The sequence below is a fragment of the Ziziphus jujuba genome, chromosome 2, assembly GCF_031755915.1.
Source record: "Ziziphus jujuba cultivar Dongzao chromosome 2, ASM3175591v1".
NCBI lineage: Eukaryota > Viridiplantae > Streptophyta > Magnoliopsida > Rosales > Rhamnaceae > Ziziphus > Ziziphus jujuba.
Window position 1 is genome coordinate 10,779,350 of NC_083380.1, and position 131,219 is coordinate 10,910,568.

At 34.1% G+C, this 131,219-nt stretch overlaps 11 protein-coding genes across 14 annotated transcripts; 8 read left to right on the forward strand and 3 right to left on the reverse strand.

Moving 5' to 3' along the window:
• Window positions 1–275: 275 nt before the first annotated feature.
• Window positions 276–18,279, forward strand: LOC125422603 (cytochrome P450 71A1). The gene is given in 5 exon segments (XM_060814963.1): window positions 276–602; window positions 1,011–1,598; window positions 2,051–2,057; window positions 2,963–3,166; window positions 17,873–18,279. Coding segments are annotated over 5 exon segments (1,533 nt in total).
• Window positions 3,751–8,169, reverse strand: LOC132800518 (ATP synthase subunit 9, mitochondrial). Its single transcript, XM_060814443.1, has 3 exons — window positions 8,160–8,169; window positions 7,423–7,602; window positions 3,751–3,782 (listed from the first exon to the last, which is right to left on the reverse strand). Exons 1-3 carry the CDS (start codon window positions 8,167–8,169, stop codon window positions 3,751–3,753), a joined length of 222 nt encoding a protein of 73 aa, XP_060670426.1.
• A 1,423-nt stretch (window positions 18,280–19,702) lies between the features above and the next one.
• On the forward strand, window positions 19,703–21,116 carry LOC107418318 (phenylacetaldehyde oxime monooxygenase CYP71AN24). The gene is made up of 4 exons (XM_060814964.1): window positions 19,703–19,817; window positions 19,913–20,041; window positions 20,147–20,337; window positions 20,523–21,116. Exons 1-4 carry the CDS (start codon window positions 19,703–19,705, stop codon window positions 21,114–21,116), a joined length of 1,029 nt encoding a protein of 342 aa, XP_060670947.1.
• Window positions 21,117–42,952: 21,836 nt separating this feature from the next.
• On the reverse strand, window positions 42,953–45,048 carry LOC125422450 (phenylacetaldehyde oxime monooxygenase CYP71AN24). Its single transcript, XM_048474185.2, has 2 exons — window positions 44,103–45,048; window positions 42,953–43,871 (listed from the first exon to the last, which is right to left on the reverse strand). Exons 1-2 carry the CDS (start codon window positions 45,036–45,038, stop codon window positions 43,251–43,253), a joined length of 1,557 nt encoding a protein of 518 aa, XP_048330142.2. The 5' UTR covers window positions 45,039–45,048; the 3' UTR covers window positions 42,953–43,250.
• Window positions 45,049–57,538: 12,490 nt separating this feature from the next.
• LOC107418285 (phenylacetaldehyde oxime monooxygenase CYP71AN24) lies at window positions 57,539–68,577 on the forward strand. The gene is made up of 4 exons (XM_060814965.1): window positions 57,539–57,937; window positions 67,602–67,662; window positions 68,031–68,343; window positions 68,463–68,577. The coding sequence occupies exons 1-4, from the start codon at window positions 57,539–57,541 to the stop codon at window positions 68,575–68,577; spliced, it is 888 nt and encodes a 295-aa protein (XP_060670948.1).
• A 2,761-nt stretch (window positions 68,578–71,338) lies between these two features.
• LOC107418284 (phenylacetaldehyde oxime monooxygenase CYP71AN24) lies at window positions 71,339–73,666 on the forward strand. The gene is made up of 2 exons (XM_016026970.3): window positions 71,339–72,282; window positions 72,944–73,666. Exons 1-2 carry the CDS (start codon window positions 71,353–71,355, stop codon window positions 73,565–73,567), a joined length of 1,554 nt encoding a protein of 517 aa, XP_015882456.3. The 5' UTR covers window positions 71,339–71,352; the 3' UTR covers window positions 73,568–73,666.
• Window positions 73,667–77,793: 4,127 nt separating this feature from the next.
• LOC107418282 (cytochrome P450 71A1-like) lies at window positions 77,794–79,762 on the forward strand. Its single transcript, XM_016026969.3, has 2 exons — window positions 77,794–78,765; window positions 79,157–79,762. Exons 1-2 carry the CDS (start codon window positions 77,839–77,841, stop codon window positions 79,760–79,762), a joined length of 1,533 nt encoding a protein of 510 aa, XP_015882455.3. The 5' UTR covers window positions 77,794–77,838.
• Window positions 79,763–82,257: 2,495 nt separating this feature from the next.
• On the forward strand, window positions 82,258–84,700 carry LOC107418280 (cytochrome P450 71A1). Its single transcript, XM_016026968.4, has 2 exons — window positions 82,258–83,267; window positions 83,983–84,700. Exons 1-2 carry the CDS (start codon window positions 82,320–82,322, stop codon window positions 84,586–84,588), a joined length of 1,554 nt encoding a protein of 517 aa, XP_015882454.3. The 5' UTR covers window positions 82,258–82,319; the 3' UTR covers window positions 84,589–84,700.
• Window positions 84,701–96,282: 11,582 nt separating this feature from the next.
• Window positions 96,283–100,480, forward strand: LOC107418310 (quinolinate synthase, chloroplastic). Its single transcript, XM_016026997.3, has 7 exons — window positions 96,283–97,399; window positions 97,716–98,000; window positions 98,311–98,529; window positions 98,674–98,853; window positions 99,184–99,693; window positions 99,836–99,997; window positions 100,102–100,480. Exons 1-7 carry the CDS (start codon window positions 96,614–96,616, stop codon window positions 100,180–100,182), a joined length of 2,223 nt encoding a protein of 740 aa, XP_015882483.1. The 5' UTR covers window positions 96,283–96,613; the 3' UTR covers window positions 100,183–100,480.
• Window positions 100,481–100,913: 433 nt separating this feature from the next.
• On the forward strand, window positions 100,914–103,883 carry LOC107418316 (manganese-dependent ADP-ribose/CDP-alcohol diphosphatase). Of its 4 annotated transcripts, none has more exons than XM_048474070.2 (3): window positions 100,914–101,201; window positions 102,432–102,502; window positions 102,847–103,883. In XM_048474070.2, the coding sequence occupies exon 3, from the start codon at window positions 102,871–102,873 to the stop codon at window positions 103,840–103,842; it is 972 nt and encodes a 323-aa protein (XP_048330027.1). In that variant the 5' UTR covers window positions 100,914–101,201; window positions 102,432–102,502; window positions 102,847–102,870; the 3' UTR covers window positions 103,843–103,883. The 4 variants fall into 4 exon arrangements, with proteins under 4 accessions (XP_048330027.1, XP_015882490.2, XP_024929757.2 ...); XM_016027004.4 differs by having other exon boundaries at window positions 100,917–101,197; XM_025073989.3 differs by lacking the exon at window positions 100,914–101,201 and adding an exon at window positions 101,208–101,470.
• A 938-nt stretch (window positions 103,884–104,821) lies between these two features.
• LOC107418317 (high-affinity nitrate transporter 3.1) lies at window positions 104,822–106,500 on the reverse strand. Its single transcript, XM_016027005.4, has 2 exons — window positions 106,111–106,500; window positions 104,822–105,717 (listed from the first exon to the last, which is right to left on the reverse strand). Exons 1-2 carry the CDS (start codon window positions 106,241–106,243, stop codon window positions 105,233–105,235), a joined length of 618 nt encoding a protein of 205 aa, XP_015882491.1. The 5' UTR covers window positions 106,244–106,500; the 3' UTR covers window positions 104,822–105,232.
• Between the last annotated feature and the right edge of the window lie 24,719 nt (window positions 106,501–131,219).

Here is a 131,219-nt window from a genome sequence, read left to right on the forward strand (position 1 = left end):
GAATAGTTTTATTGAACTAGAATACTCCACGGTCGAATAGTTTTTTTTAACTGGAATATTCCACCATAGAGTAGTTTTAATGAACCAGTTTTCTTTGTCAAAATTTGAATTGAATTTAGACTCCTTATCAACAAACATGACAATTAATAACCACACAACATCATATATTTTACACAATGATTTGATGTTGCACAGGCTATAAATTAGTACGTAAAATATACATTTGGAAGACCGGCAAGGCTATCCTTCACTTTTTTGTGTGCTTAAACAGAAATATGGAAGTGTTATCATCTTTGTTGCCTGTTTGGGAAGAGCTACAAAGAAGCAAACGCTTCACTAATTACTTCATTTCTCTCCTTTTCCTCCTTTTACTTCTCTTCCTTTCTCTTCGCTTCACATTTTTTCTGGCTAGACCACAAACCAAACTTAAATCACCTCCATCCCCACCAAAGCTACCCATTATTGGAAACCTTCACCAGTTAGGTAACCTTCCTCACCGATCTTTCCAAGCACTCTCTCAAAAATATGGTCCTCTAATGCTCTTAAACTTGGGCTACACTCCAACTCTCATGGTTTCTTCTGCAGATATGGTTAACGAAATAGTCAAGATGTGAAGTTCCACATCTGTTGGAAAGGAGAACGAAACACTCTTTATAAGTGGGTGTGCATACCTTTCCCTTGCGAGGCCTTTTAAAACCTTAAGGGCTGGGTTGTAAGAGGATTCCCCAGGCCCAAAGAGGATAGTATTTCATGTTGATGGACTGGACTGTGGCAGTTGGTATCAGAGCCAATGCCCGGATCGATGCGCCAACGAGGACACTGGGCCCCAAGGGTGAAGGATTGTGAAGTCCCACATCGATTGAAAAGGAGAACGAAACACTCCTTATTAGTGGGTGTGGATACCTTTCCCTTGCGATGCCTTTTAAAACCTTGAGGGTTGCGTTGTAAGAGAATTCTCCAGGCCCAAAGAGGACAATATCGCATGCGGATGGACTGGGCTGTTACACAAGATCCATGATATCATTTTCGCCAATCGGCCCAAATCCATGGCTGCTGATATTTTCTTTTATGGAGGTTTGGACTTTGCTTTTGTACCATACAGTGAGTACTGGAGGCAAGCTAAGAAAATATGTGTTGTCAAACTTTTGAGCTTGAAAAGAGTGCAATCTTTCGAATTTATCAGGGAAGAAGAAACTGCAGGATTAGTTCGCAAGTTACGCAATGCGAGCTCAAGTGGGTTTACAGTGAACTTAAGCTAGATGCTGAGTGAAATTTCAAGTAACGTAATTTCGAGATGTATTCTTGGCAGAAATGCCAAGAACACAAAACTAGAAGCGCGTTTGAAGAGCTCTCAAGTCAACTTTCAACTTGATGGATGGATGGACGTAGTTACAAGCATGGTTTCAAGCCTCAAGTCAACTTTAAGAGAATTAGACATTCTTCTTGAAAAGATAATTGAAGATCATAAGCCTGCTTTGAGTGGTAAGGATGAACAATCCTCGGATCACAAGGACATAGTGGATGTTCTCCTCTTCCTTCAAAAAGATGGCATTCCTAACATGGAACTTACTAATGACAACATCAAAGCCATTTTGATGGTATCTCTCTTCTCATTTTAACCTTAATATATATTTACTTATATACTTGATTAATTTTTATATGATGGGGCATATTGTCATGGCAACGAACATTTAATTATATATAATTTCAATAATATAATTCATGTATTAAATGTAATTAGATATTAGACCTTTATAGTAGTAGAATTGTATATGTTATTTTTTTTTACTAAACTATTTTGCCAACTTATAATGGAAGATATGATAATATGACTATTGTTAAAAGTTATCACATCACCAACTAGATTCTTAGTTGTAAATCAAATTTTAGATTATTAATTAAAATTTTATCTATATAACTTGTCACATCACTATGTTGCTAATTCTTGACCATTATATATAAGTTGGGAGATGATATTGTTTTATATATATATATATATATGCTATAAAACATGTTTATTCCCCTTCACATTATGGGTGTCTAATATCAGGCAACATGTTGTCTAACAAAAGCTTATAATATGTTGCATAATGTTAGGCACTCAAACTACAAAGGGGAAAAGCTGTTTTTTATAGCATATAGTTCTCTTAGAAGAAATCTATCCCGAATTATTTAAGACAAAGTTACGTAATATGTTATATGCAATGTAACATCTGACAATAATTTGCATGATTTTAGTGACGAATCCAGAAAATTTAATTAGAGGGGTCACCATCGGAAACATCTAAAAAAAAAAAAAAAAAACTCAAATTATAACTATTCGTAATAAAACAAAAAATTACTTATACATCAATGCATAATTAGTAATTTATATCTTCTATTTAACTATTATGATGTAGTAATATAAAATAGTAAAATAGTTTAATAATAGAAATAACATTTAAAAGTAAAAAGATTTTCATACATTATACTCAAAAATTAAAATGAAATTGATATTTTATTTATTATTTTTTGGGTAATAAAAAGAAACTAGTAGGCTTACATGCAAAATTAAATATTTTTGGATTGTTTAATAGTTTTTTTTTTCTCATGTTTAATAGAGTATTTGATGTTGTATTAGATAAATTAATTAAGCTGAAAGGCAAAAACTAGATTTTATAAGGAAATTAATGAATACTTGATAGGAAATCATAAATTGAGAGGAGCACAAGCCTAAATTTTAGTAATAATTATGTAATTAATAAGAAAAATAACCTGTTAAAATGTTAAAAAAAAAAATTGAGGGGCACTTGCTCCCCTGGTGCTTATGTAAGTCTAACCATGCATGATGTTGTCTTAGATGATTCCAGATAAAAACATCTAGAACAAAGGAATGATTATATATATATATATATATATATGCACATAGAAAGAGATGTTAATACCCACATACTAAAACACCAATATTTAATCATATTTTCAGGTCTTGTTTGTGGAAGTGATACTGACTCAATAACAATGGAATGGGCAATGGCAGAGCTTATAAGAAATGAAAGTATGATGAAGAAAGCGCAAGAAGAGGTAAGAAGGGTGGTAGGGGAAAAATCAAACATAGATGTGAATGATATTAATCAAATGGATTATCTAAAATGTGTGATCAAAGAAACTCTAAGGCTACATCCAGCGGGTGCGCTGAATTTAAGAGAAACATCAGAAAGTGTGAAGTGTGAAATTGGTAGGCCATGATATTCCTCCTAAAACTAGTGTTATTTTCAATACATGGGCAATCCAAAGGGATCCTAATTTTTGGGATAGACCAGAAAAGTTTGTCCCTGAAAGATTTGAGAACAACCAAGTTGGTTTGAAAGGCCAAGATTTTCAATTGGTTTCATTTGGTTTTGGAAGAAGAGGATGTCCTGGTATGACATTTGCGATGTTCCTCGTTGAATATGTGATGACCAATCTTTTATATTGGTTTGATTGGAAGCTGCCCTGTGAGAATAATGGAATGCCAAAAAACTTGGACATGAATGAAAGTGCAGGGCTCGCTACGCATATGAAAAACCCTCTTGTTGTAGTACCAATGCCAACTACCTAACAATGTCAGCGAATTATGCATTTAGAAAAATGCCCCTAGTTATGTATTGGTCTATTTATATGTATAAATAAGGATTGAAATCTTTTATCATTTTTCTTGTTTCCATCCTGTATTTTATTAATATGATACCATATAATTTGAGACAGGAAGGAAAATGAAAATAAAAGATTTCATCATAAAATGAAGCTAAAAATGAACAATACCACCCATTATATATGATGGGTTATTACTTAAAGTGTGATTTACATTTTATTTGCGCTTGTTGTGATTGAAGGATTATAGATGATGTTAATGGGCGTACCATACTCGCGCATACTCACCACATGAGAACCAATTGGATGGTTGTGCTATAGTGGTGCTCCAGGCTGTAACTTAAGTTTGCCTAGGTATAAAAAAATTCAATTGTATTAGACGTATAGTCAAAACTTAAGCCTGTTTTTTTGCATTTTTATTATTATTAGAGGTAGACATAGATTCAACGCAATTAGTTAATTTAATTTTATTTTTTTAATGTTCTGTGATGCAATGTTTAAAAGGTGATTCAAGCATACAGTTTAGGATTAACTTAGACTCAAGAAGCTTAAAAAGGTGATCTCTTACATATTCATCCTAAATTTCCAAGGAAGAAAATTAAATTATATAGCATTTTTCTGTTCTATATATTAGCTAAATATTGAATTCAAAATTTCTTGATAAGAATCGATTTGGATTCAAATCACTGATTAAACTTTAAAAATAAATAAGATAAATCATATTTTGATATCTAAAATTTTAAAATTGTGCGATTTAAATTCTAAATTTTTAATTTGACCAAGTTAATTTTGAATTTTTTAATTTATTACAAGATTTATTATATAATGAGTGGAGATGCATGTTACTTGACCACACTTATCTTATAAATCGGGCTGAATTTTGAAATGAAAAATAAGATTTAATTATTTTTAACTTATACAAAATTTAAGACTTAAGTGCAGTATTACATGGGGTGAAACGACAACCAAACCCAACACAACACCCCCCCCCCCCCCCCCCAGTGCACTTTCATCCTCACATTTTCTCAACAACCAAACACTGCCTACATACCTTTAAAAAAAATATATATATATATATATATACAAAATATATATATATATATATATACATATATATCTTGGAAAGAATAGATGCAACAAGATCATCCGGACTGGCCCAACCTTATGGATTAGAAACCGAAATGGAAAGCCAAAAGTCTAAAGCTCTTGAGCTGATGACGGCACTGAGGATGAGGTGAAACTGCTAATATGATATTTGTGGGTCATGCCAACTAACATTGGAGTAGATATAATTTCAATAATATAATTTACGAATTATATATAATTAGATATTATGCATTTATAATAGCATAGTTGTATATGTTATCTTTTTAACTAAACTATTTTCCCAATTTATAATAAAAAATATGATAATAAAATTTCTGTTTAAAGTTATAACATTACCAATTAAATTCTTAGTTTTAAACTAAATTTTAGATTATTAATTAAAATTTTACCGATATAACTTGTCAAATCACCATGTTGCTCATATTTTACCACTATAAATTGGAAGATGATATAGTTCTATATATATATATATATTATATAACATGTTTGGTCTCCTCTATAAGTATGGGTGTCTAATATCAAGAACATGTTTTCTAACTAAGGCTTGTAATATATTGTCTAATATTAAAAGGGAGACAATTGTGCTTCAAAGCAAATCTTTCTCTTATCTCAAAGAAATCTATCTAGGATCGGGACAATGTTACATAACATGTTGCATGACGATGTAACGTCTTGCAATATTTTGCATGATGTTAGTGGCAAGTTCAGAAAATTTAATTAGAGGGAGGATCATTGAAGAAAAAAAAAAAAAAAACCCAAATTATAATTGTTAATAATAAAAGAAAAAATTTACTTATTCATCCATGCATAATTAGTAATTTATATTTTCTATTTAACTATTACAATATAGTAATATAAAATAATAAAATTGTTTAATAATAAAAATAACATTTAAATATAAAAAGATTTACATATATTATACTCAAAAACTAAAATGAAATCGATATTTTTGTATAAAAAAACTACTTTCAATGATGAAACATATTTTCAGATATTATTATTATTATTATTATTATTATTTGTCAAAGAAAGAAATTAGTAGGCTTGAATATATTTTTGGATTTTTTAATAGAGTTTTTTTTTAATTTTTTCGGTCATACTAGAATCACATTGATAAATAACGCAATAAATGCGTCACACAAAATAAATAACGACGTATCGCACGGTGTCGCCTAACATCCTATCATTAAAGCCATAAAACAATAAGCGACGTAGTATGAGAGTCGCCTATATTTGAGTTTTTAGCGATGCATATTGACTTTTATCGATGCATTCTTTTAATCCACTTATAGCGACGCATTATTTAGCGACACTTCATTACAATTTCGCTAAAAATATATTAGCGACTGTTTCATATAGTGTCGTTAAATATATTTGTTGCTAATGAGTCTCCTATTTAGCGATGCATCGATATTTTTAGCGACCCATTTGATGGTCCACTTATAGCGACGCATTATTTAATGACACTATTCGGGAGAGTCACTAAAAAAGCTATTAGCGACTTATTTTAAAGCATCGTTAAATATATTTGTCACTAAAAATAGACAATTAAGGGTCGCCAAATATGTTAGACGACGTTGTTATTTGTTAATGCGTCGTCCTTTCTTTTTTTTTTTTACTTTTTTTTTAATTTTGTGAAAAGTGATTAAAATAGTAAAAATATAAAAAAATTAAAATACAAAAAAACTAAAACTAGTTTCATCCAAAATAATTAGAATACAAAAATTTAAAATAAATATTTTTCATAACAAATTTAATATTAATTAAACTTCCATGAATGTACACTCATTGATATGGAAGTTGACGTCCTCTTGTTGATGATATTACACCTTCATATTGCATATGGAAAAATTAAAAAGGTTATTAACACTTATGCAAAATAAATGAAATATTAATCATTATTTAATTTGTAATTTAGTAAATGAAAATTTAAAGAATATTACCATCGTTCTTAATATTTGACGAGACGCATTTCTCCTAATTAAAAGTGAAAAACACATAATGAATCAGATCAAAAAAATAACTAAATGAATAATAATAACTGTTATAAATATTACTTAAAACATAAGTTAATAAATATACATATCAATTTATTTAGAAGATATTGTTTATCCATATCCCCTTACTTAGTTTTAATTAGATACAATACAAGTGAAGATTTTCTTCTATATTGTTCAACCGAAAATAGTAAATTGTTTCTATTGAAAACTATTAATGATAGCACTTCTTCCCCAAAACAAGCGTCTATTTTACAATTTGATCGATACTTTTTATTATTTTTTTATTATTATTTTTATAAACTGGAAAGGAGGATTTAAATACTAGACTTTGAATCTAAACTAGGGAGCTTTCCTGATGTCAATGAGAAAGAGAACGTGTTTGGGAGGCCTTATCCCATGGCTCCCACATGATTGAGGTCGCTCCATTTCAAGAGAAAAGCTCTGAGAACCTGATCAACCTCTTTCATCACTCGAACCTCGTGGACGGGGAAGACCTCCTTCGAGAAGCAGGTTCTTTTGGAACCATTCCTCGAACCGGAAACGGAAGCCACGTCGGCCCGCTTCCCATTAATCAAGAGGGCAATTGCCCAGTCCTCTTTCATGTGGAATCATTTTAGATTGTACCCAAGCCCGCCTCCACTTTCTTATGTGAAAAAGGTTCTTGCTTTATGAAACTTCAACCTTTGATCGGAATACGGATGAGATCAGAAGGCCATCAATGGGGCAAACGATGCAATAGCTTCGGTTAGAGCAAAGCCCAAAATGGCATAACCAAATGATTGTTTAGCCAATGATGGTTTTCGCACCACGGAATGGATCAAAGAACTGAACACATTTCCAATACCGACAGTAGCCCCCGCTGAAGCAATTGTAGACCACTTTTGGCCTATAGTTACTTGGTCTTCTTTCTCTCACCTAGTTGGACTTTTGAGGGACTCCTCGTAAGGGGAGGTGGAAGGGGAATACCCTGGTCCGGACTCTTTTTTTTTTTTTTTTCCCATAAGCTAAGGCACGTTTTTAAAAAGGATCGCTGGGGAACTCCTTCGTATGGACCAAAAAAAAGAGGACTCCAACAGGCTCGCAAACAGAATAAATGGCTGGAAGAGGAGGGGCTCACCTTAGAACTATTATAAAAGCTATCCCTATGGTATGCCTGTTAGCTCTTATGCTTGGTATTAAGAGTAGAAATGATAGCACTCCAATTGGAAGGCTTTCAAACTACCTAACTTTTACTCGCTCGAAAGCATTAGCAATTTAAGGCGAAAGGAAAGACAAGTAATCTTTCATTTTTCTACTGGGCTTAAAAAGGACTAGAAATGGCTCGCAGAAAGAAGAGATCGAATTCCAACTTCCATTGAACGACTTGGGTTCCCTCCACAAGAATGGTGGCCAACCAAGGAGGGAATCGCGCCAGAGCACTAAAACCAAAAACCACAAACAGACAGTTTAGCATAGTTTCGAGAATACACTCCCAAAAGGCGGAACACTCACCCGAGCGATAAACGTCTCTTCTTTCGTTTCGGTTTATTCACTGATCTGAAACTTAGCACTTGTTTTCTTATTGATTCCAAGGGCGGCGGCGTTCTTGAATGAAGTCTATCCGAACCGAATTAGCACTTCTCAGATCAGGCTAGGCCTCTCCAGCGGAGCTGGGCACCGGGGCCCTGGATGCGCTAGCGATCAACACATAGGGGAGTTGCCCGGGTTTCTCGACCTGGTATCCTGCACCTCGCGTTCATGATATCTACATTCAATTATGCCCCTAATGCACCTTTCTTTTATCAAATCTCACAGACATGGTCTAATCATGAGGGCAGTATTTTATCATGGTGTCGAATCCCAAGTTTTTATGGATTCCTTCCTAGTATTGGGGAAGATTTGTATAAACTCGATCGGCATTGTGAAGTTTTTTTATAACTTTGAGGTGTTCTAAGACTTTTTCAACTTTGGCAGAAGTCTTTTTTATTTCTGCCTCATATTTATCGAAATAAAGAATGAATACGGAGTCGTAGCGCCTTGTTTTGGTCATTGTCCGAATCCTCATTGAGGTCAAGAATTTTTGGCCACGAAGGCTGGGAAAAAAACTCTTCTCTTATGTGATGAATAATTTCCCAAAAAGGGGCAGGTTTGTTGAGATCGAGAATTCTTGGGTGTGACGGTCGCCACTCTCACATTCATCCTCATTATCATTTTCGTCGATACTTGGCAATTATATGACAAATGGATTGTGAGCCATTGCAGTATCTCTAAGAGCATCTTCTTCAACAATAGTACAAAGTTGTGGTGTAGTTAAAACAACAGACCATCTCGAATCAAGTCGATCTTCAACATAAAATACTTGTTGAACTTAGCAAAACAATGTCAAGCAATATCACAAACAAAATTTCTACAAATGCAAGATTAATAAAACCCAACGAACCGAACATGCGTTTAAAATGAAAAAAAAAAAAAAAAACTAACCCTCCACATGTAACACCCCATCCCAAAGTACAACGGAAATTTTCCAACTTTGATTGAGGTTGACCGTTGACCGTTGACCGTTGACCGTTGACCGTTGATTTTGATCGTTGACCAAGGGGTCAAAAGTTGACTTTTTGACTCGGATGGAATTCTAGGTTGGCTGAGGTACCGTTACAAAGTACACATTGGCACGAGTTCGTAGACTAGTAGCACGTTGAAAACGGAGCTACGGTTTGAAAGTTATGAGCAAACAAGTTGAGGTCCAAACTGTCCAAGGGGTGCCGGAGTTGACTTTTTTATTTATGGGGAAATGAGCTTTGACTCATACATGGTTATAAAGTGCTCGTCGATACGAGTCCATAGACTAGCGGCACATCCGATTTGGACATGTGGTTTGAAAGTTATGGACCTATAGAGTTTTTCAAATACTGTATTATTTTAATATTATTTTTTAAACGTGTAACATTGTGCCAGGCATGACTTAATAAATGTGACCATGTGTCACCATGTTGGGATGCCACATGTCAACCATGCTTAATACCAAATTATTTTATTATTGTTATTTTATATAATAATAATATTATTATTTTATTTATATTATTTAATTATTTTATTTTATTTTTTTATTTTTTTTTATTTTTTTTTCTTTTCCTTTTTCTTTTTCTTTTTCTTTTTCTTTTCTTCTCCCCATGTGGGAAAAAAAAGGGCCACGGGCCCTTCTCCTTCTTCTTCTTCTTCGTCCTTCTTCTTCTTTCTTCTTCTTTTCCTTTCCTTCCTCCCTCTCGGCCTCACCGTTTTTATTCTCACCGGCCACCGGAAGGATCCACATGCCGGCCACCATCCAAGACCACACGCCGGCAAGCTCACCAGCCAAATTTGGCGGCCGGCCGACTGGCGACGCGCCCAGATCGGGCCGGAGAAGCCGCCGGTCGGAAATTTTTTCTCTCCTCTTTTCTTGTGTTTTCCGGTCAGCCCAGTCCAAATTGCCACATCTCTCCCCCTATTTTGGGTCCTCTGAGTTCAAATATGGCCTCCAATTTCCAAAATTCAAAGCGGTTTGCGAGATATGAGGAGATCAAAACCGGCCGAAGCTTTCCGGCCACCACCGGCGGAATTGGGGTCAATGGAGATCGGTAATGCGATCCTCGTTCCACAAGCTTCGATTCGGTATATTATTCGACAATTTTGGTTAACGTTTGTGTTTAACCCCCCGGGTACCGGGTATTATTTACCCAAATAAAATATTAATTTATTTGACTGTGTGTGAATTGTGTTCTAGGAGCACGGGTGAGTCGTGGAATTGATCCCATGGTAGATCGTGGTTTAATTGCATGCTCCAGGTGAGTGACTCACCTTCAAATTAATTTCGGGAATTAAATTTATGAATATTTTGTGTGAATTGAATATTTGAAAATTATATTCTAAGTGTCAAATATTTAATTGATTTATTGTGGAAATTATTGGTGGATTTATTTTGATTAAAGAAAATATGCATTATATAAATTTATGCCATGTGAAAATTATTTTATGGTATTGAGAATTGTGAAATTCAATTATATATGAAATTCTTGTGGTTTTAACATTATTTTGGGCATGATTTGATTTTCAAATATTTCAAGGAAAATATTTGTTTATGTTGGTGACGTCAATTTTTATAAGTATGCCCATGGAATGTTATGTGATTTAATTTATTATATTTCAAAAATATTTATGCTATTGGAAAAATTTGAATATTTAAATTGGTGGATTTGAGAGCTGGTGGATTTGAAAATTATGCAATTTATGCGATGAATTTATGACGATGATTATAAAGGAATTGTGGAAAAATTACAGGTTTAATTGGATGGGATAAACCCGGTATATTTATGGAAAGTTTGAAATTTTGAGATGTATTGATTTATGATTTTTAGATGCACCATACACGTACTGGTGTTCTGTTTATATGTGATATGGTTAGTGTGCACACGGATGTGATTAGCGCGCGGGTGGGTGTGAGTAGCGCGCAGGTGATTTTATGGGGTTGTCCTGTGTTTGCCATCGGATGAGGGTAGGCCGCCCCTCCATGGCCGGGACGCCTGTTTGCAGCAGCGCGGTGGGACGCCACGCGACCGTATGCCGGTTTCTCTCTATAACCTCCTGTCTGGCGGTACCTTGGGACGCTGGGTACTGTTGACGCCACTGGTATATAGTGGGTGCATCAAGTGATTTTCAGAACTAGGATTTTAAAATAAATATTTTGAAATTGCATTGGAATTAAGATTATGATTAATGCTGTTTTATTATTTAATTGAATGGGGATTTTAAATTGGTTTAATTTTCCCTTTACTTAATTATTCAATAAATTAATTTCTTTTAATTATAAATTTTGGATGCTTGACTTATTATATTTTATTTGATATTTAGTTGAATAAATTGATATCTTGGTTTTCGGGGAATACGAATAAAGGGTTTTGTGAAAATGTTTTAAAAAGGAAACTTTTCCATCCGAGAGAATTGTAAGGGTTTTGAGAGAAATTATTATTTATCTACCTAATTATCGTGGTATTATAATTGTACAGTAGATAGGGTCACTCACTGAGATGATTACCATCTCATATTTTTAAATTCCGTTCCCCTAGGTCCAGGTTGGGTGACGTCGATCATCCGGGGCGAGCCCGACGTCTCAGTTCATTGTCGAAAGTCCAAGGAGCATCTCCTTTCCTTTTTCCTCTCCATCCTGTATTACTTCTTTGTCGGTCATTGTATTAATTTCATATTTATTTGTATAATGCTCTGTATACTGTATTGGACATTTATGTATTAATTATGCACTGGATTACTGTTGTTCATTTGAAGTGCTGTAAATTTGTGGAATCAACTTGTAGTAATGTGGAAGGAATAAGGGGATGTTTATAGAAGTGTGTTTTCAGTGCAGGAAATTTTTTGTTAGTCCTACCCTTAGGGGAGGTGCTGTCAGATTTTCCATTGGAAGGTTCAGTGGTATTTCCCTGGGATCAGGGCTTGTCTAGGGTTCCGGTGAGGAATTTTGGACGGGTCCTGACAGTTGGTATCAGAGCTCTAAGTTCTAGTATTCCTAAGGGACTATGCATTGTTGTGCATCCCATCCGTGTCTCTTCTCTCGTTTTACCCGTCTTAAAGTGTTCTTTCCCTTTATCTCGAAGCAAATTCGTTGCCCGAGTTTGAATAACTCTAATCTTCGAGAGTGTCAATTAGAATAATCTATCCTAGCGGGGAATTCCTATGGCCTAGTCAATGGTCGAGGATTGTCTTTTCTCTATCGAAGCTCAAGTAATGGGGGCAGATCCAATTCTGTGAATCTTTTTGGGAATCGAAGTGGTTCTAGATATGGATCGAGTGGTTATGCAACTTATGTTTATGGACCGCTAGCATAAAGAAGTAAAGTTAAAGTGTTTCAGCTTGCCTGAAGTGGTGCTTCGTGGAGGAGTTAGGAAGTCTTTACGGAGGTTAATTTCTACCGTCATTGTAAGGAGCTATCGGAGAATGGTTGTTAAGGGTCTATGGCCAAAGTGGTTGATGCCAAAGAAGATGGTGAGTGTTGGAACCGCTAATAGTGGGAAGCAAATCGGAAGCGTTTTTCCCAACAAGTTATCTGGATTACGACCGTAGAAAGGATTTCAAATCACCAGTGAATTGGCGTTGGACATCGACCTATTTCAGTACCGCCGTACCGTGCGACTCCATCAAAGTTAGAGGACTTAAAGGGTTAGCTGCAAGAGTTGGTGAATAAAGGTTTCACTAGATCAATCATATCGTGAATGGTATCCGTTTCGTTCATGGAGAAGAAGGATGATTGCCTAAGGATGTGTATTGGCTACCAACGACTTAATAAGATGACCACCCATAATTGATACCCATTACCGAGTATGAATGGGTGTCAATCAACTTCAAGGTGTCAAGATATTTTTCCGATCGATTATCAAAAAAAAAAAATTAAATACTTTTCAAAGTGATATTTGAAATTTAAGGGTATTTTATTCAATTATTTTTGGTTTGTGTTCGTACATGCATTTGTATGTTATATCGTTTGATATTATATTGCATATACTGCACCATATGGAGGCGGCGAACCAATGTAGTCCATGTAGAGCTAGCCCCATAATCATGTTGCCTACGAGTCCAGGGGATTGGATGGCCAATATAGGTAACCACCCTGGTTTGTATTGGTAGCAAAGTGCTGGTGACAGCTGGAATCATGGATCACGTAGCATGTTAGAAGGTATCGTATGTACCTCCATTATGAGCGTGCATATTTTATTTTATGTTATGGATTTTAAGATATGATTTTATGCATTTATTCATACTTTATTATTGTTCCAATGTGGAGTTTTAACAATTGCCTATGCAAGTTAAGGTATTTTAAACTAATTGGAATAATTTTCTTATTATTTATTATTCCATTGATTTAATTAGTAAATTTCATAATTATATTTCGATTTTTGAAGAAGTTTGGAAATTTAAATTGGGCTGATGAATTGTATATATTTTATGTTGGTGGTATATTTGAAAAGTATATTTTATTATTTGTTTTATGTTATATTTTTCCAAGAGCGACTTAAAGGTTAAGTATCGCTAATTGAGAATCCAAAGTAGGATATTCTTGAGTTCAAAAAGGAGATCCTAAAGGAGAAGTACCGTATGACGACCAATGTGAATTGGATGCAAACACCTACGGATGACTATGAATAAGGTGAAGGTCATCCAAGAGAGTTGAAGACCGCTCAAGATCGACAAATGAGTTAAGCCGACGTGCATGGAAAAGATGTTGAGTTCAAAGTCTGAGATTAAGTTTTTGAGATTATCTCCATAGGAGAGAGTCATACGCTTTGGTTGACAGAGAGGGCCAAGTTCTTGTTACATTGGTTCTACAGGGTTATTGGAAGAATTGGTTTTGTGGTATGCAAGTTAGTATTTTTGGGAAAGCAGACATGGGTATGCAGCGTAATTCACGTATCGTCGCTATGAAAAGACGTCGAAGACCTACCATGTAAGGAGCGACCAGTGCAGATTTTTAAGTCATGAAGGATACATATGGGTCAATAAGACTATTTTCTTAGATTAACTGAGCTCCTTTTTTTATTTTTCATTTTTAGATTTTGGCAATAGGCGACGCACAATGAAGATTGTGCGTCACCTATTCTCCTTCTATTTTTTTTTTGTTCTTTTTATCAATCTAATTTTATTTCAACTACAAATAACCAATGAAAATATTATAGCAACATAACCGAGCTCCTTTTTTTTGTTTTTTTATTTTCAGATTTTGGTAACAGGTGATGCACAATCTTCATTGTGCGTCGCCTATTCTCCTTTTTTTTTTGTTTTTTTTTTCAAATTAATTTTATTTCAACTACAAATAACCAGTGAAAATATTAGAGAAACACAAATGAGCTACTTTCTTTTCTTTTTTTTCAGATATTGGTAACTAGCGATGCACAATGAAGATTCTTCATTGTACATCGCCTGTTCTGCTTTTTTTTTATTTTTTTTGTTCTTTTTATCAATATAATTTTATTTCAACTACAAATAACCAGTGAAAATATTAGAGAATCATAACTGAGCTGTTTTTTTTTTTTTTTTTTTTTTTTTACATTTTGGTAACAGGCGACGCACAATGAAGTGTGAGTCGGCTATTCTCCTTTTTTTGTTTTTTATTCTTTTTATCAATCTAATTTTATTTCAACTACAAATAACCAGTGAAAATATTAGAGCAACATAACTGAGCTCCTTTTTTTTATTTTTTATTTTTATATTTTGGTAACAAACGATGCACAATCTTGTGCGTTGCCTATTCTCCTTCATTTTTTTGTTTTTTTTTTTTTTTGGTTCTTTTTATCAATCTAATTTTATTTTCAACTACAAATAACCAGTGAAAATATTAGAGCAACATAACTGAGCTCCTTTTTTTTCTTTTTTTTTTAGATTTTGGTAACAGACGACGCACAATATTCATTTTGCGTCGCCTATTCTCCTTCTTTTTTTTTTTTTTTGTTCTTTTTATCAATCTAATTTTATTTCAACTACAAATAACCTGTGAAAATATTAGAGCAACATAACTGAGCTCATTTTTTTTAGTTTTTTGTTTTTAGATTTTGGTAACAGGCGACGCACAATGAAGATTGTGCGTCGTCTGTTCTCTTTTTTTTTTCTTCTTTTTTTCAATCTAATTTTACTTCAACTACAAATAACCAGTGAAAATATTGGAGAAACACAACTAAGATACTTTTTTTTTTTTTTAAGATATTGGTAACTGGCGACGCATAATGAAGATTCTTCATTGTTCGTCGCCCGTTCTGCTTTCTTTTGTTTTTTTTTTTTTTTTTGTTCTTTTTATCAATGTAATTTTATTTCAACTACAAATAACCAGTGAAAATATTAGAAAAACATAACTGAGTTGGTTTATTTTTTTATTTTAATTTTTTACATTTTGGTAACAGGCGACGCACAATGAAGTGTGTGTCGGCTATTCTCATTTTTTGTTTTTTATTCTTTTTATCAATCTAATTTTATTTCAACTACAAATAACCAGTATAAATATTAGAGTAACATAACTGAGCTCCTTTTTTTATTTTTTATTTTTAGATTTTGGTAACAGGCGACACACAATGAAGATTGTGCGTCGCCTAGTCTCCATTTTTTCTTTTGTTCTTTTTATCAATCTAATTTTATTTTAACTGCAAATAACCAGTGAAAATATTAGAGCAACAGAATTGAGCTACTTTTTTTTTTTTTTTTAAAAGATATTGGCAACTGGCGATGGACAATGAAGATTGTGCGTCACCTGTTGTACTTGTTTTTTTGTTTTTTGGTTCTTTTTATCAATATAATTTTATTTCAACTACAACTAATAGCCAGTAAAAATATTAAAGCAATATAACTGAGCTAATTTAGTTTTTATTTTTTATTTTTTTAGATTTTGGTAACAGGCGATGCACAAAGAAGATTGTGCGTCGCCTGATCTCTTTTTTTTTTTTTGGGTTCTTTTAATCAATCTAATTTTATTTCAACTATAAATAATCAGTGAAAATATTAGAGTAACATAACTGAGCTCTATTTTTTTTTTTTTTTTGTAATATATTGGTAACTGGAGACGCACAATTTGCGTCGCCTAATTGGAGATGTGCATCGCCTAATTGGATATGCACAATGTGCGTTGCATATTACTAATTGGAGATGCACAATGTGCATCACCTAATTGGGGAACAATGTACGTCGCCAGTTACCAATATTTAAAAAAAAGAAAAAAAAAAAAAAAGGAGCTCAGTTATGTTGCTCTAATATTTTCACTGGTTATTTGTAGTCGAAATAAAATTAGATTGATAAAAAAAACCCAAAAAAAAAAAAGGTGAATAGGCAACTCACAATCTTCATTGTGCGTCGCCTATTACCAAAATCTAAAAAATAAAAATAAAATAAAAAAAACAGCTCAGTTATGTTACTCTAATATTTTCACTGGCTATTTGTAGTTGAAATAAAATTAGATTGACTGAAAGAACAAATAAAAGAGAACAAGCGCATTGTGCGTCGCCTGTTACCAAAATCTTTTAAAAAAAAAAAAAAAGGAAAAGAAAACCAGCTCAGTTATGTTGCTCTAATATTTTCACTGGTTATTTGAAGTTTTAAAGGAAATCAAGTTGATTTAAAAAAAAAAAAAAAAGGGAACAGCCGACTCGGAATGCTTTTTATGCGTCATCTGTTACCAATATCTTTAAAACAAAGAAAAAAAAAGAATACTATTTAAGAGATTTGCAAAAATAAACTGTACATGAAAAAGTATATAATTGAACAACAACCTCGTATAATTAAATTTTGTTATAATGTAAATATAGATAAGTGGATGGTTAGTCATTTTTCATAAGTCTAGCATTTAAACAATACAATTTAGATAAAATATATGAACAATATTAAAAGCGACTCTGTTCAGCCACATATTCAGCGACTCTTAACGGATGTGTTGCGTGTTGTTGTGTTTAGCGACCATTTGACATCAATTGTTTTGGGATGGGTCGTATATTTGTTGAATTTTTACTGACGTATTAACCTTAGAATCGCGGTTTTATTTTTTCAGACGCATTTGTTTCGTAACATCGCTAAATAACTGCCGCTAGATATCAATTTTTGCATAGTGATATTTAATATAGTATTTGGTGTTATATTAGATAAATTAATTAATTAAGGTAAAAACTAAAAACTAAATTTTATAGGGAAATTAATGAATACTAGATAGGAAATCATAAATTGAGAGAGCCACAAGCCTAAATTTTAGTAATAACTATGTAATTAATTAAGAAAAAATAACCTATTAAAATGTTAAAAAACATTGAGGGGCGAAGTACCTCCCGGCCTTTATATAAATCTACCTACGCATGACGTTGCCTTAGATGATTTCAGATAAAAATCTCGAGAATGAAAGAATGATTATATATATTCACACAGAAAGAGATGTTAATATCCACATACTAAAACATTAGTATTTAATCATATTTTCAGGACCTGTTTGTGGGAGGAAATAATACTACCTCAATAACAATGGAATGGGCAATGGCAGAGCTTATGGGAAATGAAAGTATGATGAAGAAAGCTCAAGAAGAGGTAAGAAGGGTTGTAGGGGAAAAATCAAGCATAGATGTGAATGATATTAATCAAATGTGTGATCAAAGAAAATCTAAGGCTACATCCAGCGGGTTTGCTGATTCTTAGAGAAACATCAGAAAGCGTGAAATTGGGTGGCTATGATATTCCTCCTAAAACCAGAGTTATTTTCAATACATGGGCAATCCAAAAGGATCCTAATTTTTGGGATAGACTCGAAGAGTTTGTCCCTAAGAGATTTGAGAACAACCAAGTTGATTTCAAATGCCAAGATTTTCAATTTGTTCCATTTGGTGTTGGAAGAAGAGGATGTCTTGGTTTGACATTTGCGGTGTTCCTGGTTGAGTATGTGATGGCCAACCTTTTATATTGGTTTGATTGGAAGCTGCATGATGAGAATAATGAAACACCAAATAATTTGGACATGAATGAGACTGCAGGGCTCATTACACATAAGAAAAAACCTCTTGTTGTAGTACCAATACCAATTACCTAATGATGTCCATGAATTATACATTTGGAGATTATTGGCTATCTAAATTCCCCTAGTTATGTATTAGTTTGTTTATATGTAAAAAAAAAAAAAAAAAAAGAAAAAGAAAAAAAAAGAAGAAAGGATCGGAATCTTTTATCGTTTTTATTATTTCCATCCTGTCTACTATAGATATAACGCCTTATAATTTGAGGTAGGAAGGAAAATGAAAACAAAAGATTTCATCATAAAATGAAGCTAAATATGAATAATAAGACTCGTTATATGTATGATGGGTTATTACTTAAAGTGTGACTTACATAGTATTTGAGCTTGCTGTGATTGAAGGATTATAGGTGATGTTAATGGGCTTATCATACTCGCTCATATCCATCAGAAGAGAGCGAATTGGATGGTTGTCCAGTAGTGGTGTCCCGGACTGTAACTTAAGTTTGCCTAGGTACAAAAAAATTCAATTGTATTAGACATATAGTCAAAACTTAAGTTTTTTTTTTTTTTTTTTTTTGGCACTTGTGCTAAACAGCTACCAAAGAATTAATATGGCCACTTTTTATTACATGTCTTCCGAGAGCTGGAAAGAAGCACAATTTTGTCGTTCTTTCTCTTGGCTTTACGTCTTTTCTTATCTCCTAACCAGCTATCAAACACAAATAATTAGTATTACCTCCATTATTGCCAAAGTTAAAATATTTTTTGTCCATTTGGGACAATTAAATATATTTTCCATTACAAATTAATATCCATCTCCCAAATTGACGGCAAAGACGATTGATTTTTGTTTAATTTGATATTTAAAAAAAAAAATGAAAAGCAGAGAAGATTGTATCAAAACCAAAGACTTAGGACTGATATCAATATGCAGCTGCTGAATTTTTATACATTTTCATTAAATTACTTTCCAAATATAATAATAGAGAAGATATTTCTCAATATATATACAAATAAAAAAAATATACGAAGGGAAAATCAAGATAATAAAAAATAGTAGTGTACATCATCATCTCTCAATATCTCTAAGATAATATATTTTCTATTGATTTCACATAGATACATGTATATGTATACATAATAATAAATATATACAGATTGAAGTTGAAGAATTAGCATATCGGTTAAGTGTGCTACAAAATAACTCCCTGATCAAGAGCATGGCGGTGTTAGCACTTTTGTTGTGAGTCTTCCTAGAGCTACAAAGTAACGCAATCTTTGTCTTCCTTCTTCTTTCGCTTGGCTTTGCATATTTTCTCATTAGACCAAATACAAAACTGAAATTACCTCCATCCCCACTAAAATTACCTGTAATCGGAAACCTTCACCAATTAGGCAACCTTCTACAACGCTCTCACAATCAATCTCTCAAAAGTATGGACCTCTTATGCTCTTACACTTCGGCTATGCTCCAACTCTCATAGTTTCTTCTTCAGACATGGCTAGAGAAATCACCAAGAACCATGATATCATTTTCTGCAATCGTCCTAAATCAAGGGCTGCTGATATCTTCTTCTATGGTTGCAAAGATATTGGATTGCATCCTACAGCGAGTACTCGAGGCAGGGGAGGAAAGTATGTGTTCTTGAACTTTTGAGCCTGAGAAGAGTACTATCCTTTGAGTTTGTGAGGGAAGTAGAAAATGCAGGGCTAGTTCGTAAGCTACGCAATGCGAGTGTGAGAGGAAATATGGTCAATTTAAGCGAGATGCTGATTGCTACCTCGAACAGCGTAGTTGCAAGATGTATACTTGGAAGGAAGTTACAGGAAGACGATGGTAAGAGCAAGTTTGGAGAGCTTACCAAAAGGGTTATGATTCAGTTTACAACTTTCAGTTTTGGTGACTTTTTCCCCTGTTTGAGTTGGATGGATTATCTTACAGGTTTGATTTCGAGCCTCAAAGCAACTTTTCGAGAATTGGACCCTTTTCTTGAAGAGGTCATTGAAGATCATAAAACTGGTGAGAATAATCATTCTGATAAGAAAGATTTTATGGACTTTCTCTTCCAACTTCAGAAAGATGGCATGCTCCAAATGGAACTCACTCTTAACAACCTCAAAGCCATATTATTGGTGTACATCTTTCTCTATATGCATAGCAACAAAATGCAAGGAACAGTCATCCGGCATATATGGTGGACGTCTAACAGCTGGTTACATATAATTTACGGACTATATAACTGAAATTATATGTAATTGAATGTTAGGTGCCCATCGCATATTGTGTGTAATGAAACTAATATGTATCCATATTTCAGGATATGTTTGTGGCGGGAAGCGATACAACATCATCAACAGGGGAATGGGGAATGGCAGAGCTTCTGAGAAATGAAACTATGATGAAGAAAGCACAAGAAGAGGTACGAAAAGTGATAGGGAAAAAATCCATTATAGATGTAAATCATATGAGTAAAATGGAATACTTGAAATGTGTATCCAAAGAAACTTTAAGACTACATCCACCACCTGCTTTGATTTACAGAGAAACATCAGAAATAGTGAAATTGAGAGGCTATGATATTCCACCAAAGGTAATGGTTCTTACAAATTCATGGGCAATTCACAGGGATCCCAATTTGTGGGACAGACCAGAAGAGTTTGTCCCAGAGAGATTCGAGAAAAACCCAATTGATATTAAAGGGCTAGATTTTCATTATATTCTATTTGGTTTTGGAAGAAGAGGTTGTCCTAGTCTGACATTTGGAGTGTTTGCTGTTGAGTGTTTGATGGCCAATCTTTTACATTGGTTTGATTGGAAGCAACCAGAGGAATTGGACATGGATGAAGTTTCTGGTTTCACTGTTCATAAGAAAAATCCTCTTCTTCTTATACCGATACCAAATTCCCCTTGATGATCTATCTCTATTAATTTGGAAAGGTCGTTTGGTGCTTTTTCATTTTTTTTTTCCAACATTTACAATCATATGCTCTTCATATTTACAATAATTCCGCCTTTCTACTTGAATATCTGAATCTATAACTTTTCACATGCAAATATAAATAACTTACCAACTAACTTATCAATTGAATCTAACTTATTTAAAGCATTCCCAAGGAACTTTCTATATTTTTAATTTGAAAAGTTAACATGTAAAATTATGCTCCAACACATTCTGTATTTTAACTTTTTAAAATATAGAATAGATTTAAAAAGCAAAAAATACCCTTTATTATTTAATAATAATCAAATTCCAAAACCACTATAATATATTTTGCTTGCTATTTATTTTTTCTTCCCGCCGCCTTGACTACTCAGTTGAACATATTTAAAATTCTTCTCATCCCAACGGTTATAAATTTATCCACTGCACATGGGTTTATATATATTCATGCTCATAATTTTTTTTTTTCTAAAAAATGTGGATTTAGAAAAAGATATAAAGCAAATGAACTTGACCTTTAATAAAAGCATCGATTTGACTAGTTTAATAAAAACCAAGTTTGAGAAAGATATAAAATAATAAAGCAAATGAACTTGACATTTACCCAAAAAAAAAATAAATAAAATAAACGGGTCTGAGAAAATTGGAAAAAGACTTGGTTGAAAGAAGCAAATCACTTGACCTTTACCAAAAGAACAAGCAAACGGATCTGATGTTAAATTGAAAGAAGAAATGGCATCGATTTGACTAGTTTAATAAAAACCAAGTTTGAGAAAGATATAAAATAAAAAGATACAAAATAATAAAGCAAATGAACTTGACCTTTATTGTAACACCCCGTCCCAAACCATATCGGAATTTTTGCACATTGACCGAGGTTGATCGTTGACCGAGTGGGTGAAAAGTTGACTTTTTGTTCCAGTTGAAATTTCTAGTTGACCATGGTACCGTAGCAAAGTACATGATGCCCGAGTTCGTAGACTAGTAGCACGTCAAAAACGGAGCTACGGTTTGGAAGTTATGGGCAAAACAAGTCAAGGTGCAAACTGTCCAAAAGGTGCCGGGAGTTGACTTTTTATCGTTGTAGAATTTTGTTTTGACTTTCATATGGTTGTAAAGTACTCATCGATACGAGTTCATAGACTAGCGGCACGCTTAAATTGGACATCTGGTTAAAAAGTTATGGACATGTGAAGTTTTTCGAATACCGTAATATTTTATTATATCTGGCTTAAGTGCACCGTGACACCACGTGTCGACATCTGAGAGGTCCACGTGGGTGAACAGTATCACCCACGGTGGCTTTTATTTGGCAAAAGGACGGGGGAGGAGAGAGAAAGAGAGAGAGGGAGAGAGCAAATCGCCGGCCACCGGAGTTGCAAAATTTTCCGTTCGATTCTTGCCACAACCGCCAGCCAGACAGGAGCGCCTCTCCATTCCGGCCAAACCCCAAAATTTCACGGCCAACCGACCAGCGAAGCTCCTGGATCGGGGCTTTTTCCGGCGGCGGCGCCGATTCCTTCAACCGCCAAGATCTCCACATTCCGGCCTCCATTCTTGTCACTGCCGGTACCATTGAGACCCTCTCCCTTCAATGCACAAAACCCCCAAAAATCTTAGCCACCAGCCACTGCACGCGCCACCGCCGGCGACGGTTGCCTGTGACCGTGACGGCTTGCCGGAGAAATCCCTATTCCGGTGAGTACCCAGTCCCGTCTCTAGTCCCTCTCCACTAATTCCGACCCCCTGAATCTAAATCCGGTGTCCTTTTCCTCCAATTTGCGACGGTTTGAGAGAATCGAAGAGTTGAATCCCAAAAGCTTTCCAGCGAGATTCCGGCCACCTCAGGTCCGATCTCCGGGAAGTAAGACCGGATTCGTAATCCTCGTCACTCAAAATTCGATTCGGTATATTACTCGTCAATTTTGGTTGTCGTTTGTGTTCGCTCCCCGGGTACCCATTTGGGAGTTACCCGATTAAAATATTAATATAATTGGTTTGGTGTATTGTGGATGTTTTAGGTGCACGTGTGGGTAGTGGAGTTGATCTTGCGGAGGATCTTGATTGATATACGTGCTTAAGGTGAGTGACCCACCTTTAAAACTATTTTGGGATGATTAATTATATTTATTTGGTGTTAAATGGATATCTAGAATTATGCTCATGTGGTGGAAATTTAATTATAATTGTGGAAAAATATTATTTTATAAGTACGTATATGTTTATTGCTGCTAAATGAAAATTTGGTTTATTAATGGATTTTTGATCATTATTGTGATTTAATTGTATTTATTACACATGAGCAAGGTATTTTCATTAATTAATTGTATCTGGATTTTTATATTAATTTTTGGGCATAATTGGTTTAAATATTTTAAGAAAAATATTTGTTTAAATTGGTGGTTTCAAATTTGATAATTATGCCCGTGGAATATTATTTGATGGACCTCGTGATACGAGAAAATTATTTGTATATTGTTATCGATGGTTTCGTACCGGAAATGTTAAAGGAAAATGTGGGATGGTGAATTTGAAAATTGGTATAATTCCCACGGTGATTTTTGGAAAATCGGTACGGTAATAGAAAATTTAATAATTATTTTAGACGCACTCATACAGTATTGGTGTTCTGGCTGTATATGTGGATTAATGCGCAAGTTATTATGTCTCCCGTGAGTTGCCATTGGACCGAGGGCAGGCAAGTCTTATATATTGCGCACCAGCCGCCCCCCTCCGTGGCCAGGATGATGGTTTCAGCAGCGGCGCTGTTGGGACGCCGAAGTGCCGTATGCAAGTTTCTCTCTTTAACCTCCCCGTCAGTCGGTACTCGGGACGCTGGGTATCGGAGGGCATCATTGGTATATGGTGTGGTGCGTCAAGTATAAATTTTCGGATAGAAATTTCAAACCTCAAAATGTTCAAAAATTATTTATTATATTTTATTACATTTTGTTTATATTTGGGTTATTTAATTATTATTTATTAAATTAATTGATCCCTTAGTTTTCGGGAAATACAAATAACGGGTTTTGTGAAAATGTTTTAAAAGGGGAACATTTCCAACGGAGTGAATAGTGAGGGTTTTGAGAGAAAATATTACTTTCAAATGTTTATTATTTATTTATTTATTTAATTGTTGGTATTACTTAAATTCTTTTTTTTTGTTATATTATTAATATTAAAAGTGTTCAGTAGATAGGGTCACTCACTGAGATGATTAGCATCTCATATTTTTAAATTCCGTTCCCTTAGGTGCAAGGGGTGCTAGACGTTCTTCTGGAGCGAACAAAATCTTCGTCGCTGTCGTAGTTCGAGAAGTTACTTTTGTCTTCATTTATTTCAGTTGTAATACTTCTTTCATCCTTGTTGTATTCTATACTTAATATTACTTCATGAAGCTCTGTATACTGTCCTGGACATTTATGTATTAATTATGCACTGGATTACTGTTATTCATTTGGAGTGCTGTAAATTTGTGGAATCAATTTGTAGATTGTGGGAGGAATAAGGGGATGAATATAGAAGTGTGTTTTCAGTGCAGAAAATTTGTGGTAAGTCCAACCCTTAGGGGAGGTTCTGCCGGATTTTCCATTGGAGGGTCCGGTAGGGTTTTCCTAGGATCAGGGCTTATCTAGAGTTCCGGCGGGGAATTTTGGACAGGTCCTGACAGTTGGTATCAGAGCATAGGTTCTTATAATCCTAAAAGACTGTGCATTGCTGTACAGCACATCCGTAAATTTCTCCCTTTTTGTAATCATGCTTAAGTGTCTTTGTTTCTAAACTCTTGTTTGTTTCTTCAGAATTTGCTACGATGCATAGGCGGGGCGCACGTAGTACTTGGGAACACTCGGCTGAGAGTTCCGGTAGTCGATCGAGCCTTAGGCAACTTGTCTCTCAACTAACTCGAGCCTTAGGGAGTTCAAGCTCTAGTAATCAATCCGTGGATCAAGCTCGACGATTGGGAGCCGTGAATTTTGATGGAAGCCAAGGCCCAGCTGCAGCCATGAATTGGCTATCCAACATGGAGAAAATCCTAGAAGAGGAGATGCAGTGTCCTGACGAAAATATGGTTAGGATCTCCGGTTTTATGTTAGAAGGAGACGTCCGGAAGTGGGGGAAAGTAGAAAAGACTCGTAGAAGGCATACATGGGATCAGTTTAAGGTTGCCTTCACCACCGAATATTGCCCTCCTGCCTACCGTGAGGCCAGAAGGAGAGAGTTCAAGGAGCTACGACAGGGGAACATGACTGTGTCCGAGTACAAGAGAAAGTTTCGGGAACTATCTGAATTCTGCATGCACATGATTCCCGATGACCACACGAAGAAGGTGAGGTTTATAGATGGCTTGAACGAAAACATAGCCTTCACCCTTGCTGGATCAGTACATCCCACTTATCAGTCCGCCAGGAATGCAGCGCTGAAGTTACAGAGGCAGGTGGAGATGCGCAAACCCTCGAGGCATAGATCATTCGAAAGTTCATATAGTGGGGCACCTAGTAAAGGAACGTCCAAGAAGATCCATAGTTCAGGCTCATCGGGTAGTGGTGGACAGAACCCACGAGGCAGATTTCAGCGGAAAGGCAGTTATCGTATGCCCCAGACAGCTCGCCATTCTATCAGTGGAGGTACAAGCTCGTATCAATAGTTACACTTTGGTCCTATGGGGACTTGTCCAATTTGTATGAGGAAGCATTCTGGGCAGTGCCAGATGGATGGTATATGTTTTCAGTATGGGCAGCCAGGGCACATAAGGAGGGAGTGCCCTTATGGTAGTGGCAGTATGTTAGGGGCAGGTCGGCGAGCACAGCATACTAGTGTATTTCAGGGTCAGAGTTCCCATGGGAGTCAAGCAGTAGGAGGTTCTTCGGGATCAGCCCAACCGTCTGCAGGATCAAGTCGAGGTAGAGGAAGGAAGCCCCAACAGACGGGTCAAGGTCGAGTGTTTGCTATGATGCAGCAGGAAGCCTGGGCCACACCTGACGTTGTTACAGGTACTTTGAATATTTTTGGTAATGATGCACGTATGCTTATAGACCCGGGAGCAACACATTCGTTCATCTCAAAGGAATTTGTCACTAGGGTCGGTATGACCCCTACTCCTTTAGGATGTCTATTAGAAATAGCCACTCCTGCAGGAGAATCCTTGTGGCCTAGCCAGTTGATCAAAGAGTGTTTCTTCTGCATCGAAGATCAAGTGATGGAAGCGGACTTGATCTTGTTGGATCTATCCGGACTTGACATAATCTTGGGCATGGATTGGTTAGCAAGGAACCATGCTTCCGTAGATTGTTATAACAAAGAAGTTACATTTAGGAGGCCAGGTTTACCTGAAGTGGTATTTCGTGGGGAAGTTGGGAGGCCTTTACCCAGATTAATATCTATCCTCACTGCCAAGAAACTACTGAATAAGGGTTGCCAAGGGTATTTAGTTCATGTGATAGATACCGGAGTAAGTGGGGTCAAATTGGAAGACATGCCCGTTGTGAAGGATTTTCTGGATGTGTTTCCTGAGGAGTTACCAGGATTGCCTCCGGAAAGGGAAGTTGACTTTTCCATTGAATTAATTCCGGGTACCGTGTAACACCCCGTCCCGAATCGCACCGAAATCCGTGCACGTTGACCGAGGTTGACCGTTGACCGTTGACCGAAGGGGTCAAAGTTGACTTTTTGACTCGGTGGGAATTTCGAGTTGACCAGGGTACCGTGGCGAAGTGCATGACGCCCTGAGTTCGTAGACTAGTAGCACGTCGAAAACGGAGCTACGGTTTGAAAGTTATGGGCAAAACAAGTTGAAGTGTAAACTGTCTAAAAGGTGCCGGGAGTTGACTTTTTCTTGTGATGTAATTATGAGTTGACTCTTGTATGGTTGTAAAGTACTCGTCGATACGAGTTCATAGACTAGCGGCACGCTTAAATCGGACATCCGGTTAAAAAGTTATGGACGTTTGAAGTTTACCGGATACCGTATTATTTTAATGTTTTTGGGTCGTGAACAGTGAAATGCCACGTGTCAGCTTCTGAGTGGTCCACGTGGCATGAACAGTGTCACACAGGGTTTTAATTTTGAAAAACTCTCGGGGAAGAGAGAGAAAGAGAGAGAAGAGAGAGAAAGAGAGAGAGGAGAGAGAAAGAGAGAAAGAGGACCCGCCGGCCGCCGGCCATTTTCACGTTTTTCCGGCCTAGTTACTGTACACGCGCCGGCCAGCCAGATTGCCCACCTCATTTCCGGCAAAACCTCCAAATTTCACGGCGAACGGCCGCCGGACGCGCCCGGATCGGCACTATTTCGGCCACCGCCGGCCACCGCGAATCGGCACTATTTCGGCCGATAAACAGTACACGCGCCATACACCCAGCATCCTCTCCTCAAGTCCGGCCTACCCACCAAAAATCACGGCCATCGGACCACCGATGCGCCGGGATCGGAGCGTTTTCCGGCGAGGGGTCGAAAATCTTCAAACGGTGATTTCTCCGCCGTCCGACCTCCGTTTTGCTCACCGTCGGTCCCGTTGGATTGCTCTCCTCACGATCTACAAATCTGCAAAATTTCACAGCAAACGGCCACCGTCGGAAATTACTGTTCCGGCGACGGTTGCCGGTGACGTGGCGGCCCGCCGGAAAGTACTGTTCCGGCGAGTACCCCGAAAATTCCGGCCAGCTCCAGTCCGCAGTGTTCGATCTCCTGAACCCAAATCCGACTTCCGTTTCCACCAATTCGCGACGGTTTGGGAGAATTGCAAAGCCGAAACCCGAAAAGCTTCCCGATAAAATTCCGACCCCGTCGGGTACGATCATCGGAAATTAAGACCGGATCTGTGATTAGCATCACTCGAGCTTCGATTCGGTATATAATTCGTAAATTTTAGTTATCGTTTGGTGTTCGCTCCCCGGGTACCCATTTAGGGATTACCCGAATAAAATATTAATATTTGTGGTTTTGGTACTGTGGATGTTTTAGGTGCACGTGCAAGTAGCGGAGTCAATCCTACGGAGGATCTTGATTGAGATACGTGCACAAGGTGAGTGACCCACCTTCAAATTAATTTTGGGGAATTTAATTGATGAATATATTATGTGTGAATTAAATATTTGGAATTTAATTTCTATGTGCCAAATATTTATTGGATTTATTGTAGAATTATTTATGAATTTATTGGATTTAAGAAAATGCGAATTCTACAAATTTATGCCGTGTGGAATTATTTTATGGTTTTGAGGATTTTGAAATTGGTGTGGTTTTAATGGTAAATTGGGCACGATTTGAATTTCAAATATTTCAAGGAAAATATTTGGTTATGTTGGTGATTTCAAGTTTTATAAAATATGCCCATGAAATATTATGAGATTTGATTATGAGATTTTGAGAATTATTTATGCTTGGAAAAAAAAAATGTGGATATTTGAATTGATGGATTTGGGAGTTGGTGGATTTGAAAATCATGGGATTTATGGTATTAATTATAAGGAAATTGTGGAGAATTTCCCGGTTCAAGCGGATGGATTATGCCCGCTATGTTTATGAAAAATGTGAAATTTGTTTTATAATTTAAATTGTGGATTTTATGATTTTTAGATGCACCGTGCACGTACTGGTGTTCTGATTATGTGATATGGTATATGTGATATGGATATTGTGCACACGGATATGATTAGCGCGCAGGTGGGTGTGAGTAGCGCGCAGGTGATATTATGAGGGTGTCCTGTGGATGCCATCGGAGAGGGTGGCCACCCCCCATTGGCCGGGACACCAGGTTAGCAGCGGCGCAGTGGGACGCCACGCGACCGTATGCCGGTTTCTTTCTATAACCTCCTGTCTGGCGGTACCTTGGGACGCTGGGTACTGTTGGCGCCACTGGTATATAGTGGGTGCATCAAATGATTTTCAGAACTGTGTTTTAAAAATAAAATGTTTGGAAACTGAATTAGAATTAAAAATATAATTGTTACCGCTTCTGGTATTTAATTGATGTCTTGGTTTTCGGGAAATATGAATAAAGGGTTTTGTGAAAATGTTTTAAAAGGGGAACCTTTCCAACTGAGAGAATTGTAAGGGTTTTGAGAGACATTATTATTTCCAAATAATTCTTATTTATATACCTATTACCGTGGTATGATAGTGTAGAGTAGTAGGGTCGCTCACTGAGATGATTAGCATCTCACACTCTTAAATTCCGTTCCTCTAGGTACCAGGTTGTCGGTGTTCACTCGGAGCGGACTTGATCTTCCTCGCTGTATTTGTTCGTGCAGTACCTTGTTCTTCTTTTACTGCAGTTGTACTATTTCTTTCACTTTTACCGTATTCTGTATTTTGTAGTACTTCAGTACTTCATAAAGCTCTGTATACTGTATGGGACACTTAAGTATTTGTATTGCACTGGATTACTGTATTTTTATTTTGGAGTGCTGAAATTTGTGGAACCAGTTCGTAGTACTGTGGGAGGAATAAGGGAACAATTATAGAAGTGTATTTTCAGTGCAGGAAATTTTGTGGTAAGTCCATCCCTTAGGGGAGGTTCTGCCGGATCTTCCACAGAAGGGTCCGGTAGGGTTTCCCTGGGATCAGGGCTTGTCTAGGGTTCCGGTGGGGAACTTTGGACGGGTCCTGACAGTTGGTATCAGAGCATAGGTTCTTGTAATCCTAAGGGACTGTGCATTGCTGTACAGCCCATCCGTAAATTCCTTCCTTTTGTAATCGTGCTTAAGTGTCCCTGTTTCTAAACTCTTGTTTGTTTCTTCAGTAATCGATTACGATGAGTCGGCGGGACACACGTAGAACTCGGGAACGCTCGGCTGAGAGTTCCGGGAGTCGATCAAGCCTTAGAGATCTGGTCTCTCAGCTAACTAGAGCCTTAGGAGGTTCAAGCTCTAGTAACCGATCCGTGGATCAGGCTCGACGTTTAGGAGCCGTGGAGTTCGATGGAAGCCAAGGCCCAGCTGCAGCCTTGAAGTGGCTATCCAGCATGGAGAAAATCTTGGAAGAGGGGATGCAGTGCCCCGATGAGGATATGGTGAGGATTTCTGGGTTCATGTTAGAGGGAGACGCCCGGAAGTGGTGGCAAATGGAGAAGACCCGCAGAAGGCATACGTGGGACCAGTTCAAGATTGCCTTCTCTACTGAGTTCTGTCCTCCTGCCTACCGTGAGGCGAGAAGGAGAGAGTTCGAGGGACTGCGCCAGGGAAACATGACGGTGACAGAGTACGAGAGGAGGTTCCGGGAGCTGTCAGAGTTCTGCATGCACTTGATTCCCGACGATCACGCGAAGAAGGTGAGGTTCATAGACGGGTTGAACGAGAGCATCGGCTACACCCTTTCTGGGTCAGTACACCCCACCTATCAGTCCGCCAGGGATGCAGCGCTCGAGCTAGAGAGACAGGCGGAGATACACAGACCCTCGAGGCGCAGACCGTTCGAAGGTTCGTATAGCGGGGTACCTCGACAGGGGGCATCTAAGAAGAGTCATAGTTCAGGCTCAGACAGTGGTGGGTTCAGCCCTCGAGGCAGATTTCAGAGGAGAGGCGGCTATCGTATGCCCCAACCAGCACGCCATTCCATCAGCGGCGGCACGAGCTCATATCAGCACTCTGGGTTTAGCCCCAAGCCATTCTGCAGACGTTGCAATAGAGCACACCATGGGATTTGCCAGTTTGAGGGTGTGTGCTTTCAGTGTGGACAAGCGGGACATATTAAGAGAAATTGCCCTTATGGAGAGGCGGGAGTGTTAGGGGCGAGCCCACCATCACATCAGGCCAGTGGATCGCGGGGTCAGAGTTCCCGAGGGAGTTATGCAGTAGGAGGTTCATCGGGATCAGTCCCACAGCCTGTTGGACCGAGCAGGGGTAGAGGACGGAGGCCCCAGCAGACAGGGCAGGGTCGAGTGTTTGCGATGACGCAGCAGGAGGCCCTAGCTACACCGGACGTCGTGGCAGGTACGTTGAATATATTTGGTAATGATGCATTAGTACTTATAGACCCGGGAGCAACACATTCATTTATCTCCAAGGAATTCGTCACTCGGGTCGGTATGACCCCTACTCCTTTAGAATGTCTAGTAGAGATAGCCACTCCTGCAGGAGAATCCTTGTGGCCTAGCCAGTTAATCAAGGAATGTTTCTTCTGCATCGAAGATCAAGTGATGGAGGCGGACTTGATCCTGTTGGATCTGTCCGGACTTGATGTAATTTTGGGCATGGATTGGTTGGCAAGGAACCATGCATCTGTAGACTGTTTCAGCAAGGAAGTTACATTCAGGAGGCCAGGGTTGCCAGAAGTAGTATTCCGTGGAGGAGTTGGAAGGCCCTTACCGAGGTTGATATCTACCCTTACCGCCAAGAAGCTACTGAATAAAGGTTGCCAGGGGTATTTGGCTCATGTGATAGATGCCCGAGTAAGTGGGGTCAGGTTGGAAGACATGCCCGTTGTGAGGGATTTCCCGGACGTGTTTCCTGAGGAGTTACCAGGATTGCCTCCGGAAAGGGAAGTTGACTTTCCCATTGAATTGATTCCAGGCACCGTGCCTATTTCTCTACCACCGTATCGGATGGCTCCAGCGGAGTTAAGGGAGCTAAAGGTCCAGTTGCAAGATTTGGTAGATAAGGGGTTTATTAGACCAAGTATATCGCCGTGGGGAGCCCCAGTTTTGTTTGTAAAGAAAAAGGATGGTAGTTTAAGGCTGTGTATAGACTACCGACAACTTAATAAGGTCACCATTCCTAATCGCTATCCGTTGCCAAGGATAGATGATCTATTCGACCAACTCCAAGGTGCCAAGGTGTTCTCCAAGATCGACTTGAGGTCGGGATACCATCAGTTAAGGATCCGAGAGTCGGACATTCCTAAGACTGCCTTTAGGACGAGGTACGGACATTATGAATTCATAGTGATGTCGTTCGGACTCACCAACGCCCCAGCAGCTTTCATGGACTTGATGAATAGGGTGTTTCGTCCGTACTTGGATCATTTTGTCATTGTATTTATCGATGACATTCTGATCTATTCAAGGAGCCAAGAAGAGCACGTGAGGCATTTGAAGAGAGTGCTCCAAACTCTAAGGCAGCATCAGCTATATGCTAAATTCGACAAGTGTGAATTCTGGTTAAATCAAGTGGGTTTTCTCGGACATATCGTGTCGGCAGAAGGTATCTATGTGGACCCTGATAAGGTAAAGGCAGTGTTGAGTTGGGAGCGCCCTACCACTGTGAGGGAGGTACGAAGTTTTCTTGGATTAGCGGGTTACTACCGTCGTTTTATTGAAGGATTTTCAAGGATTGCCGGGCCGCTTCATAGATTGACCCGAAAGAATGTTGAACTTAGTTGGACGGACAGGTGTGAACAAAGTTTTCAGGAGTTGAAGCAAAAGTTGACATCCGCACCTGTTTTAACTTTACCTGATGGGAATGAAGGTTTTGAAGTTTATTGTGATGCATCCCATCAAGGGTTGGGTTGCGTGCTAATGCAGAATCAAAGGGTGGTAGCGTATGCATCTCGGCAATTGAAGCAGCACGAACAGAATTACCCTACGCACGACTTAGAATTGGCGGCGGTAGTCTTTGCTCTAAAGAAGTGGAGGCACTACTTGTATGGGGCCACGTGCCAAATCTATACCGACCACAAGAGCCTCAAGTATATTTTCACTCAGAAGGAGTTAAATATGAGGCAAAGGCGATGGATGGAGTTGTTAAAGGATTATGACTGTGTGATTGACTATCACCCGGGTAAGGCGAATGTAGTGGCAGATGCTTTGAGTAGGAAGGCTACTGGATCCCTTGCTCACATCCAAGTCATCCAACTACCTCTCATGGTGGAGTTGAAGAAGATGGGGGTGTTAATGCATATGCATCCTTCAGGAGTTCTCATGGCTAGCTTCCAGGTACGACCGGTGTTGGTGGATCGTATAGTAGAGACCCAAATGGAAGATCCTAAGTTGAGGACAATTAAGGGCAAGGTACAAGAAGGTCTTGATCCGGAATTTTCCATAAGGAGGGATGGAGCCCTCGTGTATAAAGGACGACTTTGCGTTCCGGATATCCCAGGACTCAAAAAGGAGATTTTGGAGGAGGCGCATAGCTCGATGTATGCGATGCATCCTGGGAGTACCAAGATGTATCGAACGCTTGTTAAGTATTATTGGTGGATTGGTATGAAGAGAGAAGTGGCAGACTTTGTATCAAAATGTTTGATTTGTCAACAAGTGAAAGCAGAAAGACAGAAGCCTTCGGGACTACTCCAACCTTTACCGATTCCCGTGTGGAAGTGGGAAGAACTCAACATGGACTTCGTATTCAAGCTTCCTTCCACACCTAGAAGGTATGACGGCATTTGGGTAATCATTGATCGTCTCACCAAGTCGGCACACTTCCTACCGGTACGAGAACGTTTTTCGCCCGAGAAGTTAGCCCAGTTGTTCGTGCAACGCATTGTAAGTCTTCATGGAGTACCGTTAGCCATCGTCTCCGATCGAGATCCGCGCTTTACTTCACGACTATGGCGGAAGTTGGCTGATGCACTAGGAGCAAGACTTAACTACAGCACCGCTTTTCACCCACAATCTGATGGACAAGCAGAGCGCACAATCCAGACATTAGAAGACATGCTAAGGTCTTGCATTATGCAATTTAGCGGTAGCTGGGATGAACAACTGCCACTGATAGAGTTTGTCTACAATAACAGTTATCAAGCGAGTACTGGAATGTCCCCGTATGAAGCTTTATATGGGAGGCAGTGTCGGACACCTTTGTGTTGGAGTGAGGTAGGAGAAGAGAGGCTCCTTGCAACAACTAATGCGGTCGGATCTGAGTATTTAAGGATGACCTTGGACAAGGTGAAGATCATTAGGGATCGATTGAAGGTTGCCCAAGATAGACAGAAAAGTTACGCCGATGTGCGTAGAAAGGATTTGGAATTCGAGGTAGGAGATTGGGTATTCCTAAAACTATCTCCATGGAAAGGAGTAGTACGTTTTGGACGACGAGGTAAGTTGGGTCCTCGTTATATTGGGCCTTACGAGGTTACGGAGAGGATTGGCCCGGTGGCGTATAGGTTGGCGTTACCGGAAGAGCTAGCTCGAGTACACAACGTGTTTCATGTGTCGATGCTACGGAAGTATATTGCAGACCCTTCGCACGTACTCGAGAGTCCGGATATAGAGATAAGGGAAGATCTTTCGTATGTGGAGCAGCCAGTACAGATTTTGGATCGCGAGGAACGCACGCTACGCAACAAGACTATTCCTCTAGTTAAGGTCTTATGGCGGAACCACTTGGTCGAGGAAGCAACGTGGGAACCCGAAGCACAGATGCGTGAGCAGTACCCGTATCTGTTCCAGTGACGTGCGGAAATTTCGAGGACGAAATTTTTGTAAGGGGGGAAGGCTGTAACACCCCGTCCCGAATCGCACCGAAATCCGTGCACGTTGACCGAGGTTGACCGTTGACCGTTGACCGAAGGGGTCAAAGTTGACTTTTTGACTCGGTGGGAATTTCGAGTTGACCAGGGTACCGTGGCGAAGTGCATGACGCCCTGAGTTCGTAGACTAGTAGCACGTCGAAAACGGAGCTACGGTTTGAAAGTTATGGGCAAAACAAGTTGAAGTGTAAACTGTCTAAAAGGTGCCGGGAGTTGACTTTTTCTTGTGATGTAATTATGAGTTGACTCTTGTATGGTTGTAAAGTACTCGTCGATACGAGTTCATAGACTAGCGGCACGCTTAAATCGGACATCCGGTTAAAAAGTTATGGACGTTTGAAGTTTACCGGATACCGTATTATTTTAATGTTTTTGGGTCGTGAACAGTGAAATGCCACGTGTCAGCTTCTGAGTGGTCCACGTGGCATGAACAGTGTCACACAGGGTTTTAATTTTGAAAAACTCTCGGGGAAGAGAGAGAAAGAGAGAGAAGAGAGAGAAAGAGAGAGAGGAGAGAGAAAGAGAGAAAGAGGACCCGCCGGCCGCCGGCCATTTTCACGTTTTTCCGGCCTAGTTACTGTACACGCGCCGGCCAGCCAGATTGCCCACCTCATTTCCGGCAAAACCTCCAAATTTCACGGCGAACGGCCGCCGGACGCGCCCGGATCGGACGTCCGAAGTTTGGCGGCGATTTTTCCCCTCCACCGCCGGCCACCGCGAATCGGCACTATTTCGGCCGATAAACAGTACACGCGCCATACACCCAGCATCCTCTCCTCAAGTCCGGCCTACCCACCAAAAATCACGGCCATCGGACCACCGATGCGCCGGGATCGGAGCGTTTTCCGGCGAGGGGTCGAAAATCTTCAAACGGTGATTTCTCCGCCGTCCGACCTCCGTTTTGCTCACCGTCGGTCCCGTTGGATTGCTCTCCTCACGATCTACAAATCTGCAAAATTTCACAGCAAACGGCCACCGTCGGAAATTACTGTTCCGGCGACGGTTGCCGGTGACGTGGCGGCCCGCCGGAAAGTACTGTTCCGGCGAGTACCCCGAAAATTCCGGCCAGCTCCAGTCCGCAGTGTTCGATCTCCTGAACCCAAATCCGACTTCCGTTTCCACCAATTCGCGACGGTTTGGGAGAATTGCAAAGCCGAAACCCGAAAAGCTTCCCGATAAAATTCCGACCCCGTCGGGTACGATCATCGGAAATTAAGACCGGATCTGTGATTAGCATCACTCGAGCTTCGATTCGGTATATAATTCGTAAATTTTAGTTATCGTTTGGTGTTCGCTCCCCGGGTACCCATTTAGGGATTACCCGAATAAAATATTAATATTTGTGGTTTTGGTACTGTGGATGTTTTAGGTGCACGTGCAAGTAGCGGAGTCAATCCTACGGAGGATCTTGATTGAGATACGTGCACAAGGTGAGTGACCCACCTTCAAATTAATTTTGGGGAATTTAATTGATGAATATATTATGTGTGAATTAAATATTTGGAATTTAATTTCTATGTGCCAAATATTTATTGGATTTATTGTAGAATTATTTATGAATTTATTGGATTTAAGAAAATGCGAATTCTACAAATTTATGCCGTGTGGAATTATTTTATGGTTTTGAGGATTTTGAAATTGGTGTGGTTTTAATGGTAAATTGGGCACGATTTGAATTTCAAATATTTCAAGGAAAATATTTGGTTATGTTGGTGATTTCAAGTTTTATAAAATATGCCCATGAAATATTATGAGATTTGATTATGAGATTTTGAGAATTATTTATGCTTGGAAAAAAAAAATGTGGATATTTGAATTGATGGATTTGGGAGTTGGTGGATTTGAAAATCATGGGATTTATGGTATTAATTATAAGGAAATTGTGGAGAATTTCCCGGTTCAAGCGGATGGATTATGCCCGCTATGTTTATGAAAAATGTGAAATTTGTTTTATAATTTAAATTGTGGATTTTATGATTTTTAGATGCACCGTGCACGTACTGGTGTTCTGATTATGTGATATGGTATATGTGATATGGATATTGTGCACACGGATATGATTAGCGCGCAGGTGGGTGTGAGTAGCGCGCAGGTGATATTATGAGGGTGTCCTGTGGATGCCATCGGAGAGGGTGGCCACCCCCCATTGGCCGGGACACCAGGTTAGCAGCGGCGCAGTGGGACGCCACGCGACCGTATGCCGGTTTCTTTCTATAACCTCCTGTCTGGCGGTACCTTGGGACGCTGGGTACTGTTGGCGCCACTGGTATATAGTGGGTGCATCAAATGATTTTCAGAACTGTGTTTTAAAAATAAAATGTTTGGAAACTGAATTAGAATTAAAAATATAATTGTTACCGCTTCTGGTATTTAATTGATGTCTTGGTTTTCGGGAAATATGAATAAAGGGTTTTGTGAAAATGTTTTAAAAGGGGAACCTTTCCAACTGAGAGAATTGTAAGGGTTTTGAGAGACATTATTATTTCCAAATAATTCTTATTTATATACCTATTACCGTGGTATGATAGTGTAGAGTAGTAGGGTCGCTCACTGAGATGATTAGCATCTCACACTCTTAAATTCCGTTCCTCTAGGTACCAGGTTGTCGGTGTTCACTCGGAGCGGACTTGATCTTCCTCGCTGTATTTGTTCGTGCAGTACCTTGTTCTTCTTTTACTGCAGTTGTACTATTTCTTTCACTTTTACCGTATTCTGTATTTTGTAGTACTTCAGTACTTCATAAAGCTCTGTATACTGTATGGGACACTTAAGTATTTGTATTGCACTGGATTACTGTATTTTTATTTTGGAGTGCTGAAATTTGTGGAACCAGTTCGTAGTACTGTGGGAGGAATAAGGGAACAATTATAGAAGTGTGTTTTCAGTGCAGGAAATTTTGTGGTAAGTCCATCCCTTAGGGGAGGTTCTGCCGGATCTTCCACAGAAGGGTCCGGTAGGGTTTCCCTGGGATCAGGGCTTGTCTAGGGTTCCGGTGGGGAACTTTGGACGGGTCCTGACATACCGTGCCTATTTCTCTACCACCGTATCGAATGGCTCCAGCGGAGTTAAGGGAGCTAAAGGTCCAATTGCAAGATTTGGTAGATAAAGGGTTTATTAGACCATGCATATCGCCATGGGAAGCTCTAGTATTATTTGTGAATAAGAAGGATGGTAGTCTAAGACTGTGCATCGACTACCGACAACTTAACAAGGTGACCATTCCTAATCGTTACCCGTTGCCAAGGATAGATGATTTATTCGACCAACTCCAAGGTGCCAAAGTGTTTTACAAAATCGACTTAAGATTTGAATATCATCAGTTAAGGATCCGAGAGTCGAATATTCCTAAGACTGCCTTTAGGACGAGGTACGGACATTATGAGTTCCTAGTGATGTCATTCAGACTTACCAATGTCCCAGCAGCTTTTATGGATTTGATGAACCGGGTGTTTCGTCCATACTTGGATCGTTTTGTCATTGTTTTTATAGATGACATCCTGATCTATTCTAGGAGCCAAGAGGAGCATGTGAGGCATTTGAAGAGAGTGCTCCAAACTCTAAGACAGCATCAACTTTATGCTAAATTCGATAAGTGCGAGTTTTGGTTAAATCAAGTGGGTTTTCTAGGACACATCGTGTCAGTCGAAGGTATCTATGTGGACCCTGATAAGGTGAAGGCAGTGTTGAATTGGAAGCGCCTTACCACTGTGAGAGAAGTACGATAGGGTCACTCACTGAGATGATTCGCATCTTATATTTTTAAATTCCATTCCCTTAGGTGCAAGGGGTGCTAGACGTTCTTCCGGAGCGAACAAAATCTCCGTCGCTGTCGTAGTTCGAGAAGTTACCTTTGTCTTCATTTATTTCAATTGTAATACTTCTTTCATCCTTGTTGTATTCTATACTTAATATTACTTCATGAAGCTCTGTATACTGTCCTGGACATTTATGTATTAATTATGCACTGGATTACTGTTATTCATTTGGAGTGCTGTAAATTTGTGAAATCAATTTGTAGTATTGTGGGAGGAATAAGGGGATGAATATAGAAGTGTGTTTTCAGTGCAGGAAAATTGTGGTAAGTCCAACCCTTAGGGAAGGTTCTGCCGGATTTTCCATTGGAGGGTCCGGTAGGGTTTCCCTGGGATCAGGGCTTGTCTAGGGTTCCGACGAAGAATTTTGGACGGGTCCTAACATTTATCCCCAAAAAAATAAAAAAATAAAAAAATAAAGAAGAAAAAGAAGTAAACAGGTCTGCCAAAATTGGAAAAAGACTTGGTTAGTTCTATGAAGAAAAATGGAGGGAAATAACAAAATAATTAAAAGGGGATTCTAGTAAAAAAATTTAAAAAAAAAGAAAGAAAAGAAATATAACAATAAATGTTTATTGAAAAAATAAAAATAAAGAGTGAAAGTAAAGAGTATTGTTGGAGAAGATTTTAAATCTTAACTCTTTAAACATAAAAATACTTTTTATTTGACAAAAAAATTATTTATTTTTAAAGAATTCTTTGAGGATGCTCTTAATAAAATTGTTTAATGTTTGATCGCTTTGATATTTTCATATTTCAAATATATTCTTATCTTGTCTTGTTTTGAATGAATTGTTTAGGAGAAATTGGGTTATATTTTATTTTTTCTTTAAAGAAGATGTTGGTGCAAAATATTTTTGGGTTCCATAAAAGTGTTTGTTGTAGTATTTACAAAATACATGGGAGTCAATGCAATTTTCCTTAATATTGTTTGTCGTAGTATTTACAAAATAAATGGGAGTCAATGAGATATTTTCCTTTTGCGTTTATTATTGCAAAGTTCTTTTAATTCTTTCATTCATGTTCTTATGGAATTCAGGTTCTTAGTTTAATTTGGATACTTAAAATTATCATTTTCAATTAAAATGAATGATGGATCAGGAGCTCAGTTACTTGCATCTATTGGCAGGATATGTACGGAAAACACTATAAAAATTGAATACGTGTAAAATTTTATATATTGGAGGCTTGGGACCCTTGAATTAGGAAATATTAATTTTATATAACGAGCTTGAATTATTGTTTTATACATTAATTAAGAAATGATGCACTAGCATGCGTCACAAATAATTGATAATATTTAATAACTGGAATATTGAAAAGCATATGAATATGATTATAATAATGTATTAAGTTTGTAATATTATAATCTTTACTAGAACATGAAACCATTATTTTTTCAATAATGACCAATATATATATATATATATATAAAGTTCGTAATATTATATACCTTTACTTTGATGTTATATTTCAAACGATGTAAACACTTTATAGTCTTTGGATTCTCTATTTTTGGTGGTATAGGTAAGTTCTTTTAGGTCTAACTATAAGATCAATAATTCATTTTTTCATTTATTTAAAAAAAATAAAAATTAAAAAAAAAATTAAAAAAAGAGGGTTTTGAATCCAGGGAAAACAGGGGTTTCGATAACTTGGCAAGATATGCACCAAAAAACAATGTGAAAGTTCAGTTGGAATTAAAAGTTGTAATATGTATTTAAGTTGCAATAAAATAATTAATTTATATAATATATTCTCTATAGAAGATATCCATCTCCTATTAGACTGGGTCAGAGTTTGGGCTTGGAATGGATAAGAGGGACTTGGTCTTGCCCTTGGATTCAGTGAAGTTAATGGGCTTTATCCATAAGAAAATTGGCCCCTTGTTGTGACACCCTCGTATTGCCACTTTTAATAATTAATTTGAGCTTTAATTTTTATTCACATTTATTTACCAGAGTTGAGTTATAAACTTTGAAAGTAATAAAATTCATAAATAACATAATTTTATAATTTTTTTTTACAGATAATTTTATAATATCATCCACACAACTTTTGGAATCAATTGTTATTATTATTAGAAAATATTTTATTTATATTCCTCAAGAAATTGCTTTTATATATATTTAGATACATGCTTATTTTATAAATGTTACAACTTATAACAAAAATATATAATTTATAATGATTGAAAATTTCAGATTGTGTGAGAGCTATCTGTACGTATAGAATTGGAAGATCATCAATAGAGGGTTGTCTATCATTTCCTAATTTTACATTTTCTAAATAACTACCGAAGAATTAATGTGGCAATACTACCAATTGCTGTTTGCTTTTTTTTTTTTTTTTTTTTAACTTATTTGAATAAACGTTCGTTTGCTTAAGACACCTCAGGTTTGTTCTATTTCAAATTTTATTTGAATTTACCTCTTATGCGGTTAATCTCTATTTAAAATTATCTCTCCTGTGTGATTTTTTTTTTTTTAAACAAAGTACTTAATTTATAAACTATTTAAAATTTCTCGCCTTTCATGTGATTTGACTACTGTAGCTATCCTACCTGATCATGCCAACTATTTTTTTTTTATATGTTTTAATGATTATTTTCTTTTATATGTTTACCATTACAATTTTAGTGCATATTTTGTATTTTTTTTATATTTTCTATTATCTGTATAAATACGTAGAAAATTAAATATGTTATATTATTTCTTAATTTGGTTGTTCTATTCAGTTAATAATTATGCGATATATACAAAAAAATATAACCTGCATTTTTGTCAAGAACATGGGTTTCTTAAAGGCTAATTTAGTTTAAGGGGAAATTTTTTTATAAATTTCTATTGTTATTGGTTTTTCAAAGAAACGAAAAAGGGAACAAAAATTTTCTTAAAAGATAATAATATATATATATATATATATATATATTTATGTAAATATAAAAATCATACGGAAAATGAAAAACAAAATCTAATAAAACTCTATTTGAAATTTAAGAGGTTAAAACGTCCTAAATATCGTTGTCCTCTTTATCTCATATGCATATGCTTTGGGTTCCGATTTCGGTGGGTAAAATTTGTGGAGTTTCCATTTTACATTATGCCAAGGCAGTGGATCGGCGATCGAAGAGTAGGAAACTCCTCTTTATTCTTTCTCTACATGTTTTCATACCTTGCCACAATGGATTTTTCAATTTTTACATCTTTTCATCTCTCCATCTCTTTTCTTCTTCATCTTCAACTAGAAATCTTAAAGCGAAATCCATACCCAAACAAAAGCTGATATCAATGTGAGAGAGTAGAAGAGATTTGGCATAATTTCCCAAAAAAAAAAAAAAGAGAGATTTGGACATATTATTTCTTTTTATTTTGTTCAAAAAGAGATCTGGGAATAGAATTTTTACTTTTTTTTTTGTTTTGTTTTTTTTCTTTTTATGGGTAAGAAAAATGGTGTTACATGTAGGTAGAGAAGAGAAAGGATTTGAAGGGCGTTTTGCAAGGGGGGAAAAAAGAAAAAAGCAAGGGGGGAAAAAAGAAAAAAAAAAAGAAGAAGAAGAACTAAAAAAGAGGGAAAAAAAAATTTAGAGAGAAAAAGAGAGCGTTTAAGATAGGGATTAGAGATTTTGGGGGCTGAGATCTGTAGAAAGGAGAAAGGAAAATAAATTCGTGGATATTTTTTAGCTTGTTATTTAAAAGTTCAAAATTTTAGTATTAATAAAAATAAATATAAAAATATCGAATATTATTAAATATTGATAAAATTTTATAAAAAAATATTGATAAAAATTCATAAAAAACTAACAAAAATGATGAAATTTTTTATAAAAAAATAAAAAATTTTATTAAAATTTTAAAATTAATTTATTTAATTAATTAATTATGGTTATAAGAATTGAAAATATCTATAATGAATATTATATTCTTCTTAATCAATGAGTTTATAATAAACATTGGTGGTTATTATATATAGTATTATTAATAAAAATATATATTTGATAAAATTATTTATTAATTAAAATATATAATACAGCTATTACAATTATATCATATTTCATATATGTCATTTTAATTGATTTTTTTTAAAAAATAGGATAGATAAACTTATTGGATGTAATTTTGAATACTATTTGCTAAATGTGAATTTTATATTTTTATTTTATTTTAGTTTTTGAAAGGCAATTAAAAGTAAATATCCAATTAAAAAAATTAATTTGGCCCCAAAAAAATTATGTTTCTTTGTTTTGTTATGAATCTTTCACTTGACATGCAGAGAATATATTATAGCAATTGTTTCGTGTTATATAGTTCAATTATTTCAATCGATATGTAATGTGTCGTGCTACTCAATTTCGGTCATTTACCCGTGAATCCAATCTGATGATTTGCAAAAATATTAAATATCATCATGTGATTAAAATTTAAAAATAATAAGATGTATTCTATATTTTTTAATAATTAATTTATGTTAAAATATTATATTTTATGCCTTCAACTTTTACAAAAATAAGAAAGAGTTAAAGCAATACAAGCAAGATAATGAGTAACAAAGTTAGAGCTTCGTGGTGGAAAGCCATACTGAAACCAGTAAAGTTTTGCATTTAATATTCTGTAGACATGTAAAACTAGGGTACAATCCGCATCCACAGGCATAAAATACCTAGAATATCTCATATAAGAGAATTTTTATATTTTGGATTTTTTTTATCTAGAATTATTTGGGAAAACACCTCTCAAAATTTGATTTGGTATGTTAATTTTTTTATAATATCCCATCACATATATATGCCGAGAGATAATTGCCTGAATAAATTCTAGACAAAATGTCTTTTATAAGAGAATTCCCATATATCAAGGGGAATATAGTTTTTTTTTTTTTTTTTTTGGGTAATTAAGGGGAATATAATATTGGTATAACAATTAGAGGATTTTTCTTATGAGCAGAGAGTCCAAAAACATCTTCCATGTCCAAGTCCTTTGGTGTTGGAGCAATATTATTACCACCCGGAAGCTTCCAATCAAACCAATATAAAAGACTAGCCATAATATACTCAACTGTAAAAACACCAAATTTTAAACCAGGACATCCTCTTCTTCCAAAACCAAAAGGAATGTAATGAGAATCTAGGCCTTTGAGATCAATCTGGTTGTTCTCAAATCTTTCAGGGACAAACTCTTCTGGTCTATCCCACAAATTAGGATCCGTTTGGATTGCCAATGAATTTATAAGAACTCTGGTTTTTGGAGGAATATCATAGCCTCCCAAATTCACTCTTTCTGATGCTTCTCGGAAAATCAAAGCAGCTGGTGGATGTAGCCTTAGAGTTTCTTTTATTACACATTTCAAGTAATCCATTTGATTCATATCATTCACTTCTATCCTTGATTTTTTTCCTATCACTTTTCGCACTTCGTCTTGAGCTTTCTTCATCATACTTTCATTTCTCAGCAGCTCTGCCATTGCCCATTCCACTGTTGATGAGGTCGTATCACTTCCTGCCATAAACATGTCCTGGTATATATATATTGATATAAATTAAGACAGTTTCAGTATCTATAGTTGTATTAATTTAAAAAAAAAAAAATCATCTTTTTGACTCCATCCAACAGTTTATATTGAGCACTTAGCAGCTTGTAATTATCAATGACTATAAGCCATATAACGCCCAATATAAGCTGTCTGACGTGTATATATATAAAAATAGAGAGAGAGAGAGAGAGAGAGAGAGAGAGAGAAGTAAACCAATAATATGGCTTTGAGATTGTCACGAGTGAGATCCATCTGGAGCATGCCATCTTTCTTAAGTTGAAAGAGAATATCCACAAAGTCTTTGTTGTCAGAATGATCACTACTACTCCCACGACCGGCCTCGTGATCTTTTAAAACCTGCTCGAGAAAAGGGTCTATTTCTCCAAAAGTTGCCTTGAGGCTTGAAATCAAGCCAGTAAGATGATCCATCCAACTCAAAGCAGGGAAGAAATCACCAAAACTGAAACTTGTAAACTGTATCATAACCCTCTTGATAAGCTCTCCAAACTTGCTCTTACCATCATCTTCCTCGAACTTGTTCCCAAGAATACATCTCAAAACTATGTTGTTCAAGGTTGCAATCAGCATCTCGCTCAAGTTGACCTTATTCCCTCTCAGGCTTGCATCGCGTAGCTTATGAATAAACCCTGCAGTTTCTTCTTCCCTCACGAACTCAAAGGATAAGACTCTTTTCAGGCTCAAAAGTTCAAGAACACAAACTTTCCTGCCTTGCCTCCAGTATTCACCATATGGCGCGAACCCAATATCTGCACACCCATAAAAGAAGATCCTGGCAGCCGTAGAAGTGGGCCGATTGCAGAAAATGACATCATGGTTGTTCGCGATTTCCCTGATCATATCTGCAGATGAGACCACGAGGGTTGGAACATTGCCAAAGTGCAAGAGCATTAGGGGTCCATACTTATGAGAGAGTGCTCGGAGAGAGCGATGTAGAAGGGTTCCAACCTGATGAAAGTTTCCAATTATTGGTAATTTTGGTGGGGATGGAGGTAATTTAAGTTTGCTGGTTGGTCTACGCATGAAAAATTGGGAAAATAGCAAAAGAGAAAGGAGGAAGAGGAAGATAGAGATGAAGATGTTACTCATGGGGAGTAGGCTGCTTTCCATCATAATTGGTAATAGAGCCATATTCCCAAGTGTTTAGTATACAAGGAATTGATAACGATTGCCCTGGTCAACATATATATATATATATATATATACACGCCAACACGCATATACACAGAAATACTTGAATCAAATCTTTATTATTTTAACTGATATCAAAATTTTCTTTTTCTATCTTTAAATTATATAAAAAATTAAAATTTAAAATTATATTTATTAATTAATGAATTCCAACCAAATTTATTTTTTTTAAATAATGTTTTAATATATTACTAAAATTCATATTTGATCAGATTTTTATATTTTAAATTTTAACACATGATATAATACAAAATTTAATAGGAAAAAATTTGACATTAAAATCATCAAACCAAAATAATGTAAATAAGACTTTACATATATATAGTCTTTTATTTATCCAAAATTTTGGACCAAAAAATCACATTATGCACATTTATTATTGTTTGTTGGCACATGAATGCGATCATGACCTAGATAAAAGAATTATATATGAATTATATATATATATATATATATATATATATATATATATAGTGATTCTCTCATTCGAAAATCTGTATAAAACTTTATCCAGAATATATCCTATTACAAAGATATATATCATATTACTAGTATTAGATTGTCTTGCACTTTCCTATTATTGGTAATAAGAAAAAATCTTATATATATAATTTTGATATTAGAAATTTACAAGGGATTTATTATGTCATGGTTGCGATGCAAAAAAAAATTTATATATATATCATTCAACTTTTAAAAAATTCAATAAAGTACCAATAATAATATTTTTGGAAAATTTACTAATAATAATTATTAGTGAATCACATAATATTTGAATTTTCCTATTCTATTTAAATAGATTTTATTTATTTTTAAAAAGTAATAAAAAATTTAAATAATATGTCATTATTTGAATAATATAGGTTGGTACATATAGAAGTTATCTATAATATCCATATATAAAATCCTTGTATAGTTTTTACCATATCAAATCTCTATATATTTAAAAGATATTATTTATCATTATTGGATTATCAATGGAATCTCCATGCTAAATTATAAAAAATAGAGGTATTTAGAATATAAAATGCCCAGGATGTTTTTATCTGTTTGTGCTGTTTCCTAAAGCGTATAATTGCGAGGACGTTCTAATTGTTTGTTCTGCTAACATACCAGTTGTCGGACTCACAGTTCATCAGAAAAATCGTCTTCTTCTTGATCACTCTGCTAAAGTAACTAGCTTTGTCTTTGCTTTGATGTTTTATATCAAACGCTGTCGTATATTCTGGTCTTATATATATGTTTGGTCCTCATATTCTGGTCTTATATTTGACAGGTTGTTTGGAATTGGACTATACATTTACAAATAGTTTTATTATATAGCAATTTTATTATAAACCTTGGCAGGTATGTATTTGTCGATTTTAGTTTTCGTTTTTAATTAATTAAACTCATCGTGATTATTTCTTTGTTTATTATACACTTCATAGTCTTTCATCCTATATTATTGCTATATTCAAGTAGTTATTTGGGATTTAATTGTAAAATCAAATTATTTTCATTTAATTAATAAAAACAGTTGGTGCATCCGGGGGAAAACAAGAGTTTGAATCATTGGGCAAGATAATCACACAAAAACATCGCGGTTAGAAACGAATTAATAAATTCCAGATGGACCTTTTTTTTTTTTTCCAAAAAAAAAAAAGATAACAGAGGTAGAGAGGTTGACATCTTAATCCTCTTATTGTTATACCACTACCAGAGGTAGCAGTAGTTGGTGACGAAATTCACCCTTCCTATTTTGATATATAAATTTGATGTTAATTGAAGAAAAGCTGCTGCTTCAAATTTCTTTCATTCATATTTTGCTATATTTTTAGTTTCAAAACCTATAAATGATATCAGAGCTCCTCTGATTTTTGAGGGTTGTGAGACAAATAGTTAAAATATGGTAAACTTTCCTATCATCTCTCCTTGTTTACAACGGCTTCAAGTAATTTTTATGCTCCATCACCTTTTTATATATTTTCAGGAGAAAAATATGTGGTCTATAATGATGAAGGTTTACTTTTAGACTTGTGGAAAGTTGTAGAAGTTGATAAAGATCTTTTTTCTTTGAGAGCAAATCCCATTGTTGCATAAATAAAACAACATGGTGAGAAAGTTACTAAAAAATTTCAAGCTTTATCTGCATTACATACAGATGTATCCTGATTATCTATTCTTGTTTCATTGTAACTCAACATGATTATTTCTCTGTTTATAAAAGCTTCATAGTTTTTCATTCTCGGTATAAATAAGTTATTTTAGACCTAATTATAAGATCAATTATTCTCATTTTAGGGGGAAAAAAAAAAAAAAGGTAGTGAACCAGGGAAAGTAGGGGTTCGGATAATTCGGCAAGATACGCACGCAAAACAATGTGAAAGTTCAGTTGAAATAAGTTTTATTATTATTATTATTATTTTCTCTGTCTTATTATTATTTTTTTTTTCCATGTTTTTAAAAATGAGTTATAATATATTTTCTGTTGTAGATATCCATCTCCCTTAGACTGGGTCAGCATTTGGGCTTCCAACAGATAAGGGAGACTTGGACTTCTTGAGTGAAGTTAATGGGCTCCAATCAAAAGAAAGCTCCTCCTCTGTTTTGTTGTGACATGACATCCTCATATTATTCCTTTTTAATAATCAATTTGTGTTTATAAAATAAATAATAAATAAATAAAAAAAAGAATAATCAATTTGTGTTTTTTTTTAATTGAAATTTATTTATCAGATTTAATAATCTTTTCATGTTAAACTTTGAAAGTAATAACATTTTATAAATAACATAATTTTATAATTCAAGAGTCTATTTGTAAGGAAGATATCATAAATGTTTTCACAAAACTTTTCATTGAATTTTTAGAATTTTGTAAAGAAAATGAAATTAAAATTTAATGGATATTGTTGGTGATACAAATTAAAATTCCACAAAAATATTGAAGGCTATACCAATAACAAAATCCAAATACAAATGTATTAAAAAAAAAAGTTATAAATTTTCTATTATAAAATTTTATAAATTTTCTATTATACATGCTTCTTTCTTTCTTTTTTTTCTAACCAAAATTTTTTATTTTCCAAACCTTTGGCTACAATAAAATATTTTGCAGAGTCCGGATATAATATCCAGTATGTGCAATTCGTAGCATATATTATAGATTTTCGTGAATCACAAGTCTCCTTTCTATTTTTCTTTCTTTTTTTTGAAAAAATTAGAAGTCCCTTAATAGTGTTTATATATATATATATTAATTAGCCAAGTTTTATCAAATTCCATATGTTCTAAATCACTTGGTTAATATGGCAATATTATCGTCCTTTATGCAAATCTCCAATACTTCATCTCCTCATTCTCTTCCTTTCTCTTCTTCTCTTTTCTCTAATTTTTAGACCAGGTTCCAAACTCAAAATACCACCATCACCACCGAAGTTACCAATTATTGGAAATCTTCATCAACTAGGCACGTTTCCACACCATTCCTTCCGTGCACTCTCAAAGAAATATGGCCCTTTGATGCTCTTAATCCTGGGCTACACTCCGACTGTCATCATTTCATCTTTGGAAATTGTGAGAGAAATGACAAAGAGAACATACATTATCATATTTTCCAAATCGACACAAGTCTACATCTGTAAATATTTTATTGTTTGGATGTAGTTCTTGCACCTCTTGGCATGTATTGGAAACAAAGCCAACAAAGCTTGTGTTAATGAACTATTGGAAATTAACCGGTACTAAAAGAATAAAAAAAACTAGAAGACACGCAGATTTACGAGGTTCGGTCTAACGCAGACCTACATCCTCGGTCAGCTTCATCAAGAGTCTCTTGCACTATGAAAATCTGAAGGTGCACCGTTGTTTCTCTTTCTCTGGTTTACTAGAATTACTCCTAACCCTTTAAGCCTCCTCAAAATCACCTTTTACAACCTCTCTATCTCACAAAACTCTCACCCAGATATTTCCCTAGATTTCTAGCCAAGAGAAAGAGAGAAGAACAAGAAGAATACACAAAAGAGATGAAGAACAGGTGTTTGATCGAAGAGTACCAAGTGTCCAAAGTTCTCTAACTGCTGGTGAAGACTTTAGCTTTATTTATAAGCTTCAGGTTTGTAGCAACCAACTCTTATTAGGCTGCAGCCAAAACGCAAACACTACTAGAATTGCGTTGATAAATGATGCAATAAATGCGTCGCACAAAATAAATAACGACGTATTGGACGGTGTCGCCTAACGTCCTGTCGCTAAATCTATAAGACAACAAGCGACGCAGTATGAGGGTCGCCTATCTTTGAGTTTTTAACGACGCATATTTACTTTTAGCGGCGTATTAATAGAGTCGTCTATTTAGCGACGCATTAATAGAGTTGACTATTTAGCGACGCATTAGTAGAGTCGCCTATTTAACGACGCATTAATAGAATTGACTATTTAGCGACGCATTAGTAGAATCGCCTATTTAGCGACGCATTAATAGAGCCGCCTATTTAACGACGCATCAACACTTTTAGCGACACATTATTTGTTAATGCGTCGCCCTTTTTTTTTTTTTTTAATTTTGTGAAAAGTGATTAAAATAGTTAAAATATAAAAATAATTAAAATACAAAAAAACGAAAACTAGCTTCATCCAAAATAAATAGAATACAAAAATTTTAAATAAATATTTTGTCATAACCAATTAATTATCAAATAAATTAAATATCATCTCATTAACATATTTTTACATAATTTATAAGCTATTGTATTTTTCATAACAAATTTAATATTAATTAAACTTCCATGAATGCATATTCATTGAGATGGAAGTTGACATCCTCTTGTTGACAATATTACATCCTTATACTGCATATGCAAACATTAAAAAAGTTATTAGCACTTATGCAAAATAAATAAAATATTAATCATTATTAAATTTGTAATTTAGTAAATGAAAATTTAAAAAATATTACCATTGTTCTTAAGATTTGACGAGGCACATTTCTCCCCTCACAGTCATTACAAACATAGTCACTCTCACATTCATCCTCATTATTATTTTCATCGATACTTGGCAACTATATGACAAATGGATTGTGAGCCATCTTTGTATCTCCAAGAACATCTTCTTCAACAAAAGTACGATGTTGTGGTAAAGTTAAAACAATAGACCATCTTGATTCAAGTTGATCTTCAACATAAAATACTTGTTGAACTTAACAAAATAATGTCAAGCAATATCACAAACATAATGTCTACAAAAGCAAGATTAATAAAACCCAATGAACCTAAGTTGCTGTTAAAATGGGAAAAAAAAAAAAAAAAAAAAAACAACCCACCTCATGTCAAGAAAAAAGAAACTCACCTAAATGATGGAGACAAAGAAAGAAGAAAACCAAAAAATCACGAGGGCGACACAGAGAAATCCAGCTTCTCGGCCGACGACAATGTAGGCAAATGAAAAATGAAACCTGAAATATCTCACTCTTCAAGTCTCTCTTAGATTGCTTCCAAATCTAATATCGATTAGATAGTGTACTTGATGTAATTTTAAAAAAGAAAAAATAGATTCAAAAGAGCGCGTAAAAATTTTAAAACGCGCCAAAAATTTTCAAAAAATGGCAAGAACGTGCCTTTTCTCCCAATTGCATTTTTTTTTCTTTGATTAATTTTTTTATTTTTCAACTACAAATAAAAACTGAAAATATTTCTTAAAAATGTGAAGCAAAATATCGAAGATTGCTGTTTATTTTTCTGTTTTTCAAGTACATTTTTATTTTTTATAAAATTTGCATGTCTTTCAAAATTTTTGTTTTTGTTAATTGAGAGAATAAGTGATGTATTCTCTTCAAGAAGGATCGCTTGTTCTTGAATTGTGGGATCAAGCGACGTATTATGGTCGAAAAGCGTCGCCTGTTTCATTTTTTTATATTTTCTTTATAATCTTTAAATAATTTTTTAATTGTTCATCTACAAATATATTCATGTAGCAATCCAATGAACATAAATTCCATTGATCTAAAAATAGAAAATAGTTTTGTCAATGCTCTTCTCAGTTATACATATATGTGTATAGACGAGATATAAAATATCTCAAGACCTAATTTGAGATAGGGTATCAAATATAGAATTCTAATTCAACAAGCATTTATTGACCAATTTATCTAGATAAATATGTTAAATGAGCTTAACTTTCATGTGTTTGTGGTCATTGATAGTTTACTTGTTTTTACAAATTGAAAGTCTATTAAATTGCTTTTTCAAAAATAAAAAATAAAAAATAATTAAAGGAACAGGCGACGCAATTCCATTAAAACATGTCGCCTATTCCATTTTCTTTTTTTAATCTTTAATTAGTTTTGTTCATTGGTCATCTACAAATTAAAAAAAAAAAAAAAGCACATTTGCAAAACTAAAAAAATACTAAAAATAACTTTCAAATTGAAAAAAAAGTTAAAAATTGGTTGGGTGAAACGGCGACGCAGCTGTTTACAGATGCGTCACCTTTTAGTCTATTTAGCTACTCTTTCTTAATAGACTGTGTCGCCTAAAACTATACTAGCTAGTTCTTATTGTATTATTACATCCAAGTGATTTGGCCTGGTGGTGTGGTGATTTCTTGAGAGTATAGGAAGTCCTAGGTTCAGTTCATGTTATGACCCTATTTTGATTTTTTTTTTCAATGTTTAAACAAAAAAATTGAAAAAAAAAAAAACAAAAGGCAACGCATTTGTCGCAGAATGCGTCGCTTGTTCATCTATTTAGCAATGCATTGTTAAAATAATGCGTCGCGTAACACTATATTAGCTAGTTTTGCTATATTAGTACATACAAGTTATTTGGCCTGGTGTTCATCTATTTAGCAATGCATTGTTTAAATAATGCGTCACCTAACACTATATTAACCAATTTTTGCTATATCAGTACATATAAGTCATTCGGCCCGGTGGTGTGGTAATTTCTTGAGAGTGTAGAAGGTCCTGGGTTCAATTCTTGTTATGGTCCTATTTTGATTTTATTTTTTTCAATGTTTAAACAAAAAAATTGAAAAAAAAAAAAAAGAACAGGCGATGCATTTGTTGAAGAATGCGTCGTTCATGTATTTGGCGACGCATTGTTTAAATAATGCGTTGCCTAACACTATATTAACCAAGTTTTGCTGTATCAGTATATATAAGTCATTTGGCCTGGTGGTGTGGTGATTTTTTGAGAATGTAGGAGATCCTGGGTTCAATTTTTGTTATGGCCCTATTTTGATTTTATTTTTTTTAAATGTTTAAAAAAATTGAAAAAAAAAAAGAACAGGCGACGCATTTGTTGAAAAATGCATCGCCTGTTCATGTATTTTTAAAAAAAAAAAGATTTTTGTTATGGCCCTATTTTGAATTTATTTTTTTTAAATGTTTAAAAAAATTGAAAAAAAAAAGAACAGACAATGCATTTGTTGAAGAATGCATCGCCTGTTCATGTATTTGGCGACGCATTGTTTAAATAATGCGTCGCCTAACACTATATTAACCAATTTTTGCTGTATCAGTACATATAAGTCATTTGGCCTGGTGGTGTGGTGATTTCTTGAGAGTGTAGCAGGTCCTGGGTTCAATTCTTGTTATGGTCCTATTTTGACTTTATTTTTTTTAAAATGTTTAAAAAAAATTGAAAAAAAAAAAAGAACAGGCGACGCATTTGTTGAAGAATGAGTCACCTATTCAGTGTTTGGCGACGCATTGTTTAAATAATGCGTCCCCTAACACTATATTAACCAATTTTTGCTGTATCAATACATATAAGTCATTTGGTCTGCTGGTGTGGTGATTTCTTGAGAGAGTAGGAGGTCCTGAGTTCAATTCTTGTTATGGCCCTATTTTGATTTTATTTTTTTAAAATTTTAAAAAACAAATTGAAAAAAAAAAGAACAAGCGATGCATTTGTTGAAGAACGCGTCGCCTAACACTATATTAACCAATTTTTGTTGTATCAATACATATAAGTCATTTGGCCTGGTGATGTCAGGACCCGTCCAGAATTCCTCTCCGGAACCCTAAACAAGCCCTGGTCCCAGGGAAATACCATCGAACCTTCCAACGGAAAATCCGGCAACACCTCCCTTAAGGGTAGGACTTACCAAAAATTTCCTACACTGAAAACGCACTTCTATAATCGTCCCATTATTCCACCCACATTACTAAAATTTGTATCCATAAATTTATAGCACTTCAAATAATAACAGCAGCAACCTAGTGCATAAATAATAACTACATGTCCAATACAGTATACAGAGCATTATACAACAAATGTGGAATTAATACCATGACAGATAAGAAGCAATACAAGATAGAGAGGAAAAAGGGAAGAAATACTTCTTGAACTTTCGGCAACAAACTGAGGCGTTGGGCTTGCCCCGGACAATCAACGTCTCCAACCTGGACCTAGGGGAACAGAATTTAAAAACGTGAGATGCTAATCATCTCAGTGAGTGACCCTATCTACTGAACACCTTTAATATTATTAATATAACAAATAAAGAAATTTAATTAATACCAGCAATTAAATAAATAAATAATAATAAACAATTGAGGTAATAATTTCTCTCAAAACCCTCACTATTCACTCTGTTGGAAATGTTCCCCTTTTAAAACATTTTCACAAAACCCGATATTCATACCTCCCGAAAACCAAGGGATCAATTAATTTAATAAACAATAAATAAATACCTCAAATATAAATAAAATGTAATAAGATATAATAAATAAATTTTGAATACTTTGGGGTTTGAAATTTTATTTGAAAAATTCTACTTGACGCACCACACCATATACCAATGATGCCCTCCGATACCCAGCGTCCCGAGCACCGACTGACGGGGAGATTAAGGAGAGAAACTTGCAAACGGCACTTCGGCGTCCCGACAGTACCGCTGCTGAAACCGTCATCCCGGCCAAGGAGGGGGGCGGCTGTGGCCAATAACAAACTTGCCTACCCACGGTCTAATGGCAACTCACGGGAGACATAATACTTGCGTGCTAAACCACATATATACCAGAACACCAATACTGTATGAGTGCGTCTAAAAATAATTATTAAATCAACCGTACCGTTTTCCAAAATTACCATGGGAAATATACCAATTTCAAATTTACCATCCCACATTTCCTTTTAACAACCCGGTACGAAAACATCGATAACAGTAAAACAATAATTTTTCTCATAATACAAGGTTCGACAAATAAAATACCAAGGGCATAATTAAAAAAATTAAACCACCACTTTAAGCAAATATTTTCACAAAATATTCAAACCAATTATGCCTAAAAATAATATAAAATCCAGACACAATTAATTGCTGAAAATACTTGCTCATGTGTAATAAATACCATTTAATCACAATAAAATAATAATCGGGAATTGCTTAATGACCCAAAATTCCGTTTAGCATCAATGGGTAAATATATATATAAAATAATATTTTTTCCCGACTATATTTAAATTCCACCACATGAGCATAATTTCAGATACCAATTTAACAGCAATTAAATATAATTAATTACCCCAAAATATTTATTAAAGGTGGGTCACTCACCTGGAGCACGCAATTAAATCATGATCCACCATGGGATCAATTCCATGACTCACCGGTGCTCCTAGAACACAATTCACACACAGTCAAATACATTAATATTTTATTCAGATAAATAATACCCGGTACCCGGGGGGTCAAACACAAACGTTATCCAAAATTGACAAATTATATGTCTATAGAAAACTTGTGAGATGAGGATCACATTACCGACCTCCATTGAGTTCAATTCGACCGACGGTGGCCGGAATTTGATCGGAAAGTTTCGGCCGAATTTAAACTTGAGGGATCTCTCAAAGGGTGGGGATTTTGGGCAATCTAACCCCGGAAATGGATTCAGAGGGGTCGAAAATGGTGGGATAGGTATGGGTCGGGCTGGGTTGGTTGGAAACGACGAGAATCGCCGGAAAAACTTAACCGGCCGCTGCCGACTTCACCGGCCCGATCTAGGCTCGTCCAACGGCGACTGGCTGGGAAAATTGGAGGTTGAGGTCACGGGGAGCTGGGATTCACCAGTGGCCAGTGTGTGTGGCCGTCCGGCGACTGAAATCTGGCCAAAAGGTCGGTCAAAGAGAGAGGGGAAGAGAGTCAAAGGAGAGAAAGAGAGAGAGAGAGAATTCCTTGCTGGTTTTTTGACGGGCTCGGGGAAGAAGGAGAAGGGAAGAAAAGGAAAAGAAAAGAGAAGAAGGTGTTTTCCCACGTGGGGAAAAGAAAAAAAGAAAAGAAAAAGAAATAATTTAAAATTAATTAAACAATATTAAAAATAATATTATTACATAAAACAACAATAATAAAATATTTGATATTAAACATGGTTGACATGTGGCATTTCACCATGGTGACACATGGTCACATTTATTAAGTCACACGTGGCACATCGTTACGCGTTTAAAAATAATATTAAAATAATACAGTATTTGAAAAATTCTACAGGTCCATAACTTTCAAACCACATGTCCAAATCAGACGTGCCGCTAGTCTACGGACTCGTATCAACTAGTACTTCACAGCCATGCATGATTCAAAGCTCAACTTTGCATGAATAAAAAGTCAACTCCGGCACCCTTTGGACAGTTTGGACCTCAACTTGTTTTACTCATAACTTTCAAACCGTAGCTCCGTTTTCAACGTGCTACTAGTCTACGAGCTGGTGCCAACGTGTACTTCGTAACGGTACCTCCGTCAACCTAGAATTCCAATCGGGTCAAAAAGTCAACTTTTGACCATTCAGTCAACAGTCAAAGTCAAAGTCAACGGTCAACAGTCAACCTCCGTCAACGTGCAAAAATTCCGACATGGTTCGGGACGGGGTGTTACAGGTGGTGTGGTGATTTCTTTAGAGTGTAGGAGGTCCTGGGTTCAATTTTTGTTATGGCCCTATTTTAATTTTATTTTTTTTAAATGTTTAAAAAAAATTGAAAAAAAAAAAGAATAGGCGACGCATTTGTTGAAGATTGCGTCGCCTTTTCATGTATTTGGCGTCGCATTGTTTAAATAATGCGTCGTCTAACACTGTATTAACCAATTTTTGCTGTATCAGTACATATAAGTCATTTGGCTTGGTGGTGTGGTGATTTCTTGAGAGTGTAGGAGGTCCTGGGTTCAATTCTTGTTATGGCCCTATTTTGATTTTATATTTTTTTTAAATGTTTAAACAAAAAAATTGGAAAAAAAAAAAGAACAGGCGATGCATTTGTTGAAGAATTAAACAAAAAAATTGGAAAAAAAGAAAAGAACAGGCGATGCATTTGTTGAAGAATGGGTCGTCTATTCATATATTTGGCGACGCATTGTTTAAATAATGTTTCGCCTAACACTATGTTAACCAATTTTTGCTGTATCAGTACATATAAGTCATTTGGCCTGGTGGTGTGGTGATTTCTTGAGAGTGTAGGAGGTTCTTGGTTCAATTCTTGTTATGGTCCTATGTTGATTTTATTAAAAAATAAAATAAAAAAAAAGCGAAGAGGGAACAGGCGACGCACAATCTTATTGGTGCGTTGCCTGTTAACTATATATATATATATAAAAAGAAAAAAAAAACCTCAGTTTTGGTGCACTAATATTTTTATTGATTGTTGTTATTAAAATAAAGTTAGATTGATTAAAAGATCTACAAAAAAAATAAGTGAAAAGAGAACAGGCGATGCACAATCTTACTGGTGCGTCGCCTGTTACACGTATAACAAAAAAGAAAAAAAAACAACCTCAATTATGTTGCTCTAATATTTTTATGGGTTATTTGTTGTTGAATTAAAATTAGATTAATTAAAAGAACTAAAAAAAAAAGGAGGAGAGAACAGGCGACGGACAATCTAAAAGATCTACAAAAAAATAAGTGAAAAGAGAACAGGCGATGCACAATCTTACTGGTGCGTCGCCTGTTACACATATAACAAAAAAGAAAAAAAAAAAACAACCTCAATTATGTTGCTCTAATATTTTTATGGGTTATTTGTTGTTGAATTAAAATTAGATTAATTAAAAGAACTAAAAAAAAAAAGGGAGGAGAGAACAGGCGACGGACAATCTATATAGTACGTCGTATATTTATTGAATTTTTACTGACGCATTAACCTCAGAGTCGCAGTTTTGTTTTTTCAGACGTGTTTGTTTCGTAGCGTCGCTAAGTGAGTGTCGCTAGATATCAATTTTCGTATAGTAAAAGCATCACTTAAGGCAAAAAAAATGCCAGGTGTCATAAAAATAAGCTGAAACCACATCATTTTGAGAAAACTAAATTTAGAACCTTATAACCTTCAATACTAAGCTTTTTCTGATAACTAATTTCAACATGAACTTTTGAGCCCGAGAAGAGTATTGTTGTTCGAGTTCGTAAAGAAAGAAGAAATGGTGGATTTAGTTCATAAGATTCGCAATTCGAGCTCGAGAGGACTGATATGGTGATCAATTTAAGCGAACTGTTGATTGCAACCTTGAGCAACACGGTTTTAAGATGTATTCTTGGGAGGAAATTCCAGGAAAATGATAGTAGGAGCCTGTTTGGAGAGATCTCGAAAAGGGTTATGATCCGATTTGGAAGTTTCAGTTTTGGAGTTTGGAGATTTCTTTCCTTGGTTGAGGTGGGTGGATCTATAGGTTTAATTGCAAAGTCGAAAGCAACTTTCAGAGAATTAGATGTTTTACTTGAACCGGTAATTGAAGAGCATAAGGTCAGGTCTTCTGAGGAATTTTCTTCTGATGAGAAGAAGGATTTCATGGATATTCTACTCCAACTTCAGAAAGATGTCTTGCTTGACATGGAACCTACAAATGTTAACATCAAAGCTATTTTGCTGGTATATCTCCTTTGTCTCCACTTTCCTCATATTTGTCACAAGTGGGATTCATGCTAACGTGATAATAATTTATTTGATTATCATTTAATTTATTTTGATTTTTTGATATTTAAAAATCTATATAGAAAAGCAAACTTTAGCAGTGGTAATAAATAACATTAAAGTCCCTATTGTACTAGTTACCGATGGATTTGCATTAATGGATTGGTTGCATTTAAATTGCCTTTGATTTTAAAAAACTAAAATAATATAGGAAAGTGAACCAATAATGTAACACCCCGTCCCGAACCATGTCGGAAATTTTGCATGTTGATCGAGGTTAACTGTTGACCATTAACCGAAGGGGTCAAAAGTTGACTTTTTGTTCCGGTTGGAATTCTAGGTTGACTGAGGTACCGTTACGAAGTACACGTTGGCACGAGTTCGTAGACTAGTAGCACGTTGAAAACGGAGCTACGGTTTGAAAGTTATGAGCAAAACAAGTTGAGGTCCAAACTGTCCAAGGGGTGCCGGAGTTGACTTTTTATTCATGCAAGGTTGAGCTTTGACTCATGCATGGTTGTGAAGTGCTCGTCAATACGAGTCCGTAGACTGGTGGCACATCCGATTTGGACATGTGGTTTGAAAGTTATGGACCTGTAGAGTTTTTCAAATACTGTATTATTTTAATATTATTTTTGAACGCGTAACGATGTGCCACGTGTGACTTAATGAAGGTGACCATGTGTCACCATGTTGAGAAGTCACATGTCAACCATGTGTAATATCAAATTATTTTTATTATTATTTTGCATAATAATATTATTATTTAATTATTTAATTATTTTTATTTTATTTTATTTTTTTTTCTTTTCCTTTTTCTTTTCTTTTCCTTTTTCTTTTTTTTTTATTTTCCCCATGTGGGAAAAAAAGGGCCAGGGGGCCGATCCTTCTCTTCTTCTTCTTCTTTCTTTCTTTCTTTCTTTCTTTCTTTCTTTCTTTCTTCCTTCCTTCCCACCGCCCGTCTCTCTCTCTCTCCCTACTGCACTTTTTCCGGCCACCGGAACCACTCACGCGCCGGCCGACGTGAAAGCCCACAGCTGGGCGACACCGGCAGCCAAATTTCCGGCCGAATGGCCAGCGGACACGCCGGGATCGGCCTCCAACACCGGCGGCCCGTGTGTCGCGGGTTTGGCCATTTTCCGGCAGCCACCGGTCGTGCAACCGGTCCTTCCCCACTAATTTGGACCCTCTGAGTCCGATTCTGAGCTCCAATTAACTCAACTCCCGTCGATTTGTGAGATACGAGGAATTGAAAACCAGCCGAAGCTTTCCGGCCACCTCCGTCGGAATTGGGGTCGATGGAGACCGGATTGGTAATCCTCGTCGCTCAAGCTTCGATTCGGTATATAATTTGTCAATTTTGGCTAACGTTTGTGTTTGACCCCCCGGGTACCGGGTATTATTTACCCGATTAAAATATTAATTTATTTGACTGTCTGTGAATTTTGTTCTAGGAGCACCGGTGAGTCGTGGAATTGATCCCATGGTGGATCTTAGGATTATTGCGTGCTCCAGGTGAGTGACCCACCTTTAAAAAATATTTTGGGCAATTTATTATATTTATTTGGTGTTTATTTGATATCTGTAATTTGTGCTCATGTGGTGTATTTTAAATATAATCGGAAAAAAAAATATTATTTTATATATATATTTACCCAATGGTGCTAAATGAAATTTTGGGGTCATTAAGAAATTCCCGATTATTATTTTATTGTGATTAAATGGTATTTGTTACACATGAGCAAGTATTTTCAGTAATTAATTGCGTCTGGATTATATATCATTTTTGGGCAATTAATTATGTTTAATTGGTATTTAAATTATGCTCATGTGGTACAATTTGGTTATGGTTTTATTGTGGTTTAATTTATTATTATGCATGAGCAAAGTGGATTTCGGTATTAATCGTACGTGGTTTTAAGTATTATTTTCAGGCATAATTGGGTTAAATATTTTATGAAAATATTTGTTTAAATTTAATAAATTATGTCCGCGGTATTTTTATGGTTGCATCTCGTACTTCGAGAAAATTGTGGTTTGTTTGTTATCGATGGTTCGTACCGATGTGTTTAATAAAAATATGTGGGATGGTAAGTATGAGAATTTAATGTATTTCCCACGGTAATTTTGGAAAACGGTACAGTTGGTTAATAATGTTTATTTTTAGACGCACTCATACAGTATTGGTGTTCTGGTGTATGGACACGTGGTAGCGCGCAAGTATTATGTGGTTTAGCGCACAGGTATTATTTCTCCCGTGGTTGCTATTGGACTGAGCAGACAAGTTTGATATTGGCCACAGCCGCCCCTCCCTTGGCCGGGATGATGGTTTCAGCAGCGGTACTGTCGGGACGTCGAAGTGCCGTTTGCAAGTTTCTCTCTTTAACCCCCCCGCCAGTCGGTGCTCGGGACGCTGGGTATCAGAGGGCATCACCGGTATATGGTGTGGTGCGTCAGGTGTAATTTGCAAATAAAGTTTAAAACCCCAAAGGTGTTCAAAAATTATTTATTATAATTTATTGCAGTTTATTTATATTTGGGGTATTTATTTATTTATTTGTTGTTTGTTAAATTATTTGGTCCCTTGGTTTTTGGGAAGTACGAATATCGGATTTTGTGAAATTGTTTTAAAAAGGGAACATTTCAAACGGAGGATTGGTGAGAGTTTTGAGGGAAATTATTGTTTCCAACAGTTATTATTTATTTATTAATTGTTGGTATTTATTCAATTCCCTTAACTGTTATTATTATTATTATTATTATTATCATTAAAAGTGTTCAGTAGTTAGGGTCACTCACTGAGATGATTAGCATCTCACACTCTTAAATTCCATTCCCCTAGGTCCAGGTTGGAGACGTTGATTGTCCGGGGCGAGCCTAACGTCTCAGTTCGTTGCCGAAGGTTCAAGAAGTTTTTCTTCCCTTTTTCCTCTCGACCTTGTCTTGCTTCTTATGTGTCATTGTATAAATTCCACATGTATCTGTTTAATGCTCTGTATACTGTATTGGACGTGTAGTTGTTCTTATGCACTGAGTTGCTGCTGTTATTATTTGAAGTGCTGAAATTTGTGGAATCAATCTGTAGTATTGTGGGAGGAATAAGGGGATGTTTTTAGAAGTGTGTTTTCAGTGCAGGTAATTTTTGGTTAGTCCTACCCTTAGGGGAGGTGCTGCCGGATTTTCCGTTGGAAGGTTTGGTGGTATTTCCCTGGGATCAGGGCTTGTCTAGGGTTCCGGGGAAAGAATTCTAGACGGGTCCTGACAAATAATGGCAATTGAGGTAGTTCATTATTGAACAGATGGATAGGTGTATGTTGGGATCCGATTTGGTCTTTTCTAAAGAGGGTCCAATAGAAATTCATAAGGTGTAACATCCCATTCCGAACAACATCGGAATTTTCTTCACGTTGATCGAGGTTAATTGGGTTTGACTACTGTTGACCGAGAGGGATCAAAATTTGACTTTTTGATCCGGATGGAATTTCTCTTTGACCGAGGTACCTTGCAAAGTATGCATCGATCCGAGTCCATAGACTAGTAGCACATCGAAAACGGAGCTACAGTTTGAAAGATATGAGCAAAACAAGTTGAGGTCTAAATTGTCCAAGGGGTGCCGAAGTTGACTTTTTGGTCGTGCAAAGTTGAGCTTTGACTCATGTATGGTTATGAAGTACTCATCAATACGAGTTCATCGGCTAGCGACACGTCCAATTTGGACATGTGGTTTGAAAGTTATAGGCCTGTGAAGTTTCTCTGATACAACATTTACTATTCATGGATCTGTATGTGTGTGAACAGTGATGCCACATGTCACAAAAAGTGCACCCACGGGCATTTTGACTGGTTAAGAAGGGTAGGGAGGAGAGAAAAGGAGAAGGAGGAGAGAGAAAGAGAGAGAAAAAGGGGAAGGACGAGCCAACCGCCGTTCACCCATTTTCAGGCCACCCTTTTCCTACACGCGCCACCCCACCTTAACGCCCATCTGAAAACCGACCGGCCAGCCAAAAATCACGGCCAACCGACCGCCGATGCACACGGATTAAGACTTTTTCCGACAGCGGCACCGATTGCTTCAAACCCAGATTTCTCCCCGATCAGGTCTCCGTTTGCCTCACCGCCAGTCTCATTCGTTCGCCCATCCTCCGATCCGCATCTCCTCCAAAAATCAATACCAGTGGCCATCGGACGCACCACCGGCAGTGACGGGTTCCGGTGACGGCAGCGGCTCATCAGGAAATCGACTTTCGGGCGAGTTTCCAGTTGCACCGCCCATCCTTTTCCACTAATTCCGACCCCCTAAACCTAAATCCGGTATTCACTTTCCCCAATTTTTAACAGATTGTGAGAATCAAGGGTCTAAAATTCGGGAGCTTTCCGGCGAGATTCCGGCCACCTCAAGTCCGATCCCCGAAAAGTAAAACTAGATTTGTAATCCTCGTTTCACAAGGTATATTACTCGTAAATTTTGGTTGTCATTTGTGTTCGCTCCCTGGGTACCCATTTGGGAGTTACCCGATTAAAATATTAATATTATTAGTTTTGTGTGTTGTGGATATTTTAGGTACACGTGTGAGTAGTAGAGTTGATCCTGCAGAAAATCTCGATTGACACACGAGATTGAGATGAGTGACCCACCTTCAAAACTATTTTGGGTTGATAAATTGCATATAATTTATGTTGAATATATGTTTGGAAATTATATTCACGTGTTAATTATTTATAAATTATATTTGGCATTTTGATGCCACAATTGAATAAAATTAAAGTATATTTGTGCATTAAAGTATAATTTGATTTTGGTAAATTATGAGAATTTTATTTTATGAAATTGTGGATTTAATTTTATTTAAATTGTGGTTGAAATAAATTGTGAAATTATTTATGTTTAATAAAAATGTATTTATCTATTGATGAATTGTGAGATTCAATTATATTTGAATTTTGAGGAATTGAAGTAATAATTATTTTAAATTATTGTTACATTCATGGATGGATTTGAAATTGATGGATTTATGACGATGATTTATAAAGGAATTGTGGAAAATTTACAGGTTTAATTAAATGGAACAAACCCAGTGGAAATTTTGGGATTTGAAAATATATGGATTTTATAATTTTAAGATGCACCATACACGTACTGGTGTTTTGTATATATGGATGTGATTAGTGCGCACATGGATATGATTAGCGCATAGGTGGATGTGAGTAGCACGCAGGTGATTTATGAGGTTGTCTTGTGGTTACCATCGGATGAGGGTAGGCCGCCCCTCCATGGCCAGGACGCCTATTTGCAGCGGCGCGGTGGGACGCCGCGCAACCGTATGCCGGTTTCTCTCTTTAACCTCCTATCTGGCGGTGTTTGGGACACTGGATACCATTGGCACCACTGGTATATTGTAACACCCTGTCCTAAAGTACATCGGAATTTCTAAAATTTGACCAAGGTTGACTGGATTTGACGGTCGTTGACCTAGAAGGGGTCAAATGTTGACTTTTTGCTCCTGATGGAATTTCACATTGACCGAGGTCTTGTACAACGTACACGTTGGCACGAGTTCATAGACTAGTAGCACGTAAAAAACGGAGCTACGGTTTGAAAGTTATGAGCAAAACAAGTTGAAGTCCAAACTATTTAAGGGGTGCCAGACTTGACTTTTTGTTCATGTAAATTTGAGCTTTGACTCATGCATGGTTGTGAAGTACTCATCGATATGAGTTCATAGACTAGCAGCATGCTTAAATTGGACATCTGGTTAAAAAGTTATGGACATGCAAAATTTTTCGAATACCGTAATATTTTAATATATTTTGACTTGAGTGAACAATAATGCCACATGTCAAAAAATGGACCCACCCGTGAGTGCATAGTAGCACCCACCGGCGTTTTGACTGGCTGAGAAAGGGAGGGAGGAGAGAGAAGGAGAAGGAGGGGGGAGAGAGAGAGAGAGAGAGAGAAAGAGAGCTAGAGAGAGAAACCCAACCGGCCAACCACCGTTCAACCATTTTCGGCCACCAGAACAGTACACGCACCACCTTAGCTTGAAGCCCACCTGAAAACCGACCGGCCAGCCAAAAATCACTGCTAACAGACCGCCGATGCTCCCGAATCGAGACTTTTTCAGGCGGCTGTGCCGATTACTTCAAACCCAAATTTCTCCCTAGTCCGACCTCCGTTTGCCTCACCGCCAGTCCCATTGAGTCGCCCATTCCCTGATCTACCTTCCCACCAAAAATCACGGCTAGTGGCCACCGGACGCGCCGCCGGTGGTGGCGGATTTCGGTGACCACGGTGGCTCGTCGGGAAATCAACTTTCCGGTGGCCCATCCTTTCTCACTAATTCCAACCCTTTGAACCCAAATCCAGTGTCCACTTTATTCAATTCTTAACGGATTGTGAGAAATGAAGGCCTAAAATCCGTGAGCTTTCCGGCGAGATTTTGGGCACCTCGGGTCCGATCTCCGAGAAGTAAGACCAGATTTGTAATCCTTGTTTCACAAGCTTCGATTCAGTATATTACTCATAAATTTTGGTTAACGTTTGTGTTAAACCCCCGGGTATTGGATATTATTTATCCGAATAAAATATTAATTCATTTGAGTTGTGTAATATTGTTGTTCTAGGAGCACGTGTGCGTGCTCAAGGTGAGTGACCCACCTTCAAACTTAATTTCAGGTTTTAAATTATATTTATTTTGTGATAATTAAATATTTGGATTTAATATTTATGTGTTAAATATTTAGCAAAATTATATTTGAAATTTTGATGGCACAATTTGAATACATTGAAATGTATATGTGCATTAAATCATATATGATTTTTGACAAATTATGGAATTTTAGATTTTATGGAAATATGATATTAAAGGAATTGTGATTTTAATATTAATTGATTTATTGTGGAATTTATTTGTGAGTTTATTTTGATTAATAAAAATGCATTTATATGGATTTATGAATTTTGGAAATTTTATGGGATTTTAATGAAATTATGCCTATCTTGAATTTTAAGGATTTAAGGATATTATTTTAAAATTTTTGCTTACGCATTTGAACATTGTGGATTGGAAAATTGATGCATTTGAAAGTTGATGGATTTGAAATTGATGGAATTTATGCGATAAATTTATGATGATGATTTAAAAGAGAATATGAAAAATTACGGGTTTAATTGGATGGAATAAACCCAATGATATTTATGAGAGTTTGAGATTTGAAAATAAATATATTGATTTTATGATTTTTAGATGCATCATACATGTACTGGTGTTCTTTATGCATGGATATGATTAGCGCACAGGTGGATGTGATGAGTGCGCAGGTAGGTGTGAGTAGCGCACAGGTGATTATGGGGTTGTCCTGTGATTGCCATCGGATGAGGGTAAACCACCCCTCCATGGCTGAGACGCCTGTTAGCAGCAATGCGATGAGACACCACACGACCGTATGCCAGTTTCTCTCTTTAATCTCCTGTCTGGCAGCACCTTGGGACGCTGGGTACCGTTGGCGCCACTGGTATATAGTGAGTGCATCAAGTGGTTTTTGGAACATGAATTTTAAAATAAATATTTTGAAATTGTATTTAAATTAAAAATATATTTAATGTTATTTTTATTATTTATTTCAAATGGAGATTTTAATTTGATTTAATTTTTACTTTGCTTAATTGTTCAATAAATTGATTTATTTTAATTGCTTAATTATTCTATGAATTGTCTTAATGTAAGTTTCATTAATATTTTTGTATTACTTGTTTATGACATTTATCATTCATTTAGTAATTGTTACAAAATTATTTTATTTCTATTTCTATTTTATTTTCATTATAATTTTGGATCCTTAAATTCTTATATTTTATTTGAAATTTATTTGATTATTTATTCCTTGATTTTTGGGGCATAAAAGATTGGGTTTTGCGAAAATGTTTTAAAAGGGAAACTTTTCCAATGGAGTGAATGGTGAGGGTTTTGAGAGAAATATTATCTTCAATTAATTATTATTTATTTACTTATTTATTCTTAATTAATCAAATGTACTATAATTATTATTACTATTATAATTGTATAGTAGATTGTGTTACTCACTGAGATGATTAGCATCTCATATTTCTAAATTTCGTTCCCCTAGGTACAAGAATTGGGAGACGTTGATCATCCAGGGCGAGCCCGACGTCTCAGTTCATTGCCGAAAGTCTAAGAAACATTTCTTCCCTTTTTCCTCTTCATCTTGTATTGCTTCATCTGTCATTGTATTAATTTCATATTTATTTGTATAATGCGCTATATACTATATTGGACACATTTTATTAAATACTGCATTAATTCCCTGTTATTATTTTGGAGTGCTGTAAATTGTGGAATTAAATTGTAGTAATGTGAGAGGAATAAGGTGGTGTTTATAGAAGTGTGTTTTCAGTGTAGGAAATTTGTGTTAAGTCCAACCCTTAGGGGAGGTTCTGCCAGATTTTCCATTGGAAGGTCCGGTAGGGTTTCCCTGGGATCAAAGCTTGTCTAGGGTTCCGGTGAGAAATTTTGGACGGGTCTTGACATATATAGTGGGTGCATCAAATGGTTTTCATGACGTGATTTTAATCATACAATATTTTAGAATTTTATTTAAATTAAAATATTTTTTTAATAGTATTTTATAAATTAAATTGTTTTGGTAATTTAAAGTGAGTTTTATTATTAATTATTTGGTTTTATTTTATTTATTTAAATATTTCTTGAATCATTTTTGTTAATGTAAATTTTGTTGTGTTTTCGTATTAATTGTTTACAATATTTTATTTCCAATTTAATATTTGTCCTTAATCTTATTTTTTATGATTATTTTTCACTAAAAGTTTTGGATTATTAATTTATTATCTTTTAATTGCAAATTATTAATTAAATATTTTCTAGATTCTTGAGGCATAAAATGTTGGGTTTTGCAAAAATGTTTTAAAAAGGAAACTTTTCCAACTGAATGAATCGTAAGAGTTTTGAGAGAAAATATTATTTTTAAATACTTAATAATTAATTACTTATTTATTATTGATTAATCAAGTTAACATTATTATTATTATTATTATTATTTATTTTTCTGTTTAGTAGATTGGGTTACTCACTGAGATGATTAACATCTCACGTTTTTAAATTCCGTTCTCTTAGGGCCAGGTTAGTCGACGTTGATCATCCGGGGGTGAGCTCAACGTCTTGGTTCATTGTCGAAGACTAAGGGGCTTTTCCTTTCATTTCTATATTGTATTAAATTTTATATTCAATTGTACTGATGATGCTCTGTATACTGTTTGAACGTTTATTTATTTAATTGTGCACTGGTTCCCTATCATTTATGTGAAGTCCTGCAAACTTGTGATAATACTTGTAGCAAGGTGGGAGGAATAAGGTAGTGTATATAGAAGTGTGTTTTCTGTGCAGGAAAATTGTGGTAAGTCCAACCCTTAGGAAATGTTCTGTCGGATTTTCCATTGGAAGGTCTGGTAAGGTTTTCCTGGGATCACGACTTGTCTAAGGTTCGATGAGGAATTTTAGACGAGTCCTGACATAAGCTCTGTTTATTATCTAGCTGAATCAAGTTTGAAGATATAGACTTGACTAAATTGGCAGAATTGAACATATAGGTGAGCTTATGTTGGATGCGAATTGGTCTTTTTCAAGGAAATTCCAATAGAAGTCATGAAGGTGTGAACTTGACTAAACTAACATGATGATTGATAGGAATTTATTGCGTCCTTTCTAAGAGTTGCAACTTTTGAAAGAAATGGTTGCATCGTCTCACATCAGCAACCAATTAAAATAGACATGATACCAATTTCAAATATAATTTTTCTTGATAAATACATAAGGTAAGATACATGAAGTTCGATTTTGAATAATTAATACAAATTTATGGCGTCCTTCCTAAATATTGCAATTTAAAAAATAAAAAAAATGGTTACATCATTCTACATCAGCAATTAATTAAAATAGTCATGTAGAGATTCTCTATACCCACATGCTAAAAATCTTCACAAAATTATTACTATATTTTCAAAACACGTTTGTGGCAGGAAGTGATACAACCTCAGCAACTGTGGAATGGGCAATGACCGAGCTCCTGAAAGATGAAAGCAAAATGAAGAAAGCCCAAGATGAGGTAAGAAGGGTAATAGGAAAAAAGTCAACGATAGAAGTGAATGATATATGCAAAATGGATTACTTGAAATGTGTGGTGAAAGAAACTCTAACTGAAAATGCGAAACTGGGAGGCTATGATATTCCTTCTAAAACTAGAGTCCTAATCAATGTTTGGGCGATCTATAGGGACGGGATAGACCAGAAGAGTTTGCGTCAGAAAGATTTGAGTAAGACCCAATTGAATATGTAGACCAAGATTTCAAATTCATTCCTTTTGTTTTTGGGAGAAGAGGATGCCCTGGTTCGACATTTGGAGTGTTTGCGGTTATGTGATAGCCAACTTTTTATAACCGTTTGATTGGAAGCTTTCAGCCTGAAAATGTAGAAGAGGTTTTGGACATGAATGGAGTTGCTGGACTCACCGTTTATAAGAAAATCCCTCTTCTTCTTGCACCGTTTCCATATTCCCCTGCTGCTTGATCTATTTATTTAAAGATTCTTTATCTCATTCTTCAATATGTAAATGGAGTGCTTACTTTGATGTTTTCGTATAAAGGATTTTATATGTTCATTCATATTTACAATACAAGTGTGTAATTAATATTCGAGTACGCAAATAAAACTTTCTTTTTTTTTCTTTTTTTTTTTTGGGTTGAAAAATATGTATATTTCCTCATATTGCTATTTATATTTTGGTGTAAATATATGGCTTGTTGATATCGAATATAATTTTAAGGGACACTAGGAGAAATAAATAGGTGCACTCGGTATACTGAGCTGTATTCTCTTACATGGTACACGTATCTTATTAATTATATGATATAATGCCATGTGTAGCACTTTATAAAATATAACCAAATGTCCAGATTACAAAAAGTTAGTGGGTCGTCTGGTGTCGGCACGGCCCATTTAAACATTGATCCATTTGTACTTGTATAAAATAAACTAACAAACAACTTAATTTCACTATAAAATTTTATTTTATAATTTATTAGATAATTAATATTTATATAAAAGAGAAAAATGTATAATTATCTAATGACATAACTTTTAAACAAAAAAAAATCTCTAAATAAATAAAAATATGACAGAAAACAATTTAAAAAAATTTAAATCGATATTATATTGATTAATTTGAAAACATTAACAAAATAATAAAAAATATAAGTTAATTAATATAATAATATATATATGTAGTTTTATAATACGGTCCGTCGGCATACGTATTCACATAAAAACCAATATTTAAAAAAAAAAAAAACGTTAGTTTTGTTCTATATATATAATAGTAAAATATATTTTTTAATATTTTTTTAAAAAATATCGTTTTTGATGTGGTTTGTATGCAGACGGTCGGCACCATAATTCCATCATACGTATATATTATTATTATTGGTGTCGACAAATATTATGGGCCCTTGTCATGTCTATACATCGTAAACTTGTGTAACGCTTAGACCAACTTAGGTTTCTAAAGCGGTATCAAATCTCGTTTCTATCTCTCCTCCGAAAATTGCAGCAAAACTATACCTTCCATGTTCTAATAATCTTTCAGGGAGCGAAGGATCTGTGAAGGCATGTGAGCATGGTAAGGAAGAAGGACAAAAAATAATAAATAAATAAAAGTTGGACAATTGCGTTTCGTGTTGAGTTAATCTCATTAATATAAAATTACATCATCATACGCATGGTAGTTTTTTTTGGGTTAAGTACTACGTATACAACTCAATACACGTGTAGTGTCTAATAAATTTTTTTTTTCCCCTCTAAAGAAGGACCAAATTAATAAATAAATTAGGGTTTAATTATTTAATAAATAGAGAATTAAACACGCATAACCAAATTAAGGATTTAAATAAATAAAGTTATTGTTATTAATTAATTTGAGGGAGGCGTTAATAATTTTAATTAAATTTATCTTCACTTAAATGGAAGGTATGTATATATATTTTTTTGAATAATTTACCTAATGTACAAGCTATCCAAAATTCTTCCTTCTCATGACCCGAACTTGTACATTCACAGGCATAAGTAAAAATGCTCTACCAATGTAGCTACCCACTTTGTCAGAATGTATATATATATATTGATTACATCTTAAATGTATATTCTTCCCACACCTAAAAATTTTAGTGGTTTCTAATATTAGATCTATTTTTTTATTATATTATTATTTTCTTATTATTGTGTAGTTTGCGTGTTAAAATTTTACTTCTCCACATAGGATCATGCTTTTTATCTTTTTTTATTTTATGTTTTTTTGGGGACATGGAATCATACACTGAGCTAATAATTAATATTGGCCAGCTAGAAGTATCATGAATAAAACACACTGGCCTTATAATCTTATTAAGTAATTACGGTAAAACGTGTGGAAAACACAGGTTTGATTACGCATGTGCAAGTGCAAGAAGTGCAGAACCAATAGGATTCACTGATAAAAGCCGAAGGGGATCACAATAAAAAGCGAATAGTGATTGAATAAAATGGAGGATCTATTAAATTATTGTCTGGTTGAAATATGAATTACTGATTAAACATTTACGCGGCAGATATTTCTCTTTTTAATCCATTTAAATATTTATTTAGGGATGGACATAAAGAAATTAATTATAGAGAAGGAAGCTAAAAAAAAAAAAAAAAGGTAATGCAAATTTTAAAGGGAAGAAAGTTCAAGAAATAGAAGAAGAAACAAGAATCAGAAATAAATATAAATAACAATAAAGGTGGCGAAAATTAATATATATATTTATATATATATTGAAAATCATGAAGTACCTAACATTATTCATTTTCCCCATTGTGAATCAAGTTGAGCGTAATAAAAAGCATCAAGTTATAATAGTGAATTTTTTTCATACGTATAAAAAATAAAAAAATAAAAAAAATAAATAAAAAGGAAGAAGAGAGAGAGAGAGAGAGAGAGAGAGAGAGAGAGAGAGAGAGAGAAATCATTAATATTTGTCATGATTATCACAAGTGATATGACACTCTGTGATAAATAGATATATAAACAAGTATGTTATCAATTTATTTATTAATTCTGTGTCCTTTCAAAGTGGAGACTAGGTTAGCCAAAATACTCTTAATTAATCACCAGGTGATAAGTACCGTTTGTGTTCAAATATTAATTAGTTTATCATACAACCAAACAGTGCCTAATGTGGATGAAACTTGTATATATATGTGGTCCATTGCGGTTTCTCAATTACATGAGCCAAACAAACAGAGAATATGGAAATAGTATCAATTTCCATGCAATTGCTTTTGCAAGAGTTACAAAGAAGCTCACTCTCCGTCGTTTTTCTCCTACTTTCTCTTCTCTTCCTTTCTCTTTTCTTCACGAACAAATTTTCCAAACCTGCTTTCAAACTCAAATTGCCTCCCTCACCACCAAAGCTACCAATAATTGGAAACCTTCACCAGCTTGGAAAACTTCCACATGTTTCTTTGAGAGCACTGTCTGAAAAATATGGCCCTCTCTTGTTCTTGAAGTTGGGCTTCAAACAAACTCTTATAATTTCATCTTCAGACATGGTTAAAGAAATGATTAAGTCCCAAGATATCATTTTCTCGAACCGACCAACATCAACGGCTGCTGATATCTTCTTCTATGGAGGTAAGGATTCAGCTTTTGCACCTTACAGTGAGTATTGGAGGCAAACTAGGAAGATTTGTGTTCTTCAACTTTTGAGCATGAAGAAAGTTTTGTCCTTTGAGTATGTAAGGAAGGAAGAAACTGAAGAATTGGTTCGAAATATACGCAATTCAAGCCTTGGTGGTGAGGCTGTCAACTTGACGGAGATGGTGGTTGAAACCTTGAACAACATAATTTTTAGATGTATTCTCGGGATGAAATTCCGAGAAGACGAAATGAAGAAAAAGTTCGGAGGGCTTGCAAGAAGGATGAGCACGCAATTTGTAGCTTTTAGCTACGGAAATTACTTCCCTTTTTTGAGATGGGTTGATGTAGTTACAGGCTTAATGGGAAGCCTTAAAGAGTCTTTCAATGAATTTGATTCGTTTCTTGAAAGGGTAATTGAAGAGCATAAGAAGGCTGCAGAATCAAATGATCAGGATCATGAACAGGCTGACAAGGACTTTGTTGATATTCTTCTTCGACTTCAAAAGGATGGCATGCTCGATGTGGAACTCACTCAAGAGAATATCAAAGCTATTTTAGTGGTTAAGTCTCTCACTTTCTTTATCTCTGGTGATCTTTTCTTTTCATGTTCTCATTGTATATATAATCACTGTTATCGTATTTACCTAATAGTTTCAAACTTAAGACAATTATCACAACTATCAAATTTGTTTAATTGGATTGATACATAAATAATATGAAAAGGTTTTTATAAAGAGGAACTGAAAGGGACAACCATTTACGATTTTTAAATCTGTATAATTTGACTGATCTAATAGCTATGAATAATTGTCTTTTATAGTCTTTTTTCATAAATCATTTATTATATCAAAATCTTGGATTTGTATATATGTCTACTTTTATCATGTTGATCTACATGATATAAGATTGATTATATATGTTTGTATTTAAAAGAGTCAAATTTACATTAGATCAATATATCTATTAACTTTTGGATGATTTTAAAAGTTGAGATTTAAAAATTTATTATAACAGTCTAATATGTGTTTAATGAAATATTTAAAGATAGTAAATTTTATATGGTATAAGATACAGAAAACTATTTATGTATTTTTAAATTTTAGCTTTTGAAATGACCAATAATATATAAATGAAGTTATAATGGTTAATCTGAATTGAGGATGGTTGTGTATATTACTACACATGCACGTTGATATATTAGTTGTGTTTGTTATATTTCAGGACATGTTTGTGGCAGGAAGTGATGCATCGTCAACAATAGTAGAATGGGCAATGGCGGAAGTCCTAAATTGTCCAACTGCAATGAAGAAAGTCCAAGAAGAAGTACGAAGAGTGGTAGGGAATAATAATCACAAGTCAAGGATTGAAGTGAATGATATAGATCAAATGGATTACTTCAATTGTGTCATAAAAGAAACTCTACGGCTACATCCACCTGCCGTTCTGATTCCTCGAGCAACATCCAAAAACAGTGTTAAATTGGGAGGCTACGATATCCCACCAAATACAAACGTTCATATAAATGCATGGGCAATCCAAAGGGACCCTAAGTTATGGGATAGACCAGAAGAGTTCATCCCAGAAAGATTTGAGAACAACCCTGTTGACTTTAGAGGCCAAGAGTTTCATCTTATCCCTTTTGGAGGTGGAAGAAGAGGATGCCCTGGTTCAACATTTGGTCTGTTTGGTATTGAGTACATGTTATCCAACCTTCTTTATTGGTTTGATTGGAAGCTGCCTGAAAATGGTGCAAACGTAGAGGACATGGACATGACTGAAGCTTTCGCAATCGCTGTTCATAAGAAAATTCCTCTTACTGTGGTACCAATACCGTACAGCCCTTGATCTTAATTTGTATCCATATATGATCAATCATCTGTATTTCGTCTTTGCTATATTTGTTATATATATGTCTTCAATATAGGATCATGCTATATGTGTCACTGAGCTGTGAGTCTTTGAGTGCAAGAAACCATGTACCATTAAAAAGATTCATGATGATCCTCGTATATTAATGTATTTCTCTAGCTAGCTAAAGCTTTTCCTTTTATGAGTTTTGAAGAATTGTTAATTTTCTTGTCTTGTTTTAATCTAATTGCTTAAGAAGGGTTGATTCAAAATATGTATATATATATATATATATATTAATATGTTTAAATTGAAGATTGATATATTAGAACGTTTATTAATGATTGTGATATTAACACACAAAGCACAATACACATGTATAGTGATAATATATACATATTCACACGTATACAACATGTATATTGAATATTTTTTTTCCATGTGTACAACGAGTTTGTATTAATTATTGTGATAATATAGTACACCACAGAAATGATTGTTTAGCTAATTCATGGGAAGAATTTAGAAGATGTACTTTTAGCCAAATCCAATAGAATATTCTCACCCTACAAGAATCAAATCCTTCATGAATAATGGAAATATCATTAAAATGCCAAAATAATAAAATGGCAATGCATAACTATTATAAGGGGAAAAAAAATTTGTAGAAATGAATAAGATAGTCCAGCCCAAGTATACGATCAAGAACTATCCCAAAAAAAAAAAAAATATAGGACGAAGATGGGCAATAGTGGATCAAGTATTTTATTTGAAGCAAAATATATATATATATATATATATTTTACTCTTGAATTTATATATTAAGAAAAACTATGAATAGAATGGTATAAATAGTATTATCTATTTAAAACGTATAGCGCAAGAGACAAAATTTCCCATTGGACTAGTCAAAAGGTTACACGCTTTTTATTTCGTGAGACGAGAAGATGTTGAAGAGATGGTGGAAGAGATCCGCGATTGTTTCGAAAATGGAGGAGATGAAGTCGGTCTTGGTGAGATGTTTACCATGTCGAACCACATTGGATCAAAACGCGCCCTTGGATGAAAGTATGAAGGCGAAGATGGCGATGAGAGTTTCGGGGCTCTTTCGAAGAAGGCAATGGAACTCATGGGAACGTAGCTTTTGAGATTGTATTCCTTATCTGGGATATATGGATCCTTTTACAGGATTTGGCGCAAAATTGAAAAAGACTGCAAAAGTATTACATGCTCTCATTGATCAAGTAATAGACTAGGACCAGAAGAGTTGCAATTGTGATAGACAACAATCTGATGACAAGAAAGACTTTGAGCTTGCCATCAATCTCACTCAAGAAAACCTCATAGATTGCTTACTAGTCTCTGTTTCTCTCTCTCTCTCCGTTAAATCCCATTTCTCACTAATTCTTATGTCTTTATTTCTTTTGTTACAGGTTGCATTTATTGGAGCAACAGACACCACTTCAACAACCGTGGAATGAGCAATGGCAGAGCTTGTGAAAAACCCAACCATAACGAAGGAAGCCCAAGAAGAAATAAGAAAAGTGGTGCTTAACAAAGCAAAGGTAGATGAATCTGACATTGATAAAATGAAGTACCTGAAATGTGTAGTGAAAGAGACCTTGAGACAACATGCTCCTCTTATTGTTACTAGAGAGTCCTCAAGTAGTGTTTAGAGTAAATTACAAGGCAATTATATTCCTCCAAAAACAAAAGTTCTGATAAACGCTTGGGCAATTCAAAGAGACCCAAAATCGTGGGAAAAAGCCTGAAGAATTTGTACCAGAGAGATTCATAGAAAAAGACGAAAACCAGTCGGTTGATTTTAAGGGCCATCACAACCAATTCACTCCATTTGGTGCTGGAAAGAGAGGCTGCCCCTGCCATCAAATTTGCTGTTTGTGGACGCTGAATATGTTTTAGCCAGTCTACTCTAATGGTTTGATTGGAAGTTGCCTAATGGTGTAACCGAGGAGGATGTTCACATGTCCAACACCTTCAAGTTCTTAATTAGGAAGACAGTACATTTTCACCTTGTACCGGTACTTCATTAATCTGGTTAATACGCATGTATGCATAAGAAAGCAGAATTTCATGTGAAACGTTGAATGCTTTTCATGCGTTAGCTAATTTCTTGCTCAAATAAAGATTGCCAATATCTCACACAAAATGTGACGGAATCCTTCACAAGACTCCCAAGCTTAAGACAATTGGAGGAGAGTGGAGACTTCTTGGAAGAGAATCCAACTATTCAAACACACTATCGATTGGATTTGCATCAATAGGAAATTGACAACCAACTGTTTTTTAAGAATTGAAGCCCAACATATGTGATGGATATCCTCCATTGTGAATCCCTTAAGTCGCAAGCAATAGCTAGCTCAAAATCAAGTGTTTTAGATTCCATATATTATACCCTACCCACAATCACCAAATCATTGAAGCTAATCTCTACTTTTCCTTAATGCATGCATATAATAGGTTCTGCCAATCAGAAAAAAATAAAAATAAAATAAAATAAACTAAAATAAAAATCCCTCTAATTCAGATTATAAGTGGATTTTTGTTATTTTTGCTTTCAACTACTAGAACCATTGCAATCTGCATTGGTTTTGCCCTTATGAACTGCCTAGCCATCTTGGAGTTTTGTAAGCAATAATCATGAACTACAATTCCCTATTCACAGCATTGATCTCTGTTAGTATGTGGAAATCATGGAGATCTGCTTCCTCTGAATTCCTCTCTTCATTATTAGCTAATCAGCTCTTTAGCTCTTCAGGAAATTCAGCTAACATATCTGTCATTTGGTTTTTAACTCCATTAGACTAGTGATTTCACAACTTTTTACTTTAAATAGGGATGATTATCTCTCTTCCTTAATAATAATAATAACAATAATAACGAAGGAGACAAATTTGACCATTTTGTTACATGCATGAACAGAGCACATTGAATATATTGGTGAACAATCCCAATTTACCAGTTTGTTTTCCCAGTTAAGATGGCTTGGCTATGAAAATTGAGGCTTCCCAGTAAAAGCTTATATACTATAGAATTAGTGATTTATGTCTGTGTTTATTTTTTCCAATTAATTCAACCTTTTATATTTTCTTTGTCTAATTTTACTAAAGATGGTTTTGTAATTCAATTGATTAAGATGATAATGAAGATTAACAAATAATGGCAATTAAAAAAAAATACGCAAAAAAACCACCCTAAATGCTCTTCTATCATAGATTCACCAACCTCTGTTTTTGATGAATAACAAATACACCAACATACAGTGCAACCTCAGATTGTGACCATATATAATTTGTCTTTCAGCCCATTATATACAAAGTTTTCTTTCCTCTCAAGGATCAATATTTTTTTCATCTAGAAACCCCTCAACCTTCACACCTGCGAGTTCGGGAGTTGAGGTTTGAGTTATTATCTCAGATGGTCCCAGAGTTCGGGAGTTGAGGTTTGAGTTATTATCTCTGGTTCCATGCCGCAATGACATATGACGCAAAGCTACCGTCCGATGCGCAAAAAAAAAAAAAAAAAAATCAACACTTTTTTCATCCCAAAAAAAATATATATCAACACTTTTTAAAACCATTGATGTATATAATATATATTTATATGAATTATACTTAATTATTAATTTAATGTTTCAATGTCAACGTGCTCTTATTATTTTAAAGCTTTATAGATATCCTATGATTCCATGCAGAATGGTTAGAGTCGATTTATTTAATTTTAATATCGTGTATAATAGGAGTTCCATTATTTTAATTCCAAATTTCATTGGAAAAATAAAAATCTGCAAATGTGTCGGCCATCTTTTATTTAAAACATAATTTAAATTAGCTTAGGATCCGGGATTCTGGATCTGTTCCACGCGTCTGATTCTTCACTTTTTATTGCATTGAAGATTTTGTTAATGATATTAATATAAAAATGTACATCCAATAAGTTGACTATGATTTCCATCTCCAAAGATTTTCTACTATATAATAATGCTAAAACTTGCAAAATATGTGCTCTTTAGGAAGAAAAAATTATAATAGTTTTATTTTCAAGTATCAAGTGCATTTTATATAAACTCAACCATCTATGGCTATGCTATAAATTTAATATATATCTATGTAAAATATTTATTGAGTATCCAATTATGAGGTCGATATTTTCAAACCAGATGAATAGCTATCATCATCTTGGATTTGATTGTTCTTTCAAAAAACCCATTTCCTGGAGCTAAACAAGTAATAGATCCGGTGACGGCAATGTTGAAGCAATGTTGGAAAAAGCTCCAATCTGCAACTTTCTTCGATCCCATCATTTTCTCTGTTATTCTCATCTTCTTCTCTGTATATTTGTACAAGCTTATTAGTAAAGGTCCGAAACTCAATTACCCTCCATCACCCCCAAAGCTCCCAATAATAGGAAATATATACCAGCTTAGCACACAACTCCATAGATCTCTACAGGCTCTCTCTGAGAAATATGGCCCTCTAATTCTCCTCCATTTGGGTAGCTCTCCAACTCTGATAGTTTCTTCAGCTGAGATAGCAAAAGAGATATTGAAATCCCATGACTCTGTTTTCCAAAATAGGCCTGGACTAAAAGCCGCAGATGTTCTCTTCTGTGGATGCATAGACGTAGCATTTTGTCCCTATGGCGAATACTGGAGACAAGCCAAGAAAATTTGTGTTCTTGAACTTTTGAGCCTAAAAAGTGTGCAAGGTTTTCAGTTTGTTAGGGAAGAAGAAGTTGCAGACATGGTTGAAAAGATCCGCCATAGATGTGAAGATGGAGGTGAAGTTGATCTTGGTGAGATGTTTACCGCCATGTCAAATAACATAGCTTCAAGATCTGCACTTGGAAGAAAATATGAAGGAGAACATGGCGATGAGAGCTTCGGAGCTCTTTCTAAGAAGGCAATGGAACTCATCGGAACATTCAACTTTCGAGATTCTATTCCTTATCTGAAATTTATGGATGTGCTTACAGGATTTGATGCGAAATTGAAAAAGACTGCAAAAGCATTCCATGCTCTGCTTGATCAAGTAATAGATGAACACCAGAAGAGTAACAACTATGATCAACAACTATCTGATAAGAAAGACCTTGTGGATATTCTTCTTCATCTTCAAAAGGATGGTGAGCTTGGCGTCAATCTCACTCGAGAAAGCCTCATAGCAATCTTACTGGTCTCCCCCTTTTTCTCTCTTTGTTCCTTTTTTTTTTTTTTTTTTTTTTTTTTAGTAGTTTGATTTCTTTACTTTTATGTTTTTTTATTTTTTTTGCTTTCGGTTTTGTGCTAAAGGTTACACATAAGTTATGTATAATTGGTTTATATTCTAAATGATGGTTAGGCTTTTCACTTAGCCAAAACTTAGGGGAAAAAAACAGAAACACAAAATTCAAAACCATTTCAAAATGTTTTCGATGAACATTTTCCTTTTTGCCATTGTAAATGACTATCATAGTTGTAATTTATCATTCATAAATGTAGAATCTCTCAAACCAAAAAGAAAAACAGAAAACCAAGAGCCTAGATGATATTAAACATGCTATTGTGTTTATATTGCTTTGTGACAGGATATGTTCATTGGTGGAACTGATACAACAGCAACAACCATGGAATGGGCAATGGCAGAGCTTATGAAAAACCCAACAATAATGAAAAAAGCCCAAGAAGAAGTGAGAAGAGTGGTGGGGAGCAAAACAAAGGTAGATGAATGTGATATGGATGAAATGGAGTATTTGAAATGTGTTGTGAAGGAAACCTTGAGACTACATGCTCCTGTTATGGTTACCAGAGAATCTTCAAGTAGTGTTCATAGTAAATTACAAGGTTATGATATTCCTCCCAAAACAAAAGTTTTGATCAATGCATGGGCAATTCAAAGAGACCCCAAGTTATGGGAAAATCCTGAAGAGTTTGTACCAGAGAGATTCATCGACAACCCGGTTGATTTTAAAGGCAATCACGACCAATTCATTCCATTTGGTGCTGGAAGGAGAGGCTGCCCTGGGATGACATTTGCTGTTGTGGAGGCTGAATATGTTTTGGCCAATTTACTCTACTGGTTTGATTGGAAGTTGCCTAATGGTGTAACCGTGGAGGATTTCGACATGTCTGATGTTTTCGAGCTTGTAATTCGTAAGAAAATACCTCTTCGTCTTGTACCAGTACTTCATTAATCTTGTTCATCTTTATGCAGAAGTAGGCAATTTGTCGTGTTATTATTGATAAATGTTTTTCACGTGTTAGTTACGGAGAGATTCAGTGAGAGACCAGTTGAGAGGAATTTCACATTGCTCAAAAGAAATATCATGGTATATTTTATTGCATATTAATTGACAATTAAGAGAGTAATTATTTTGTTAATTTATTGCTAAAAAAGGAAAAAAGAGTCTTATATGCCAATGCATGACACAAGGAAAAAATGTGACAGACATTGGACCTATCAATGGTTCGGTGTCCATGATTAATTAAGACCTAACTATTTATTCAGATTTGAAGCCCAACATATTTGATGGATATCCTCCTTTGAAAATCAGTCAAGCTTCAGCAGTTCACTTTTGGTGAAACTAGCCCGAATCAAGTTTTTTTCAGGTACCATATACTTTACCAGTCATAATCTCTACTTTGCCTGAATGCCATGCACATAACAAGTTCTGCTACTCCAAAATCATGGTTATAAAGTCATCCTCTTCAAGCTTTTTTTTTTTTTTTTTTCACCTAATAAGAATTCTGAAACTAACATAGATCATATATGTATAATTATAATTCTTGAAATAAATTTATATGTTAATATGAGATGATCATTGTATAAACTATTAATTAGAACGATTGAGTTTGTAAAATATCAACAAAATAACACTATCTTTTATTTGCATATTTAATTATGAAAATGTAGGCCTGCGTCCAATGTGAAATTTTGTCTCATGCCGTTATGGTACATATATATGACTAGAGCAGTTATTATTGAACATATATGGAAACATATTGGCCCTTTCTTTTGGGACGAAACAAGTTTGGGGGGGTCATGGACTCATGGTGTAAAAGGAAAACAAAAAAAAAAACAAAAAAAAAAAAAGATTTAATAATATTATTTTCTTTTTCATAAGTAGTATTAAATATAAGTAAAATAATTATCAAATATGCAATAATTTATTCTGCATAAGAAAATAAAAATTTTAAAAATTAATAGATGTAAAAAAAAAATGTATAGTATATATTATTGGGACAAATTTGCCATACTTTAAAAAAACAATTTTTAATTTTTAGTAAAATTTTAATGTGATTATTGTAAACAAAATTAACAAAATATGATTATTGCAAATAACTAATACGTATAATTATTCATAAATATTTTTTTAAAAAAATTATATAAATTATCAAATAGAAAAATAGGTGAAAAATCAAAGCTAAAGTATTGATTAGTAACACGTTTATTAAAAGAGAGAGAGAGAGAGAGAGAGAGAGAGAGATTAAATTATTAATTGAATTAAATAAAAAAAATTTTTTTTGGTAAATAAATAAAAAATTATTTGAATAGAAGTTGTGCTGTAACTGTAATTATAATTTAAAATACATACTTTAAGTGCTTTAAGGGGCACACTATCAATTTTTTACAGATAATAATTAGAACAGTAAAATGATAGCATGCTATTTGTACTATAGGACTAACAAATGCCGTAACAAAACTGTATCTGCATATATTATTAAATTTTTGCCATCATGTGCTCAAGTAAAAAGCTTACTTCAGAAAACCAGCATGATTATTAAAGTATATCGTACACTGTCCCATCCATCTTGTTTGATTCGAGTGTTTATTTATTTATTTATTTTTCAAGAATTGTGTTTTAATATTGTATGCGGCCATGTATCAACCTAGATTAAATAACAGCCATAATGTACAAAGCGAGTGGATCCTTGTACAATTTTTTCTGTTTGTCTTCTTGAAGTAGACCCTTGTACAATTTTTTTTTTTGGGTAAATAGTAAACCCTTGTACAATTGATAACAATAAAGAAAAGAAAAATAATGTTCGACAAAAATCCATAATATATGCAAAATAATATGAGTTCTGGTATGTGTCAGGATAACAAGGATTAATGAAATTCATGCTAAAATAATAAATGTTAATTAGATACAATTAATTATATATTAACTATTTTTACTAAAATTCTAATATAAATTAGTTCTCCATTATTAACGGTAACAAATAATATTTTTTAAATAATAAAGATATCTTTAAAAAAAAATAAAGAGTGTTAATTATAGAAATAGCATAGTCATAAAAATTATTGTTTTTTCAAATAATAATCCGAACTCCAATCCATATAGCGTCAATATAAAAAATAAAGTAGAAAAAAAGAAACATTGATCAATACCAATAATATCGTTTCCAGCTAATTTATAATGATGACATCGTACAAATCTAATCACTGAGTCTAATTTGTTGACATAGCAAAATTTGGTCTCATTTTCTTTATCATTAGGAGACATATTTGTCCCCATAAACCATGTACGACCTTTTGCTACTTTTTCTTTATCATAAGGCTTTATTGTAGAAATTTCCATTAAAAGATATAAATTTTCGTTTTCAATATAGCAATTTGTGCAAGTTAAGACCTTGGATTAGATTTCCAAATGGCCATAAATCATATTTGCTAAAACTTGCGACAAAACCAGATAAATTGCTTTCATCATCTTGGATACAATACCCCGTTTCCTGGAACTAAACAAAGCAATGGATCCATTGACAGCACTTTTGCAGCAATGGTGGCTAGAGCTCCAGTCTACAACTTTCTTCAAACCCATCATTTTCTTTCCTCTTCTCATCTTCTTCTCTGTGTATTTATACAAGCTTATTATTACAGGTCCAAAACTCAATCTTCCTCCTTCCCCTCCAAAGCTACCAATAATAGGAAATATTCACCAACTTAGTACACAACTCCATAGATCTTTCCAGGATCTCTCTGAGAAATATGGCCCTCTAATTCTCCTCCATTTGGGTCGCTCCCCAATACTGATCGTTTCTTCAGCAGACATAGCAAAAGAGATATTGAAATCCCATGACTCTGTTTTCCTAAATAGGCCTAGAGTCAGGGCAGCAGATGTTCTCCTCTATGGATGCACAGATGTTGCATTTTGTCCCTACGGTGAATACTGGAGACAAACCAAGAGAATCCATGTTCTTGAACTTTTGAGCCTCAAAAGGGTGCAAGGTTTTCAGTTTGTTAGGCAAGAAGAAGTTGCAGAGATGGTTGAAAAGATCCGTTATAGGTGTGAAGATGGAGGTGAAGTTGATCTTAGTGAGATGCTTACAACCATATCAAACAGCATAGCTTCACGATGTGCACTTGGAAGAAAATATGAAGGAGAAGATGGCGATGAGAGTTTCGGAGCTCTTTCGAAGAAGGCATTGGAACTCACTGGGGCATTTAACTTTCGAGATTCTCTTCCTTTTCTGAAATTTATGGATGGTCTTACAGGATTTGATGCGAAATTGAAAAAGACTGCAAAGGCATTCCATGATCTACTTGATCAAGTAATAGATGAACACCAGAAAAGTAACAATTATGATCAACAACAGTCGGATAATAAGAAAGACTTTGTGGATATTCTTCTCCATCTTCAAAAGGGTGGTGAGCTTGGCATCAATCTCACTCGAGAAAACCTCGTGGCAATCCTACTGGTCTCCCCGTTTCTCTCTTTTATTTTCCGTTTTTGTATAGTTTATGTTTTTCTGGTTTTTTTTATTTTACTCAAGTTATTTATAATTGGTTTTTTCTTCCCATCTTACTATAAGTACAAGCTTATAGATGGTTTTCAAAAAAAAAAAAAAAAAAACACTAAATTCCAAATCATTTCAAAATGTTTATAAAAATTGAAGATCATTTTGATAAACATTTTTTTTATCATTATAAATGGCTATATTATAGTGGTAATTTCATTCATATATGTTTAATCTCAAACAAAAGGAAACAATGGGAAACCAAAAACATAAACATTGAGGTATCATTTGCTAATGTGTTTAGTTTTTATTTTTGGTTTTTGCTTATTTTATTAAATTGTGTGTAGTTTGTTAACTTCAATTGTTTGTTTTACATATATGAGTTAGCTACAAATGCAGGGAAGGGGAATAAAAATAACAAAAACAACCCAAAAAAAAAAAAAGCACAAAAACAAAAACAATAATTAACCCACAATTTCAAATTATATTTTATTCGATGTTTATATATATATATATATATATAACTTTTTTTTTTGGCCATTAACAGATACTAACAACCAAATAAATAATTGAGATAAGCAAACTATATGCAATTCAGTATTAAAACACAAAAATAAAATACGTTAACAAATGACACCTAATACAAACATTTATGTTTTTCAATGCTTTGCAACAGGATACGTTTATTGGTGGAGCTGATACAACTGCAGCAACAATGGAATGGGCAATGTCGGAGCTTGTAAAAAACCCTAGAGTAATGAAGAAAGCCCAAGAAGAAGTAAGAGGAGTGGTGGGGAACAAAACAAATGTAGATGAATCTGACATTGATGAAATGGAGTATTTGAAATGTGTTGTTAAGGAGACCTTGAGATTACATGCACCTGTTATGGTTCCTAGAGAGTCAACAAGTAGTGTCTATAGTAAATTAGAAGGTTATGATATTCCGCCCAAAACAAAAGTTTTGATCAATGCATGGGCAATTCAAAGAGACCCCAAATTGTGGGAAAATCCTGAAGAGTTTGTACCAGAGAGATTCATCGACAACCCGGTTGATTTTAAAGGCCACCACAACCAATTCATTCCATTTGGTGCTGGAAGGAGAGGCTGCCCTGGGATGTCATTTGCTGTTATAGAGACTGAATATGTTTTAGCCAATTTACTCTACTGGTTTGATTGGAAGTTGCCTAATGGTGCAACCGTGGAGGATTTCGACATGTCTGATGTTTTCGGGCTTGTAATTCATAAGAAAATACCTCTTCGTCTGGTACCAGTACTTCATTAACCATGTTAATCTTTATTCAGAAGTATGTAGTTTTTTCATGTAAAACATTTAATGCTTTTCATGTGTTTGTTTGGGAGAGTGAAGGAACAGTTGGGAGGAATTTCACATTACTTGGAAGAAATATCATGGTGTATTTGCTTGCATTTTGTTAATTTGTTGTTCAAAAGAAAGAGTCTGATATCTGGCAACATAATCACACACAAAATATGTGACAGAACCCTGCTAAACAATCTCACTTTTGGAAGAGAATTAGTATCATAATTTTAAGACAATTGCAGCAGAGTGGAGATTCTGTTGAAACAGACATCCAGTTATTCAAACATTGGCCCTATTAATTGGATCAATTTTACGTTTGAAGCCCAACAAAGTTGATTTGAGAATCCCTCAGGCCTCAAGCAACAACATTGGGAGAAATTGGCCCAAAATCAATATTTTCAGGCTCCATAATCCATACACCCTACCCACAGTCTCCATGTCATTCATGTTTTTACTCAATGCATGCCTATAATAGATTCTGCTACTCTAGAATCCTAAAATAAAAATTAAAAAAGCCCTCTAGTCCAGGGTTATAGCTAGGTAGTTGGTACATTTTTGTTATTTTTGACAAAAATTTTACTTCAAATATGGATGATTTTTGTATATCTCTGTTCCTTCATAATAATCGAAGGAGACAATCTCAACATTTTAGGACAAGCATAAGCAAGGAACATTCCCTTTAAAAGCTCATATATATATATATATATACAGCAGAATTATTTACTGTTGCCTGTATTTTTTTTTCTCAGATTGGTTTTTCTTTTCCAATTAATTTTATATTTATATATATCTTCTTTGACTAATTTTACACTTCCCCCCTTTTTCTTCTTTTTTTTTTTTTTTTTTTTTTTTGCCTTTAATGGAAGCATCTTTTTATATCACTCAAATGGATACAAGGATATATCAAAGGTGATAATGATGGCGTTTGTTAATCTTTCATAGTAATCGTCATAAACAAAAGTGATTATGGCGTTTGCAACCTCTAATTTGTCCTTAATTTCAATCTAAACATTTAATCTCCATTTTTTTCAATTGAATGTCTCAATTTTAATTTTGGCTTCAATGTAGGCTATTCATTTTTAATTTTTTCAGTTCTCAATTCTCAATTTTCAATTTCAAATTTTTCAACTTTATTTATTTATTTTTTTCATATTTTTGGATTTATAAACGGAAATTTATTTTGACCATAGTTTTCACTCTATTTTAATCTATATCGTAAACAAAAACTTCAATCCAGGGTCTCACTCGAACAAGTTGAAAATGTAAAGTCCAAATAGAAACCAAAATCAAAATTAAAGAACTCAATTAAAAACACTGGAAATGGAAAACCAAGAATGAAATTGAATGCAAATAGAAAGTCCAATTTCTGCTACATTCTTTTTTCGCTTTTTTTTTTTTTTTTTTTTTTTTTGGGTGGTTCATTTGCCTACTCGCTTGTATATACTTATTGAATGTTATTATAATACAGGACAAGCTTCTATATATTATCGATCGCTGCATATTTTTTTCCTGCTGGTTTTATCTTTATTCCTTTTATCCCTGTAATTTGGTTCTTCATGTGGAAAAGTTTTGGAGTTTGTTTGAGATTTCATGTGAAAAAAAGTTCTGGATAAAATGTTTTTTGTTGCTTATTAACATCTTTTATCTCCTTATCTTATCAATCAATCTGATGGTCATGTATCATTAAAATAAGTTTTCCCCTTATTGTTTTGTGCAGAGATATTTCATAATAGTGCAAAGATATTTGAGAAGAATATAGATGAATGAAGAAAGTGCCAAAATAGTTAATTAAAGCCAATGTAAAAAGCTTTTGCTATCATTTTTGCTTCCAATTGATAGAAAACCAATTCAATCTTGCATAAGTTTTGCACTTTTAAACTGCCTAGCCATCTTGTAGTTTAATAGCTCTCACTTAAAACACATTTTCTGCTTCCTCACGATTCTATTCATTATTTCCTAATCAGTTCTTTAGCTCTTATGGAAATTCAGCTTATGGTTTTGGTTTTTATTTTTTATTTTTTTTTCCCTCCATGAGACTTGTGCTTTGTTTCACTTACCCTTCAAATACAGCCAGTGAATCTTATTAGTGACAAAACCTTTTATTTCAAGTAGGGATGACTATCTCTCTCTGCCTTACTAATAATAATAATAATAATGATAAAGGAGACAAATTTCACCATTTTATAACGTGTTGGAACAGAGAACATTGAGAGTACGTTGAATTGAATAGATAAGTGAGCAATCTGGATTTACAAAGATTAGTAATTAAGATAGTTTGGCATTCAAAAGATTAAGATTTTAATGAAGCTTTGTTAGAAAAACAAAAAATAAATAAGCATCCTTTGTTAGAATTTTTATGGATCTAAATATGCATAATAAATTTCATAAATCATAAATTACTAACCTCCAAATGCAGCCATTGGTAAATTAGATCTTTAATCCTGCAAAATAGAAAACAATGTAAAGTAATGCCTATGGACACACTACTCTCAAACCACTCTCAAATCTCTGAAAACCCTAATATCAAAAATACCGTATGGCATCAATTGTTTGCTTGCCTTAGACCTTTAAATAGTCTCTGCAAGTCAGACTTATCCATTAATTTTGACACACATAAAATAATAATAATTTGATAATATAATTATACTAGGAAAAATATGGATAAGTCATTGGGCTTATAAAGAGAGTTGATCCTCCAGTCCAATGGGCCAACTAGAGTCTTATAGAAAGTGTGTGACCAAGGGCCCTACTACAAAATAATAAAATAAGCCAGTCCCATTAATGACATAAATAGGCCCTGTAAGTGAGTAATTGATTATGCCAAGTCCACAAATATTAATTTAATTCAACATTCTCCCACTTGGACTGCATAATCATCATCATATAATCCAAACTCACTTACTATAGAATCTCCCGAACCATAATGCCATTTCATCCAAATATATAGTATACCGACAGGGCACAACAATATACTAGACTAGGCAGTAGAGATTCTCTCAGTAAATCTCCCAAAACATGTTACCATTTCAACTGAGCACTTTGCATGCCATAAACTCAGTCTAGGTAGTAGAGATTTACCTAACCATGTGCAATCCTCCAACACACAAAACCATTTCATTCAAGCACATTGTGTATCGACAGGATACAACAATATACCCAAACTAGGTAGTAGGGATTCACCATGGCACCTGTGGATCAACATACACATATACATAGACTAATAGTCTCAACAGGCCTGTAAATATAAGGAGCAATAATATGTGTAATAAATCATCTCATAAATAAATAATGATCCACATACATCAATGTATTAAAATATTCAAAAAATAAATAATTCTCAACATGGATATTACTACAGAAAACATAACAAACTCCCACTGACCCACAGCAGTCTCAACTGCTTAACAATCCCATACGGGACACATGCTCCTCAAATATGCCTACCGGTAAAGCCTTGGTCAGTGGATCTGCCACCATGCTATAAGTTGGCGTGTGAACAACAGTAATGAGGCCCTCTTCAACTTTCTCCTTTACCACAAAATATTTCACATCAATGTACTTCGCACCAGGAGTACCTTTTAAATTATTGGAGAAAGACACCGCTGCAGTATTATCACAATACATCATAATAGGCCTGTCAATGGAGTCAACCACTCCTAAATCACGGATAAAATTCCGTAGCCAAACTGCATGACGGGTAGCCTCATAACACGCCACATATTCTGCCTCCATAGTCGAGGATGCTGTCACTGACTGCTTGGCACTCCGCCAAGACACAGCACCTCCTGCCATGATAAATATATAACCAGTGGTAGATTTCTTATCATCCACACAACCTTTATAATCTGCATCACTATAACCCACTACTTCAAGAGAGTTGGTGCGACGATATGTCAACATATGATCTTTAGTACCCTGAAGATACCTAAAGACCTTCTTAACTGCTTGGTAATGAATAGGACCAGGATTGCTCATAAATCTACCAAGCACACCCACAGCAAAGGCTATATCAGGCCGTGTACAAACTTGAGCATACATCAAACTACCTACTGCTGAAGAATAGCGAGCATTCTTCATTGCCATCCTTTCTCTATCATTTTTGGGACACTGATCTTTAGAAAACTTTTCACCTTTCGTAACCGGTACACTTCCAGGAGAACAATTATGCATATCAAATCTCTTAAGAATTCTATCGATATAAGCTCTCTGAGACAATTGCACTACATAATTAGTCCTATCTCGAACAATCTTGATGCCCAAAACAAAAGAAGCCTCACCAAGATCTTTCATATCAAAATGGTTGCACAACATCTGCTTTGTCTCAGCTAATAGGTCAGTGTCATTAGTAGCCAAAAGTATGTCATCAACATACAACACCAGAAAAATAAAACTGCTCCCACTGACCTTCATATATATGCATCTATCAACAACATTCTCCTTAAAGCCATTTTGGATGACAACCTCATCAAACTTAAGATACCATTGTCTTGAAGCTTGCTTAAGACCATAAATAGATTTCTTAAGCTTACAAACCAAATTACCATTCCCCGTTTGTTGGAAACCAACTGGTTGAACCATATATACATCCTCATATAAATCACCATTCAGAAAGGCAGTTCTGACATCCATCTGATGCAACTCCAGGTCATAATACGCCACAATCGCCATAATGATTCTAAAAGAATCCTTTGTGGATACAGGAGAGAAAGTCTCTGTATAATCAATTCCTTCCTTCTGGCTAAACCCTTTAGCTACAAGTCTAGCCTTATACCTCTCCACTTGACCATTGGAGTCCTTTTTAGTCTTAAAGACCCATTTGCACCCAATAGGCTTGCTACCCTCTGGTAACTCAACCAAATCCCATACTCCATTTGACTCCATGGATTTCATTTCATCTTCCATTGCATCCAACCAAAAATTTGAATTTGAACTGCTTATGGCTTCCTCATAAGTGACTGGATCTGAATCATCACTTATGTCAAACTCATGCTCCTGCAAGTAAACCTCATAGTCATCAGGAATAGCTGATCTCCTAGTCCTTTGTGACCTCCTCAAAGGTACATCAACATCTGTAATAGCTGGAATATCCTGCTCTTCAACAACAAGTTCATTCTGACCAACTACTGGTTCATCAACTACTGGATCAACAATATCTCTATCAGGAACAACTATACTGGGAATGAAAACACTTTCTTCTCTAAATTGAGATTCCTTTGGACCATTACTATCACCAAACCCAAAATCATCTTCAAAATAAATGGCCCTGTCTGATTCCACGATCCTAGTGGTGTGAGAAGGACAAAAGAATCTTGAACTCCTAGATCCTATACAATAGCCAACAAAATATCCACTAATGGTTTTAGGATCCAACTTCTTAATTTGAGGATTATAAATCCTTACTTCAGCTTTGCAACCCCATATTCGAAAATGATGCAAATTAGGCTTTCTTCCTGACCACAACTCAAAAGGTGTCTTAGGAACGGACTTACTTGGAACTTGATTCAAAATATAAGTTGCCGTTCTTAAAGCCTCTCCCCACAAATAATTTGGCAACCTAGAATTTGCCAACATAGACCGCACCATATCCAACAAAGTTCTATTCCTTCTCTCAGCTATGTCATTTTGCTGAGGTGTACCAGGCATCGTATATTGCGCATCTATGCCACACTCACGCAAATAAATAGCGAAAGGCCCTGGGTTCCTTCCAGTTTCATCATACCTACCATAAAACTCACCACCTCTATCTGACCTTACAGCTTTTATTTTCTTATTCTTTTGAAGCTCCATCTTTACCTTAAACTCTTTAAAGGCAACTAAAGAATCTGACTTCTCACGAATAAGCTCAACATGTCCATAACGAGAGTAATCGTCAATGAAGGTAATAAAATATCTATAACCACCCAAAGCAATTGGTGTAAAAGGTCCACATATGTCAGTGTGGATTAACTCCAAAACATCTCCACACCTAGCTAACTTATCCTTTCTTACCTTGGCAGTTAACTTCCCTTTCACACATTCAACACAAGTCAACAGATCAGAGAAATCAAGATTAGGAAGTATCCCATCCTTCACTAACCTTTCCATCCTGTGCCTAGAAATATGTCCCAAACATTTATGCCATAACATTGAGGAATTGTCATTAACTCTTGGGCGTTTAGAAGCAACAATAGAATTAACAGAGAAATTGAGACCATTATTAAATAAATCAAGCTTATATAAATTGCCACATAAAGTTCCAAAACCGACAACTTTACCATCCTTAAATAATTCAACTTTGTTATTTCCAAACAAAAAACTATAACCTTGACTATCCAAAACAGAAATAGATAACAAGTTTCTTCTTATTGAAGGTACATAAGAAACTTCTTGCAACTCCAAAACATATCCAGTGGCAAGTTTCAACTTGATTGTTCCCACAATGTCCACCTTCACTCTTGAGCTATCTCCCATATAAACATGCTGCTCAAGATTGGTTGGGCCCCTTCGGCTTATCATAATAAGAAGAAAGTAGCATAATATGGTCCCTTACTCCTTTAATACCATCATACTTGGTATTGTTCAATAGGTCCAAATAATGATGCTTCTCATTCATATCAAACTTGATAAACTTCTTTCCTATCTCCTCAAGAAGTCCCTTTGCAGTATCCACTTTAGGAATACTAGCATATATGGCCTCATCCATGTAATTCTCCATCATCATCATACAGCACTTATTAGAGTGTTTCCAATCCTCATAAAGTTTCTTAGCTGCTGCAGTACTCTCATCAGTCGGTATCTCTGGTGGATCTATCTCCAAAGCCAAATCCAATTTCATGAAGGTCAAATTCATAACTAAGGTTTTCTTCCATTTCTGATAATTTGTCCCATCCAATTTCATCATGGTAGTCATAGGCATAAGATTTGGGGTGCTACTAGCTGTAAAAATAGTAAACAACAAGACATTTAAAAATTTAAGACAATTCAATTACTATTTTCCAGCCCCTCAACACAAAACACAAACATAAATATCGCTTAGGGTCTTTGTAGCACTAAAGATACCCTTACGCGGGCCAGGGACAGTCAACCAAATAACCACAATCAAATGCATTGAACTGAATCACCGACAGGGCAACTCAGAACCTGCAATACATGGCATTTAATTAACTTCCACTGCCATTCCAGGCGTCATACAAAGCAACTAGAACTACCGACAGAGTAGCTTAATTACCCGTATAGACCCTGGTTAATAAAGTGGGAGAAAAAATAACATATTGGCAATTTCATGAAATAGGCAAATATAAAACATCCCATCCACTATGCCAATATATATTACATTGGTATACATAGTGCAGATAAAATAAGTCTCACGACAGGTGAGTACCTAAAATCCCACACTACTATACCAACTAGGCACAAAGCCTCTCTGGGTAAGCTCACACAATCCAATTTTCCAATCATAAATATTTAATTTAATTTAATAAAATTGGAATGTGATAATTAAACAAATACACAAACAATAAATAAATAAATTGAACAATTGAATCACTAAATTAATTAATAAATAAACAAAAATAAATCAATAAAAATAAATAAGTTTTTTTTTTTTTTGGCCTGCTGACGTTATCTGCTGACGTCAGCAAACGACGTGTCGTGCTGACGTCAGCAGTAACCCAAACGACGCGTCGTTTATATCATCTTCTTCACCCAACCGGGTCACGGATGACCCGGTTCCATTCCAAACGGGTCACGCGACCCGCTATCTTACCCGGCCAAATCTCACCGTTCCGGCCACCTTTTCCGACGATTCCGGCGGCGTTAGTTTCGTCTCCAAACGGTCAACGTTTCCCACAAACAATTTTGATTCAGAATCAACTCAAAATAAACATCCAAACAAGGTTTTTTTTATTCGGCCAAAAACTAACAAAAAACCCATGGAAACACAAGAAATTCGAGCAAAGTTTAGTCAAAATTGATGCTGTTTGTTGCGTGTATTCTTGGGAAACTTTTCCCCAAATCAATTTGGTCCAAAACCCAGAAAATCAGTATGTGAAATTCATGGCCGAAAACCCAGTTTTTTTTATTTTTTTTTATTTTAAGAACAAACAAAAACGACCATGAGTATATATATATATTAGAACACTGATAATAATGGCAAAAACACAGATCAATATTCACATGCTAGCTGCAATAAACTACAAAGAAATTTATTATGCATATTAACCATGTGCTCTGATACCAATTGTTAGAACTTTTATGGATCTAAATATGCATAATAAATTCCATAAATCATAAATTACTAACCTCCAAACGCAGCCATTGGTAAATTAGATCTTTAATCCTGCAAAATAGAAAACAATGTAAAGTAGTGCCTATGGACACACTACTCTCAAACCACTCTCAAATCTCTGAAAACCCTAATATCAAAAATACCGTATGGCATCAATTGTTTGCTTGTCCTAGACCTTTAAATAGTCTCTGCAAGTCAGACTTATCCATTAATTTTGACACAAATAAAATAATAATAATTTGATAATATAATTATATTAGGAAAAATATGGATAAGTCATTGGGCTTATAAAGAGAGTTGGTCCTCCAGTCCAATGGGCCAACTAGAGTCTTATAGAGAGTGTGTGACCAAGGGCCCTATTACAAAATAATAAAATAAGCCAGTCCCATTAATAGCATAAATAGGCCTTATAAATAAATAATTGATTATGCCAACTCCACAAATATTAATTTAATTCAACATCCACCACCAAAACCCACAGGAAAAAAAAAAGCGGAAAAGTAAACAATAATAATAATAATAATAATAATAATAATAGGAAAATGGAAAGGCTGGGTTAGAAGAAAGGACAGGTGATTGAACATTCGCTTCTCAATTCATCTTGTACAATGTAGCGAAGAAATTCCAGTACTTTTTTTTTTTGGGTTTCTAAGAGTGACATATGCTCTTTATTCTTGTTTTTTTCTTTTTTTTTTTTTTGGGTAATATTCTTTGATTCTCTTAGGAAGTATAAATATCATAATATTGCCCAAAAAGAACGAAGTATAAATATTATAGAAAGGACATTTTTGAATTATAAACACCATTACCTCTGCTCTTTTATTATTCTTTATCAAGGGAATATTTTTCTTTTTTCTATAATGTCAAAACAAAATCTTCAATGATTACCCACATTATCATAAAATATATCAAAATTTTTATCACCATCCCTCTTGTCGAACACCATTGTAATGACAATTTAAAGAAGGCACCTCTTTAAGAAAATAAAATATTACCCATTTAAGAGAAAAGCCACTCCGAATGCTCTAAAACAAATACACCAAGTCACCAACCAACCTTCAACCTTCGATTGTGACCATATTATAGGATGTCTTTTAGCTCTTTAATTATACTCATAGTTCGTTCAGAACTTAGTTTACAAAATCCACAATGTATTTATCTTTCTTGTGTTCTAGCTTGTTTGTTTTTCTTCCAAATAACTGAAAATTTTTGGTAAATTCACAGGAAACATCAGCAAAAAATGTCGTCAGTGCTAACGTAGGCAAGTTCAGAGAAACTCTACCAATCTTTCTACCTTTGGACTAGGAGAGACGAACCCAAAAAATCTACCTCCACTATTACAATAATAATGTATCTTTTAACTTTTTTCTTGTCCCAGTTCACCAAAAAATAAATAAATAAAATAAAAACTTTTCTGTACCAGCTATGACTTTTCTCCTTCATTTTATGCGATTGTAAGACGCCAAGAAAGTTCTTGGTGACTTTTAAAATAATAAAAGAATTTTCGAACATGTATACTTCTTGATGAACTTTTCTTCTTCTCTATATTTTTTTTTATATTTTTTTTATTGTCTAATGTCTTACCAACTTGGGAATTAATCTGATATCACCAAAAATGTGTTTTGTGGAAAATAGTTTTGGTGTAGTCAAAATTAAAAGGGCGTCAAAAGATGCAACAAACAAGAAAGTGACAATAAAGCAAAAAGGCCTGGTTTAATTTTCTTTTTGTTTTTTTAAATTATTTATTATCTTTGTAGCCCTGGGTTTGTTTATTTATTTATTTATCTTTTTTTTTTTTTTTTATGGAACTAAAATGTGGATGACAGCCTCTTGTTAATATTTTCCAAGTGGAAAGGGTTTGGACAAGGGACGCGTCTCTGTTTTGTGAGCCTTTTCTTTCTGTGAACCATCATCTAATACAAGTGGATATATGGCCCTTCACAAGTTTCAATCAAGCTCTAAAGCCAAACAAGTTCCCATCAAACTCAACTTACAGCTTCAAAACTTTTCAACTGTCTTTATCTTCATTTTTTATTTTTGTATTTTTTTTTATTTTTTTATTTTTTCTCTAAGATGAATTGAGACCTGTCAATACCAGTACTTATTGCTTATTATATTATTATTCCTTTTTTTTTCTTTTTTTTTAGGAAAAGGGTATCGAATAATTTTATCATTTTTTTCAAAAAATATTTCTTTTCCCTCCTAAGTTTGACATAAAATTATTCATTGGAAAGCTTCGCCAAATATATAATTTGAATGAATATGACTGCTTTACATAGTCAGTAGGAAAGAGAAAGAAAAATTCGTTGGTCATCACTTTGTTTTGAAAAGTTTAAAAGATAAAATGCAATTTCTAAATAGAAAATTCTTTAAAGTAAGTAATTTTGCCATAAATATGCTTCCTTAAAGAATCAATTGTCAAATGCTTATCTTCCTCTGTAAATTACTTGCCATAAATATGCTTCCTTCAAGAATCAATTGTCAAATGCTTATCTTCCTCTGTAAATTACTTATAAAGTATACATTTTGTCCTTTACCTTTTTTTTATTTTCTCTTTTTTTTAATAACCAAAAACTATTAGGAAAAGGGGGAATATTAAAAAAAAAAAAAAAAGAACCTTGTTTAAAAGACCTTTTTAACACTTATCCCAAGTTATCATATAAATTTTTAAATTCATTGCGCACAAATAAATATAGAAATTCATTTGACCAAAATAAATAAATATAGAAATTCAACTAAAATTAAATAGGAGAAATAAATAAATAAAAATAAAAAATAAAAAGAGAAAGAATTTGGCAGTGGAGGGTCTAATCCTATTTTTCGTAGTCTCATTCACGTACAACCAATTATTTAATATTATCTTAGCTTAAAAAAAAAATTAGAAACTAAATAGCAAAGAACTAATTGTTTATAAAATGATGTGTAATTTTATTATTGATTATACAAGACAATAAAAAATAAAATTTTCATCCTTAAATTGATCATAGGAGAAAAAAAAAAAATATATATATATATATATATATACACAAGATTACTTGAAATTAGATTTTTAATATTAAAAAATTATTTTTATATTTTATATTTTATCAAAATTAAAATTTTTAAAAAATTATTTTAAATTTTAAATTTTGATGTGATTTAAAAATTAATTTGTATATAACAGTACATCATTTGTATAATTTTTAATAATAAAAAAAACCTATAAATTTCCTTTCAAAGTATTAAAAACAAAGGCCACAATTAAAAAAGAAAAAAAAAAAACAAAAGTGTGATGCGGATGGGTGGAGGCGGCAATTTACATGGATAGGGCAACTTGGAGACTGCTGGGTGATCCATAAAATTGGGGCCCATTTTAGCAGAAATATGTGGGGGCATGAAACAGGCTTTTTGCGTTGTGCCCATTTTCTCCATTGAAAGCGCGCGTAGTGTTCTTCTGGCCGTTGTCGTGGGTTTGCTATTTGTTACAATCAATATAATATATCAATATAATATATATTTGCGATTCTTACACTCAATATATATTTTTATATATATTTTTTATTAGATTAATTAATTTTCCAATCTTTCTCTTTCTCACCATTTTTAAAGGCTCTGCTTTCTCTGCCATCTTACACCACCCTCTTCCTCTTTGCTCTTCTTACCCCTCAAAGGCCCGCACTTTTTGGCTTTTCAACTGTTTTTTTTTTTTTTTTTTGGTGTTTTTTTGGCTTACTGTCTCTCTGAATGGATTCTTCTTCTGCAACTATGGCCGTTAGAGCCTCTTCTTCTTCATTTTCTTCTTCATCTTCTCCATTTTTCTCTATCTCCTCCACCAACGGTAACCCTGACCACCCTTCGCCACGGCTTTTCAAGCTTAAAACGCGCAAAACCCAGATTCCCAAACCCCTCAGATGCATTCAATCTCCACCGCATGATTCCAACTCCTTCAAACCGGCTCCTAGAAATTCCGGGTCGCCATTTTCTTGCTCCGCTGTCACCGTTTCGCCGACTCGGACATCGGATCTCGTCCCCTTCAAGCTCCAGCGTCTTGTTTCCGAGTTCCAGGCGTTGTCCGAACCCATTGAGAGGGTCAAGCGGTTGCTTTACTATGCGGGTCTCCTTCCCAGATTCGAGGATTTGGCCCGGGTCGATTCGAACCGGGTCATGGGTTGCACCGCGCGGGTGTGGTTGGAGGCTAGGATGGATAAGGAAGGGAAAATGAGGTTCGCGGCGGATAGCGATTCGGAGATAACGAGAGGTTTTTGTTCCTGCTTGATTTCGGTTCTCGATGGGGCTTCGCCGGAAGAGGTTTTGGCTGTGAAGACGGAGGACTTGGCGGCTCTGAACGTTGGGTTGGCGGGTGGACAGCACTCTAGAGTGAATACTTGGCATAACGTTTTGATAAGCATGCAGAAAAAGACCAGAGCTTTGGTGGCTCAACGAGAAGGGAAAGCTCCGTTCGAGCCTTTTCCATCGCTTGTCATCACCTCCGATGGGATTCGTGCAAAAGGAAGCTATGCCGAAGCTCAGGTTGCCCATATGGTTTTTTGAATCTTTGTTAAAGCTCATATAATATTGGCTTATAGGAAAAGTGTGCTGTTTGATCAACTTTTATGTTGTTGTTGTAGACTTTCCTCTGTTTTCGTTTCAATGATTTTTTTAATATTAGGAACGTGGATGTATTTGTAAAACAACGACTAGTACATTTTTGTTTGTTTTGAATGAAGTTGCTTCAGATCAGTATTAGAACTTTAATCTGCTAGAAGAAGTATCTGTTTTTGACTAGTCTTCTTCTTGGAGAACCTTCCTTGGAATCTCAAGTGTCTTTGTAATTTTAATTTTGCAGGCAAGATTTTTGTTCCCTGATGAGTTACGAGTTCAACAACTTGTGGATGTGCTAAAGGAGAAGAAAATTGGTGTGGTTGCACATTTTTACATGGACCCTGAAGTCCAAGGTGTTTTAACCGCTGCACAAAAGCAGTGGCCTCACATTTATATATCCGATTCTCTGGTCATGGCTGATACTGCTGTGAAGATGGCAAAAGCTGGATGCAAATTTATCACAGTTTTGGGTGTTGATTTTATGTCTGAAAATGTTCGTGCAATTCTTGATCAGGCTGGCTTTCCAGAGGTAGGATCTTTTTGTTAATTGCGTAGTATTATTAAGATATGCAAGATGTTGAATGTGAAACCTGTCAAGCTCTGGCGTTTGAATTCTAACAAGTGGCCCTTGTCAATTTATGGCCTTTTTATTCATGTTTGATGTGTGAACAGTTTCCGTTCTAAGAAGATGGTTTCCTTTCTATGTTTTGCTGCATATTTGATTTTAGGACGTGGATGGACTAGATGCAGTTTGTTTATGTTGCTGAGTAAAACATTTCTTGGGATTTGATCTCTCTTATCGTGAAGTTTAATTTTGTTTGTTTGTTATATATTTTCAGGTGGGTGTGTACAGGATGTCAAATGAACGCATTGGGTGTTCTTTGGCAGATGCTGCTGCTGCTCCTGCTTACATGAGTTACCTTGAGGCGGCTTCTAGGTCACCTCCTTCTTTGCATGTTGTCTACATAAATACTGCACTGGAGACAAAAGCTTTTTCTCACGAGGTTGTGCCCACAATCACCTGTACTTCTTCCAATGTCGTGCAAACAATTTTGCAGGTTGGTGATACTTAAGAGTTGACATTCTTTTCTTTTCTTTCAGCTCTCCTTTGTATGTTGTATTGTGTGAATCAACTTATATCCAATGTCCACCTGATAATATTGTAGTTTATTTTTCTTATGTGGGTAACTATTACTTTGCAGGCTTTTGCTCAGGTGCCTGATTTAGAGGTATGGTATGGACCTGATTCTTACATGGGTGCAAATATTGCAGAATTGTTCCAGCAGATGACTAAGATGACCGATGAAGAAGTTGCTGAGATACATCCAGAACATACTAGTGATTCAATCAGATCATTGCTACCTCGCCTACACTATTTTCAGGTATTTTTATTCGCATAATGTAATTTTATGTATTCGTTATTTTTATCGATTATTATGAGTTCTTTTATTGTTAAGTTGATGTTGACCAAAAAAATAAATAAATAAAATAAAAAATTGAGAGAAAAGGACACAACTTGTTGATGATTCTGTATTGAACAAAGAATTATTTGTTTTGCATTTGTTTAGCAACCGAGTGGACATTTGTTTTCATTTCACATGGCCACTTTTAAGAACCTCCTTTTATCATGTGTCAAATAATATTGCAGTGTCTTATTGCAGTCCTATTACTTTACTGCTTTATTTTCTAATCGTATGATGTTCTTGTATCAGGAAGGAACATGCATAGTGCATCATCTATTTGGACATGAAGTAGTGGAGAGGATAAATGAAATGTACTGTGATGCATTCTTAACTGCCCACTTTGAGGTCCCTGGGGAAATGTTTTCTTTGGCAATGGAAGCAAAGCGAAGAGGAATGGGGGTTGTGGGTTCTACCCAAAACATACTAGATTTCATAAAACAGAGAGTTCAAGAGGCTTTAGATAGAAATGTTAATGACCACCTCCAGTTTGTGTTAGGAACAGAATCAGGAATGGTGACTTCAATTGTAGCAGCAGTTCGCAGTTTGTTAGGTTCTGCTAAGTCATCTAGTGATGGAGCCAAAATTAATGTTGAGATTGTGTTCCCAGTTTCATCAGATTCAATGACAAGAACATCAAATTCATCCCCGGGCCTGAATTCTATTAAAGTGGGAGATGTGATTCTCCCCGTTATACCAGGAGTTGCTGGTGGGGAGGGATGTTCTATTCATGGTGGCTGTGCATCCTGTCCATACATGAAGGTTAGCACACGCTGCACATATATTTTGATATTTTGTGCATCTTGTCCATGCTTTGCATTTTCTTCATTTCTTTGGGGCTACAATTTCATTCATATAATACTTGGAAGTTCAGTTTCTCATATCTTCTCCTATGTTCTGGCAGATGAATTCTCTCAGTTCCCTCCTAAAAGTTTGTCAGCAACTCCCAGACGAGAAAAATGAGCTTGCCAAATATAAAGCCGAGCGATACAAAACGCAAACTCCAAACGGAAAATCAATTGCAGACGTGGGATGTGAACCAATTTTGCATATGAGACAGTTCCAGGTTATTTTCTTCAAAAATCATAAATCTAAATCCCCTGCATTATTTATAACTGCATTTTAAAGTTTCTCTGCAACTCTTTTAACTTTTTGGAATTCTTTTTGCAGGCCTCTAAAAAACTGCCAGAGAAGCTAGTTTCTCAAATCCTTCATTCCAATGGTAATGGGAGGTCACTGTCATCAAGTTGATGGAAAAAGCTTAGAGCTCAGAAATAAACTGATACAACAAATAACAGACCCCACATTTCATTGTTGAATCTGAAGAAAGGCTGTTCTCTAAAGCAGAAATTTTTAACTGCTAGGTTTCTCATTTTATTATCTAGTCTTGGTCATACGGTATAGTCAAGTGCTTAGATCAATAGGAATTAAATGAAATTAAATTTGCAATTTAAAGAAAGAACTTTTATTTAAAGTGTATAGATATCAGTATTAGTAACTCATTAAATTTGAATCATTTCAGTTCCCCTAAATGGGGCAATTCCACGCATATTGTGTACTTCTGATCTTTAACTATGAACTTGTAACGACTTGGTGTTAGTGGGGGAAAAAGCATGAAGAAACAGAATTTGTTTAACATTCGTCAACCAAAACCAAACAAATAAAGCAATTTGTATTTTAGTGACTAAAAGCTAATTAAAATAATGAAAAAGTGTATATTTGCTCAAGTAGGCTTCAGATTTTGGATTAACAACTTATTTTTCTTGCTTTTAGCAAAGAAAATCTTCTCTTTTTTTTTTTTTTTTTTTTTTTTTTTTGTATTAGGATTGGCTTAGCCCAATGGACACATCTTAGAACCCGACCCGATTCTAAGAGGGCTATGAATGTCCCTGAGGCTTTAAACAAAGCCACCTCATAATTTTAATGACGAAACAACCAGGGACGGCAATATTGATAGAAAAGGCTGTCGGTGAGATTCAAAAAAGGGCAAATCCGGTAATTTTGTGACGAGACGAACACTATATTTGTCATTTTGGTACCGTAACGAACCACGCCACGGCAAAAGGCAGAATCCAACTTGAACTCAATTTGGAGTGAAACGATGCCGTATTGAGCGGTAGTTGGACTCTCTGTCGTAATGCGTATAAAAAAGACAAAAACTGCAAACGACGATTTTGTCCCTCTCTCTCTCTCTCTCTCTCTCTCGGAACAACGGCGAAGACAAACTGCCTTTTATTTTTTGCAATCAGACTGTAGTGAATCAATCGTGCGTCCGTACATCCTTCTCACTCTCACTCTGATTTTCTGTTTTTTCTTTTTTAAATTTTTGAAAATATTTTTTCTTTTTGATTTCTCTATATTATTTTTTCTGGGTTGGTGAGCATATTTTTCAGTTCTTCAATTCCCTTTGATTTTGGAAGGAAAAAAAAAGAAGAAAAAAGAATAAAAAATAATGTTTATCTTTATATGGGTAAGAAATAGAGTTTTTCCTGAGTTGCAATTGTTGATTTTGTCTGGAATTCAGCTCAGGCTAAGCAATGTATGTGTTTGTGTTGGGATTTTTTTTTTTTTTTTTTTTTAAATATTTGATCGTTAACCCACCGATGAATAGATTGACTTGATGATGAAAAAGAAGCTGATTTTATTTGTTGTCTTATATGCTTTCTCATACCCAATAATTTTACATTGCAAAATCAAACATATAAACTATATGTTTGTTTCATTAGGCTCCAAGTAATGATTTGTCCATGGTTGTGAATATCTCTGTTCCAAATATAGGATTTTCTTTTAGCAATGGCTTCAAGATTGTGAAGTTTCTAAGTTGCATATGCAGTTTTAGGTGCCTTAACTTTCTATTTCTAAGTATGCTGGATTATGGGGCATGTCCGGTAGATGCATCTTTTACTGAAAAACGCATACTGTGCAGTAGTCCATGAAACATTCGTTGGTTTTGAGTACGATGAACTATGACAAATTTAGAGTTTTTTAAATTTTTTACTTTTGGTTTAGGATGGGGCTGTGGAAGATAATTGGGTTTTCTTGGGACTTATTTTTTGTGAATGCCCGCTGTTAGAATGATTAGCTCTTATTAGCACAAAATTCTAATAACTTGGCATGGAAGTATTTTGGTCCAAATACCTTGAAAGAAATAAAGGCATAGTTTTTTTCAATTATGTTAAGCAGGTTTCTAGCCAATGACATTGAGCATATTAACCATGAAACTGGTTGTTCATTTAATGCTGAAAAGATGTTCTGTTTGTGTAGTTTTGCATTTCGTGGGATTTTTTTTAAATCTCTTACAATATCAGCAAGAGTTTACATATAAGAACAGCTCTTTTGCTTTTTGAAATGGAACTTCCAATTTGTAAACATGTCTAGTTTTGCTTTTTGGTATTCATCTTGAAAAATTTGCTGCTAGCTGTTAGAGAAAGTGTTATACTTCCAGTTTGTTCTATATGATTGGTTTTTGATGCTCATCTCTTTGTACTTGATCTTAGCAGATTTCCAATTGCTATTCCCATAGGGAGAGACATACTGTCAGAAGTATTTGGTTGCTTCCTCAATCATATTGGTAAATCTCTAATTTGCTGCTATGCATGGGTGTCTGCAAACCATCCTGTCCTGGAATTTTTTTCCTATGTGTATCAAAATATATAATTGGTTGGAGGTCATGCGATGGAGTTGGAACTGAACTACAGATGTTTCTTTTATATGTTGCATTTGCTGGTTATTGTGATTATTTCTAGGAGTTTGCCCATTATGTGATAAACTGAGAAAAAATAATAATAATTGATGCTTATTTTGGTCATTATTAGGCAGGAAAACAGTTTGGTTTGGTAGTTAAAATAATACTTTGATCACACCTGAGTATATGATCTGCAACTATTCTGACAATAACTTATTAATGTCAAATAGGCATCCTGCTCCAAGCTATAAATTATGGCCTCTGCAAACCAATTAGTCAATGCACAAGGGAAGCAACCACTTTTTTCTTTTGGTGTAATCTCTGATGTCCAGTATGCTGATATCCCTGATGGTTGTTCTTTCATTGGTGTTCCACGGTTTTATCGGCATAGCATTCTTGTCCTGCAAAGGGCAGTCCAACATTGGAATGATTATAAGCATAAATTTGTGCTCAATTTTGGGGATATTGTTGATGGGTTTTGCCCAAAAGATCAATCCTTAAGTACAGTAAGAAAAGTCATTGGAGAATTTGAGAATTTCAATGGCACTGTTTATCATATGATCGGCAATCACTGCCTATACAATCTTCCCCGAGACAAGTTACTTCCAATATTGAAGATTTCAAATCCGGATGGCCGTGCTTATTATGATTTTTCACCAACCCCAGAATTCAGATTTGTTATTTTGGATGGCTACGACATCAGTGCCATCGGTTGGCCTCAAGATCATCCTAATGCATTAGAGGCTTTGAAATTCCTTCAAGAGAAGAATCCAAATTCAGAAAAGAACAGTCCGGTTGGATTGGTGGGTCTAGAGAGAAGGTTCCTCATGTTTAATGGAGGTGTAGGGAAGGAACAATTGGAGTGGCTAGATGGCATTCTTCAAGAAGCAACAAAGATGAGACAAATAGTAGTGATATGTTGTCATCTTCCTTTAGATCCTGGTGCATCATCACAGGAAGCACTTTTGTGGAATTATGATGAAGTAATGAACCTTATACACGGATACAATTGTGTAAAGGTTTGTTTCTCCGGGCATGATCACAAAGGTGGGCACTCAATTGATTCCCATGGAATTCACCATAGAGTTTTTGAAGCTGCCCTGGAGTGTCCTCCTGGGACTGATGCATTTGGATATGTGGATGTGTACAATGACAGGCTATCACTTGTTGGTACCGACCGGATGGCAAGTACTGATATGTATTTCAATCCTCAACCAGATTTATGAATATTACAGAACTAGTTGTAAAGCTTCTCTTATTCTTCTTCTTTTTGTTCAATTCTTTATTTTTCGATTATCACTAATATGAAATGCTTCACTGAACGTCCATTTCCTTGATGTGAACCGTTTGGGTTTTATATTGATTAGGCAATTCAGTAGTTGGCTTTCTCATTTACTCTTCTCTATTATGAATTAAAGGATGATGGACCAAACTTTTTTATTTTTTTTTTTATTTTTCCTGATTTAAAAAACCATCGTCTATACTTTGACTCTGAATGTGGGAAACTGTTAATGGCATAGAAGATGTTGTTTGGTGAATGATCAAACTGACTATTTTTGTGAAGCCCTATGTAGGAGTGAGGTTATTGCATCAGGAAAATCATTTTTGTAGTTTCTGACAAAAAGTTGATGGTTTCCATGATGCATTCAAATAGGTTGAAGGCTAATACAAAACCAGCTGATCCAGTGACAGATATATGGCCTAAAGTGGTATGTTTTGGGAAGTGAGAGTTCTTGGAACAGTTAGGACAGTTATGGAAAGGTCGTTGAAAGATTATTATTCGTTTGTTAGTTATTTTGTAAAAGAAAGACAATGGCATCAAGGTAATAATACCATATGATTTGAAATTTTCTTTCAGGTGGCAAAACTAATTTTAATTGAATATTATTTCTGGTTATCATTATCTAAATAAGGAAAATATGGTTGCTTTTAGAGTTTCTTTTTTTTTTTTTTTTTTTTTTTTTTTTTGGAAAGGCGTTATCCAAAATTACTCGTCATTGTTGGAATTAATAAATTAGGGAACCCACATTACAAGATGTTGACAAATAATTATTTTATAGTCATCAAATAGAATGATTAAATTCTAATAGTATTTAAAATAAAAATGTGTCACCATTTGATTGTTCCTTACCAATAACTTTATCAACAATGAAAGAGAAAAATAATAAACACATCCTTTTTATGGCACAAAACTTCAACAACCACTTAAAAAGTGAAAAATCTTCTATATATCACTTTCTTATTAATAGACCAGTTTCAACTTCCCCATTTTAGAGTATGAGCTGTAAGGTTAATTACATACCCAGATTCAACCTTCTCAACATTCACTTCACTCCCTTTTTTTTTTTTTTCTTTCTTTTCATAATTTTTTTTTTAAGAAAATTTCCCATTAACACACAAAAGTTATTAAAATAAAGAAAAAGCCCATTTGAAACCCCCTTCAACTTAGCTTCATATCCTACCATTTTGATCAAGATTGTAATACAAAATATATAAATATATATATATATATATATATTAGAGCAAAAACAAAATCTAAACCATTGGTGCAAACTGATGTTGATGATAAAGAACCATAAGATTTGCCACCTTTTTTTTTTTTTAATTTTTTTTATATTACTTCTGTTGGGACGATTTTGCCTTTCTCTTCTCAGCGATGAAGAACACAGCAAGGGACACAACGGAGAAAGCACTAAAGCAAACCGAGGCAATGTCAAGGGACGCGTGGCGTCCAGTGACTGCTTGGACATCAAAAAGGTTGGTGGTTTTGTGAGCGTCCGTGGTTTGACCGTAAGCCACCTCGACCTCCTCGGAGGTGTAGGCGTAGGCGCGTATGAAGTACGTGGCGAGTGGGATGTCACGCTCCACGGTCCACTCGAAGCTCTGGTTAGAGGCTGAGTATGGTCGAGCCACGATCTTGAACTGGCAGGTCTTGTCCTTCGAGATCAAATCCTCCGTCTTCCTCCACGCTCGGTCTGCTTGGCTGATGGGCGCGTAGCATAGCTTTACCTTTATGGTCTTGTAAGCAGAGTCAACCCCAGCTGGGAAAGTTTTGTTTAGACCCCAATTTACTGTGATTTTATCTTCACCAGCTTTCAGAACTGCAACAGAAAATTAAAAATATAAATATTAAAAATTAAAAATTTATTTTTGTTTTCCACAAATTAAAACCCAGTTGAGAATTTTGTGAAATTCATTGTAAAAAAAAAAAAAAATGGACAATTTTGATAGAAAGACAAAATCTTTATGGCAATTTTGTTCTAGAGCAACAATAATCAATTATTTTTCATGGTTGAAAATTGGTAAAGCTTCTCTGTTTTCAAGGTTTTGCTTGTTGGATCTATTTTTTGGGTTATATCTTCCAATACTAAATTAGGTTCTCAATTAAAAAAAAAGAGTTCCTTGTAAACCTCACTTTCTCAGGATCCAAACAGTGCACTGTCAAAATGTTTGTACAAATAGAAAAAGAAGAGGGAATTGATGAGATTGATTACCTTGTCCTGGTTTGGGTGAAGCAGTGACTACGAGAGTTCTTTGAAGAGAAGAAAAGTGAACTTTTCCATGAGAGATTTCAGCAAAGCAAGAAAAGAGAAGAAGTGAAGCCAAGAGAACCCCACGTGCTGCCATTTTTGATACTTAGTAGAGAAGACTTTGGTATATGAAATAGAAATCCTAAAGAGATCAATTCCACTACTGAATCTAATGGAGATGAAGTGGTAGCGCACGTTCCCTTTTTATATAATACAAGGGCCCAAACAAATAAATAAACAACTAAGCTTAAGGTGACATAAGCAGAATAGGTCAAAAGGCCCAAATTGGAAGCTGGATTGTAAAGAATTACAACTGATTAAATAAATGGAGACCCAAAAAACAATGAGAAAGTGGTTTTAAAATATAATATTAAAGTATGATCAGAAGTGGCCCTAAAGCATGCTGAAAGGTTATAGTGACGAGGGGTTATTTTTGCTAGTTTTGGGCTGTAAATGTGTGGGATTTAGATTATTGATTGACTTTGTGTTATATTTATATTAAAATGCGTTGATATTGGTGGTGGTGGTGGATGAGAAAGATGTTGGCATATGCGTTGTCCTCGTTTTCTTTTGTATCTGTTTTCGTCCTTAACCTATTGGAAAGGACAAAAAGACAAAAAGACAAAAAAAAAAAGACCCAAAGGAATTGGAGAGGGGATTTGGCTGTTCGGAGAAATGCCTTTTCAATCTCGATAGTTAGTGGACACTTCAAGAAGAAATATATTAATTATTAATTTATGATATATTAGATTATTTTTTTATGGGTTTGCAACTTGTCCTCTTTATATCTTCCAACTAGATTGAAAATTTGTAAACAGAATCGGTACGGCTCAGCTGATACCGCTCCAAATGATTTGCTGACATGTGTTAAAAAGGGCATATAATAAGCCAATTGAGAACCCTTCAATATCCGGCGTCCATTCCAATGACTGATTAACAGGAGTGAACAAAATTCAATCTAATCTGTTCTAATCTATCGATCTAATTCATTTTTAAAGGGTTAGATTGAATTTTTATATTAAGTGAAATAGATTAAATTTAAAATATTATAAATTATTTAAATTAGATTGGTAATAGATTAAAAATATAAATTCAATCCAATCCAAATAATATATTATATAATTAAAAATATATATATATATATATATTTATATATTAATTTTTAATATATATATTTTTTAACCCATCGGTCCATCTCCAATTTTCAAATTGAATTGGAACCCTAAATATTTACCTACCTTGCTATCTAATCTTTTTTATTTTTTATTGTAGGAGTGAGATAATGACTATGTTGGATTATGTTAATTGTATTTATGTTTGGATAACTATAATTTATTATTTATATTTTATATTTAGAAAACTTTTTATTTGTATCATATATTTATAAACTAATAAGTTTCAAATTGATTAACCAATTCAAACCATCGATTTTAAATAATTTGTTTTAGTTTGGGTTTAACATTTCAATGATTTGGATTGGATTATATATTAGATAATCTGAAAAAATATAGATTGAATTATATTTTGGTTTAAAATCGAACCAATTCAATCCATGCCCACTCTACTACCTAACGATTCTCCTCTCTCTCCACTTAGGGATGTCAACGGGGCGAGGCGGGGCCGGTTTTTAAAATCCCGTCCCCATCCCCGTATGGGATTTTTCATCCCATCCCCGCAATTTTTTCCGTTTTTTTAGAAGCGGGGCGGGGACGGAGATTCCCCAATTGGTGGCGGTGCGGGGACGGTTTTTCCATTTGTTTTTTTTTCATATAATTGATATAATTTTTTTTGATAAATTTATATTAAAAAAATTTCTTCTATAAGCAAAATACAAATAAAATGACCAAAAATATAATAAAAATACAATAAAAGATATCAAAGTTCAAATTTATAATTTTAATAACATACATTCTCAAAAAATATAATATAATATAATCCAAATACATAAACATAAAATTTATAAAAATACACATGCACACATAATAAAGTTTTACTTCTCATTTCCTTAAGTCTCCATGAAAAAATGTTCCGTAAGAGTTGATTGCTACAAAAATAGACAAAAATATTAAATGATATCAAAAAATTTTAAACAATTTAATATAAACATTTTTTGTAATAAATAAATTCAATTTACCTCCTCATCAATTTCTATGTCACTAATAGTAGAAGAACAAGCTCCAACATACGGTGAAGAAGATGAAGCTAACAAAAATGAGATTAATTAGTTAACAATAAATACAAAAATTATTAAACACAAAAAAATATAAAATTTAATTTTTCATACCATTAATTTCAGCCCATAACCAATCGAATAAGTTTAATTTTAATTTTCAAAATATTAAAAAAAAAAAAAAAGGTAATATATACGGGCCGGGGTCTTTAATACCCGGTCCCGACCCATCCCCGCTTCGGGTCTAAGAGAGTAAGCCTAAGCCCGCCCCGTCACCCCGTTTTTGCGGGGAAAAACCGTCCCATTAGGGGCGATGCACCGCGGTTGCGGAGATGGACGGGGCAAATTGACATCCCTATCTCCACTTTTAATGCTTCAATATTTATGTTTTCTTTTTTTAATAAAAAATCACATTGGAATGATGATTTGGCTTATATCAGTAAATCATTTGGAGTGTTATCAGCTGAACTGGTACCACCGATGCACCGAAGATTTTCTCGTGGCCTGCATAACTTCAGTGGTTTGAGAAGGTATGGAGGGAGCAATTGGAGATTTAGAATGCAAAACATTTAATAGGGACTTATAAGAATTTAAATGTAATGGGACTGCATAGATTTTTTTTTTCTTATTATTATTATTATTATTATTTTGCAGTACTTCTCAAAATAATGAATGACCCTAAAGCACGCTGGATGGTTAGGCTTATTGATTGACTTAGTTATTTTTAATTATTTATATTTTAATGCGTTGATATTTGTGGTGGATAAGAAGATATAGATATTATGTCCTCCTTTGATTGTTTTTCTCGTTTTCTTTTGTATTTCTTTTCGTCCCTGAGGTATTGAAAAAAATAATAATAGTAAATAATTGGGGAAGAATTCGGGTATTGATAAAAAGATCCTCATTGGCCTTTTGTTAGTTGATAGTTAGAAGACTTTAGAGAAGAAATATACATTAATTATTAATAATAATAGTAAATGATGATATATTATATTATTTTTTATGGGTTTGCAACTTGTCCTCGGTAGCTTCCAACTAGATTGAAAATTTGTAAAAAGAACTGATGTCAAGTGGGAAGAGGCTTCTGTTTGGCATATCAAAGACCTAACTTGCTGGCCATCTAGTCCATATGATTTATTATACGTTTTAAAAATTAAGAGATAAGCGAAGGCTAGTTTAAACAATAACTATTTAAACAATAATCTCAAAACGGTAACTATTTAAATGTATTGTTTATGCCAATTTCATGTTAATAAAAATGGATTGTGTTAGAATTTAGCTATTTCATTTGCAAATAATTTGAACTTATTAGTGGATAATATAGCCGTGAAAATTAGGTTGAAAAGTTATTCCAATCCTATGTTATGGTCCTAGAAGGCTAGTTTAACAAAATTTGGTAACTTTTATTTCATTGAACATAAATGTGCACCGCCTAAGGTTTTCCACCCTATTTTGTTTATGCACTTAAATATTTCAAAAAAAGCAAAAAGTTCTCAAGCGTTATCATATTTATAATAGCATTCAAATATTCTTATATAGGATGCGAAATCTTTCTATTTTCAAAATTTCATCTTCAATTCTATCCCATCAATAAAAAATAAACACCTCATTTAAAATATCAAATTATTTTTTCACCATTTCATATTAGTAACTTTTACTCTCCATAAATTTTTCATATAAATACAAAACATCAACCGACCCCACCATATTAAAATTTTAAAAGAAGTTTACATCATTCTTCTTCTTTTTTATTTTATTTTTTTTCTTGTGCAATTCCCTTACGGTTCTTCTCTCTTTCAATCATAACTTTTATATTTTTTAATTATTATTAATTTTTTCTACTGTACGGCAGCACCAGCTCCTTTTTTTTTATTTTTCTTTCTACCGTACTGTACTGCAGCAACTTCCTTCTTTATTTTTCAAATTCAACATCATATGTTTGATCTAAATTCCAACTAGCCCTAAAGAATACTGAAATATAAATGAGGGTTTCTTGGCTGGTCCACAAAACAAGAAGAGAGTACTTTTAAAATAATTCACCAAAAATAGAGTAGTTTTAAAATATAATACTATTAATGTATGATCTAAAATGGCTATAGCATGCTGATAGGTTAGGATAAGTTTCTTTTTTTTTTTTTTTTTTTTTTTTTTGGGGGGGGGGGGTGGTTTTCGGCTGTATATGTTATTGGGATTTAGTTTACTGATCGACTTATATATATATATATATATATATATATTTTTTTTTTTTTTAATGCGTTGATATCTGTAAAGGATGTGAAAGATAGAGATATGCTGCCCTTGCCCTCGTTGTGATTGTTTTTCTTGTTATATTATTTTGTATTTCTTTTCGTCCCTGACGAATTGGAAACACAAAGACCAAAAAATAAAATAAAACACAAGGAACTGGGGAAGGATTCAATTACGCGGAGAAAACCCTCATTGGCCTTTTGATACTTGATAGTTAGAAGACTTTCCATTAATAAGAAAGATATTAGTTATATAATAATATTACATTATTTTTTATGGGCATATATATACAGCTTGTGCTCTTTATCTTCCCACGTAGATTGAAGATTATATGATTCAATTTAGGTTTTAAAAATTATGAGATAAGTTGGAACTTCTAAATTAAGGACGATCCTACTAGTAGGGGTGATAATCAAATTATATATTGACATGCATCATAAAACAACTTGAAAACGAGCCTATGATCAAAAAATAAATAAATTAATTAATTTGAGTTGATCATACACGGATTTGGATCAACTTGGCACCAAAATTGATTTAGCAAACACTTCCTCCCCAATCATAAAGGCACCATAGCTACTAGTATATGATGGATTTAAGTCATTTTTATACGAAAGAATACATTTTAAAAATTTTTATTGTAAACAAATAAAATTAAATATATCAATTAAAATTTACACAAAAATTGATAATTATTACCAATAATAACAAATTTGGAAGACTTTTATGCATATATATTAGCTTATTGGTTGACTCATTTTGTTTATATATTTTGAAATATTAAAGAAACGACCAAGAAAATAAAGATGCACTATGGAAAATTAAGAAATCACCGCCTTTTGAGATATATATATATATACACACACACACGTAGGTCATGCTGATGATAGTATTACATTATTTTTCTCAGCCAAAGGGGAGCTGGGAATGAGTTGGACTCTTAGAAGGTGTGGGTGTGAGGGGTTTTCACTATATTAACCTCTTTAATTTGTTAGATTTTTTGTTTTATAGACTTGTCTGTGTGCCAAAAGTATAGATGGAAGCGTGTTTCGTTTTGGGTGTTTATTGCCAAAGTTACCAATGATACATTTTGCAGAATTTTTTCGTTGTTGTCTTATCTTATGGATCTCTAAAACCAGAAGAAGTAGGTTTGATGGCATATATTATTTTGTTGTATCTGGAACCTGCGTAATAATCAGCTGCATGCATGGATGTAGAAGAATATTTGAGGGGTTGGGTGCTCATGAGCTGATGGCTATCTGCCATGCTTTATTGTTCTGTCATGGAAGGCAGTTGGCTCATTTTGCATGTTCAAATCTGATTCTCTTTCTGCTATTAAGATGGTCATTAAGGGGGGAAATCAGTGTAAAGAAGCAAATATTGTCTCCCAAATTTTAGAGCTTTGCTGCAAAATTTTGTTCAATCTGTTTTTCTTATAATGTTCCTCGGAATTGTAATAAAGCCTCCTCATATATATGCTTGCTTAACAAGCTTTGAGCTAGCACAATGAGAATCTGGTTGATAGGGGTTGCCCTTCGTGGCTCTTGAATTTTTTATGCCTGCTTAATGAATAAAAAAAAAAAAAAATGATAACTTATTAATTAAATGTTTTTAAAATTATTAATTAGTTGTTCTTTATCTATATGAATTAAAGTCTGCTGTTCTTTTTTTTTTTTTTTTTCCTCTGTGTGTGTGTGTGTGTCCAATCCTATCCTGTCTCACAAATTATAAATTGAATTGACACATCAGTTAGAAATCCACAGCATATTTTCCCTCACACTACTAGAATCGAACTGATACACGACGCAAGTACTGCGTCGCACTAAATAAACAGCGATGTATTTGACGGAGTCGCCAAATATCCTGTCGCGAAATATATAAGATAACAGGCGACGTATAATAACAGTCACCTAATAAAAATTTTTCGCGACGCACATTTAATTTTTAGCGACTCATACAATGATGTACTTATAGCGACTAATAAAATAGCGACTCTTTATAATAAAGTCGCTAATAAATTTTTAGCGACACTTACATAATTCGTCGCCAAATAATTATGTCGCTAAAAATGCATCCTGAATAGCGACTCATTCATGTTTAGCGACACATTTTTTTGTCGCCTATTTAGCGACGCGTTATTTTTCTGCGATGAATTATGTGAGTCTCTCTTTTAACGACCATATATTTTTAGCGACTATTTTTTAGTGTCTCTAAATTAGCGTCTCATGAATTTTCAGCAACGCTTTTTTGTCGCCTATTTAGCGACGCATTATGTTTTAGCGACAAATTATAAGAGTCGCATATTTATGAATTTTTAGCGACTCATTTACCTATTTAGCGACAGATACAGCAATATATTTATGTCGCTAAAAATTGAATAATTCTTTAAGCGACATTTTGTGTAGAGTCGCGAAATTTATGAGTTGCCAAATTGATCTTATTATATGTCGTTATATATTTTAGGCGACTTTTAGTTATCTTCATAAACCGCCATTTCTTTTATATTTTTTTAGATTTATTTTTTTAAATTTTTAAAAATTTAATAAAATATAAAATTAATTATAATAGCAAAAAATCCAAACTAACTTCGTCCAAAATAATTAGAATATAAAAATTTAAAATAAATACTTGTTCATAACAAAACAATAATCAATATAATTAAATATCATCTCATTGACATATTTTTACATATGCATACTTATTGAGATGGAAGTTGATGTACTCGTGTTGACGATATTACGCCCTCATACTGCATATGGAAAAATAAAAAAATTTGTTAGCACTGACGCAAAATAAATTAATAAAAACTTAATCATAATTAATAAATTAAATTGTAATTTGGCAAATGAAAATTTAATGAATATTTACCTTCTTAAGGTTTGGCGTGGCACATATTCTCCTAATTAAAGTGGAAAACATATAAGAAAAAAACACATAATGAATAAATAAATATTACTTAAAATATAAGTTAATAAATATATGTACCAATTTATTTAGAAGATATTGTTTATCCATATCCCCTCACAGTCATTATGAACATAGCCACTCTCACATTCATCCTCATGATCATTTTCATCAACACTTGGCAATTGTATGGCAAATGGATTGTGAGCCATTGTAGTATCGCCAAGAACATCTTCTTCAACCAAAGTACAATGTCGTGGTGGAGTTAAAACAACAGACCATCTCGAGTCAAGTTGATCTTCAACATAAAATATTTGTTGAACTTGTGAAGCCATGATGAATGGGTCATATTTATATCCAATTTTACTAAAGTTAACACATGTAAACCCCATCTCATCAACTTTCACACCACTGCTGCCAACCCAATCACACTTGAACACTGGAATTCGAAACATAGTGTAATCAACGTCCCAAATCTCTCTTATGATCCCATAGTATGTCATCTCGGCTAAAATTGGGTTATTATCCTTAGCACTAGCAAAATGCTCACTTTTGGCAATAACTTTGACACCACTATTCTGGGTGACCCTCTTATTATCCATATTTATAGTGTTGAATCTAACCCCTCTAATGATATATCCTTCATGTTTCGTTACCACCCATTGCGGACCATGGGCTAACCATCGTAATGTTTTAGATACTGTGTGATTAGGTTGACTTCGCTCTTGTGCAATCTAGTCAATAGAAAAATATGAAAAATTAAAGCTAAAACAATGATATTATATATTGAATATTTAACTTTCCCATACCTTATCACGTAACCAGTACGTAAATGTACGTTTGTGTTCGTCTTGAAACCATTTTGCTTTTTTTCCTCGATTTTTTTTGCTTGACTTCAAGACTTCAAAATGAATACTAAAACAAATAAAAGTTGTTGTAATTAATAAAAATATCCAACATATCAACTTATCGATGCCTATTAATATATTCAAAATATCAACTAAATTATACATGTTGATATATATATATATATATATATATATATTAAAAATATCAACTAATTTATACATTAACATGTATATACGCACCTGACATACGGTTCCACTTCTGGTGTATTCAAAAGTATATATCTATGAACTTGCTCCCAAAGTTGTTGATCAATTGATTGATTTTTTCCACCTTTAAATGGGGCACCAACATCATCCTTATCATTTAACTTTTGATATCTACCAATTGGGTTTCCAACTGCATCTAATCCTCTCTGAAATTCACTACAAAACTCAATCACTTCTTCACATATGTAACCCTCGGCAATACAACCTTCTGGCCGATTTTTGTTTCGAACATAACTTTTCAATACTTTCATGTACCTCTCAAACAGGTACATCCACCTGAAATGTATTGGTCCACACAATCTTACCTCTCTAACCAAATGTACAGTTAGATGAACCATTACATCAAAAAATGATGGTGGAAAGAATTTCTCTAAAAGGCACAAAGTTGTGACAAGATCATTTTGAATATTTTCCAATTCAGCAACAATGATAGACTTCTTGCAAATTGCATTGAAGAAAAAACAAAGTCTTGCAATTGCATGTCTCACATGTTTAGGAAGGATTGAACAAATTGCAAGAGGCAAGAGTTGTTTCATCAATGTATGACAATCATGAGATTTCAATCCTACCATCTTTAAGTCCTCCATTGAAACAAGATTCCTAAAGTTTGAAGAATAATCATCTGGAACCTTTAAGTCCACTAAACACTTACAAAACAATTTCTTCTCATGCTTTGATAATGTATAGTAGGCCGGTGGTAGGAAAGTTTGATTTCCTTGAGGCTTAGGGGCCAAGTCTTTCCGCAAACCCATTTCTTGTAAATCTAACCGAGCATTAACTCTGTCCTTCGTCTTACCAGGAATATTGAGCAATGTACCATATATGCTCTCACAAACATTTTTCTCAATATGCATGACATCTAAATTATGTCGCACATGGAGAAATTTCCAATATTCCAATTCAAAAAAAATGGACTTCCTCTTCCAACATTCTTCAGAATCAACAGTCCTTTTCCTCTTGTGTGAGTTATCAAATCTCATTGCATTAAGCTTATCTAAGATTTCTTCTCCAGTCAACGGTTTTGGAGGCACTCCAAATTCTTGAAATCCATTGAAAGCCTTCTTTTGCCTTCTATATTGATGATTTGGAGGAAGAAATCTTCTATGCTCGGTAAAACTCATTTTTTTTCCATGCTTTAGCCTTGTAGCAAAAGTATTTTCACTACAAATTGGACAAGCATAATATCCCTTCACCGCATGACCGGACAAGTTACCATAAGCTAGGAAATCATTTATTGTCCATAGCAACACTGCCTTCAACGTGAATTTCTCCTGACGGTAAGCATCGAAGACCGTAACACCCTCATTCCACAACCGCTGCAGGTTTTCAACTAACGACTCCATGTATACATCAATTTGATTTCCTGGTTGCTTCGGTCCAGAAATTAGAAGACTTAACATCATAAATTTCCGCTTCATACACAACCAAGGAGGAAGATTATACACAACCGTCATCACAGGCCAACAACTATACCTACTACTCAACATATTATGTGGATTAACTCCATCGGCCGCGATCCCAAGTCTTAAATTCCTATCTTCGGATGCAAAGTTTGGCCATAAACGATCAACCAACTTCCAAGATGGAGGATCCGCAGGGTGTTGCATTTTCCCTGTCTTAACCTTTCTCCCATTGGCATGCCATGTCAAATTCTTAGCTGTTTCAACACTACGAAACATTCGTTTAAAACGTGGAATAATAGGAAAGTACCATAAAACTTTATTTGGAATATTGCTAGCAACTCCATTCTTATCAATTTTCCATCTAGCAGATCCACATTTAGGACATTCATTAAGGTCCACATATTCCTTCCTAAACAGAATACAACTTTTAGGACATGCATGAATCTTGATGTACTCCATTCCCAAAGCACTCAAAGTCTTCTTAACATTATACATGGAGGTTGGCAACACATTATCATTTGGCAACATCTGGGATAACAATTGCAACAGTACATCAAAGCTCTTATCAGAATATCCATATCTTACCTTTAAGTTGTACAATTTAACCAAAGCCAACAACTTGGTAAATTTGGTACAACCTAGGTACAAAGGTTTCTTTGCATCCTCCAATAAGTTAGCAAATTCATTAGGATCATTATCAAAAGTTTCTAATGCAGCACAGGTCATGTCTAAGCTATTGAAAGCCACGTTTTCCTTACTACTACTATCATTTTCATTATATTCTACATTAATATTCCCAAAATGAGAAGATGGTCTAATACCATCAGCACATGACTCACCATGCCAAATCCATCGCCGATAGTTGACATCAAACCCATTCCAATATATATGGCCTTTAATATCCCTAATAGTATGGATTTTCATATTCTCGCATTGCATGCAAGGACACCGTATGGCATTACAATCATTGGCATTCTCCATGCTAAATTTCAAAAATTCACTCACCCCCTTAGCAAAATCGTTTGAGGTTCTATCCTTCGTTATCCACGATTTATCCATTTCCCTACCAATCTAAACATAACAATATCAAACAATATCATAAAAAAAAATTGAGACAAAAGCAAGATTAAGAAAACCCATCGCAAACAAATTATCGACAAAAACAAGATTAAGAAACCCATCGAAGCAAGATTAAGAAAACCCATTGCAAACAAATTATCGACAAAAGCAAGATTAAGAAAACCCATCTCAAACAAATTATCGACAAAAGCAAGATTAAGAAACCCATCGAAGCAAGATTAAGAAAACCCATCGCAAACAAATTATCGACAAAAGCAAGATTAAGAAAACCTATCGCAAACAAATTATCGACAAAAGCAAGATTAAGAAAACTCATCGAAAACAAATTATCCACAAAAACAAGATTAAGAAAACCCAGCGAACCTAACCTTCGGGTATAATGAATAATTAAATAAAAAATAACCCAATCCACCACATGTCACCACCAATCAGAAAGCGAAAAGAAACTCACCGAAACCATGGAGACGAAGAAAGAAGAATCCAAGCTAACCACAAGGTTGACGAAGAAAGAAGAATCCACGAAGAAAGAAATCCAACTTCCAGATAGCAATGCAAGCAAATGGAAAATTAAACACGAAATATCCCACTCTTCAAGTCTCTTTTAGATTTCTTCCAATTCTAACACCTATTATGAAGTGTACTAACACATATTTTGTGATAAGAAATGGTATTCAAACTCCTGCGTAAATTTTGAAAATGCGCCAAAAATTTTAAGAAATTGGATAAACAGGCGACGTATTCAGATAAACTGTGTCGCTAAAGGATAAACAATTTCATAGACACTCTTTTTTTAATTCTTTTAAAACAAATAAGTTTCTCCAAGTACTGTTTATTTCCTTCTTAACCTTTTGGCAATAACTCTAAAATGGTAATTTTACATTTAAAAAGGTAGATGATCTAGCTCATTGATAGAAACAGGCGACGCATTTACATATAAAAGGGTCGCCTTATCCAATAGTAATTAAAATTTATTTTTTTAATTTGTGTCACTTTTTTTAAAATTACATTCAAAAAAAATTTTCACATAGCATTCCAATGAACACCAAGTCAATTAATCTAAAAATATAAAACAGTTCTATCAATGCTCTTTTCAATTATTCTCATATATGAGTATACACAAACACAAAAACACATCTCACGACATAATTTGAGATAGGATATAACAATTGTAAATTGGTCTAAAGCAAGGACCCATAGTCCAATTGCTCGAAGTAATATGTTCAACGAGTTGCACTTTCATGTTTTTGGCTATCAGTGATAGTTTATATGAACCCAAATAAACTAATAAATTACATTTGGGAAGGAAATTTCAAATAAAAAGCGACGCATTAAAATATTTATGAGTCGCTTATGAGCAAATAATTTATTTTTTTGGGTTTGTGATCTTTCTGTTTAATCAATCTGATATTATTTCAGCATCAAATAACCAGTGAAAATATTTAAATAAGATAAAGAAAGTTATTTTTTTTTTAATTATAGTAATCGGCGACGCATAAACAGTTTTATGCATCGCCTAATACCCAAAGTTATTTTTTTTAAAAAAAAACCTTCCTTTTTAACAATTTGATTTTCTTTGAGCATCAAATAACCAGTGAAAATATTTAAACAAGATAAAGAAAGTTTTTTATGTTTTTAAATTATAGTAATAGGCGACGCATAATGACACTTATGCGTCGCCTATAATTCAAAGTTTTTTTTTTTAATCTCCCTGTTTAATCAATTTGATTTTCTTTCAGCATAAAATAACCAGTGAAAATATTTAAACAAGATAAAGAGAGGTTTTTTTATTTTTTTTTAAATTATAGTAATAGGCGACGAATAAATAGTCCTACGCGTCGCTAATAAAACAAAGTTTTTTTTTTTTTTTAAACCTTCATTTTTAACAATTTGATTTTAGTTGAGCATCAAATAACCAGTGAAAATATTTAAACAAGATAAAGAGAGTTTTTTTTTTTTTAAATTATAGTAATAGGCGATGCATAAACAGTCTTATGCGTCACCTATAACCCAAAGTTTTTTTTTTTTTTTAAACCTTCATTTTTAATAATTTGATTTTCTTCCAGCATCAAATAACCAGTGAAAATATTTAAACAAGTTAAAGAAGATTTTTTTTTTTAAAAAAAAAAACCTTCCTTTTTAAGAATTTGATTTTCTTGGAGCATCAAATAACCAGTGATAATATTTAAACAAGTTAAAGAAGGTTTTTTTTTTTTTAAATTATAGTAACAGGCGACGCATAAACAGTCTTATGCGTCGCCTATAACCCAAAGTTTTTTTTTTTTTTAAACCTTCATTTTTAACAATTTGATTTTCTTCCAGCATCAAATAACCAGTGAAAATATTTAAAAAAGTTAAGAAGGTTTTTTTTTTTTAAAATTATAGTAATAGGTGACGCATAATCAGTCTTATGCGTCGCCTAATACCCAATTTTTTTTTTTTTTAAAACCTTCCTTTTTAACAATTTGATTTTCTTGGAGTATCAAATAACCAGTGAAAATATTTAAACAAGTTAAAGAAGGTTTTTTTTTTTTTTTAAAATCTTCCTGTTTAACAATTTGATTTTCTTCCAGCATCAAATAACCAGTGAAAATATTTAAACAAGTTAAAGAAGGTTTTTGTTTTAAAAAAAAAAAACCTTCCTTTTTAAGAATTTGATTTTCTTGGAGCATCAAATAACCAGTGAAAATATTTAAACAAGTTAAAGAAGGTTTTTTTTTTTTTTTTAAATTATAGTAACATGCGACGCATAAACAGTCTTATGCGTCGCCTATAACCCAAAGTTTTTTTTTTTTTTAAACCTTCATTTTTAACAATTTGATTTTCTTCCAGTATCAAATAACCAGTGAAAATATTTAAACAAGATAAAGAGAGTTTTTTTTTTTTAAATTACAGTAATAGGCGACTCATATCAGTCTTATGCGTCGCCTAATACCCAATTATTTTTTTTTAAACCTTCCTTTTTAACAATTTGATTTTCTTGGAGCATCAAATAACCAGTGAAAATATTTTAAAAAGTTAAGAAGGTTTTTTTTTTTTAAATTATAGTAATAGGCGACGCATAATCAGTCTTATGCGTCGCCTAATACACAAATTTTTTTTTTTTTTAAAACCTTCCTTTTTAACAATTTGATTTTCTTGGAGCATCAAATACCCAGTGAAAATATTTAAACAAGTTTTAGAAGGTTTTTTTTTTTTAAATCTTCCTGTTTAACAATTTGATTTTCTTCCAGAATCAAATAACCAGTGAAAATATTTAAATAAGTTAAAGAAGGTTTTTTTTTTTTTTTAAAACCTTCCTTTTTAAGAATTTGATTTTCTTGGAGTATCAAATAACCAGTGAAAATATTTAAACAAGTTAAAAAAGGTTTTTTTTTTTTAAAAATTATAGTAATAGGCAACGCATAAACAGTCTTATGCGTCGCCTATAACCCAAAGTTTTTTTTTTTTTAAACCTTCATTTTTAATAATTTGATTTTCTTCCAGTATCAAATAACCAGTGAAAATATTTAAACAAGTTAAAGAAAGTTTTTTTTTTTTTTAAAAAAAATCTTCCTTTTTAAGAATTTGATTTTCTTGGAGCATCAAATAACCAGTGAAAATATTTAAACAAGTTAAAGAAGGTTTTTTTTTTTTTAAATTATAGTAACAGACGATGCATAAACAGTCTTATGCGTCGCCTATAACCCAAAGTTTTTTTTTTTTTTTAAACCTTCATTTTTAACAATTTGATTTTCTTCCAGCATCAAATAACCAGTGAAAATATTTAAAAAAGTTAAGAAGGTTTTTTTTTTTTTAAATTATAGTACTAGGTGACGCATAATCAGTCTTATGCGTCGCCTAATACCCAATTTTTTTTTTTTTAAAAAAAACCTTCCTTTTTAACAATTTGATTTTCTTGAAGCATCAAATAACCAATGAAAATATTTAAACAAGTTGAAGAAGGTTTTTTTTTTTTTTAAATCTTCCTGTTTAACAATTTGATTTTCTTTCAGCATCAAATAACCAGTGAAAATAGTTAAACAAGTTAAAGAAGGTTTTTTTTTTTTAAAAAAAAAACCTTCCTTTTTAAGAATTTGATTTTTTTGGAGCATCAAATAACCAGTGAAAATATTTAAACAAGTTAAAGAAGGTTTTTTTTTTTTTTTAAATTATAGTAATAGGCGACGCATAAACAGTTTTATGCGTCGCCTATAACCCAAAGTTTTTTTTTTTTTAAACCTTCATTTTTAACAATTTGATTTTCTTCCAGCATCAAATAACCAATGAAAATATTTAAACAAATTAAAGAAGGTTTTTTTTTTTTTAATTATAGTAATAGGCGACGCATAGTGACCCTTATGCGTCGCCTATAATCCAAAGTTATTTTTTTTTTATCTTCCTTTTTAATCAATTTGATTTTCTTTCAGCATAAAATAACCAGTGAAAATATTTAAATAAGATAAAGAAAGTTTTTTTTTTTAAATTATTGTAATAGGCGACGCATAATCACCCTTATGCGTCGCCTATAATCCAAAGTTATATTTGTTTTTTGTCTTTCTGTTTAATCAATTTTATTTTCTTTCAGCATGAAATAACCAGTGAAAATATTTAAATAACATAAATGAGTTTTATTTTTTTATTTTTTTAATCAATCTGATTTTCTCTCAGCATCAAATAACAAGTGAAAATATTTAAACAACGTGAATGAATTTTTTTTTATATTTTTTAATCAGTCTGATTTTCTTTCAAGTATATTTATTTTTTATTTAACATTTCAAAACACTTAAAATTTATATGCTTTTTAATTTTTATAGGCGACGTAGTTTCTTCTTTATACGTCGCTTGTTCTGATTTCTTTCTTCTTCTTTTTTTTTTGTATTTCCATTTTTTCGTTTGTAAGTGTCTTTAAATATTTTTGTTTGCCCCTAAAATGTTTTTAATAACCATTTTTTATTCCCCAATATTCATGAAATATTATAAATAAAATGGCACGTTAATCTATGGGCTTTCTTTTCAACAATTAACCATAAGTACGGAAACTTGAGAGTTGGAAGCAATCTAGGGGGTATGAGAAGATTTTGAAGGATCACACTCTCATTATGCATTCTTGTTTCTTTCAAGGGTTTGAAGGATTTTGTGGGTTTCTTTCCTAAATACCCAAAGTTCCTTCTTCGTCTGCTTCTTCCTTCTTGCCGGTGGTTGGGTTGGAAGAACTTCACCTTCTTGCCGTCGCCGTCGCCGTCGCACTGGGTGGCTGGGGTTTTGGCCGTCTCGTCGCCGGGATTGGGTTGCTGGGTTTCTGCCGTGCCGTCGCCGTCGCTGCTGTGGTGGCTTGAAGTTCCTCTTGATTGCTAGATTTGTAAAGGTGTGCTGTTTATGTGTGCTGTTTTTCATCCCTTTTGGGGTTCGGTGGTGTATGTGTATGTGTTTGCTGGAAAAAAAAATTCTGTTTGCTGGTCTTTTTGTTTTTTTTTTTAAATATTTGTTCGTTACTGTAATTTTGGTGGGGTTTTATGTTGTCAAAATCATGGCTTGTTGTCGACAATGGGTTAGCTAAATTTTGTTTGGAAAAATAACTATATTTATTGAGTGGGGTTCGATTGTATGTAAAGCAAAATGATATGCTATTATTTGTATTATGTGTTTATATGGTTAAATTATCTAGCCTTTATAAATTGCATGGGAAATGTCAGAGGTGGTGCTCTTTTGTGGGTTGTACGACTCAAAATCCATTAGTGATTTAGTCGCCGGATGCAAAGTTTGAAAATGTTAATGACTGTTAAAGAGGATAGATGTTAAGAGAAGATACCATTACTGCATCACTTGGTAAATAAATTACATGAATTTATCGTTTATTATTGTTATTAATGGTTTATTCATTATACTACACCCTATGTTCATATTGTTAGTAATATTAATTTGTGTTTATGTTTTTTGTATGTAGAATTATGGATCCTTTTAATGAACATGTCTTCTCGGATGGGGATGGCGCTGGATCACCATCCAGTGATATGGAAAGGCTGAATACATCATCCCCAAGGCGTAGAAAACGAGGGGCCACAACAATGAAAGGCCTTAGGAAGCATTTGGCGGGAAACAAAAGCTTGGAACCTCAATATAATGAGGATGGAGTTGCTATTAACTCTGAGGCCGTTCGACTAAACAATTTGGAGGGCTCGTTGGCTAGGAGCACAATACCAATTAATATACCTAATTGGAGAGATGTGTCCGATAGGTTAAAAGTTAACCTATGGGCATCAATAAAGGTACGGAGTGCATTATTGTTAGATATTGTTTATTATGAATAATATTTAATTGATGGAGATTTTATAATCTTTTTTTGCATTTGCAGCTTGTATATATGCATTTTACTTGCATTTCTAACTTACCGCATTTACTTGTCAATCAATGTTACTAAATATATATATATATATATATATATATATATATATATATATATATATATATATATATATTTTAATTTTGCAGCAATATACGGGTAAGGATTATAGTTTTAGGAAGGCAACTTTAAAAGATTGTTGTGACAAATGGAGAAAATTCAAGAATTACTTATATAGATATTTTGTTCGACCATATATTGACACACCCGAAAAGTTGAAGCATCGACCCTCAATTTATGAATTCATAAGCCAAGAGGTGTGGGATGATTTTGTACAACAAAGGTTGTCGGATAAATTCCAGGTATAGTTTTATTTAACGCACAGTACTGTTGTATTAAATTGCGCTGCCATTATTTATATAAAAATTAAAATTTGTTATGGTGACTTATGTTATTTGGGTTTTCTAATATGTTTGTTTATAACTTTTGTAGGCATTAAGTCAAAAATATTCGAAAAAACGGCGATTAAACAAGTATCCGCATAGGATGGGTGCAATGGGCTACGCGAGATTAGAAAGAGCCATTGTATGCAATTTATTTTTATTTACATTTAACCATATTAATTTTGTCATTGTTAGTTGATCACTTGCATTATTAAAATTAATTTATTTGTAATTTTGAAGCAACTTGAAAGAGGCACTGAAGATTATGTAGACCGAGATTACCTGTGGATACGGGCACGTATGGGGAAGGATGGAAAATATGCAAATGAAGAAACTGAACATGTAGCGGAAAAAAATGTGAGTATTGTATTTTTTATGAATATTTGTTGCATATATTATTATTTAGTTCATTATTATATAAACTGATATATTCAATCATTTAAACAATATATTGTAGAATGACTTAAAGAAGAAGGCAACAGAAGGAGAAATTCGGCCTTCACCTCCTGTGGATATCCTAACACAAGCTTTGGGAAAAGAGGAGTATGGAGGTAGGCTTAGGGGTCGAGGCAAAGGATACACGGTGAATAACTTTTTCCATACTCCTAAGCCGAGTTCACAAAAAAAGACCAAGTCGGAGGGAAGTGGAAACAATTCAATCTATGAGATGCTGCTCAAAGGTCTGGTGGCGATTGTCAGAAATTCAAGCAGCAGCAGCGCTGCCCAAGTTGATGCGCTCATATCGGCATGTGGTATTCAGATTCCGTCACTCGCTCATCCAGCCGATACTGTTGCTGCTCCTGGGACCCAAGTCGATGATGTTGCTGGTCAAGGGACCCCTCCAGTCGATGATGTTAATGCTCCTGGAACCCAAGTCGATGATGTTGCTGCTCATGGGACCCCCCCAGCCGATGATGTTGATGCTCCGGGCACCCAATTCGATGATGTTGCTGCTCATGGGACCCAATCTACATCTTGGATTGATGCTCCTCGGATCTATCCTGAGGTAATTATTTCATATTATATATATATATATATATATATATATATATGTATGTATGTTTAAGTGGGTTATTACTATCTATATAGCTCCCATGGTTGAAGAGTCTTACCTACCGCCATGAAGTCATGGGATCGAGTCTTTAAGTTGAAGGAATATTGTCATGTGAACATATATTAATCTTTTTTTTTTTTTAAAAAACTTTGCAGGGTGTAAAATGCAATCTTGCACAAGGCAATGTTGGCCATATAGTAGCACGTGGCACTTTGGTACCTTCGCTGCCAACGGATATGTGCCATGGTGTGAAGCTAGGTGCAGCAAATTATAAGGTCACTGTTGATGACGTTATTGATGGATTTGCACCTTTGCCTATTCCGTCATTTGACATCATACGTGTCGGTGATGCTGAAGGTGCATTTGTTGCATGGCCAAGAGATCTTGTTATCTTGCCATCTGAGGAGGTATTGTTCGATGCAGCTATATATATTAATGAAGTTTAAAATAATTTCATTTTTGTTCTATTTTAAATGTTGTTTGTTGATATTTTGTAGGGAAGCTCGAACAGGTCAAATGTTGAGAATGATCAAGATAATAATGTTGATCCCTTAATCGTTACCCCAACGATCCGAGAGTTGCTACGTCGGATCAAGGACGTCGATAGCGATCATTTATGGTTTTTTAATATGAAAAAAGAGATCTTTGGGGAAGAACAACAGTTGGGCATAGCGAGTAGCGATATAAATGATTTTTGTTACATGCAAGAATTATCTTCCGAATGCATCTTGTTCTACATAAGGTAAACTAAATTTGGATGTCTTTATAACTAATTCTTTAATTTAATTAATTAAACACTATAATTATTTGTAATCGGATTATGTAGGCATTTATGTGAGGGATTGACGGGCTCCTTCGAAGGGAATTATTGCTTTGTTCATCCGGATATTATTGCTTCGGTTGGTCATCAAAACCTTCATGAACGGATATTAAATATATTGAGTAGATGGCAAGATGCAAGAAATAATCAACTATGGTTATTTCCCTACTGTGCAAGGTAATATTGTGTTGGTTTTATTGAATTATGTTATGAAAATATTCATTTCGAGAAACATCATATTAACTAAAATATTTATTGGTGTTTTTAGGAATCATTGGATGCTATGTGTTGTTGATTTATACAAAGCAGTAGCATGGTTTTTTGATTCTTTGAAGACTCATAAGAATATAATTGATAAGGATCTAAAATCTTTGATCGACGAGTAAGTTAATTAATAACTCTAATAATTTTAATTAATTGTTCTTATATTGGATTTGTACTTTTGAGGCTACTGTATAATCTTATACAATATTTATATTTCTATATAGTTCCTTTGTTGCATGGAACCAAGGAAAGACATTTGAAAAGAAACTTCGGTGGCAAAATACTAAGGTAATTATTATATATAAACTTAGCATTATTAGTTGTTAGTTAATTTAAATACTTGTATATATTCGTATCTAATATTACACATAATTTACTGTTTGCAAATTTAGACACCGATGCAGCCCGGGAATACGGAATGCGGTTACTATATGATGATGATAATGCGAGATATCATTAGGCGCAAAGTTCCTCCCCGGGACTTAAGAGGAATGGTAAATTATTATTAATTTAATGATTTCATCATATTTTTATTATGTAATAATTAATATTTATGATTATTTTTATATGTATTAACATAAGTTTCTCATATTCAGTACGAAGGTGTCACTTGGTTACAAGCTGAAAATGTCAACGAATTTAAAGATGAATGGGCAACAGCGATGATCACAAGTATCTCAAACCAATGAATATATATGCATGGTAGTGAAATAGCTAGCTTTTGTTAATAGCTTTTGTTTGTACATATAAAATATCGTAGACAAATTTGTAAAAATCGCTCATAAGGTAGTATTTGTTTTGCATGAACTTTGGTTTCAAACATACCAATTTTACAAAATTTCAAACAATATTAAAAATAATTAAAATAAACGATGAACAGGCGGTGCACAATATGCTTCGGAGTCGCCTGATACAAATAATGCAAAAAAAAAAAAAAAACCATCACAGTTATGTGCTTCAATATTTTAACAGATTATTTGATGCCAAAAGTAAAACAGATTGATAAATATTTTCACAAAACCAAAGGAAAAAAAAATATTTAAATAAAAAGTCAACAGGTGACGCACAAAAAGCTTGAGGGTCGCCTGATACAAATAAGGAAAAAAAAACAAAAAAAAAGCTCTGTGATGCTGTTTAAACATTTTCACTTGTTATTTAAAGTTGAAAGAAAATCAATTGTTTAATACTTACTAAAAAATTAATAATAATAATAATACATTAATAGGCGACGCATAATGATTTAGCGTCGCCTGATAACAATAATATGTCTTCCAAAAAATTTTTTGGAAAAAAAAAAAAGGCACTGTGATGCTGGTTAAACATTTTCACTTGTTATTTAAAGTTGAAAGAAAATCAACTGTTTAATACTTAGAAAAAAACCAAAAAAAAAAAATTGTTAAACTAATAGGCGACGCATAATAGAGTTTCTGAGTCGCCTTCAAAAAATGTTTTCCAAAAAATTTATTTGAAAAAACAAAAAAAAACAAAGCACTGTGAAGCAGTTTAAACATTTTCACTTGTTATTTAAAGTTGAAAGAAAATCAACTGTTTAATACTTAATAAATGCCAAAAACAAAAATAATAATACACTAATAGGCGACGCATAGCCTTATAAGAATAATATGTCTTCCAAAAAATTTTTTGCAAAAAAACAAAAAAAAAAAAAACAAGCACTATGATTCTGATTAAACATTTTCACTTGTTATTTCAAGTTGAAAGAAAATCAACTGTTTAATACTTAGAAAAAAACTCCAAAAAAAAAAAATTTCACACTGATAGGCGACGCATAATAGTGTTTATGCGTCGCCGTATATCAATAAAATATTTTCCAAAAAATTTATTTGAAAAAAAAAAAACAGTGTGAAGCAGCTTAAACATTTTTACTTGTTATTTAAAGTTGAAAGAAATCAACTGTTTAATACTTACTAAAAATTCCAAAAAAAAAATATAATAATACACTAATAGGCGACGCATAATTCTTCTGTGTCGCCTGATATCATTAATATGTCTTCTAAAAAATTTTTTTGCAAAAAAAAAAAAAAAAAAAGAACTGTGATGCTGCTTAAACATTTTCACTTGTTATTTAAAGTTGAAAGAATATCAAATGTTTAATACCTAGAAAAAAACCCAAAAAAAAAATATTATACTAATAGGCAACGCATAACAGTGTGTATAAGTCGCCTTATATCAATAAAATATTTTCCAAATAATTTATATGAAAAAACAAAAAAAAAAGCACTTTGAAGCAGCTTAAACATTTTCACTTGTTATTTAAATTTGAAAGAAATCAACTATTTAATACTTACTAAAAATCCCAAAAAAAATAAAATAATACACTAATAGGCGACGCACAATTCTTCAGTGTGGCCTGATATCATTAATATGTCTTCCAAAATTTTTGTTGGAAAAAACAATAAAAAAAAGCACTGTGATGATGTTTAAACATTTTTACTTGTTATTTAAAGTTGAAAGAAAATCAACAGTTTAATACTTACAAAAAGACCCAAAAAAAAAATTTATTACCCTAATAGGCGACGCATAATAGTATGTATACATCGCCTTATATCAATAAAATATTTTCCGAAATATTTATACATTTTCACTTATTATTTAAAGTTGAAAGAAATCAACTGTTTAATACTTAGAAAAAAAACAAAAAAAAAAATTTCACACTAATAGGCAATGCATAATAGTATTTATGCGTCGCCGTATATCAATAAAATATTTTCTAAAAATTTATTTGAAAAAACAAAAAAAAAAAGCACTGTGAAGCAGCTTAAACATTTTCACTTGTTATTTAAAGTTGAAAAAAATCAACTGTTTAATACTTACTAAAAATTCCAAAAAAAAATATAATAATACACTAATAGGCGACGCATAATTCTTCTGTGTCGCCTGATATCATTAATATGTCTTCTAAAAAATTTTTTTCAAAAAAAAAAAAAAAGAACTGTGATGCTGCTTAAACATTTTCACTTGTTATTTAAAGTTAAAAGAATATCAACTGTTTAATACTTAGAAAAAAACCCAAAAAAAAAAATATTACACTAATAGGCGACGCATAACAGTGTGTATGAGTAGCCTTATATCAATAAAATATTTTCCAAATAATTTATTTGAAAAAACAAAAAAAAAAAGCACTTTGAAGCAGCTTAAACATTTTCACTTATTATTTAAATTTGAAAGAAATCAACTGTTTGATACTTACTAAAAACCCCAAAAAAAAAATACAATATTACACTAATAGGCGACGCATAATTCTTCTCTGTTGCCTGATATCATTAATATGTCTTCCAAAAATTTTGTTGGAAAAAACAATAAAAAAAGCACTGTGATCCTGCTTAAACATTTTCACTTGTTATTTAAAGTTGAAAGAAAATCAACTGTTACATACTTACAAAAAACGCAAAAAAAAAAAAACAATTTATTACCCTAATAGGCGACGCATAATAGTGTGTATAAACTGTGTTTATGCGTCGCCTTATATCAAAAAAATGTTTTCCAACAAATTTTTTGAAAAAACAAAAAAAAAAAAAGCACTATGATGCTGCTTAAACATTTTCACTTGTTATTTAAAGTTGAAATAAAATCAACTGTTTAATACGTACAAAAAACACCCAAAAACAAAAATTTATTCCCTAATAGGCGACGCATAATAGTGTATACGTCGCCTTATATCAATAAAATATTTTCTAAAATATTTAAACATTTTCACTTGTTATTTAAAGTTGAAAGAAAATCAACTGTTACATACTTACAAAAAACGCAAAAAAAAAAAAAAATGTTACACTAATAGGCGACTCGTAACTGTGTTTATTCAACGACTATCAGTCTTATGCGTCGTGTGTTTTTGTTTCTCGTGACTTCTCGACGTCAACTTGTTTCTTATGCGTCGTCGATTGGTCGAATTTTTACTGACGTATTAACCTCAGAGTTGCGATTTTATTTTTTTAGACGCATTTATCTCGTAGTGTCGCTAATAATGTGTCGCTAGAGCTTATTTTTCGCGTAGTGTCACCTCTCTAACATTCCCACAAATGGCAACTAACTCTCTTTTCTCTCTTCCACTGTATTGAATGTTAATTTTTTTTTTTTTTTCACATAAAGCTTCTGCCTTTTTTCCCTTTCTTTTTTTCGTTTTATTATTATTTTTTTTTATATCCAAATATCGATTCTCTATTTTCTTTTTGTGAATAAATACATATTCGATACCCCTTTTCTTCCATATCCCCATATATACGTTATGGAACAGCCCGTAACACTACTATAAGAAAAAATAATAACAATAAAAGTATTTTTCTTTTTTTGGGAAATAGTAACCAAAAAAAGTATAGGATGTGTGGAAAAGATATCGAGCGTTTTTTTTTCGGTAATAAAAATGTTAAGAAGAAGAAAGAAAAATTGTACCAAATAACCTTTCTTCTTTTATTGAAAAAATAAAAATAAAAAAATAAGAAGGTTTCAAAGGGAAAAAAAAAAGTAAAAAAATGTTTTTTGGTAATAAAAAGTTTTAAAAAATTGTTAAAATGGTTTATTTTCAAAGAAGAAAGAAAAAAAGAAGTATAAATATTGGCTAAGTTAGGGGAAAATGTATAGTTGCTAATGATTTCAAAGAAAAAAGAAAAAATAAATAAAGAGAAAAAGTGGCAAAAGCTTTTGTGGGGAAAAAAAAAATGCAGTAAGCCCGGTGAAAAAAAGAAGAAGTTATTTGCTGTTTGTGGGAATGTTATTGACGGAAAGGCAAGAGAGAAGTAAGGGAAAAAAATGGATGATTTGGATTATAATTGATATGTCAATTTATAATTAGTAGGATAGGATTAGAAACACACAAAAAGAGATAGATAGGATTAGGAATACACAAAAAGAAATAGAAGATACAGATCTATATATATATATATATATGTACATTGTTATATACTTCTGATTTTGTAAATTTTAATAGTTAAAGTAAATAATTATGAATCTACTATGGTTGTGATCCGTTACATATTGAAAATGCAAAGTTCCAAATAAATAGACTTAAATGTGGTATTTTGCGTTTAATTTCTTATTAAATCAAATTCACACACATATATAGTTTGTAACCATTAGCAGTTGCCGAAATTTGGAAAAGATGAAATGAATTTTGCTTAAAAACCGGCCGTTGAAATTTTCCCAACTTGTTTCTAACTTATACAAGTTATGATGGATACATCTTGACACTTTTCATTAATTGATTAACTGATAGATATACAATGGACGTTAATAGCCTGTC

Bases quoted from the DNA above. Each gene is read 5' to 3' on its own strand.
- LOC125422450 (XM_048474185.2), bottom strand. From the start codon at position 45,038: ATGGCTCTATTACCAATTATGATGGAAAGCAGCCTACTCCCCATGAGT. The intron at 43,872-44,102 runs GTTTACTTCTCT...TATATATACCAG, and splicing joins ATCTCAAAGCCATATTATTG to GACATGTTTATGGCAGGAAG.
- LOC132800518 (XM_060814443.1), bottom strand. The intron at 3,783-7,422 runs GATCTCATCCGT...ATATATAATGGG, and splicing joins TGCCCCATTGATGGCCTTCT to TGGTATTGTTCATTTTTAGC.
- LOC107418284 (XM_016026970.3), top strand. From the start codon at position 71,353: ATGCAATTGCTTTTGCAAGAGTTACAAAGAAGCTCACTCTCCGTCGTT. The intron at 72,283-72,943 runs GTTAAGTCTCTC...GTTATATTTCAG, and splicing joins ATATCAAAGCTATTTTAGTG to GACATGTTTGTGGCAGGAAG.
- LOC107418310 (XM_016026997.3), top strand. From the start codon at position 96,614: ATGGATTCTTCTTCTGCAACTATGGCCGTTAGAGCCTCTTCTTCTTCA. The intron at 97,400-97,715 runs GTTGCCCATATG...TTAATTTTGCAG, and splicing joins GAAGCTATGCCGAAGCTCAG to GCAAGATTTTTGTTCCCTGA. The intron at 99,694-99,835 runs GTTAGCACACGC...ATGTTCTGGCAG, and splicing joins CATCCTGTCCATACATGAAG to ATGAATTCTCTCAGTTCCCT.
- LOC107418317 (XM_016027005.4), bottom strand. From the start codon at position 106,243: ATGGCAGCACGTGGGGTTCTCTTGGCTTCACTTCTTCTCTTTTCTTGC. The intron at 105,718-106,110 runs GTAATCAATCTC...TTTCTGTTGCAG, and splicing joins TTCACCCAAACCAGGACAAG to TTCTGAAAGCTGGTGAAGAT.
- LOC107418318 (XM_060814964.1), top strand. From the start codon at position 19,703: ATGGCTAGAGAAATCACCAAGAACCATGATATCATTTTCTGCAATCGT. The intron at 19,818-19,912 runs GTACTCGAGGCA...TAGAAAATGCAG, and splicing joins TGGATTGCATCCTACAGCGA to GGCTAGTTCGTAAGCTACGC. The intron at 20,042-20,146 runs GTAAGAGCAAGT...ATTATCTTACAG, and splicing joins GAAGTTACAGGAAGACGATG to GTTTGATTTCGAGCCTCAAA.
- LOC107418280 (XM_016026968.4), top strand. From the start codon at position 82,320: ATGGATCCATTGACAGCACTTTTGCAGCAATGGTGGCTAGAGCTCCAG. The intron at 83,268-83,982 runs GTCTCCCCGTTT...GCTTTGCAACAG, and splicing joins ACCTCGTGGCAATCCTACTG to GATACGTTTATTGGTGGAGC.
- LOC107418316 (XM_048474070.2), top strand. From the start codon at position 102,871: ATGGCCTCTGCAAACCAATTAGTCAATGCACAAGGGAAGCAACCACTT.
- LOC107418282 (XM_016026969.3), top strand. From the start codon at position 77,839: ATGTTGAAGCAATGTTGGAAAAAGCTCCAATCTGCAACTTTCTTCGAT. The intron at 78,766-79,156 runs GTCTCCCCCTTT...GCTTTGTGACAG, and splicing joins GCCTCATAGCAATCTTACTG to GATATGTTCATTGGTGGAAC.
- LOC107418285 (XM_060814965.1), top strand. From the start codon at position 57,539: ATGGTGATCAATTTAAGCGAACTGTTGATTGCAACCTTGAGCAACACG. The intron at 57,938-67,601 runs GTATATCTCCTT...TTGAACATATAG, and splicing joins ACATCAAAGCTATTTTGCTG to GTGAGCTTATGTTGGATGCG. The intron at 68,344-68,462 runs GTAGACCAAGAT...TTTGATTGGAAG, and splicing joins AGTAAGACCCAATTGAATAT to CTTTCAGCCTGAAAATGTAG.